The sequence below is a fragment of the Armigeres subalbatus genome, chromosome 2, assembly GCF_024139115.2.
Source record: "Armigeres subalbatus isolate Guangzhou_Male chromosome 2, GZ_Asu_2, whole genome shotgun sequence".
Classification (NCBI taxonomy): domain Eukaryota; kingdom Metazoa; phylum Arthropoda; class Insecta; order Diptera; family Culicidae; genus Armigeres; species Armigeres subalbatus.
The window spans coordinates 278,877,774-279,021,952 of NC_085140.1; the positions used below are offsets into that span (position 1 = coordinate 278,877,774).

The window sequence follows — 144,179 nt, forward strand, 5'->3', positions numbered from 1 at the left end:
TTCCTAACCTAGCGAGAGCTCATTCGCTGACGTCTGCACCAATCAGAGCGTGGCAATGGAATGATGCAAGAATGATGCGGTACTCATATTTATAGGTTCTCGTGAATTCAATATTTTGCTTTGAAAACAGTTTTGGGCCTATTGAAACAAGTTTTCGGATATTATCAAGCATGAATATGAAAGGCATACTTGAAAGCTGTTGATTGAGTGGTTAACTGCAGAAAATTGTTCAACAGGGCAAAAGCTATTTACGCTTGAAATCTTTCAACACAGCGTAACGCGGTCGATTTAAAAAAAATTGAAATGACACCCGGTATAGTAAAGAGAGACGTAAGTCCTACGTCAAAACTGGTGACCCATAATTAAGCAATACCAGCGCCGGCCAATCCAAATAATCAATTAAGGAATGGGAGTGCTGGCGTGATACTCGCTTCGATGCAAGCCGATGAGTCATCTGGACTTCCACGAGAAATCACAGGGATGTGGGATATAAAAAATTAAGAAAATAAAAAATTAAGAACATTTCCATAAAAAAGTACAAAAGCAATAAAATTGATAAAATTTCCCATGAACGCTTTTAAAGAAGGGATAATCTATGAAAAAGTGCTCAGTTTTATTGCCTTTTAATTTTTCTTTATGGAAATTTTCATATTTTTTATTTCTCTTTTCGTGAAAAGTTTTTAACAACTGGTACTTAGACCACGTCCTTACAATCACGAAAGGAAGGGAAGTAATGTTAGCTCAACATCTATCCATACTACCTTCACAGATGTCTCGGAATGGAAAGTTTGTGTGAGTGGGTAAAATAAATAATAGGAAGCTCCTTTCGGCAATATGGAGCGTTTGCCAATAATAGTGTATGCTGGAAAAATATTAAAAAATATTCATTAATATACTTACGTACCGTCCAAAGTAGAACAAAGTAACTCGGATCTTTCAAATGTTTCGCGTCATATACAAAACACGTTCAATCGCACACTTATCCATTCGGAATTTGACCCAATGATGCACCGAAATTACTCTGGGACATGGACTGAACTGGACGACCAAATCAGAAAATAATCTTGTAGGGGAAGGAAGGACAATATGCCCTAGCTAAACATAGACTGCTTTTATGCCTTAGCTATAACGATTTCCATGGAACAGTTTAACAATATAGCTAGCTGATGCCATATAAAATGAGGCAGAACGCCTTTTAGCAAGCAGCTCTTAGGGAACAACGTACCACGCGTCGGCACATCAGCATTCTGGTATGGACAGTGCGTGGAGACGCGAGTACATTGTAGAATAGTTCCACTAGGGCGTTTTGCCTCGTAGAAATGTTAGATGTTTCATCAAAATGTGGAAAATTTCAGTTTTTCCTACATTCATATCAATTATTTTGACACTTTTTTCGCCTAATCTACATAATTTCACGTCTAGTTTCATAAAGGCTATCTCAAACATGGCAAATATAAGTGAATACACGAAAGTCGTTTTGCCCCGTTTTTGAGACCTCTTCCCCTATTCGCGTTGCTCATGTCTTACATTTGTAGTTTTCGAGCTCTAAAATTAACTCCGAAAATTATTTGGTAACAAAGAAGGAAGGAATTTGTCGCTTTAACGGCGTTGAAGTTATTTGTGTTTGCATCAGAGTTTGCAGAAATCCCTCTCAATAGATAACGAACAACGATAAAAGAGAGGCAAAAACCTCTTCGAATCTTAAAAAGCCATGAAAATAAAACAATTGCACTTGTATACAAGTTGGAAAAAAACTGATTCAGATAGGCGGCCCCACCGTGAGGGTTTGATAAAACGCGTTGTTCTCGTTCATTTCACGTTGGGGATCATATTTTTTTCGCACAGCTGTGTAAAACAAGTGTGTATGCATCATCAGAACTGGTGCCCCCGCAATTGAGGCTTATTAAAAGAAATTTATCATGGGTTGTAGCCCACCGAATCAGTTCATTATCGTAACAGCTACCGAAAAACGTCTCTCACGGTATGCTACCTATCGAGAGTGTATACAGACATGATAAGTGAGAGATTTTCTCATTCTCCTTTGGATTCAAACCCTGGTTTGCATGATTGCATGTTAATAGGAGTATAAATACTAAGATATTACGACTGCGATATCTGTATGTCTCCATGATTGTTTTTCAGCCAAAAATGAGTTCAGAGGAAATGGTAAGTAGAGACATTGAAAGATGTTACAGCATATAAGGGGTCTTTCATAAAACTTAAGGCTGCAGGGGGAGGGAGGGGGTCAGACCGAGCGTTACGATCCATTCAGAAAAAATAAAACTTTCATACAGACAGGGCTACGCGGGGGAAGGGTGGGGGTCCAAAATCTTTAAATTTTGCGTTACGTGAATTGTGAAAGAGCCCTTCGCATATCAGCATATGGAGACGCATGGTACAAATGCCCAAATGATTCATCTTGTGACCAGTTTTTTATGCAAATTTCATCACATCCCTTTAATTAAATAAATGTACACGTTTGCAAGCATTTGTATGACAACTTTTATTAAGGGAAATCTGAACCTAATTACCTGTTGCGATGTACTTGTTTCTGGTTAACATGTCGAATACTGCGATCAAGAGATCATGAGAATCATGATGTCAAACAGCAAGTTCCGGGGCGCTTTCTAATCGATTCTCACAATTCATTCGCAGTTGTCTTATCCACCTCACCTAGTTTCCTGAAGTTTGGTAGCCTATTTGTCTAGAGATGATCATTTTTTTTTGTAAGATTACTTGGTTTACAGATGCTGTCATACAGAATGTAGAAAATATCGATTCTACTTCAGTGTGAGTAAAATTTACAGATTCAGAAGTAAATTGAAATAAACCCAGCATACAAGGCCTAAGAGCCCTTGCATATTATATGCAGTTCAAATTAGTTTAATGCAGATGTTTTAGTTTTCTTTCTAATTGTTCTAAAGCTCAGATCGAGGGACTTGCATGTACCTGCTGGGTTGATTTCGGATTGATACCTGGGATGATTGACTTGGTAAGTCCAGTATAATATGCAAGGGTTCTAGGGACCTGTATGGACGGACATGCTGGGTTTATTCTTCTTCTTCTTCTTCTTCTTATTGGCATTACATCCCCTACTGGAAGATTGCCGCCTAGCAGCTTATTGTTCATAAAGTTGTTCTACAGTTGTTACCAGCGAGGATTCTAAGCCGAGTTACCATTTTTGCATTCATATATCATGAGGCTAACACGATACTTTTATGCCCAGGGAAGTGAATTTCCAGCCAGGAAATGTCTTACACCGGACCAGAAATCGAACCCAGTTACCTTCAGCATGGTCTTGCTTTGTAGCCGCGCATTTTACGGAATTGCTAAGGAAGGCCTGTTTAATACCGTTATATTTCTGGGTTTACAAAAAAACATCCCAAGAAACATAAACTACCAAACTACAGAAAACTGGATGAGGTGGATTAGTCAACCGCGAAACAATTGTAAGAATCGCTTAGAAGAGGCCCGGGAACTCGCTGTTTGAAAACATGATTCTCATGATTTCTTGATCGTAGTATTCGTCGTGTTAACCAGAAGCACGTACTACCCAACATGTAATTGAATTATTTTTTCCAGAAACTGCTTTTACACGATTCCGAGAAAAAAACAAAAAACTGTTTTTGAACAAATTGGTACCTTCTTAAATCTTCTTCTTTGAACAGTTCAAAAACTGTAAGCAATTCTTCATAATTGCTCTTCAAAGTGCTTGTACACATGTAGTCTCAAAAAAGCGGGAAAAAAAATTCATACACTACCAAACAATTTTTTTTCGATTTTTATTACAGTCTAGGATGTTTTCGGGTTGGAAATATTCTCGACCACCTGGGCATAGTGTATCCATTGTATTTGCCACACAAGAAACATACTCATGCAATGGCGGACATAGAAAAGCTTTTAATTAATACCTGAGTTAGTTAGTTTAGTTATGAATCCTGTACACCTCCGGTGGTGCAAAGGGCAGACTTGAAAGATCTCCATCCTGAGCGCTGCCCAGCTATCGCTTTAACCTGTTTCCAGGTTTGATTTCGGTCGACTTCTTTTATTTCTTTATTGAGGCTTCGCCGTCAAAAGCCTCTGGGTCTGCCTCTGCTGCGATGTTCCGCTGGGTTCCAGTCTAATGCTTGTTTACAGATTTCATTTCCGCCCCTACGTAGAGTGTGGCCGACCCAGCCCCATTTTCGATCCCGAATTCCTGTTACTATCGGCCTCTGGTGACAACGACGATGAAGCTCGTTGTTTGAGATCCAGTTGTGAGGCCACCATGCCAAGATTATATACCGCAGGCATCTGTTGATGAACACCTGCAGCCGTTGAGTGTTCTCCACTGATACACACCATGTTTCGCTAGCGTATAACAGCACAGATTTCACGTTAGAGTTGAAAATTCGTATTTTGGTGCATTCACTTATCTGCCTGTTTTTCCAGATATTTCTTAAACTCGCAAAGGCCCTTGCTTTCTTGATTCGTGCGCCTATGTCGATCTTGGTACAGCCGTCTGACGCAATTTGGCTACCAAGATATTGGAAGCTTTCAACATTCTCCACTGGTTGCCCGGCTACTGTGAAACTGAAAGGAGTCACCGTGTTTACATCCAACGATTTGGTTTTGCCGACGTTGATGACTAAACCTGCCGATGAGGAGCGCTCGGCAAGGTCGTAGAGCTTACTCTGCATAGCAGAGCGCCGTTGCGCGAGGAGTACAACGTCATCAGCCAATTCGAAGTCGTTTAGGTGCTCCATGGTTATAGGCTGCCATAACAGCGAGTGGTTTGGTTCACGGTTAATCGCATCTACCAGAATCTCGTCGATTACGATGAGGAACAGTAACGGTGATAGAATACATCCTTGCCTCACACCAGCTACGACCCGGATAGGGTCGGACAAGACCCCATGTGCAGCACGCTACACAAGAAGGCCTCGTACTGTGCCTCGATGAGGCCGATGATTTTCTCAGGAACCCCCTTGCGTCTCAGGGCGCCCTACATATTCTCGTGATTGAGACGGTCAAAAGCTTTTTCGTAGTCAATGAATACCAAGTAAAGGAACTCTTGGAATTCGTTGACCTGCTCCAGAATGATATGGAGCGTGACAATATGGTCCACACAGGATCTTCCGGCACGGGATCCTGCCTGCTGCCGCCGGAGAGTCGCATCGATATTCTCCTGAATCCGAGCTAGGATAATTTTGCATAGAGCTTTGAGAACGGTACACAACAACATAATGCCTCGTCAGATATCGCATACAGTCAGGTCACCCTTTTTGGGCACCTTCACTAAGATACCTTGCATCCAGTCGTCCGGGAAAGTTGCGGTGTCCCAGATATTATGAAATAAACGATGCAGTATGCGATGCGATCGACCCCTGGGGCTTTATTCGATTTCATGCTTTGGATGGCTGTTTGAATATCTAGCAGTGATGGAGCTTCGGTATTGACGCGTGTTATACGTCGGATCCTAGGCAGATCATGCCGAGGTGGTGATGGCCTGGCTGGCACTTGAAGAAGTTGTTCGAAATGCTCGAACCATCGTTTCAGCTGGTCAGTTGGGTCGGTCAATAAGTGATCATTCGCGTCTTTCACAGGCATCGTTGCATTCATCTTCGCCCCGCTTAAGCGTCGTGAGATATCGTAGAGGAGGCGAATGTCCCCGGTTGCGGCGGCTCTCTCTCCTTCGTCGGCCAGAGAGTCTGCCCATGCTCGCTTGTCATGTCGACATGAGCGTTTTACTTCCTTCTCAAGAGTCGCGTATCGTTGACGGGCTAAGATTGTGGCTCCTCTGCTCCTCTCCTCGATCGTTCTATCGCGGCTTTGGCTTCTCCTCGCTCCTCTATCTTCCTCCATGTCTCATCGGTGATCCATTGTTTTCTCTGGGTGCGCAGTTCGCCCAGATTGTTCTCGCTGGTGGCGATGAAGGCATTCTTGATGGCGGTCCATTGGTCTTCCACGCTGCCACCTTCCGGAATATCTGCAGCACGCGTCTCCAGTTCTTCAACGAAGGACCTTTTCACCGTGGCATCTTTCAGTCAGCGTGTGTTGAGTCGTCGTCCAACTCTTTCCTCCTGCCGACGAATCCGCGTAATGTGCTTGCGTATTTCGCCGATGAGGAGGTGACGATCATACGCAATATTGGTACTACGTTTATTCCGTACATCAAGAAGGCTCCGTTTCCATTTTTGGCAGATGCAGATGTGGTCAATTTAATTTTCTGTAAAGCCGTCACGGGAGACCCACGTAACCGATCCCCCGATCACCATGTCGTTATTTCCACAAAATTCTGCGAACAGCTCTCCGTTTCGCTCATTTCTCCGAGACCATGGCGTCCCATAATGCGCTCATGGTTCGAATTGTCAGATCCGATCTTCGCATTCAAGTCGCCCAAACAGATCTTGATATCACCCTTCGGAATTCTATCGACGACGGCATTGAGTTCGCTGCAGAAGTTTTCTTTGTCTTGCAGATCGGCAGCATCGGTTGGCGCATAACATTGGATTCAAGGATGTTTTCGATCATTTAGTAATCTGCGTTCGATCATTTAGTAGTTTGTCAATAACTCATTCCAGAGGATAAATTTCAAAATGTGTTGTATGGAGGACTTTTAGTGCGAAGGTTTTTCTACAACTCTCCTTAACTGGTCGATGTTCGAATTCCACTGCTAACGGTGCTAGTTGCTATACTTATACTAAATGATAACAAAATATGCAATCACTTAGTCTAAGTTACTGCAACTAGCGCTATAGCTCCGTTATTAGTGAAATTCAAACAACTAACTGTTAGGCAAAGTTGTGGATAAGCCTTTGCACTAGGAGTCCATCATACAACACATTTTAAAATGTAGCCTCTGGAAGGAGTTATTGAAAAACTACTAAATGATCGAAGGCAGATTACTAAATGATCGATAACATCCTTGATTGGATTATAATAAGGTTTCGGACCCGTGTTCTAAATCTGGCAACGATTATCCTTTAACTTATAGGTTCCCACTTCATAAGCGCAAAGTGTGCCTGAGCGCTTAGTAGGAAGCCAACTCCGCGATGCCGGGGAGCGTGTTCACCTCGTAAACCAGAGTATAGCAGAACTTGTCCCGATGGCGTTCTGTGTTCTACAAAGTTTGGCCAACGGACTTCACTCAGTCCCAGGATCTCAAGCTTCATGCGACGTGCCTCATTGGCAAGTTGTGCCAATTTACCCTGCTGGGATAGGGTTAAAACGTTCCATATTCCTATTCGTGTCCGTTGTTTCGCGCTAAGAGTCGTAAAATCATTCCGTATTCTTTCATTATCGGATTCTCGAACAAATTGATGTTTCGGGAACAGTAGGATATTGGCCCAAGGTATAGCTTCCGGGGAATAGCATTTCATACTCAGCCGCTGGATGCCAGAACAGACGCTGTTGGAGCCGCACCTCCTTGGTGAACAGACGCTCGACCAGTCGGGTCAAATTTGATTAAAGTCTCACCCAACACCAGGACTAGGGTAGGCTAGTGCGCTTTGAGCGGCACACGGTCGCTTTGATAGGGCCTGCTTGGGAACACATGCAGCTTTTTATATAAGTTCAACAGAGCCCACTGTCGAACCCCACCACATCCTAGGCAGACCTCACAGGACGCACCCTCTCAATCTAGCTGATGTCAGAAGGACAACAGTGCCCAGGCCACACTACCAGCTAAGTACGCAACCCTTAGCTGGCGGTCAATTGTCAGACCCGTGGAAGCGTGAGTATTGGAACTTGTGAGGACCAGAGCTATGTTAGGCGCTCCTTCCCGGATGTCAACTCACCATTTCGTAGCCCTATTCTATAATACCTGAGGAAATCCTTAAAAAGTTATAATAATTGAAAAGCAGGCAAAGTCCCAGTTGGAATGTAGAGCCATAGAAGAAGAAGATGGAATTTGCATTTCCTCTGGGAGTGGAGGATTGTTTTCGTCTAAAAAACAATAATGCAGAAATGCAGATATCGTAATAATTTAGGTTATCGTAATATCTTAGTATTCATACTACTACTAGACGAACCTCCCAGTCAACACAAAATCGTATATCATACAACTTAAAATGATAAAGTGGAGGCGATATATGTACATATTGCATGGGGAAGTACCTATATGGCCTCCACTTTAGCATCTTATGTGACATCTTATACGATATTGTGTTGACTGGGCTGCCCGATCTTGCTTGAGTTGTTTGTTTATCGACCTGTCAATAGTTTAGTTGAATGCAGTGTCGCATTCTAGATCGATTGGTCGGCTTGATGAGCTTCACCAAAAACATTCTATTATTTCAAGCTCTGATTTGAACACCGACAGTAGATGCGGTTGTAAACAAGTGCAGTCCCGGTAGTGTCACATGAAAAGGCCTATTGTCTGGGTGCTGCGCTTGATCAAGTGAAGGCTGTGCGAGATTGTACCAGTTGGTTATCAAATTCTAATCCAACCACATTACTGGGGTCGTGGGTTCAAATCCCACCGAAGAGCGTGGTTACCCTCCAATAATTTTTTCGTACTAAATTGTGCAATTGCACAAATCGAGTTTTCAGACATAGTAAAAATGAATTTTTTAGCTCTTTAAGCGAAGATACATTAATTACGTAACTCAAAAAATGGCCATTTTCAACACCCACCAACCCCCCTGTGTCACATTTTTTGTATGAAGCGTTCGAAAAACTTTTATGGGTTGTCACACTTAAGGCAATTGCATTACATAATTTATGGATGTTTATTTATCATCAGACTAAAGCCGGAGTGGCCTGTGCTGCACATAAAAGACTTCTCCATTCAGCTCGGTTCATGGCTGCACTTCGCCAACCACGCAGTCTGCGGAGGGTCCGCAAGTCGTCCTCCACCTGATCGATCCACCTTGCCCGCTGTGCACCTCGTCTTCTTGTTTCCGTCGGATCGTTGTCGAGGACTATTTTAACAGGATTACATTCTGGCTACGTGCCCGACCCACCGCAGTCTTTCGACTTTCGCGGTGTGAACGATGGATGGTTCTCCCAACAGCTGATGCAACTCATGGTTCATTCGCCTCCTCCACTCCACCATAGATGGTACGCAGCACTTTCCATTCGAAAACTCCCAGTGCGCGTTGGTCCTCCACGAGCATCGTCCAGGTCTCGTGTCCGTAGAGAACTACCGGTCTTATAAGCGTTTTGTAGATAGTCAGTTTGGTACGGCGGCGAACTCTATTCGATCGGAGCGTCTTGCGGAGTCCAAAGTACGTACGATTTCCAGCCACTATGCGTCTCCGAATTTCTCTGCTGGTATCGTTATCGGCGGTCACCAGTGAGCCCAAGTACACGAATTCTTCAACCACCTCGATTTCGTCACCACCGATAGAAACTCGTGGTGGGTGGCTCACATTGACCTCTCTTGAGCCTCTTCCTATCATGTACTTCGTCTTCGACGTGTTGATGACTAGTCCAATCCGTTTAGCTTCGCTTTTCAGTCTGATGTAGGCTTCCTCCATCCTCTCAAAGTTACGTGCCATGATATCAATGTCGTCGGAGAAACCAAATAACTGGACAGACTTCGTGAAAATCGTACCACTCGTGTCAATCCCTGCCCTTCGTATTACACCCTCCAAAGCGATGTTGAATAGCAGACACGAAAGACCATCACCTTGCCGTAACCCTCTACGGGTTTCGAAGGGACTCGAGAATGCCCCTGAAACTCGAACTACGCACATCACCCGATCCATCGTCGCCTTGATCAACCGTATCAGTTTATCCGGAAATCCGTTTTCGTTCATTAGCTGCCATAGCTGGTCCCGATCGATTGTATCATATGCGGCTTTGAAGTCGATAAATAGATGTGTGGGCACGTTGTATTCGCGGCATTTCTGCAATACCTGACGTATGGCGAACACCTGGTCTGTGGTAGAGCGTTCACCCATAAATCCCGCCTGGTACTGCCCCACGAACTAATTTATGGATGTTTGTCCCTTCGAATTTTTTCAAAAGTAAAACAGAGGTGTATATGCAAATGAAAGTAAAAATATCATAATTAGCTGGGACACCTTCTACCAGGGCCGGATTTGAAGGGGGGCCGTGGCCCCGGGACTCCACAAATCTTATGTACCAAAACCAAGCTTTTTTGTACATTTTGGGGCCTCCACAAACTGTCGGCCCCGAGGTCCCCTTCCGGCTAAATCCGGCCCTGCCTACTATGGTAGTATTCAATGAACATACCTTAGCATCATGTACTAGCAGTAGTTTAAGAAACATCACGTTTTTTTGTTGACCATTATATACCATTGTATTCAAGGAGTTCGCTTGATTGCAACAACACCACAGGAAATGATAATTACCCACTGGATAGGTGCACGCTATGACATAATGACATTAACTCAAGTTATTGGTGGCGATGCATGTGTATCTTTTCATCGGGCCAAGTAACTGATACCGGAACTGCATTAATCGACAATAATAATGCCTTATACAGTCATGCTCATTCCCTATTACTGAAACTGTTAATCCTTAACATAGCACGATCCATATCGGTAAAATATGGCTATCCTGTGGCGAATTTGCATTTGAATAGCCATTATATTATTTGCAACATGACTATTGGAAGGTTAAACAATCAAGGATGACTTCGATCATTTCATGATTTGGGTTCGATAGTTCAGTAGTTTGTCAATAACTCATTCCAGAGTCTAAATTTCAAAATGTGCTGTATGGTGGACTTATTTCGTCATGTGTTTTCATACATCTCTGAATTGTTGTTTTAAACTTCAGTAGTTACAAAGTTATTGCGCTAGTTGCAGTAACTTAAGCAAAGTGATTAAAATTTTATTATCACTAGCTTTTAAATTATGTACCCAGCTTTGCTCGGGATTGAAATGTAAATTATACAAATTAAATGTCTAATTACAGCACCAAACGCACATAGGCAGATTGATTGACAAAAGGATATATTGATACTAGTTTCAACAGTTTGATTGGTTTCTCAATAGGGCGTATTTGTGTCCTATTTGATGTTACGGCCGAATGCCGTTTGGCTTAATACTACAATAGGTTGAATATAGGTTCCCTCTTCATTCGCCTTTCCTTTCTTCTCTATTTCTTTCTTCTATACCCTTCTAATTTCTTTTTTATTCTTTCTTCTCCCATATTCATTCTTCTTCTATGCTTTTTCCTTCTTTCCTCTAACTTATATCTTTCTCCTTCATTGTTCTTGTTCTCCTTCCTTTCTTCCTCTTTCCTTTTTTCTTCCTTTTTTGTTCTGTCACTTCCTTCTTCCATTCTCTTCCTTATTCCCTTATTCCTTTTTCTTTGTTTCTACCCTTTACATTTTCCTCATTTTCTTCTTTCATCTTCCTTCAGCATTCAGCCTTCTCTATTGCTTCAAGTTGCTCCATGTGATCACTTGAATTAAACTTTTCGTCTCCCGAAGCTAAGTTTTAACGAAATGTTCATTTTGTAATAGAACACCTCACACCATCCCTGCCTTTTTTTTCCTAATGATTCTCCCACCCTTAGTATAATCGTGTACTCAAGATAAAGAATATGTGCACCAAATTTGGTTGAAATCAATTCAGGGGGTTCAGAAGTTACACTGAATTTTTCATTTTCTAAACAATTCTCTCTGCACACTATCCCTTTTTCCAAAATTGCCTACCGATATAATGATCTTCTCATAGTGAATATGGGTACAAAAATTGGTTGAAATCGATACTGGGGGTTAAAAATACTGAATATGTACTGAAATACTGAAAATTCCAAACAATAACCCTCCCCACTCTTACTCCTTTTATCCCCTTAGGATAGAGACTATGTGTACATACTAAATTTGGTTGGAAGCGGTCAACTGGCTCAGAAGTAGTCAGCAAACATACATACATACATCCAAACGCCGATTTTAGAAAGCAATATGACGATTTTGAGTTAGTACTAAAATTTGGGTTGTGGTTAATAATAAAAAGCAAACCTACATGCTTTGCCTTCTTAAATGCTTTAAATAATTCCAATACATACGGCCAATCATGTTTGCATTGACATTGACTCCGCCCCCAGGAAATTAGACGCTATGTTTGATCGTGTGTAGAGTCGTTTGACAAACCGAGTTGATCAATATGGTTCGTCAAACAACTCTACACACGGCCAAATGCTGCACCAACGTGTTTTTCCTGGGAGTCCTTAATGAACATTCTTGATCGTGTGTATGATCAGATACAATAAAATTGGAGATGGTCCGAGACCCGTGCGGGGCATCAGGGACTATGTTCAAGGGCTTAAAGCATCGGAAGCCCCGATTTGAAAAACCTAAAGGACAGACTGAGTAGCTCCCATGCTCCCTCCTTTCAAGAGGCTCGCAAGCCTTCTTTCAAGAGGCAAGAGACTCGGAAGCCTCCCCATTTAAGAAGCTCGGAAACCTCCTTTCAAGAGGCTCGGAAGCCTCCTTTCAAAAAGCTCCTTTCCAGAGGCTCGGAAGCCTCCTTTCAAGAGGCTCGAAAACCACCTTTCAAGAGACTCGGAAGCCTCCTTTCTGTAGCATTCGACCATTTGGACAGACCCCTCCGTTATTGAGTACATGAGGTAAACTCAAAATCATGTTTATGAGTGTCCCGGGTTGGATATAAAAGGGAGATGAATAAACCAGCTATCGGATGTTTATATCTGATAACTTATTGAAATCTTATTGAGCGTCTGTTCTCCATGTCAGGATCGGCTCACAACAGCGTCTGTTCTCCATGTTAGGGGCGGCTGATCATCGTCCGAGTGCCAGCGAGGGACTCTAAGTGAAACTGTGCACCATGGTCCACCGGAAATAAGGAGGAATGGTCCTCCGGAAATTTAGGGGGTTTGGTGTCAGGCCCTGCAAGCCAGCCTTTAAAAAATCATAAGCAACGAACAATCAACAAGAGAGTACGGACCGGAACCATCGGCGAAGACCACTGCGACGAAAAGGGACTAGCGATTGGAAACTCGGTTCGTGGAACTGCAAATCTCTCAACTTCATCGGGAGCACACGCATACTCGCCGATGTGCTCAAGGACCGTGGATTCGGCATCGTAGCGCTGCAGGAGGTTTGTTGGAAGGGATCAATGGTGCGAACGTTTAGAGGTAATCATACCATCTACCAGAGCTGCGGCAGCACACACGAGCTGGGAACAGCTTTCATAGTGATGGGCGATATGCAAAGGCGCGTGATCGGGTGGTGGCCGATCAACGAGAGAATGTGCAGGTTGAGGATCAAAGGCCGGTTCTTCAACTTCAGCATAATCAACGTCCATAGCCCACACTCCGGAAGCACTGATGATGATAAGGACGCATTCTACGCGCAGCTGGAACGTGAGTACGACAGCTGCCCAAGCCACGACGTCAAAATCATCATAGGAGATTTGAACGCTCAGGTTGGCCAAGAGGAGGAGTTTAGACCGACTATTGGAAAGTTCAGCGCTCACCGGCTGACGAACGAAAACGGCCTACGACTAATTGATTTCGCCGCCTCCAAGAATATGGCCATTCGCAGCACCTACTTCCAACACAGCCTCCCGTATCGGTACACCTGGAGATCGCCACTGCAGACAGAATCACAAATCGACCACGTTCTGATTGATGGACGGCACTTCTCCGACATTATCGACGTCAGGACATATCGTGGCGCTAACATCGACTCTGACCACTATCTGGTGATGGTTAAACTGCGCCCAAAACTATCCGTCATCAACAATGTTCGGTACCGACGACCGCCGCGGTACGACCTAGAGCGACTGAAGCAACCTGATGTCGCCACTGCATACGCGCAGCATCTCGAGGCAGCGTTGCCGGAAGAGGGTGAGCTCGATGGGGCCCCTCTTGAGGACTGCTGGAATACAGTCAAAGCAGCCATTAACGACGCAGCGGAGAACAACGTCGGGTATATGGGTCGAAGTCGACGGAACGATTGGTTCGACGAAGAGTGCAGACAGATTCTGGAGGAGAAGGACGCAGCGCGGGCGGTCGCGCTGCAGCAAGGTACCCGGCAGAACGTGGAACGTTATAGACGGAAGCGGAGACAGCAGACCCGCCTTTTTCAGGAGAAGAAACGCCGCCTGGAAGAAGCGGAGTGCGAGGAGATGGAACAGCTGTGCCGTTCTCAAGATACACGCAAGTTCTATCAAAAGCTCAACGCATCCCGCAAAGGCGCAATGGCGCTGAGAGTACAGGCAATGAAAGTCAAGGCAGCGGAGGAGATGACTACGTCAGTTCAGCGGACGATGGAAGCCAACCAGCCCCCACCTTGAGGGAAGTTAAGGATGCCATTCAACAGCTAAAGACCAATAAAGCAGCTGGTAAGGATGGTATCGGAGCTGAGCTCATCAAGATGGGCCCGGAAAAGCTGGCCACTTGCCTGCACAAACTGATAGTCAGAATCTGGGAAAACGAACAGCTACCGGAGGAGTGGAAGGAAGGGGTTATATGCCCCATCTACAAGAAAGGCGACAAACTGGAGTGTGAGAACTTTCGAGCGATCACCATCCTTAATGCCGCCTACAAAGTGATATCCCAGATCATCTTCCGTCGTCTGTCACCATTAGTGAACGAGTTCGTGGGAAGTTATCAAGCCGGCTTCGTTGACGGCCGCTCGACAACGGACCAGATCTTTACTGTACGGCAAATCCTTCAAAAATGCCGTGAATACCAGGTCCCAACGCACCATCTGTTCGTTGATTTCAAGGCGGCATACGACAGTATAGACCGCGTAGAGCTATGGAAAATTATGGACGAGAACAGCTTCCTTGGAAAGCTTACCAGACTGATCAAAGCAACGGTGGATGGTGTGCAAAACTGTGTGAAGATCTCGGGCGAACACTCCAGTTCGTTCGAATCGCGCCGGGGACTAAGACAAGGTGATGGACTTTCGTGCCTGTTGTTCAACATTGCGCTAGAAGGTGTCATGCGGAGAGCCGGGTGTAACAGCCGGGGAACGATTTTCAACAGATCCAGTCAATTTATTTGCTTCGCGGATGACATGGACATTGTCGGCCGAACATTTGCAAAGGTGGCAGAACTGTACACCCGCCTGAAACGTGAAGCAACAAAAGTTGGACTGGTGGTGAATGCGTCAAAGACAAAGTACATGCTTGTGGGTTGCTCCTAGGCGCGACAGGGTCCGCCTGGGAAGCAGTGTTACGATAGACGGGGATACCTTCGAGGTGGTCGAGGAATTCGTCTACCTCGGATCCTTGCTAACGGCTGACAACAACGTTAGTCGTGAAATACGAAGGCGCATCATCTGTGGAAGTCGGGCCTACTACGGGCTCCAGAAGAAACTGCGGTCGAAAAAGATTCGCCACCGCACCAAATGTGTCATGTACAAGACGTTAATAAGACCGGTAGTCCTCTACGGACATGAAACATGGACAATGCTCGAGGAGGACTTGCAAGCACTCGGAGTATTCGAGAGACGGGTGCTTAGGACCATCTTTGGCGGTGTACAAGAAGACGGTGTGTGGCGGCGAAGAATGAACCATGAGCTCGCCCAGCTCTACGGCGAACCCAGTATCCAGAAGGTAGCTAAAGCCGGAAGGGTACGATGGGCAGGGCATGTTGCAAGAATGCCGGACAGCAACCCTGCAAAGATGGTGTTCGCTTCCGATCCGGCAGGTACGAGACGACGTGGAGCGCAGCGAGCGAGATGGGCAGACCAGGTGCAGAACGACTTGGCGAGCGTGGGGCGTATTCGAGGATGGAGAGATGCGGCCTCGAACCGTGTATTGTGGCGTCAAATTGTTGATTCAGTGTTATCTGTATAGATGTAGACTAAATAAATGAATGAATGAATGAATATCTGATAACTAACAAGACAGGTGTTATCATTTCCTCTAAAAGAGAAGTTTCCAAGTTTTACAAGTGGCGACGAGGATAGAATAGATAGTGAAAAAGTGAAATTTGAAAGTGGAGATCTATCAATAGGTGTTGTTTGCAGTTTGCCGGTTTTTTGTGCTGTGCTTTTTCATTCCTTTGGCGCGCAATCGTAAACAACTGATCTTTGTAATTACGCTAATAGGCATTGTATCACCTGTTGTTAGATCTCATATTGTGTCATTTATTTCGGTGGGCAGTTTTTGTCAACACCGCGGAGTAGTTTTGTTTGCTTTGTTCGGCAGAGGTCAGGTGCAACTGTTTACCGACCATTTTGGCCGCAACTACATTCAATTTGGAGTGCAGAAAGAAGGTTTTGGAGCTGTTCGAGGAGATTGCTGGTGAATTTGAAAGGCTGTTGTTGGTTGCTGTTGTTTGTTGCTGTGGATGATCGGTTTTGCAGATGGTTCTTATCCGATAGTGAGCTGGGTGAATTCTGTTTCGTGCCGGGTTTTTGGTTGATCAACAGTACAACCGTCAAGGTAGGAGGTACGTTGTTTTTCTTTTTTCTTCCTTACATTGTATTTAGTTATTTGCATTGCCTTTGTTAGAATTTGTCATTTTTTTTTCGGTTAAATTTTAATCAGCCGAGCTAGATATGCCGCTAATAGGATCCATCGAAGCTTACATTCCTGGTTCTACTAGTTTCGCCCAATATGTAGAACAAATCGAATGGATTTTCAAGATTAATAAAATTGCACCTGAAGAAAAGCTAGCCTTTTTCCTTGGATTATGCGGGCGAGAAACGTTTAGTGAGCTAAAGCTTTTGCATCCCGGTGTTGATCTAGCAACGTTAACATACGAGGCCATAATTGATTCCCTGAAGCGTCGTTTCGATAAGGCTGAAACCGATATGTTTCAGCGATACAAATTTTATAATATGGTACAAGGTGAGTCAGAAACCGCTGAGGATTTTATACTAAAGGTCAAACTGCAGGCAGAAAGTTGCGGTTTTGATGCATTTAAAGAAACAGCAATCAGAGATAAATTGGTAATGGGAGTATTAGATAAACAAATTCAGCAAAGATTAATTGAGGAGGAAGATTTGACGTTGACTAAGGTGGAGAAACTTATAGTAAACCGTGAATCTGCAGGAGTGCGAACTCGAATGATGAACGGAAACAATTTGACTATAGTAGCCAAAGTAGAGGACAGTAATAGGAGAGTCTATAGTTCATCCAGGTCAAGAAGCAAAGAAAGGAGGAACAATTTCAAGAGAAACTATAGTAGTAGCCCTACTAGAAGTCGTAGTAGATCCTCGCCAACTCCTAGAAAATCATATTATTGCAATTTTTGTAATAAAAAAGGACACATTAAGAAGTACTGCTACGAGTTAAAGAATAAGAAGAAGAGGATGCACGTCAAATTCGTTGAAGCTTCTCCATCGCAGATCGATAATAGGTCTGATTACTTTAAACGGCTAAGAGAAAATCCTAAGGAAAGCGAATCAGAATCCAAAGAAAACTGTTTGAAGATTGCATCAGTAAAGCGTATAAATGAGCCATGTTTCGTGGAGCCCATCGTAGAACAGTTTAAATTGAAGATGGAGGTTGATTGTGGCTCGGCAGTCAGCGTTATCGATGAGCGGGATTTTCATGATTTCTTCCATTATTTACCATTAGCACAATACAGCAACAGGCTGGTAGTAGTAGATGGAGCAAATCTCGAAGTCTTAGGATGCGTGCGAGTTACAGCTGAGGTGAACGGAATCCGTGGACAACATTTGGAGCTGGTTATCCTGAAAAACAACAAGCGTTCGCGTAGAATTGTCCCACTTTTTGGCCGGAAATGGTTGGATTTATTTTTCCCACAATGGCGTGAGCCTTTCTCTAGCGGTAGAGTGAACCATATTTCTGAAAATAGGATCGGCAGTACAGTGGAGGACATAAAGCATCTCCCTTGGTGGCCGTCTTTTATCGGCACACCGGCAACAGATTCGTTTGGTGGAAAAGCCCCATCGGAAAACTACAACAGTTTTGTTTGATCGCAATGCACCAGTCCGTCCAACCAGCACAGCTACCGCTCGACAAGCAGAATCTGACGAAGAAGACTTTTACGGTTTTGCATCGGAATCGCAAATTTTCCATGCGCCCGTTTCGATGTCGATTCCGACAACAACAACGTCAAGTCATGCAGCTCCAACTTCGTCATCAACATCGAGAAAACGAAGCAGTTCTGAAAAAGAAATTTGGAAATCGAAGCGAGTCAAAATATCGAATAAGCGAAATGATTATTATTATTATTAAGAAACAAATAGTATTAAGCCATTGTGAATTATAAAAACTTAAAGGGGGAAGAACTGTAGCATTCGACCATTTGGACAGACCCCTCCGTTATTGAGTACATGAGGTAAACTCAAAATCATGTTTATGAGTGTCCCGGGTTGGATATAAAAGGGAGATGAATAAACCAGCTATCGGATGTTTATATCTGATAACTAACAAGACAGGTGTTATCATTTCCTCTAAAAGAGAAGTTTCCAAGTTTTACACTTTCAAGAGGCAAGAGACTCGGAAGCCTTCTTTCAAGAGGCTCGGAAGCCTCCTTTCAAGAGGCTCGGAAGCCTCCTTTCAAGATTCTCGGAAGCCTCCTTTCAAGGCTTAGAAGGCTTGGAAGTCTCTTTTCAAGAGGCTCGGAAGCCTCCTTTCAAGAGGCTTGGAAGCTTCCTTTCAAGAGGCTCGGAAGCCTCCTTTCAAGAGGCTCGGAAGCCTCCTTTCAAGAGGCTCGGAAGCCTCCTTTCAAGAGGCTCGGAAGCCTCCTTTCAAGAGGCTCGGAAGCCTCCTTTCAAGAGGCTCGGAAGCCTCCTTTCAAGAGGCCCGGAAGCCTCCTTTCAAGAGGCCCGGAAGCCTCCTTTCAAGAGGCCCGGAAGCCTCCTTTCAAGAGGCTCGGAAGCCTCCTTTCAAGAGGCTCGGAAGCCTCCTTTCAAGAGGCTCGGAAGCCTCCTTCAAGAGGCTCGGAAGCCTCCTTCAAGAGGCTCGGAAGCCTCCTTCAAGAGGCTCGGAAGCCTCCTTCAAGAGGCTCGGAAGCCTCCTTTCAAGAGGCTCAACAGTCTCCTTTCAAGAGGCCTGGAAGTCTCCTTTCAAGAGGCTGGAAGCCTCCTTGCAAAAGGCTCGGAGGCCTCCTCTCAAGAGGCTCGAAGCCTCCTTTCAAGAGGCTCGGAAGCCTCCTTTCAAGAGGCTCGGAAGCCTCCTTTCAAGAGGCTCGGAAGCCTATTTTCAAGAGGCTCGGAAGCCTCCTTTCAAGAGGCTCGGAAGCCTCCATTCAAGAGGCTCGGAAGCCTCCTTTCAAGAGGCTCGGAAGCCTCCTTTTAAGAGGCTTGGAAGCCTCCTTTCAAGAGGCTCGGAAGCATCCTTTCAAGAGGTTCGGAAGCCTCATTTCAAGAGGCTCAAAAGCCTCCTTTCAAGAGGCTCGGAAGCATCCTTTCAAAGGGTTCGGAAGCCTCCTTTCAAGGCTTAGAAGGCTTGGAAGTCTCTTTTCAAGAGGATTGGAAGCCTCCTTTCCAGAGGCTCGGAGCCTCCTTTTTTTAATTCTTTATTAAGGTGTTTTTTAATTCTAGATTAAGTTCAACACCGAAAAGGAAAGGAGCTTGAGGAGCCAAGGGTTCCGCCACGATGCCTATTTGTGTCTGATGAAAAGAGGGAAGGGTGGGCCGGATGGGCACCCCTTGCATGCCAACTTAGGGCTCGCCCGTTGATTTACTTATTACGGTCGCAATTTGGTTTCCTAATAAAGTTCCGTAGGCCTGAAATTTTGGTGCACTGTTCTCGGTGTTTGATGAAGGATGAGGGCTATGTTCAAGGTATGTCTATCTTTAGTTCATATTTTTCAGCCTTTTCTACCTTAACGGATCCTATCGAATCATTCAGTCCTTTCATAGAAAGGTTTGAATGCCAAGTGCTTGGGTAAATGGCAATTTGAGAGCCCGAACTTTTCGGAGAAGCCATCTTGCTGATGAAAAGGTGGAGAAGATATCGAAGACATGGCAGAAGGTCGTGTAAAAGAAGGGCTGAAAAAAGAAGGGGAAGGCTGAAGCACCCTAATCTGAACAGTGTGTGGTTCACTTAGGGAGTGGGACTTAAATCTGTTGACTGTTCCCGAAAGAAGGTGTTCGGGGGTCCTATATTTGATGATAAAGCCCGGCATCCTTCAAGAAGCAGAAGAAAGCTGCCGTTCTAGCTTCATCTTCGCCAAGAGCTTCTCTGATGCTGCCTGGGATCCCATAAAGTTCCCTAGGGAATTCATATTTGGGGCATCTACAAATGAAATGGTCCACACTGTTTCTGACTGTCCAAGGGCTTGACGACCCCTCCCCAGCTGTGTGCGAGTCAGGGAGAACTGCCTAGGGCGTGGTGGGATTTAGCAGTGGGCTCTGCTAAAATCCCTCCCAAAAAACCACAAGTGCCGTAATCAGACTCTATCAAAGCGACTGTGTGCCGCTTCAAAAGCACAAGCCCAGGGAGTGCCAATTGGCATGGGGAGTGTCCCTACTCCGGTAGGGTAGCGCGTGAGCTGCTTCGGCAGGGAGTGAGTGATCTGGTTGTGCTGAGGCAGGAGTGTCATAGCGCGTCACCGCTATTGTCACCTCGAAGCGCAGCAGAAGTCTGAGTATGGGCTGCACATGCTAAGGTAAGAGTGTCGTAGCGTAGTATCGTTGATTGGTCCCTACATACCGCTATCGACACCTCGAAGCATGGTAGTGGAGTGTTAGAGTGAGTTGGGGAGTGTCCCTACTTCGGTAGGGTAGCGCGTGAGCTGCTTCGGCAGGGAGTGAGTGATCTGGTTGTGCTGAGGCAGGAGTGTCATAGCGCGTCGCCGCTATTGTCACCTCGAAGCGCAGCAGAAGTCTGAGTATGGACTGCACATGCCGAGGTAGGAGTCGAGGTACCCATCGACACCTCGAGGCATTGCAGTGGAGTGTTAGAGTGAGCACCCGAAAAAGGGTCACATGGAGTGAATGGTCTTTGGAGAAGCTGCTTCGGCGGCAGGGTAGCAGTGGGTTGTACCCACACACCTACAGTTGTGCACATGTGGTGCATGGGGAGTGTCCCTGCTTTGGCAGGGTAGCGTGTGGTCTGCTTCGGCAGTGGTGTGATTGATCTGCTCGTGCTGAGGCAGGAGTGTCGTAGCGTAATATCTGTAGGCCCAGGCAGTTACCGCTATCGACACCTCGAAGCGCAGCAGAAGTCTGAGTATGGACTGCACATGCTGAGGTAGGAGTCGAGGTACCTTCTCGACACCTCGAGGCATGGCAGTGGAGTGTTAGAGTGAGCACCTGAAAAGGGTCACATGGAGCGAATGGTCTTTGGAGAAGCTGCTTCGGCGGCAGGGTAGCAGTGGGTTGTACCCACACACCTACAGTTGTGCACATGTGGTGCATGGGGAGTGTCCCTGCTTCGGCAGGGTAGCGTGTGGTCTGCTTCGGCAGTGGTGTGATTGATCTGCTCGTGCTGAGGCAGGAGTGTCGTAGCGTAATATCTGTAGGCCCAGGCAGTTACCGCTATCGACACCTCGAAGCGCAGCAGAAGTCTGAGTATGGACTGCACATGCTGAGGTAGGAGTCGAGGTACCTTCTCGACACCTCGAGGCATGGCAGTGGAGTGTTAGAGTGAGCACCCGAAAAAGGGTCACATGGAGCGAATGGTCTTTGGAGAAGCTGCTTCGGCGGCAGGGTAGCAGTGGGTTGTACCCACACACCTACAGTTGTGCACATGTGGTGCATGGGGAGTGTCCCTGCTTCGGCAGGGTAGCGTGTGGTCTGCTTCGGCAGTGGTGTGATTGATCTGCTCGTGCTGAGGCAGGAGTGTCGTAGCGTAATATCTGTAGGCCCAGGCAGTTACCGCTATTGACACCTCGAGGCATGGCAGCGGAGCGCCCGGGAGAGCATCCAAGTAAGACTCAAATGGAGTGAATGGTGTGCGAGCACCCAAGTCAGTCTCGCGTGGGACGAGTGCCTGTGTGAGCGATAATGAGCGAGTACGCTTAGTACTGCCATCCCCCCAGAAGTAGTACTGCGAGGTAGTTCCTGGGGGAAACGATGGTGGAGCCCAAGGGAGTTTAGTCGGTATTACCGGTATGGTCGAGTCCGACACTCCAGTACACTTCCGTGTGGTAGTTTGGCAACTACAATGCACGTGTACTGGGTTAGTGTGTAAATGCATTCTCCCTTGTAAAAAAAAAACAAAAAACAAAACACTGTTTCTGACTCAACACAGGTCACATTTAGGTCGGAAAGGGCCTCCACCAAAGATGTGGGAGACCCTTGAATGTTCGGTCCGTAACCTCGACACGATCTCCTGCTCTTTCTGTGAAGTCAGTTCCCTCCATGGGCCAGTAGAGCCATTAATCTTCCTCAAGGATAGCATGTGGTTGCTACTCCAAATCCGTGCTCAGTCCTGGCTGACGACACTTTTTGTCCACTATTTAACGTCGGCCAGCGGGTGTAGGAAAGACCTTCGTGCCCAACGCTTGCTAGGGCATCGGCTTCTACGTTGCCTCTGATGCCACAATGGCCGGGGATCCAGGCGAAACTGGTGTCTGGTGCCATACCTGCAAGGATTCCTTGGATCCACGGGTGCTTTGGTGTGTGACTTTGAAGGGCAGCCATAAGGAGTCCGTAAGGATCGCAATTGATTTTTTTGCTGGAAGGGTGGCAGCGACGAATATGGCTACAGCTTCGGCGGAAAATACGCTGCATTGAGGCGGTAGGCTCTCGGACCTGGCTAAATTGGTACCGGAAACACCGAAACCTACCCCTCTGCTAGACACGGAGCCATCGGTGTACCGTACGGTATGGTTCCGAAAACGAGTGGCCACGAGCTCGATGACCGACCTTCTTAGCTCCTCCGAGTTGTCACCACTTCGTAAGCGCGCAGCGATGGCGTTTTCGAATTTTACGGGAGGCATCGACCAGCTCCTTGCTCCGTACCACCCGCGCCACTGGGGGAAGTCAGCTTCGTCGAGGAGAGGGATCCCGTACTCTCCTGATGTCACTGCAGCATAGGAAGCTGCCTTGCAGCAGATGGCCTTGAGGACTCTGCCGGAAAGGGAAGATTCCGGCTTCGACACAAGCTGCTTCCGCTGGCGTGGAAGGAAGGAGACCGGAAGCCAGTCGGACGTAGCTGTTGAATAGTGGGGAAATCAAGCTGATGAGGTCCCTTCGTGCAAAAACGGTCAGCTCTAAACCACACAGGCGACTATCAATGGTTGCTTGGTCTATACTTAGCCTGGTGTGCCGATTGTTGGTACGGTGTTTAGCGGCCAGGGTTTTCATCAGGCTTGCAGGCCACCTTTACCGCCCTGAAGTGTGGTAGGAAGGTAAGCCGCCGGTCGATATCAACGCCAAGTACGCGAACGATTTTCCGGTTGGGTATGGGGTCGTGGCCAAGCTTTATGGGCGGGCCTCCAACTTGATGGCGGCCATGCCAAACGGCCTTACCCGCATTCATCGTAAAGCCAATGAAGGTGGCCCAACGGTGGATTGCGTTGACCGCCGCCTGTACTTTAATTCTAGTTCGCCGGGGAGTTCCACCTACTACCACCAGGAGAATGTCGTCAGCGTAGGCGAAGAGGTGGTCGTTGGCCGGAAGTATGCCGAAGACCCCGTTCATTGCGATCAGGAAAAGGGTGCCCGCAAGAACCGACCCTTGGGGGACTCCAGTTTCCTCGGCATACTCTCCGGATGCAGAGCCGCCAATGAGGACCGTGAAGGTCCTACCGGTCAAGAAGTTTTTGATAAAGGCAAGCATGTTGCCGGTGATGCCCCATTCTTGTAATTTGTTGAGGACCAGGGCTGTCCAGGTCCTGCTGAAGGCTTTGGCAATGTCCAGCGAAACATGCTTGCCTTCATTATACGCGCTCTGCAGCACACTGCCCAGGTTGGAAAAGTATGTGCTGCTGCCATACCCTGGGCGAAAGGCTCATCCGGCCCGGAAGAGTTCCCATTGTACTTGGAGAGTGCATGGGCCAACTCACCTGCTGAAGAAGATAGGTTCAACAGGCAGTTGGGGGGGGGGGGGTCCACGGGAATAAAGGTGGCGCTGAGAGTCAAATTTCGAGTGGCAATGGTGCTTCGGAAGTCTGCCGGGTACTGGGCTGTGGCTACCAGGGAGGCGAAGTATTCACCGAGGGTGTTGGCAACCTGTACGGGTTCAGAGATCGTTTGGTTGCCTTGGTCGAGGTGGATAGGCGTCGCCCTCGACTTACCACGTATAGCATTTACCCGTCTCCACAGTGGTTGATGCTGTCGACAAAGTCTTCCCACTGCTTTGATTTCGCCTCCCTGATAATGATCTTGCACTGTCGATGCTCGGAAGCCTCCTTTCAAGAGAAAAGAGACTCGGAAGCCTCCTTTCAAGAAGCAAGAGACTCGGAAGCCTCCTTTCAAGAGGCAAGAGACTCGGAAGCCTCCTTTCAAGAGGCAAGAGACTCGGAAGCCTCCTTTCATGAGGCAAGAGACTCGGAATCCTCCTTTTAAGAAGCTCGGAAACCTCCTTTCAAGAGGCTCGAAGCCTCCTTTCAAGAAGCTCCTTTCCAGAGGCTCGGAAGCCTCCTTTCGAGAGGCTCGGAAGCCTCCTTTCGAGAGGCTCGGAAGCCTCCTTTCAAGAGGCTTGGAAGCCTCCTTTCAAGGCTTAGAAGGCTTTTAAATATCTTTTCAAGAAGCTATGATTTATGAGGCCTCCTTTCAAGAGGCTAGGAAGCCTCCTTTCAAGAGGCTAGGAAGCCTCCTTTTCAAGAGGTTCGGAAACCTCCTTTCAATAGGCTCGGAAGCCTCCTTTCAAGAGGCTCGGAAGCCTCCTTTCAAGAGGCTCGGAAGCCTCCTTTCAAGAGGCTCGGAAGCCTCCTTTCAAGAGGCTAGAAAGCCTCCTTTAAAGAGGCTCGGAAGCCTCCTTTCAAGAGGCTCGGAAGCCTCCTTTCAAGAGGTTCGGAAACCTCCTTTCAATAGGCTCGGAAGCCTCCTTTCAAGAGGCTCGGAAGCCTCCTTTCAAGAGGCTCGGAAGCCTCCTTTCAAGAGGCTCGGAAGCCTCCTTTCAAGAGGTTCGCAAGCCTCCTTTCAAGAGGTTCGTAAGCCTCCTTTCAAGAGGCTTGGAAGCCTTCTTTCAAGAGGCTCGGAAGTCTCTTTCCACGAGACTCGAAAATCCCCCTTTCATGTGGTTAGAAAAAACCTTCTTCAATGTTTTTTTAGGATTTTCTACGAATTCCATAGTTTCTCGAATTTACTGTCTGGAACTGTACTGCATAATACGAGACGTCTGGTCACTTTAGCATTGAGGATAGGCCAAATTTACGATCCTCAATCTTATGTTAATCATAAGAAATCTATAAAATAGAGCTTAGTGCACTTTTTTGAATTTCACTAATAATATACCGCAATTAGCAAAAATAAGTGTTGAACGGCAGAAAGGTTTTATAATGACGGTAGTGACGAATATAAGGCATTTGAAAAGTTCGGATAAAACAAGGAACAAATCAATTTGAGAAAGCATAAACGAAAGTAAGATTATTTATTTCTCTGCATAAGATACACCATCAAATGTTCTTTTATTATAGTGGGAACAAAATGAAAATAAAATGTTTTGCATGACTTCTGGATGATTTTGCTCTTGATGTAGGTATGGAATAGAAACTAGCATATTATCAACTGTGCTTCAACGTATTTTTACCCCACAGTTTCCACAACTAGGAAAGAGACCTATTTAGGCAGCACCCCTTATTCTCGTCTCCATATATGGTCGCGTGTTTCGATCAACTGGTTTATTTGTTTTCATCACTAAAAATCAATAGATAAGTACTAACAATGATGAAAATCAAGTAGTTCTGTTGGAATGCGGCTGAGTTAAATAATCGATGAAGACGGCAAAGGAGTCCTGTCCAAAAAGATATTCTTCCTAAAGGGCGTATTTCACGGGATTTCAAGGGACGAAATAGGATAACTTAATGTCGTTATTTATCATCCGTTAAAATATGTAAAATTGTAAGGTCGAAATCATCTTAAGCTTTGTTGTACTATTGCGTTCAAATAGACGGTATGATGTACATTATGATACTAACCAAACATATTCATAGGCTTATTCTACTCCTAGCAACTAGAGACGCCTTTTCTTCTGCTAGATGATCGTGTGAATCAAATAGAAGCCTATTCAGACGAGCTTTATCAAAAAATGTATCTTGAATCTTGATATGTAACATCATATACCCAGTTGTATGAACATAGACTTTATGTTACTTATATAATTTGTTATAGCTCGTAGTCTGAATAGCCTACTTATCAAAACTCTAGCTTCATCTGAAACGCTTTACTTTATTGCTCTTATTGTAGAATAAGCCTTAATAATATTGGTACCATATTTGATGGATTATTTCTGATTCAAAAGATGATCAAAGGTCTCAAGTCCATTTTGGTAAACAACATTTCTTCAGGCTATGCTCACTACCAACACCTAAGAGTGAGAAAAGGTCTTGAAGGCTCTTAGCCGTAAGTTGTATATTGAGACAGAGATTTTATTTGTAGCCAATAAAATATAACTTGAACTAAATAGTGTTTGCATTTCTTGCTAGCTCTGATTTCATACCGCCAAGGCAATGGAATCTAGTTTTGCAATTCTCATTTGATAAAAAGATGACTGTATAGATGTAATGCTGGTCTATTTTTGCTGCATCAGAAATATCAACCAACAATATTCAAAATCCTTCAGAACTTGATAAATGTTCACGTTAGCAGAGTGTTGCTTTACTCTGACGCTGGTAGATCAGGTCCGTCTTTTGCAACATTGCACCACTAATGCAAAACACAAGTAACACCGAAGGACTATTTTGTTTTGTGGTTTGATTGAAGATTTTTCCTCGCGATAAAACTGTTTGCTGCTTGCTCCTGCCCGCTTCTGTTGTTGATCTATCTTATAGAAAGCAACCACCGAATCCTACAGTATTCCTTGCCCTCCTTCCATCGACAGCCACTCTCGCCGTGATGGGAAATGAGGATGATTCGGGAACGGGGTTCCTTAGTTGTGTGTTAATCCGCGCGATTCTTTACTTCAATTGCTGGACGGGTGCTCATTTCCTTTTATAGCTGGAGTAGAAGGTTACAATCTGTTCGAATTTGACCGGGATCGCCTCGAGCATACCGATGTAGCTGAAGTTGTGCAGCTTCCGGTCATGCAGTGAGTCTCCCGACAGGTAGGTAATGATGTCCGCGGGCTCCTTGTCGGCATTGTTCGTAACGATGTGATTGCAGAACTGAACGATTTGATAGAATACAGTTGCCTCGCGATCTGCAAAGATTGAATTTTTCGTTATTAATAAACAAATAAATTACTTTTTAGAGATTAAAATACATGCCTAATTTTTTAGGAATCTTGAACAAGGGCATCGGTAGCATTTCGTAGTTCTTCTGGGAACGAAGGAATCGGTTCCCTTTGCTGAATTCGTATTCAAGCCATTTAATAGCGTTGCGTGCTCCGTCGCTGTGCTTTTTCAATTCATCCAGATCTGATAAAACTGTAAATAAATTTAGAAAACCATGTTTATGGGGTATTAAAACAAGATTAATGAATATCATGGTATAGTTTGGAGGTAAATACTAATGGCAACAACAGTGTCTGTTTTTTTTTTAGTTTCCTGACATTGTCAAAAAAAAACCATCATGGTCAGCATGCATGGTCTGTTTCTTTAGACATTCATCTTACGTCTGAGCTACGATTGACAATAGTGTAAGTTGCGTGTATTTGTTATGTACATACTTTTATTCCATTCTATTGATGATTTTGGATTAAGGAGTATTCTATGAAAGGTTATACGTTATACCTATAGCCCCCGGGGACTTTTTTTAACGGAACTGACGAATATTGAAAGTGGTACCGTTTGATGCAGTAAAGTTTCATTTGAAAACGATAGCGTGCTTCACCTCTGGCTCCGCCCGCTACAAAGCAAGACCATTCTGAAAGTGTCTGAGTTCGATTTCCGGTTCCGGTCTAAAGGCCTAAGAAATTTTCAGTTCCCCTGAGTCTATTTGCCCTGCCTCCCCTACTTAGCATTGTCGGTCGGGTAAAACCCAACTAATTCTTAAAAAATGAAATACCTAATATTATGCCGAAAGCAACGAGAGGGTTCCAGTTTACCCAGCATAGTTTATGAGCATTTATAAGCTATTCTTACCTGCCGTTGGAATCAATATGACAAACTTTTTCGTTTTGACCAGATTTTTAACAATCGACGTGTGTTCGGTCAAGCATTTTGAATCCAGCATCAAATACGGTGTCATTGTTATGTTCACTACTTTTTTGACCTGTAATGAGTGAAAATTGACAAGTTTTTGTATGGTTTTAGCTAATATCCCCAGTTGATCTACATACCTTAGACTCCAAAGTTTTCACCTCATTTCTCAGCCACAGTTGTCCCATCAACTCGTTAATATTTTTCTCCTGTTGTCCCTCATCTCCGGTGTTGTCGGAGTCCCGCTTGCTCTGTTGTCCATCTCTATTGTTGGTTTTGTTCTTCAAGTAACCTTTTTTGGTTATAATAGCGGGAACAACCTTTCCGCCATCCGCTTCTTGACTCGAGCGTTGTCCTTCCCTGCCTGAACCCGAACAGGTCGCTCGAATGCGCTGATTATTTTGTCGATTGCGATCTCGATTCCGACGTGGTTTCACCTCTCCGCGATCGTCATTGGTTCTACGTGAACGTGACTTTTCCTGTAGCTGCTGCTGTTGATCACGACGGCGGGTGCGGCGATTATTGTCCTTTCCAATGCGTTTGACCTGATCCTCCTTCTTGCGTTGCCGTTGTTTCTGTACTTTCTTACTTTTAAGGCTAAAATCACGCGATTTCGGACAGAAAGAGTACTCGAACTTCTTAGATTTACAGAGTGCGAAGCCGAAATCGACCATTTTCATGAGCCGCAAGAAGCTCATCTCTGAAAGACTAACGTTCAGACGATAGTTTGCTTCCCAGTCCAAGCTTTCCTGGTTGTCTTCGAACAGTGGGAAATGTTTCATGTGCATGTCTTCCTGAAGTGGTATGGTTCGACGAATTTCAAACAACGAACGGAAGTCATCGCGGATGTTGTCAATCGTGATCAATTGACGTGGGAAATAGTACCGATTAGAGAATATGTCGATATTAAAGTGATTCAGAAGCTTCATAATATTATGTATGAATTCCGGGTTTGATTGGTAGCATCCGATCAATATGTCAATGTTGGTATGTAACCAGTCGAACAGCAGCATTAACGAACGCATTGTGCGTTCTTGTTCTGCGAAGTTAATGATAATGTTCGGGTTCAGCTTGTGATAGCGTTTCTTGAACTTGAGCTGAACTTGTGGATCATCATTGTTGTCAGTTCCCAGATCAAAAATGTGTTCGTCTTCAGTTTCTTTCGGTGGAGCAGACTTGGCGGGTTCTTTCGGCTCAAGTTTGTCCTCGATATCGTCTTCCTCGTCAGAGAAATCATCGTAGGAATCAAAACTTGAAATAGAACTTGCGTCATCTTCGGATTCCGTGTCCAGTTGAAAATCGCTGTCATATTCCCCATCAGAAAGTTCCGAATCGGATTCATTAGACAATGCTTTACGCCGACGCCGGGCGTGTTTCTTCCTAGAAGTAACATGCTTTGAGCTCGTTTCACTCTTAACATCATGATCTTCGTTTTCTTTATTCGAATGTTCGTCACTTCCATTGCTTTCTTCCACGCCGGAAGAAGACTTTTGGTCTTTGACGAAAGCCTCCGCATTCTCCTTAGTGATTGATTGACGGGATTTGCGAACCTGTTCATCGTACTTTTGATACATCGCCGTGTAGAGCTCCCGGAACTTTTTGTCTTCGCGCACATTTTCAACCCTGAACTTCTCAACCGCCATTGTACAGTATTCCATGAGCTCGCAACACAATGCTACCATGAACGCATTCAGACTGTAAATTTTATCAGAACTATTGATCTGCGCCTTATACATGCAGAAGAACAAAATCGAAACGAGCTTGAAAATAAAATCATCCGTTATGAAATATTCGTCATCAGCCAGGCGACGTGCTCCCAGCACATTTTTGAAATCTATCAATACCGAATGGCACAAACTAGTGAAGTCGGTCACACTTTTATCATAGAAGAACACATCGACCACAAGCAAGAATTTAGCCACAAACTCGCGGATTGCATGGTCTTCTTCTGTGGAAGCGCCTTCTCCCGTACATTCTAGAAATCGAATATTTTTCTGAAAAATTCTGTTTACGTTTAGATCACTACAATCGAATGGTACTAGGCAGCACAATGAATACAAGTAGTGATACACCGAATCCAGGTTATAGTTCCTTCCGTTGAACAGCGTTCCTAGCTGATTCTGTGTAATTCCGATCTTCGTGTTCAACTTGAATGCTTCCCAGTAGTATTTGGCCGTTACATCCTTGATGTTCTCTTCCGTGGTGAGCCCCACAAGTCCAAATTCGCAGTAGTACCGATGCAGATCACCCAACGCAGTAAGCAAAGAATGAATAGACTCCAATGCAAACGACACTTCCTGTTTAGTGTAAATCACTTTTCTGTCCTCCTCGCTTCTCTCCTCGTCCAGCTTCAAGTTCTCATAACACCCCGATTCTTGCACCAAAAGGTCATCGTCATAGTTCTCCAGTAGTCCGTAGCTGACCAAGTGTTTCATATTGTCTAAATTGAAAATTTGCGCCAACCGCAGCACAATCACTTTCAGGTGATTAATTCCGTCCAGCAGCAATCTTTCGGCGCCTTGTTTCAGCCGTTGCTCCTGTTTCGCCATTTCTTCGGCATCAGCCGCATTATTATGCCACTGCTGCTGCAGCTGTTGATGATGTTTCTTGAAGATGGCAATCAAATCGTAATAGCCTTTTCGCCATAAGATTTCTCGTGCCTTCTTGCCCACCGTTTCGTAATCTTCGAACATCAATGAAACGCAACGGCCAACCAGCTGCCGGTGCCCTTCGAGAAATTCATTAGCCATAAGATCTGCAACGGTGAGGGTACTTTTACGCTCATCCTGTTGTTTGACCAGGGTGTACACGGACCTAAAAAGAGATAGGAATATCTCAATTAGTATTCGGCTGTAGGTCTTTTAGCCGAGAGTTGACCTAATGGTCGTTTGACATAATCTTAACAATATAAAACAAACTCTGATTGATTCACCTAGCGTAGCGGTAAAAGTCACTTTTACATTAGCAGCTACGTTAGTGTAAAAAAACTGGTAGGGGAGAGACGTTCAATATGCGCCCCTAAGCAAATCTTCGAATTTAACGATGATAATGGTCGAAATTATGTACTTCCAATGTGTTAACCACTAATTTAACTTACCATCTATGATACGGAATAAAAATTTGGACGAAAAACCAATTATATTCCGAAAAAACGATTTTATTTTGAAGCGCTGCATTTTCGTGCAATTTCAAACCATGCGGGTTGAAACGCGCCACCCCGAGGCTAAAACGCGCCAGCCTAAAAATGTAAACAAACAGCAGTGAACTGACAGAAGAATCAAGTATCGATTTATGAAAAGTCCTATTCCCGTTTCCACTGCAATGAAATGTAAATTAATTTTTTTTTACTAAATTTTCGTGTAACTAGTTGATGTGTGCATACAAGATATGTTTATCCTTTAATTTATTTGGTGGGCGCATGTGACCTTGTGCATTACGGAGCCAAATCAAGATTTTCTGTGCATGGTACATGTATCACACTTCCAAGAAGTGAGATCTTACAGTCTACATGAGTAATCAACGATCTAACGGACTGCTTCGAATGTGATATATGCCCTTTGTGATACGTGGAATAGAACGTGTTCACATCATAGGTTCTTGATAGTCCAAGAAATCTCTGGATTAAGGCTATAAAGTCTATAGAAGCAACAAAAAATCGATCGGACGGTTTTAAACATGGTACATGCCCTTTATGACACATAGAATAGAATGTGTACCCAGCATAGGTTCTTGATCATCCAAGAAATCCCTGGAATAGGCCTTTCGGTCTACAGGCGGAACCAAAGATTACTTGGATGCGAAGTGGTATTTCCTGTTGCCATGGGTTGTAGGTAGTCTGTTGATTAACCTTTGTATTGGAGGCCCCTTGTGTGACCCCTTCTTGGTATATGTTTGTATTCCAAGTAGTTCTTGATGTTGTCACTGAAGCCAGGTAGTCTACGACCACTATAGATTCAAGGCCTGGGGATCAACCTACATAATGGAGGCAGTTATTGAAAAATAAACAAGTTGTGTGACACCTCCATGGTATATGTTAGTATTCCAAGGAGCTCTTGTTGTTGTCGTGGGCTCCAGGTAGTCTACGAGCTCCATAGAGTCAAGGTATGTTGATCAACCTCCGTAATGGAGGCAGCTATTGGAGAATAAACAAGTTGTGTGACCCCTTCTAGGTATATGTTTGTATTCCAAGTAGTTCTTGTTGTTGTCATTAGTGCCAGGTAGTCTACGAACTCCATAGTTTCAAGATCCGTGGATCAACCTCCGTAATGGAGGCAGCTATTGGAAAATAAACAAGTTGTGTGACTCCTTGTTAGTATATGTTTGTATTCCGAGTTGTTGTCGTGTGCTCCAGGTAGTGTACGAACTCCATAGAGCCAAGGTTTGAAGATCAACCTCCGAAATGGAGGCAGCTATTGGAGAATAAACAAGTTGTGAGACCCCTTCTTGGTTTATAATTGTATTCCAAGTAGTTTTGTTGTTGTCTTGGGTTCTACGTAGTTTACGAACTCCATGGAGTCAAGACCTGTAGATCAACCTCCGTAATGGAGGCAGTTATTGGAGAATAAACAAATTGTGTGACCCCTTTTTGGTATATGTTTGTACTCCAACTAGTTTTTGTTGTTGTCATTGGTGCCAGGTAGTCTACGAACTCCATAGAGTCAAGCCCTGTGGATCAACCTCCGTAATGGAGGCAGTTATTGAAAAATAAACAAGTTGTGCGACACCTTATTGGTATATGTTTGTATTCCAAGTAGTTCTTTGTCGTGGGCTTCAGGTAGTCTACGAACTCCATAGAATCAAGGTCCATGGGTCAACCTCCGTAATGGAGGCAGCTATTGAAGAATAAACAAGTTGTGTAACCCCTTCTTGGTAAATGTTAGTATTCCAAGTAGTTCTTGTTGTTGTCGTGGGCTCCAGGTAGTCTTTAAACTCCATAGAGTCAAGGTCTGTGGATCACCTTCCGAAACGGAGGCAGTTATTGAACAAGTTATTGAACAAGTCGGAAGATCTCTGGTTACGCGTGTAGATCTTAAAGTCTATTCCAGAGTTTTTTGGGAGACTATGAACCTATGCAATGGACGTATTCTGTTATATGTGCCACAAAGGGGTTGTACCACTTTTAAAACAAGCCGAAAGAGCTCTGGTTACGCGTGTAGATCTTAAGACGTATTCCAGAGTATTCTTGGACCACTATGAACCTATGCAATGGACGCATTCCATTCTATGTACCACAAAGTGGTTGTACCACTTTTGAAACAAGTCGAAAGATCTCTGGTTACGCGTGTAGATCTCAAGGCCTATTCCAAAGTTTTCTTGGGTGACTATGAACCTATGCAATGGACGCATTCTATTCTATGTGCCACAAAGGGGTTGTACCAATTTTGAAACAAGTCGAAAGAGCTCTGGTTACGCGTGTAGATCTTAGGGTCTATTCCAGAGTTTTCTTGGATCACCGTGAACCTATGAAATGGACGCATTCATTCTATGTACCACAAAGGAGTTGTACCACTTTTGAAACAAGCCGAAAGTGCTCTGGTTACGCGTGTAGATCTTAAGGCCAATTCAGGGTTTTCTCGGATGACCATGAACCTATGCAATGGACGCATTCTATTATTTGTACCACAAAGGGGTTGTACCAATTTTGAAACAAGTCAAAAGGTCTCTGGTTACGCGTGTAGATCTTAAGGTGTATTCCAATTTTTTTGGATGACTATGAACCTATGCAATGGACGCATTCCATTCTATGTGCCACAAAGGGGTTGTACCAATTTTGAAACAAGCCGAAAGAGCTCTGGTTACGCGTGTAGATCTTAGGGTCTATTCCAGAGTTATCCTGGATCAACGTGAACCTATGCAATGGACGCAATCTATTATTTGTACCACAAAGGGGTTGTACCACTTTTAAAACAAGTCGAAAAGTCTCTGGTTACGCATGTAGATCTTAAGGCGTATTCCAGAGTTTTCTTGAATCACCGTGAACCTATGCAATGGACGCATTCTATTCTATGTGCCACAAAAGGGTTGTACCACTTTTGAAACAAGCTGAAAGATCTCTGGTTACGCATTCAGATCGTAAGGCCTATTCCGGAGTTTTATTGGATGACTATGAACCTATGCAATGGACGCATTCCATTCTATGTACCACAAAGGGGTTGTACCAACTTTGAAACAAGCCGAAAGAGCTCTGGTTACGCGTGTAGATCTTAGGGTCTATTCCAGAGTTTTCCTGGATCACCGTGAACCTATGCAATGGACGCATTCTATTCTATGTGCCACAAAAGGGTTGTACCACTTTTGAAACAAGCCGAAAGAGCTCTGGTTATGCGTGTAGATCTTAAGGCCTATTCCAGGGTTTTCTTGGATGACCATGAACCTATGCAATGGACGCATTCTATTCTATGTGCCACAAAGGGGTTGTACCACTTTTAAAACAAGTCGAAAAGTCTCTGGTTACGCATGTAGATCTTAAGGCGTATTCCAGAGTTTTCTTGAATCACCGTGAACCTATGCAATGGACGCATTCTATTCTATGTGCCACAAAAGGGTTGTACCACTTTTGAAACAAGCTGAAAGATCTCTGGTTACGCATTCAGATCGTAAGGCCTATTCCGGAGTTTTATTGGATGACTATGAACCTATGCAATGAACGCATTCCATTCTATGTACCACAAAGGGGTTGTACCAATTTTGAAGCAAGCCGAAAGAGCTCTGGTTACGCGTGTAGATCTTAGGGTCTATTCCAGAGTTTTCCTGGATCACCGTGAACCTATGCAATGGACGCATTCATTCTATGTACCACAAAGGAGTTGTACCACTTTTGAAACAAGCCGAAAGAGCTCTGGTTATGCGTGTAGATCTTAAGGCCTATTCCAGGGTTTTCTTGGATGACCATGAACCTATGCAATGGACGCATTCTATTCTATGTACCACAAAGGGGTTGTACCACTTTTGCTACAAGTCGAAAGGTCTCTGGTTACGCGTGTAGATCTTAAGGCATATTCCAGAGTTTTCTTAGATCACCGTGAACCTATGCAATGGACGCATTCTATCCTATGGACCACAAAGGGGTTGTACCACTTTTAGAACAAGCTGAAAGAGCTTTGGTTACGCATGTAGATCTTAAGGCGTATTCCATAGTTTTCTTGGATCACCGTGAACCTATGCAACGGACGCATTCTATTATATGTATCACAAAGGAGTTGTACCATTTTTGAAACAAGCCGAAAGAGATCTGGTTACGCGTGTAGCTCTTAAGGCCTATTCCAGGATTTTCTTGGATGACCATGAACCTATGCAATGGACGCATTCCATTCTATGTACCACAAAGGGGTTGTACCACTTTTAAAACAAGACGAAAGATCTCTGGTTACGCGTGTAGATCTTAAGGCCTTTTCCAGAGTTTTCTTGGATCACCGTGAACCTATGCAATGGACGCATTCTATTCTATGTACCACAAAGGGGTTGTACCACTTTTTAAACAAGCCGAAAGAGCTCTGGTTACGCGTGTATATCTTAAGGCCTTTTCCAGAGTTTTCTTGGATGACCATGAACATATGCAATGGTTGCATTCTATCCAATGTATCACAAAACAAAGGTCCAAGCTCCAGGAGGTTCTCGAAAAACTTTAAAGCCTTGAAAATGCTAATGAACGTCTTACTGTGCGTCATCAAGGATCTTTACCACTTATGACTTCTTGATTTCTTGGCGTACCAAGAACATCTTAAGGCGTCAGCCCTCAAACAATGGGACGACCATGATAATGAAAACAATTTGGACGATCCTAATACTGAAATAGGTAAAAGACACATCTTAAGACTAAAAGTGTGTTAAATATCAAACTTTGCTTACCTTAATGATTGCAAACTTTTTTTACGCACCAAATTCCAAATAGCGCTCCCTCCTTTTACGCTCAACATCACAGAAAACGCTCCCTCTTTTTACGCTCTAAATTCGAAATAACGCTCCCTTTTTTTACGCTCTGATTCAATTTACGCTCCCCCGTTTTGGGCGCAAAAAGAGGTTTTGCAGTACTAGATTTAAAATAGTCCGATAAATCTTAAAGTGACGGGTGTAGATCTTAAGGCCCAACTCCAGGGGTTTCTTGAATGACCCAAAATCTATTACGATGGCTCATTCTATTCTAACCATCCAAAAGGACATGTACCACATTTGAAACAGTCCGATTGATCTTTAGTTACGCTTGTAGATCTGAGGACCTAACTCCATGGATTTCTTGGATGACCGAAAACCTCTGCCGTTGACTTAGAATATTCTACATCTACACATCCAAAAGGATTTATTGGATGCCCAAAAATCTATGCTGAAAAAAACTCGCATCTATTCTTGCTTTTTTTCTCTATTCTACAATTTCACTCCTTGTACCTTGCACCTCTCACGTCTCGTTTCTCACTTCTCACATCCCATTTATCAATTGTCATATTCATCTTCATGCTTTTTTGCTCATTTCTCACACAAAGTATCTCGCTTACTACTTCTCCCCTTCTACTACTTGCTTCTCGTTTTTCACTGATCACATCTTATTTCGCACTTTTTACTGCTTGCCTTTCGCTTCTCACTTCTCAATTCTCATTATTTTTTCTTGCTCACCCACCTCACTCCTCAGTTCTCATATCCCAAATCCAGCTTACAATTCACGATTGATTATAAAACTGTTTAGGGCTTTTTAGTCGAATTCTGAATTCCTACTTCTCACTTATTGTTTCTCACTTCTCATCACTCATAACTTCTCACTCATCACTTTTCACTTTTATTTTATCACTTTTCAATTTTTACTTTTTTACTTTTTAATTGATAATATTTTAAAAATAAATTATTATCGGGACACGCCCTTCTCAAACTATGACATCCATAGTCAAGCACATTAGATGGGCGCGTTTTATCCAGCATGCAGAGTTTTTAACAAAATGTGTGTTTTTCTATGAAAAATGTAGTAAAGTTAACTTTTTAGTAACTTGGCACAATCTTTACTAATTTGTTTTTCCATACATGTGCAAAGATTATTGAAAAAATGTTTTTATCCAGTGGAAAATCCTTAAGGGAACGGAAGCTTAAATTTTATCAAAAGCGGAAAAAAACAAATTTATTTTAAAAATTTTAATATAAATGTTTTGATTATTATTTTAATTTGTTGATCTAAAAACATGTTTAGGCACCAGCTGTTATTGGTTTTGTAACTTAATTTAGCCTATTAACCCAGAAAATGCAATGGCTCGTATTAGCTGACTGGCGCATTTTAAACCTAGTTCCCCTATAATCAATAAAGACATTATCGCTTTTTCTATAAGGAAAAGTGGTGCAAGGTGGCCACGCTAAGTGGTAACCCTTGTAAAATAGTGAAAATCCTCCGAATTCTTCTGATTTATTCATGAAACACCTTCATGATTACCTGTCTTCGACACAAGTATCAATAAACATTGATTAATGACGTTTCAGTATCTTATAAACTGGTTTAAAAAAAGTGTTTTTATGATGCCTATATTTACCATATAGGGCGATAGGTATAGGTAAAGAAAAACCGTATAAGTTATGGCAAAAACTTTTTCGAAAATATGGATATACTTCATTATGCCACCTAATAAGCATAACAAAAAGCTAATAACATTCATAGATTAATGAAAAGTATTAGTATGTGCCTAATGCAATTTATAAGTTTTTGCCTTTGTCGTACAACAAAGTTGTACCGAAAGGCTATAATTTCACTCCGAAAACGAAATTTTTATAGAAGCCTCGGAGATCCAAAGTGATCCAAAGCTTGACGAGCTGAGCAAATGTCTGTCTGTCCGTGTGTATGTGAAGCTACGAAAAACATTAGACAACGATTTTCTCGCAACAAGTTCCATTCGACAAAGCCTTGTTGATCACTATTGAATTTTATAACGATCGACCGTTGCGTTTGAAAGTTATGAAAAAAATGGTACATTTAACCATATTAGCACAATGTTGGTGTCTTGGCTAAATGTGAGAAAGGCAATATCACTACTCGGTGGATTAAGTTGGGTTTTTCTTATACATATCATTAAGCGCCTGCTTTGGCAAAAAAGTATTAGAAATCTTAATAATTAACAACATTTTTTTTCTCGTGTAGGTAAGGCTTCCAAAACCTTGGGCTTTTTCTTTCGGATGGCTAAAGAATTTACTGTCTGAAGTCTCTATATTGCTCACTGGTGCGGTCGATTTAGGGGCAGCAGGGACTATGTCCAAGGGCTTGACGATCCCTCCCCAGGCCATCTGCGAGTTGTGGCGCCTGCCTAGGATGTGGTGGGGTTTGACAGTGGACCCTGTTAAACCTCTATAAAAAGCTGCATGTATCCGCAAGTAGGCTCCGCCAAAGCGACCGTGTGCCGCTCAAAGCGCACAAGCCCAAGTCCTGGTGTTAGGTGGGACGCTAAACAGCCCTGACACGACGGCCCTCCGACGCGACAGAAGGTTTGCGCAGGCTCAATAAGCCGCCTTTGAAAACAACTATTACGAACGACATAGAAGATAATACGACTCGATACAATCGGCAACGACCTAGGCGACGAATAAAGCATCACGATTGGAAGCTTGGAACATGGAACTGCAAGTCGCTAGGCTTCGCAGGTTGCGACAGGATAATCTACGATGAATTACATCCCCGCAACTTCGATGTCGTAGCGCTGCAGGAAATCTGCTGGACAGGACAGAAAGTGTGGAAAAGCGGGCATCGAGCGGCTACCTTCTACTGAAGCTGTGGCACCACCAACGAGCTGGGAACCGGCTTCATAGTGCTGGGAAAGATGCGCCAACGAGTGATTGGGTGGCAGCCAATCAACGCAAGGATGTGCAAGCTGAGGATAAAAGGCCGTTTCTTCAACTATAGCATCATCAACGTGCACTGCCCACACAAAGGGAGATCCGACGACGAGAAAGAAGCGTTCTATGCGCAGCTGGAGCAGACATACGATGGATGCCCACTGCGGGACGTCAAAATCGTCATCGGTGACATGAACGCTCAGGTAGGAAGGGAGGAAATGTACAGACCGGTCATCGGACCGGATAGTCTGCATACCGTATCGAACGACAACGGACAACGATGAATAAACTTTGCAGCCTCCCGCGGAATGGTAGTCCGAAGCACCTTCTTCCCCAGTAAGAATATCCACAAGGCCACATGGAAATCACCTAATCAAGTAACGGAAAACCAAATCGACCACGTTCTAATCGACGGTAAATTCTTCTCCGACATCACGAACGTACGCACTTACCGCAGTGCGAATATTGAATCCGACCACTACCTCGTCGCAGTATGTCTGTGATCAACACGCGTCGGAGTCGTCCGCCGCGGCTTAACATTGGGCGGTTACAAGACTACGCGCAGCAGCTGGAAGTGGCACTCCCAACGGAAGAGCAGCTAGGCGCAGCATCTCTTGAAGATGGCTGGAGAGATATTCGATCCGCCATTGGAAGCACCGCAACCGCTGCACTAGGCACGGTGGCTCCGGATGAGAGAAATGACTGGTATGACGGCGAATGTGAGCAGTTAGTTGAGGAGAAGAATGCAGCATGGGCGAGATTGCTGCAACAGCGCACGAGGGCGAACGAGGCACGATACAAACGGGCGCGGAACAGACAAAACTCGATTTTCCGGAGGAAAAAGCGCCAGCAGGAAGATCGAGACCGTGAAGAGACGGAGGAACTGTACCGCGGTAATAACGCACGAAAGTTCTATGAGAAGTTGAACCGTTCACGTAAGGGCCACGTGCCGCAGGCCGATATGTATAAGGACATAAACGGGAACCTTCTTACGAACGAGCGTGAGGTGATTCAAAGGTGGCGGCAGCACTACGAAGAGCACCTGAATGGCGATATAGCAGACAACGGTGGCGGTATGGTAATGAACCTAGGAACTTCCGGCTCCGAATCTCCAGGAAATCCAGGAGGAGATCGGCCGGCTGAAAAACAACAAAGCCCCTGGAGTTGACCAACTACCAGGAGAGCTGTTTAAACACGGTGGTGAAGCACTGGCTAGAGCGCTGCACTGGGTGATTACCAAGGTTTGGGAGGATGAAGTTCTGCCGCAGGAGTGGATGGAAGGTGTCGTGTGTCCCATCTACAAAAAGGGCGATAAGCTGGAATGTAGCAACTACCGCGCAATCACATTGCTGAACGCCGCCTACAAGATACTCTCCCAAATTTTATGCCGCCGACTAACACCAATTGCAAGAGAGTTCGTGGGACAGTACCAGGCGGGATTTATGGGTGAACGCTCTACCAAAGACCAGGTGTTCGCCATACGTCAGGTATTGCAGAAATGCCGCGAATACAACGTGCCCACACATCATCTATTTATCGACTTCAAAGCCGCATATGATACAATCGATCGGGACCAGCTATGGCAGCTAATGCACGAAAACGGATTTCCGGATAAACTGATACGGTTGATCAAGGCGACGATGGATCGGGTGATGTGCGTAGTTCGGGTTTCAGGGGCATTCTCGAGTCCCTTCGAAACGCGTAGAGGGTTACGGCAAGGTGATGGTCTTCCGTGTCTGCTATTCAACATCGCTTTGGAGGGAGTAATACGAAGGGCAGGGATTGACACGAGTGGTACGATTTTCACGAAGTCCGTCCAGTTATTTGGTTTCGCCGACGACATTGATATCATGGCACATAACTTTGAGAGGATGGAGGAAGCCTACATCAGACTGAAAAGCGAAGCTAAACGGATTGGACTAGTCATCAACACGTCGAAGACGAAGTACATGATAGGAAGAGGCTCAAGAGAGGTCAATGTGAGCCACCCACCACGAGTTTCTATCGGTGGTGACGAAATCGAGGTGGTTGAAGAATTCGTGTACTTGGGCTCACTGGTGACCGCCGATAACGATACCAGCAGAGAAATTCGGATACGCATAGTGGCTGGAAATCGTACGTATTTTGGACTCCGCAAGACGCTCCGTTCGAATAGAGTTCGCCGCCGTACCAAACTGACTATCTACAAAACGCTTATAAGACCGGTAGTTCTCTACGGACACGAGACCTGGACGATGCTCGTGGAGGACCAACGCGCACTGGGAGTTTTATAAAGGAAAGTGTTGCGTACCATCTATGGTGGGGTGCAGATGGCGGACGGTACGTGGAGGAGGCGAATGAACCACGAATTGCATCAGCTGTTGGGAGAACCATCCATCGTTCACACCGCGAAAATCGGAAGACTGCGGTGGGCCGGGCACGTAGCCAGAATGTCGGACAGTAATCCGGTGAAAATGGTTCTCGACAACGATCCGACGGGAACAAGAAGGCGAGGTGCACAGCGGGCAAGGTGGATCGATCAGGTGGAGGACGACTTGCGGACCCTCCGCAGACTGCGTGGTTGGCGAAGTGCAGCCATGGACCGAGCTGAATGGAGAAGTCTTTTATGTGCAGCACAGGCCACTCCGGCCTTAGTCTGATGATAAATAAATAAATGGTACGGTCGATACAGGAGTATTGCTCCGCCATTTGGAATCCCAATTATACGAATGGTGCAGAACAAATTGAGTCCGTGCAACGATGCTTCCTACGATTTGCACTGCGTAGACTACCGTGGAGAGATCCATTACGCCTGCCAAGTTATGAAAGCCGCTATTGGCTTATCGATCTGGAGCCGCTTAGAGAACGCCGTAACACTGCTCGGGCTGCGCCCGTTGCAGACGTTTTGCAAGGCCGAATAGGTTGTAGCGACATTTTGGAACAGATTAATATTAATGTTTTAAGAATGCCATTTGCGTCGGACTGAGTACAGTATGAACGGTAGTTTTGAAGGATTACTGCGTATAATCAACAGGGTTTCTACAATCTTCGACTTCAACCTGCCTTGTCAGACGCTGCGTCGAAGATTCAAAGAATTTTTCTCATCGCAATAGATAGCTGTTTTAGTTTTGACGTAGGACTTACGTCTCTCTTCACTATACCGGGTGTCATTTCAATATTTCTAAATCGACCGCGTTACGCTGTGTTGAAAGATTTTGAATGATAATAGCGTTTGTCCCAGTGAACGGATCTCTTCGGAAAACCCCTTAATCGACAGATCTCAAGTATGCCTTTCATATTCATACTTGATATGACCCGAAAAACTTGTTTCAATAGGCCTAAAACTGTTTTCGAAGCAAAACATTGACTGCACTGAAACCTATAAATATGAGTGCCGCTTGTTCCTCGCGTCATTTGTTCGCTTGATTCTGATGGGTGCAGATGCTAGCGGATAAGCTGCAACTGCGCACCAAAATAAGCCATAAAAGAGGGTGACGCAATTCTTCCTTCTCATTCTGTTCAGAACTTCCAACGGGATATTATCATCATCAACGATGAACAAAACCGGGGTGCTACCCAGCACCATGAATCAGTTTTTTGACGAACATCAAGTGGAACACAGCAGCAGAAGAAGCAGCCCAGCCTAGACCACACACCGCAACAGTGCCGAGCAGAGCCCCGCAGCAGAAACGAGCCGAGACCAGCCGGCCTCAGTATTGAGCCGAGACCGGCCGGCATCAGTGTTGAGCAGAGAAAGGTGAAGAGAGAAAAAGAGAAAAAGTTACAGCGTTCTAGAATGGTTTCCTGCCATAGTGCTGTCCAATGAGCAGCTTGAAGTAGCTCGAAGTTGTTCCCGTCCTGCTCGTTCTTTTTTGTCAACAAATGGGCATGGGCAGGACAGGAAAAAACTTCAAGCTACTTCAAGCTCTCATTGGACAGCACTAATAACTCTCTTGGCCCTGATAAGGGCCGGAAATTAACTCTTTCAGAGGAAACTTGTTGACCAAGGGACAACAAGTTTCCTCTGAAAGAGTTAATTTCCGGCCCTTATCAGGGCCAAGAGAGTTATTAGTGCTGTCCAATGGGAGCTTGAAGTAGCTTGAAGTTTTTTCCTGTCCTGCCCATGCCCATTTGTTGACAAAAAAGAACGAGCAGGACGGGAACAACTTCGAGCTACTTCAAGCTGCTCATTGGACAGCACTATTTATAATTTTCGCAATTGGTTGGCATTCATCACTGGTTCGTCGGTCGCTGCATTAAGGCAGTTTGCATCCCGCTGGTTCCATTGGGGAACCAGCACACGTCGCACACCCCAGAGCACCCAGTTTCAGTTTCACAGTCCACTGCAACATGACGCAACAGATGGAGATAGAAAATGTATGCCATCAAAGCAAACGGTTCTTCTGAGAGCCACTGATACTTACTAAAGAGTTTAATATTAAAGCTTTCAATACCTTCCGCTGTAAAAATAGTACTTTTGTGCCAAATTCAATCTTCTAGAGATAAAATGTTATACGCAAGTAGCAGATTTTCAAGATTTTCGCGGCCAATTAACAATATACCAAAACGGAATGCTATGAATCGATTTTTTATGTATTGGATTTATTTGAATTTTGGATTTATTTGACATTTGATAAAAATTATGTAGAAAAATGACTCTTTGATACTTTCTAAAAGACATTCCAGTTCGAGACAGCAACACGTACGGACGTGTTTTTTGCTCGCGCATTTTTTCGAAGTGTTTTTTCTCGTTCTTTCGCTGTTTACGTTTTCGCCTGTCGCGTTGGCGTTATTTTCTCCCGGACCCGTCATGGGAGACTTGGTGGCCGATTCGGTCGCTGGAAAAGTGCCTAAGCGCACTGCTCTTGGAGGCGCGGGTAACCCCTCCAAGCAGCTTTTGCAGAGCAACGTGTTTTCGCCGTTGCCGCTTGATGACGCCGGCAATCCGCCGAAAAAGAGGAAGAAGCAGCAATCGCAGCTGCCGCAGGTGCAACCGGAGCGGAAGGAGAAGTGCCCGCCCGTGTTTGTGAAGGGCGATCCGCCGGATTTACGCCCAAAAATTCGCCAGCTGATCGCTAAGGGGCTGAAATGTACTTTTCGGCTCTGCAGCGAGGGCGTGAAAGTGATGCCGGCCAACAGGGACCATCATCAATCCGTCGTGGAGTTCCTCGAGGTCCACAAGTATGAGTACTACACTCATGACCACCCCGGCACGAAGCCGCTCAAGGCTTTGCTGCGAGGACTTCACGACATGAAGGAGGAAGAGCTCCAAGCAGAGCTTGAAAGTTGCGGACTGAAGCCAGTAGCCGTCCACAAGATCGCTCGTCACGACAAGGCGAGGAAATATCGCGACCAGCTTTACCTGATCCATCTGGAGCACGGCTCCACTACCTGGAAGGACCTGAAGCTGGTTGGCGTTATAAATTACACCGTCGTTGACTGGGAGCGGTATCGGCCAGTGCACCGCGATGTCACGCAATGCACCAACTGCTTCAATTTCGGGCACGGCACCAGGAACTGCCGCATGAAGCCGCGCTGCAACAAGTGTGGCGAACCCCATCCGACGGACGAGAGCGACAAAATGAGGTGGCCGATCCCAAGTGCGCCAACTGTGGCGACAAACATCGGGCCACCACAAAGGGCTGCCCAAAGCGAGCCGAGTTCCTGGAAATCCGGAAGAAGGCTTCCACCAGGACCATTCCGAAGAAGAACCGTGTTCCTGTAATCAACGAGGTGAACTTTCCAGCTATCCCGGCTCCCCGTCGTGTGATTCCAATACTCCCACCGCTACAGCCGCACAAGCGACTGGCAGCGGCAGCTGCATCGGTCCAAGCTCCAGCATCGTCGGCACCATCCACCAGCGAATGGCCCCCGCTTCCTCCTCCTGGGTTCCGTCGGCAGTCGGAGAACGAAGCCGTCCCACCGGAAGAATCTGCCCGCTGTACACTCCGGAGCAACTGATGCCGATCTTCGCGCAGCTCGCCACTCGACTGCGCGGCTGCAAAACCCGATTCGACCAGGTCTTCACACTTGGCATGTTCATCATTGAAAATGGCTGCTAGGGTGGGCCTGGTCAACTGGAACGCTTGCTCGCTAAAGAGCAAAACAATCGAGCTGAAGGATTTCCTTGAGGAGAAGGAAATAGACGTGGCGTTCACCACCGAAACGCACCTAAAACCGGAGGTGAACATCAACATCCCGGACTTCCGCATCGTGCGACTCGACCGGCCGACCAGGGGAGGTGGTGTGGCCATCGCTCTTCGCTACAACATCAACTGTCGTCTGCTTCCAAGCTTCCAGCTCAGTGTCATCGAGGCCATCGGTGTCGAAATCACCACTTCGGTGGGCACAATCGCGCTCATCGCGGCGTACTGTCCAACGCAAGCCAAAGCCGGCGATGGATCATCGGCTGCCCTTCGGAGAGACATCGTCAAGCTGACGCGGAGGCAAGGCCAGTATATCATTGCCGGCGACTTGAATGCCAAACATCAAGCCTGGGGCAACAGTCGCGGCAATCGAAACGGCACCATCTGGAGCAACGACATGGAGGAAGGCCACTACACGATCCTGAGCCCGGATTCCCCACTCGGCTGGAGTCGGTCCGGTGCCCACGCAACGCTCGACCTCTACGTAACAAACCTGAGTGACCACGTCTCGCAGCCGGTTGTATACCAGGAGCTCAGTTCGGATCACTATCCGGTGGTGGCGGAACTGGGCTCCTCGGTCAATCGGCACCAGCAGTTACGGCGGAACTACCACCGAGTGAACTGGCAGCGGTTCCAGCAGTGCGTCGATAACACCGTCGACTACGAGGTGCGTCCGGAGACGCCGGAAAGTATCGACCGCCAGCTGTGCGCTATCGAGGAGGCGATCACGGCGGCCCGAGAGCAACACGTACCGACGGCTCGGCAGGTAAGCAACTCCTTAAACATCGATACACTCACCAAAGATTTGATTCGATTGCGGAATGTCACTCGCAGGCAGTTTCAGCGTACTGGACTGCCTGAGCTTAAGGCACGCTGCAATCGAATCACAAAATTATCAAGGCCAGAATGGTGGACCTCAAAAATAATGACTTCTCGAATAAGATCCGCACTCTCCCAGACTATGCTAAGCCGTTCTGGAAAATGACCAAAATTCTAAAATCCAAGCCTCGGCCCATTCCACCTTTGATCCCACTAGACAATAATGGCTCTAAGGATCGCTTGATAACTCCTGCAGAGAAGGTCGCTGAAATAGGTCGTCACTTCGTCAGCTCACACAATCTTGGGCAGAACATCGTCAGTCCACACGAAGCAGCCGTCAACGAGCATGCTAACAACATCCATTTGATTCCCAACGACTTCTCGGAGGAGTTGGAGATCTCAACTGACGAATTGACGGCCTATAACAAATCATCGAAGAACAAGAAGGCCCCAGGCTTCGACAGCATCCTGAATCTCGAGCTCAAACACATGAGTGCTCCGTTCTTTGAGCACCTCTCGCTGATCTTTAATCAGTGTCTCCGGCTTAGCTACTTCCCATCGTCCTGGAAGTCAGCGAAAGTCATCCCCATCCGGAAGCCTGGGAAGGATCCTTCCTCCCCCAAAAGTTATCGACCCATCAGCCTTCTCTCAGGGTTATCCAAGCTATTCGAAAAAGCTATTCATCATCGGTTACTGGAGTCTGCCGAAAATCTCAACATCTTGCTCGAGGAACAGTTTGGTTTCCGACGCGGTCGGTCAACTGTACACCAACTGACCCGAGTTACCAACGTCCTCAGACGGAACAAGTTTGTCTCGAAAACATCCGCCATGGCCTTACTCGATGTCGAGAAGGCATTTGACAATGTATGGCATGATGGCCTGGTGTACAAACTACAACGCTACAATCTTCCCAGCTACCTGGTGAAAATCATCAACAATTACCTGTCGGCAAGGACATTCCGGGTCTCAATCAGCGGAGCGAGTTCCATTGCGCACAACATCGTCGCAGGCGTTCCCCAGGGCAGTATCCTCGGCCCCTGCTTTTCAATCTGTTCACCTCCGACATGCCAGAACCTCCAGAAGGCGGCATTCTGTCTCTGTTCGCAGATGACACATCCATCGTCTACAACGGTAGAGTGATCAGAGCGCTAGTGGCAAAACTCCAACGAGGCCTGGATGCCCTGACAGAGTACCTCACCAGCTGGAAGATCTGTATCAACGCGGCGAAGACCCAGGTCATCATTTTCCCCACTCCAAATCCCTAAGCTTGTTCCGCCTGGGGACTGTAAACTCATCCTCAATGGCACGACTGTGGAATGGGTCAATGAGGCCGGCTACCTTGGCTTGACCCTCGACAGCAAGCTTATTTTCAGGCAACAGGTTGACAAAACGGTGACAAAGTGTAACGTCTTGTTGAAACTACTGTACCCTTTGATCAACCGCCGGTCGTCATTGTCCCTGAAAATAAGCTTGCTGTCTACAAGCAAATCATCCTCCTGTGATCGAATATGGCAAGCCGGTCTGGGAGAGCTCCGCTAAAACCCACCACCTCAAACTTCAACGGGTCCAAAACAAATTCCTGAGGATGATCCTCAACACCCCCCCCAGGACAAGAACATCCGAGGTCCACCGTCTGGCCGGAATAAAAACCTTACATGAACGCTTTGGTGAGTGTAAAGAAAAGTTTAGGGTCCGTTGCTTGCACTCGGACCAAGAAGCGCTTAGGGCGCTAGTTCCAATCTAGGTTATCAAATTTTTATTGTAAATATTAGTGTACATAGTAGTTAGGTTATCAAATTTTAAAAAACACACTAGCGCCTCCTGAAGGCCGTCATGATACATTATATTTTAAAAATAAAGTAGAAACATAAAAATAATAATAATAATAATAATAATTAAAATTGAAGTTGGAGGGCCAAGCCGGCCGATCACTGTACATGTCAAAAATAATTGTAAAACAAAAAAATGTGTAAATAAAGAAGAATTTTACTACTACTACTACTACTTTCTAAAAGATTGCTGGAACATTTTTGATTATTATTGTTCGACGTAGTTTTCAGTGTTGGTTGAAGAATAGATGGTGCTACAAATGGTAAATTACGCTGACAGACAGTCTGTAATTCACAACATTTTCGTTTGGTCGGTCTAGGTGAAGGAGGAGCCAACAAGCGGTTTACAATGGTCTTATTCATCAAAGGGGTGGAGCTTCGGCTAGAGATGTTCTGATATAATGACAAAATAATGGCTCATGCGAGTTCAGTTCCGGCTTAAATTTCATCTTGACCAGCCGGCAGTGAACCAACATCCAACGACAGGGAGAATAATGGTGTCATCTCTAGAAGTCAAAGAATTATCTTTTTTCATATTTTCATCAATGACAAAAATATTAACATTAAATAAAAAATCGATTGATAGCTTCCTGTTTTGAGATATTTTTTTCTAAATTGGTCACGAAAATGGTAATAATAATGATATCGCCGTTTTCTTCTTCCAATATGTGAGAGATTTGGGCATATTTTTATAAAAATAGCCCTAAAAATATCTCTATGAAATTGATTCCTGAAATTTATATATTGAGTGTAAGTTGTACGTGAACAATTTGGGAAAATGTTCTCGAACTAGAGAGCTATCATGGGCATTTGGTCATGTTGGTTTCATTATTTACATAACTAAACAGCTAATGTATTTTGCGCTACTTCTAAAAGATTGGTAGAAAGTTGTTGATTATTGATCGGAGGTGAACTAGCCTTGGGCTAAAAACCTCTTTAATAAAGATTATAATAATAATTGTTGATTATTCTTGTTCTAAGTGATTTACGATATCGGTCGATAAAAAGGTAGTGCCAAAGAACGGCATACAACGCTAACAATACCAAAAAGGCGGAGTTTGAAACTCAAAACATTGATTACATGGGACAAATTATTTCCTCTTGATTGGTCAATGTAAAGGAGAAGCCAACAAGGTGTTTATAACGGTATTATCCATCGAAAAGGCGGAGCTTCGGCTCCGGCTTCTGAGTTCCTATGCTATGCTGAAGAAATCATGACAAAATATTTTCATTTCGAATCATTTCGAAATGTCTTGTCACTTGAGGAAACGATGGTCCCAATCTTGTAAAGAAAATCTCCGACGGCAAAATTACCAATCCAAACGAGACTTGCATGGTCTCTGCTGCTCTCGACGACACAAGATGATCGCTACCGACACTGCCGCTGCGATTGATGTTCGTCCGCTCAATCGATTTACAATTGATTTACAATGGTATAGATGAATCCAAGAAAAGAAATAAGAACTAGACAACCGACGCTGTTAACTTTGACAGATCCTACAGCACAGCATAGGATAATTTGAACTTCTGAAGTACATATTTGAAGGTTAATTTTGACGTAGGACTTATGTCTTTCTTTACTATACCGGGTGTCATTTCAATATTTTGGCATCGAGAGCGTCACGCTGGAATAGAAGATTTTGAAGGTGAATAGCGTCCATCTGACTGAACAGATTTATACAACAAACCCCTTAATCAAAAGATTATAAGTACACGTTTCATATTCATCATTGATTAGACACGAAGAGCTCGTTTCAATAGGCCTAAAACTGTTTTCAATGCAAAGTATCCATTACCGCGTTCTGATTGGTGCAGACACCAGCGAATGAGCTGCCGCTGGGTCTGCTGAGAAGGCATAAAATAGCGCAAAACGATTTTTTTTTCTTTCATTCTAACCGGGACAAGCAAAGCCACAGCAGCATCGATTCGACAGCACTCGCAACTTTTCGCAAAACAGCATCTGATTTTCGGCCCGGCAGCGCCGAGGCCACCATCTTCTTCTTCTTCTTCTTCTTCTTCTTATTGGCATTACATCCCCACACTGGGACAGAGCCGCCTCGCAGCTTAGTTAAGCACTTCCACAGTTATTAACTGCGAGGTTTCTAAGCCAGGTTACCATTTTTGCATTCGTATATCATGAGGCTAACACGATTATACTTTTATGCCCAAGGAAGTCGAGACAATTTCCAATCCGAAAATTGCCTAGACCGGCACCGGGAATCGAACCCAGCCACCCTCAGCATGGTCTTGCTTTGTAGCCGCGCGTCTTACCGCACGGCTAAGGAGAACTGTGACATATAATGAAATAAATCACCAAAAATTCCACTATTATATGAAAAATCGATTGAGAGCTTTTCTTTTTGAGATATTTTTTCCTTTATTGCTCATGAAAATTGTTATAATAATGTTTGGGCTGTTATCGCCGATTTTTTATACAAATTAGATGACGTGAGAGATTTGGATATATTATACATCTTCAAAGGCATGGTCAAGTCAAGTCCTACGTCCACTTCGCGGTTATGTCACAGACATTACCCACTTTTCGTTTTTGTGTCCATTTTTTAAATTTTCTGGCTATATATATATGCTTATATTTTTTTACAATCATTAGGACATAAGTAGTATGTTGATGTAGATCTTAAATAGTTAAGTTTTTAAGGAAATAAATAAGTTTACTTGGAGCCAAGTTCAGAAATCGAAAATATGTCGCAATGAGGGTCCAACATATGTAGGGGCCCAAATCGAGTTGGTTAGCCTTACACTCTAGTATAGCATAGCATAGAGCCCTTGCACAAATCGTAGATGGAGTTGCAGAGAAAAACATGTCCACTTCATTGAAGATTTTGCCACAATCTTTAATCAAGTGAACCCGATTTTCTCCACACACCTGGTCACGCCCTTACAAGTGTTTTCGACGACGATCGGCTTATGCCTGGATCGTAAGCGGAATTGTGGAATATCAAGAATTCCGGGTCATTTTCTTGGAGAATTTCAGTCATGTGCATTCCGTATCGGAGGTTAATGACACAATGAAGAAAACAACATTCAGCGCGGCAAAGACTTCGATCATGGGACACATATGAGGGAGGCAGGAAATTGCCGATCTGCCAATATTGCGGTGCTGCATCCAGCGATGAGGATTGTGCAGCTGAATTGAAACAGTGAAATGTAGTCGGCTACTCCGATTCCAGTCAACAAACCATAGACAATAACCAAAGGCGCAACAAAATCCCCGAAAGCTGATGTTCGTTGTTTCAACTGTTCTGGCGTAGGACATTTTTCAGTTGCTTATGCAGAACCAAAACAAAAAATCGGATCTTGTTTCCGGTGCGGTTCCAACCAAAATAAGCTTAAGGAATGTCCAAAATCAATTCCCACTTGTCAACAGATCGCATGGTTGGACGATTTCGTCGTGGGTCCGTCGGTGAACAACGACAGCTGTGGTTCAAGTGGCGGAATGATTCCGGAGGTTAATGAGGTAAGTGTCACATTCGTCACAGATTCGAAAGTGCAACTAAGACGTTGATATCTATTTTGACTAACAGACCCGACGAACTTCGTTTCGCCTAAAATTGATTCATTCTCGGATAAGTTATCGCGTTACGCAGAAAATTCTGTATCATTTGTATGGGAGCCCTCATTTCGAACCACCACAGAAACATATCTTCCCTTCCAAAACCTCCACGTGCCAGATTTGGTTCCATTTGATTGATTAATTATGAAGAAATTAGTGTTTTATTTGTATGGGGACCCCCTTTTCAAAGCGAGGAGGGGTCTCGAGCCATCTTAAGAACCTTCCCCGGCCCCAAGAACCTCTGCATACAATTTTTTACGCCGATCGGTTCAGTAGTTTCCGAGTCTATAAGGTTCAGACAGACAGAAATTCATTTTTATGTATATAGAAGAAGATTTACTTAATGGAATAGTGTGGGTTCAAATCCCACCGGCAGCCTATTTTTTTTCGTAATCTATTTTTAATTTACTTAATGGAATAGTGTGGGTTCAAATCCCACCGACAGCCTAATTTATTTTTCGTAATATCTCATAAAATCACCTTAAAATGCAAACTTAACTATTTATATCAAAATTAAACATCCTTTACAAAAAAAAAAGTAAAAATCTGACTTCCCTCACAAGTCATCAATCAAGAAAAAGAGAAACGATGATACCCTTCAGTATCACACACCGTAGTTGGTCAGACGCACGGTGGCAAGCGAGCCTCTATTGTCGATGCAGAAGCAAACCCGCCTCAATACGACAAATAGAAACACATGAAGCACATGCATGTTTGTAATTTAAACGCAACCGACTGTTGTTCAATTCTGATACAAACAGTTGAGTAGAGAGAAAGGGTGTGAAATGTTGCCAAAGCAGATTGGATGGATACGGGGAATTGACTGATATCCCATCGTTCTTAGCTGGTACTTAATGGAGCAGTGTCAGCCGGCAGCCGAATCTTTTTTTGCAATATCTCATAAAAACATCTTAACTATGTGTATCAAAATTAAACATCTCTTCAAAAAAAAAAAGTAAAAATCTAACTTCCCTCACAAGTCATCAATCAAGAGTACGATTAATCTCATAAGGATATCGGTTGTTCCAAGTCAATGTATTCTTACAGAGAAAAAAACTTTCCGGTTATAAAGGAATTAGAGGTTTTCCTTTGTTCACGTACGGTATAATTCCTGCCAACGTAACGTTTCGCAACCGAACAAAAACTCTAAAAACTTATGCAATACCAGATCATATCATTTGCCATCCCTTGTAAAGCTAAGTACAAAAAAGTGTGTCTCACTTTTTTTTACACACACATACATAAATACAAACATACATACAGACATCACATCAATTCGTCGAGCTGAGTCGATTGATATATAAGACTATGGGTCCCCGAGCCTTCTATCAAAAGTTCGGTTTTGGAGTGATCATATAGCCTTTATTTATACTTAGTATACGCGAAAGGCAAAAAAAAACAATACGGAATTTTGAAACGTAAAGTTCGAAGTCTAGAGCCACACCTCCTTTGAACAGCGAAATCATAATTGTTTATGTTTGCAATGTATATCTTATCAGTACGAAAGCAACGAATGCACGTTTCAAACCAATGACATAGGTTTTTGCTTACGTTTTTTAGCGGATGACGATGACCAATATGTGTATCATATCATCGTTACAGTGCAAAGAATACAGCCTAGGCAACTGCACGTAGGCATTCATCCGTAGTAATTTTGGAAACTTAAAAATATCGTGAACAGGGTATGCCTACCCATGACTTTGTTTTTTCTTCCTAATCACGCGCGATGACGACAAAATTAGCGGCAACATTTGTCACTTATCATCATTATCAATGGATTAATTCTTGTTCACACTGCTTTGAAAGTTGTCTCAGAATATTAATACGTATGTTGACAAACTCAGGGGAAGCAAAATCATTCAGCCGAGCAGGGATGCCCATCATTGGAAATCCCATACTTTACCATTGACGTAACTAATCTTAATTTTCCTCCATAAAAATATAAACGTCCCATAGATAGGAAATGAAGCAAATATGCATGGTCGGTTTTAGGGGGGGCCGGGGAGTGCTTCGCCCGCTTATTGATACTCGAAAGGTCAAAACGCTTTATAAAATCACACCATCTTGATAATTCAATATGGTTGACAAAAAAATCATTTAAAATGTAGTGGAATATGAACAGTGAAACAGATGCTATAATGGATAACCATATAGGGGAACTGTTCCGTTTTCCATCTCACTGAACATATATTGATCTCATCGCAAATCAAAGAAATACAGCACAAATCTCGTCGCTTCTTGGTTATTTATGTAAGCTGTTTTCCATTTAATGAACTAAACGCTGCACAAGCATATAAAAGCAATACTCAAGTGCTTTCAACTGAAATTAGTATGTTATTTGTTACTTATATATTTACGTCGGGGGGCAGCAGGGACTATATCCAAGGGCTTAACGATCCCTCCCCAGGCCATCTGCGAGTTGTGGCGCGCCTGCATAGGATGTGGTGGGGTTTGACAGTGGGCCCTGTTAAACCTCTATAAAAAGCTGCTTATTGATGAACTTTATTTTTAATTTAAAAATCACTTTCATAAAGATTTAAAAAAAAATCTATAAAAAGCTGCATGTATCCGCAGTAGGCTCCGCCAAAGCGACCGTGTGCCGCTCAAAGCGCACAAGCCCAAGTCCTGGTGTTAGGTGGGACGCTAAGCAGCCCTGACACGACAGCCCTCCGACGAGACAGAAGGTTTGCGCAGGCCCAATAAGCCGCCTGTAAAACCAAAAATTACGAACAATATATAAGAGATAATGCGACTCGATATAATCGTCAAAGACCTAGGCGACAAATACAGGATCACGATTGGAAGCTTGGAACATGGAACTGCAAGTCGCTAGGTTTCGCAGGTTGCGACAGGATGATCTACAATGAATTACATCCCCGCAACTTCTACGTCGTGGCGCTGCAGGAGATTTGCTGGACAGGACAGAAAGTGTGGAAAAGCGGGCATCGAGCGATTACCTTCTACCAAAGCTGTGGCACCACCAACCAGCTGGGAACCTGCTTCATAGTGCTGGGTAAGATGCGCCATCGTGTGATTGCCAATCAACGCAAGGATATGCAAGCTGAGGATAAAAGGCCGTTTCTTCAATCATCAACGTGCACTGCCCACACGAAGGGAGACCCGACGACGAGAAAGAAGCGTTCTACGCACAGCTGGAGCAGACATACGATCGATGCCCACTGCGGGACGTCAAAATCGTCATCGGTGACATGAACGCACAGGTAGGAAGAGAGGAAATGTATAGACCGGTCATCGGACCGGATAGTCTGCACACCGTATCGAATGACAACGGCCAACGATGCATAAACTTCGCAGCCTCCCGCGGAGGCCTAACCAAGAAACGGAAAACCAAATCGACCACGTTCTAATCGACGGTAAATTCTTCTCCGACATCACGAACGTCCGCACTTACCGCAGTGCGAATATTGAATCCGCCCACTACCTCGTTGCAGTATGCCTGCGCTCTACCACGGACCAGGTGTTCGCCATTCGCCAAGTACTGCAGAAGTGCCGCGAATACAACGTGCCCACACATCATCTATTCATCGACTTCAAAACCGCATATGATACAATCGATCGGGATCAGCTATGGCAGCTAATGCACGAACACGCATTTGCGGATAAACTGACATGGTTGATCAAAGCGACGATGGATCGGGTGATGTGCGTAGTTCGAGTTTCAGGGGCATTCTCGAGTCCCTTCGAAACCCGCAGAGGGTTACGGCAAGGTGATGGTCTTTCGTGTCTGCTATTCAACATTGCTTTGGAAGGGGTAATACGAAGAGCAGGGATTAACACGAGTGGTACAATTTTCAACAAGTCCGTCCAGCTATTTGGCTTCGCCGGCGACATAGATATTATGGCACGCAACTTTGAGAAGATGGAGGAAGCCATCATCAGACTGAAGAGGGAAGCCAAGCGGATCGGACTAGTCATCAACACGTCGAAGACGAAGTACGCGATAGGAAGAGGTTCAAGAGAAGACAATGTGAGCCACCCACCGCGAGTTTGCATCGGTGGTGACGAAATCGAGATGGTAGAAGAATTTGTGTACTTGGGCTCACTGGTGACTGCCGAAAATGATACCAGCAGAGAAATTCGGAGACGCATAGTGGCTGGAAATCGTACGTACTTTGGAAACAGTGTTGCATATTCTATAATTGGATGACGAAACGTCCATTTTGAATTTTCTCAGTATAAAAGCCCATTTCTAGTCCTAACGATTGTTAGAACATGAGAAATATATGGGATTGAACCCAAGACCTCCTGCGTATAAGGCAGAAGTGGTAGCCATATGACCACCAAGCTCATTAGTTGAAGTCGTAAAGAACATGTTGCAGATTTTCTCGTTCTCAGCAGTGCTCGCAATCATCATTATCTTTCAATTTCCATAAGGCATGTTTTTTTTTTGTAAGAGTGTGTTCACTTCTTATTTGGTTCAGGACTTTCAGCTGGGTCGGATTTAATGACATTTCTTTGGACCACATTTTCTTGTATGGGTATTGCACAACCGGGTAGTGCCATATACCGTGACCTGCCCTAATTCCGCGCATTGCATAATACCGTGGATTTTATCTAAATTAATAAATATAGAGGTGACTGTCTGTCATACTCATCACATTATTCGGCGAAATTAACAAATATATAGCAGGATGGAAGTGGGAATGTTGTCCAACCTAACTTACGAAGAGTAAATAATAGTAGTTGTTTTTTTTACTGATTGTAGTTTTAAGTTGAATCAAAGATAGTGCCTACAAAAGGTCAAAATGTTCAATATTTCCTTTGAAACAAAAATAATCTAAACATAGAGTTTCTTACCCCATTCCCGGCCTAACATGCATACGACTGCATTATTTCATTGATATTTATGACAGGAAGCAACTGTTCCTGAATTTTGTGGGCCGTGCAATACTGCAATGTGGTTCACTTCTGCTTAAAAAATAGCTATTCTTGCTAAACATTGTTTAAAAAAGCTTTAATTTGATTAAAATAACGAGGCGCTGCACTCATTTAAGTCATAACGATTGCATTTCCGGCACACTTCAAACCAGTTCCCGGCCTAAGCAAAATTTCACTCAATCTCTCAACATTTTACTCTCATTCTCTCTCGGAACGGTAGAAAATGCGACGTAAACAAAAATATGCACGTTCTACGACAACATGATGCCAGATGGTATTATTTATAATAATTTTTGTTTGGTTGAAAAGATTCATTCACTCGTCCAAATTTCTTTCAAACACCTAACCCTTTCTTATTATTTGGCATAGCTAAAATTAGTGGAAAACTAAAAAAAAGTTTTTGATTGAAAATCAATAGTTACTTGATTGTTTTCAATAGTTTCACTATTTTTACTCAAAATTGATTATATTTGAAGTCTAATAAAACCATAAAGTTGCGCCAAATACTGCTTTTTGTTGTTGAAATAATTCGATGAATGTTGGAAGGTGCAAAATTGGATGGAGCTCTACAGCTACCACGGGAAGGAAAGAATTAAAACTATATTTTTTTCACTTTTTAAAATCGAGAGAATTATAAATAACATGATAGCGTTAACGTATTAGACAGTTTTCCTATTGACAATGAAGGATGTTTTTCATATTTAAAAAGGCTCCTGGCCTTTTGACAGCACGGTGCGGGTAGAAGTTCTCAAGCCAAGGTGAATTTTTGTTCGGTTGGAGCGGTTGGAGAGTACAATTCTAAATGTATTCTAATCAGGGTTGGCAGAAATCGCTCTCAATAGATAACAAACAACGATAAAAGAGAGGCAAAAACTATTCCGAATCATAACAAGCCATGATAACAAATTTATCAAACTTGTATACAAGTACAAAAAAACAAAATCGGATAGGCAGCTCCCACAGAAAAATGGTGATTCTCGCTTTGTTTTCGCTCATTTCGTGTTGGTTTCTAATCTGCACAGCTGTGTAGAACAAGTTGAAATGCATCAGGGTCTGTTCAAATATTACGTAACGCAATAGGGGGTGGGGGGTTGTATAATTTTTGTTACGATTTGTTACGCGTAACAAATTAATTGCATAGCGAAAAAAATAAAAATGTTAAAAAATGTTTATTTTCTTTAAAATAGCATAAAATATCCAATGCATAATAATTTATTGTAACGTGTTTTAAATCCTACCAAAAATCTGTTTTTATCCAAAAAAAATATTTGTTACGCGTTACGCTAAGGGGTGGGGTATGTAGTTCTGAAAATTGTTACAGATTGTTACGACGGGGTGGGGGGCAAGGATGTTAACGATCATTCAGTAATTTGCGTTCGATCATTTAGTGGTTTGTCAATAACACATTCCAGAAGCTGAATTTCAAAATATTTTGTATGGTGGATCTCTAGTGCGAAGGTTTTTCTACAACTCTGCCTAATGGTTCGTTGTTTGAATTCCACTAGTAACTGAGTTATAGTTTTAGTTTCAGTAACTTAGACTAAATGATAACAAAATTCCAATATTTTAGTTTGAGTTACTGCAACTAGCGCTCTAACTCCGTTAATAGTTGAATTCTAATAACGGACCATTAGGCAAAGTTATAGAAAAACCTTCGCACTAGAAGTCCACCATACAACCTATTTTGAAATTCAGTCTCTGTAATGTGTTATTGACAAACTACTAAATGATCGAACGCAAATTACTGGATGATCGTTAACATCCTTGGTGGGGGGTTCTCAAAAACAACGTTTTTCGCGTTACGTAATATTTGAACAGACCCTCATCAGAGCCAGTACTTCCCGCATTTGGAGCTTTCTAAAAGAAATTTATCATGGGGTATAGCCTACCGAATCAGTTCTCTATCATGACAGCTTGCGAAAAAAAAGTCTCTCGCGGTATGCTACATATCGTATATGTATACAGAGATGATAAGTGAGAGACTTGTTCATTCTCTTCAGGATTAAATCCCTGATTCTAATATGTTTATATAAGTTCTGGTGAAACGAACAAATAGGCAGGATTGAAGAGCGTTCAAAATTATTGTGTGGTGATTAATAGCTTCAGGCAAAAATTGTATCGCTAACTATGACAGTTTTCAGGTTGGTGTTTATATGATGATACCGTTTTATAAAAGTGGAAAGACTCACTCCGGCTCAGTGGTGTTGCAAGGAAGAGCAAATATTCGGAATCCACATTTTTATTTCCCATAATTGGATCAATTAGGAGTGAAATAAATTATTGAAAAATATTGAGTATTGTGCGAAATAAATGAGAGACTTTTTTTTTAAATTATCAATCATAAACATACGGCTTTCAAACAGTATAAATCCTTAGTTTTCAGTTTTCTGTGAAGTGAGCCGAGAATCGGGTCCATAGGCCCAAGTAGTGATTTACCCTATGAATCAATTAATTTTTATAAGATAAAGGGCCAATAGGCCAAACACTTTATATGTATATTGTTGTAGAATACAAAGAAATTTAAGTAAGTAATTAAAGCAGAGGGGCATCATACGCATATTTGTCCCATGTTTGCTGGGATTCCCTATATACATGGGACAGTTATGTGTATAACGGCAGTATATGAGTTAAGTGATTCTGCTCCTTATGAACATACCGTCGTGCATGGGTTCTTTTGACTCCGGGGGCACTACTTTGGATTTTTGATTTTATAAAAATTAAACGAAACGACCCGGTCTCCAGTAGTCTTCCGAGCAAAGGCGTAGGATTGCCAATCCGGAGATGGTAAGTTTGACTCTCGGTCCGATCTAGGAAGTTTTCGGGAGAGAAACATTCTATACTCCCTGGGCATAGTGTATCCATTGTACTTGCCACACAAGGTACATACTCATGCAATGGCGGGCATACAAAAGCTTAAAAACTTAATAATTATGAAAATGCTAATAGAATACTAAGTTGAAAAGCAGGTCAACTTCCAGTTGGAGTGTGGAGACATTAAAGAAGAGAAGAAACGAAAAAAAAAACAGATTAATCCACCTAGCCGCGATGATGCTTTTCCGTGCTTTATAGAATGTTTTGAAAAAATGTCAATATAGGTAAAAAAAAACATTTTAGGGGAATAGATCGGATGTTTTCTATCATTTTGCATGGTTTTGCATTAATACGCATTGTCACCATTCTCGAAAATCGATTGTTTTCGTTCGGCAAAACATCGAGTTAGGTGGACTGTATAACTTCTTCTGAGACTTCTGAGCACGGTTCTTGGCGGGCGGACAACTCGGGAATGTAGCGGTCAGAATAAATAGAAATCGCGGTCCGGAGACGAGCCAGCCTCGGGCTGAAAGTCTCCCTAATAAAGAACCAAAAAAAATAGAAATCGCGGTCGAAATTGCATTTAATAAATTAAGGCCGATACAAATATTTGAAATCTATTTTGTCTCCCCCCCCCCTCGGATTTTTTTGCCAAAAATTAATATTTTGAGGGGGCAACCACACAAAATTCGGATAATTTTAAGGATTTTCAAAACATTTAACAAATCCGAGGAGTTTTTTGATTTTTTTCATTTTAATATTTATTTTTTATTATCCCTTCCCCCCCCCTTGACCTTTCGGAGACCAGTAGGACAGAAAGTAAATTAAATATTTATAACGGCCTAATTTAATCTCAGCAATTTGGAAAAAAAAACACTAAACTTGGGGCGCATTGCGATGTTGCTTCGTCGGTAGTCGGGCTGAGAATGATGCATAAAATGGAGGCAAACACGATTCAAATTTGTCTTCTTTCGTTGCGTGCGCTTTTGCGCCGTTTTGAAATTTCCTCTTTCGTCCTTCTCACTTCCTGTTGAAACACATATCTTGCGTAACATTTGAAAAGGGCCTACTGCCAAAACGTGAACATTGAGAAAATGCCGTTCGAAAAAAAATGCATCACAATGTCTATTCCTATTTCCCAGGTTTATGATATTTTAAGCAGCAAAAACACCCAAAAGCACATAATCAACACTATAAATACTAGAATAAGAGATCGGCGAAGACGCCATCTTGTTTCCAATCGAATCGTCAAAAGCAGTTCCATTTCGACTTATTTCTTTTTGCATCCATAAGAAGCAAGCAAAAAGTTCAAGTGCTGCCAGTATCATTGTCACGATTTCATGCATTTTCAGACGTTGCCAATTCGACAGTTTTTCACTCCGCCGGTTTCTGGTTATAGGGTTGCTAATCAACACTTTCTATCCATCCAAAACCTCATGCATCGAAAACATGCAAAAATGTGTCAAAATCATTAAAATAAAATTTTAAGTCTATTTTCATTTTTTCTTGGAATAGGTCTTCTTGTTAAGTCATTCTGCATTTGCTTGTTTATGGCATTTAACGGGATAAGGCTTTTCGGGAGGAGAAATTTTATCTCACGGAGGTCGGGCCGATGACGGTTCGGAAAAAAATCCCGTTATCGACCCGAAGTTGGAGAAGGCTTATCCCAGACAGAAAAAAAACGAGTGGCTTGAGCGTTTTTTAGGGTGGATCTACAAATATTTTGAAAACAACACGTTATAGGCCCAATCGAGTGGCTTGAGCGTTTTTTAGGGTGGATCTACAAATATTTTGAAAACAACACGTTATAGGCCCAATCGAAAATAGTTATTCTTTTTCTAATAAATTTAATCGAATATGCGAAATATATTTATACGATTGGTAGTTATTAGGGGATGCTATATCGAAGGGTATTAAAATTGATTTTGTTTACTTTTTATTTGTAGGCCCTTATCAATTGTTAAGCGAGATATACATTACGTTTGCGTTGGCTGACTCAACTGTGGCATACAAGGTAAAGTAATTCCGTACTGAATAGATTGGATGAGAAAAAAACCAATGATTTGCAATAATTTCGAAATGCAATGTCCGATTCTCCGTATTCTCCATTGTATGCAACTTGTTGCGAGTAAATCGGGTAATGCTAAGTTCTAAAAAGTGTGTCTACAAAACTTTTTTTTTTTTTTTTTTTTTTCGAGAGTTGACCAGTTGTAGTCTTAATAGACTGGTATCTCGACTGGGCTCTCCATGTGATACACAATACTAGCAGACGACTCAAGCTATGTTGCTCACTAGGTCACTGCGGCCTGGGTTTGTATTGTGATCATACCGATACATTATTCTTTCTATCTACAGTCTGTCAATTATAAACCGAACAAATAATGGAAGCTCAACATGTACATAGATGTTTTCTGAATAAGTAGTTAACATGTAAATTTAATTATTAGTTACTTGGAGCCGACATTCAATACCTAATAGTAGTCTATGTTGACAACGGGTGGTACTGTTGCCATTTCCAAGTAACAATTTCGAATAAAGATGTAATGATATCATTCTGGTAGGGTAGTTTCAAAATAGATTAATTTAAGTACTATTGTAATAAATGGACACATTGAAGAGCTTCCCTTATTTTAACACGGTTGAGTATCGGATGTTTGTCAATACGTCGTCGAGTTAATTGTATCCTATCAGTCACAGTAATGTCATATGTTAAAGTTTCAGTAGTCTAATAGTGATCATTATACAAAATTTCTGTCCAGTTGTTCCGTAATTGCTTTTTTTGGTCAAGTTCTATTCCCTTTTCTAATATTCAAACCTTTATTATTTATTAAAATAATGAGGTCTAAAATTCAGTTATTCAGATTCAGGGTATACAATATTCAATATAATAGTGGATGAACGCATCATATGGTCTATCCTCATTTCCGTAAGTGGTCAAGTTATTAGTCTTATATCAATAATATTGGTACTAGTTATTCTCTATCTTGTGAGTGCAATGGTCTCAATTAACTATTCTAAACAGAACTCTGTCTCTTGTCTTTCTGTCCACCGATGGTCATGTATTTATTTTCGTTTTTTATTATTTATTTGATATCCTTAAATTTCATTCATTTATTTTACTATTTATTTTATTATAAGGTAAAGGTCAGCGAATTTGTCTTAATACGAGAAACACTAAGTCATGTCCCCTATATATCCGCTAATTTTTCTAACTAACCTAATAGAAGAAAGAGAGAAACAGTTTTTTTTTTTTTTTTTTTGCGTTGATCCATGCAGCTAGAGAGACTAAAATAAAAAGATTATCAAGAAGATATAATAGATACATTCACTATCTCCAATGCCAAATTAGTAAATATACAAATTCTACTTTTCACTACTAAAATTCTGCTTCAGCTATTTATACGGGTACAAAATGAATTATTGTTAGCTACTACTACAAGTATAAATAGATGTATGCTATTTGGATAAGCGTTTGTTTCAGGGTCTTGTTAGTATTAGAGTTATGTTAGTTAGACCCCTACTGAGCCCTGCCGGCACCTCCAAATTTACCAATAGGCAGTTGTTGTTAGATCGTGCGACACTAACCATTAGTTAACTTGGAGGCATGGTACCTCAAGTGTTTGGTATAACTGTTGACCTTATTTAAGTAAGATGTGATAAAAGTTTCTCTACGGAGCTTATTTTCAAACCATTACTATTAAAATAACGATATTCTTGTGAAGGAGATATAAAAAATGGAAAAATATCTTAATTTTTTAATTTAGTGTTGAACTTAACCTTTGTTTGAAAAAAGCACTCTATTAAACAACAAAAATAAAAATAAGATAAAAATCTTTTTAAGACACTTGAAATATCAACGTCAAGCCCCTTATCCATGGACAGGGAAAAAGTGTGTCTACAAAACTTGTACACATACACACACATACAGACATCACCTCGGTTCGTCGAACTGAGTCGATCGGTTGATCGGTATATAACACTATGGCTCTCCGGGCCTTTTATCAAAAGTTGTATTTTAGAGTAATCCTATAGCCTTTCGGTACAACTTTGTTGTACGAGAAAGGCAAAAATACCAAATTTGAAACAGAAAGTTGCCATCCAACTATCAACAAGACACCGGAATGGTGATAATGGCAAATTTGATAGTTTGAATGTCCAAAGTAGCCAACGATTTGTCAAAACAAGCCCGCGCGACAGCACTCAGTCGGAGGGATTGCATCGTCTATTGACCATCCATCTATCGCGAGCAGCGGATCTTCGGATTTGCAACAAACCGTGATTTCCCATGGAGTCTATAGCAGTGTTGAAAAATATCATTGGCATCCATTTCCCTTAATTAATTTCAGAAGCGCGATATCAAATTATGAAGTGTAACGAACCTATAGCGCTATATCGTCTAACAGGATCATTGCTGTTAATATGAACTCCAAGACGAATACACAACAGCTCAAAGTTGTTCCCATCCTGCTCGTTGTTTTTTGACATCAAATAAACATGAGAGGGATGGGAATAACTTCGAGCTGCTCTATGGATAGCATTATAGTAATCAATTTCCACTCAACGTCAACGCAGCTCTAAATTTCAGTCCGCAAAGAAGCAACAGGACAAATTTAATGTTCTGCATGGCACCACATGGCAGACTATGCCACCTTTACGTGGATCAGTTCAGTTCATCCTTTGGGGCGAAACCATTCCTAACTTGAACTAAATAGTTATTTCTATTGCCCTACCGTATTTTGTAATTTGTTCATTTTATTGGACACGAAAACCTGTTAGTGTTACGCTTTGTATCAGGTCAACCTTATTTGAGATGATTTATTAAACTACCCTATTCTGAATACAAGCTTTATGACTATGTCAAGAGGTATCTGGATGTCAAAGTTTGCACATCCGATTTTCATTTAATTTATCAAGAATAAAGCACGTAATATGCACAGGCTGTTAGCAACGCAACACAACACAAAGTTTCCACTTTACAAAAAATGATGTGCTTCTGACTGTGTCACTGTGTTGTTACTAAACGCGTTCGATGACGTCAGTAATTAGCTACATCATAAACTACACACAAGTATGAACAACATTGATCACTTTTCAATATTCGTCATTAAATGACGACAATATTGTTAAAAAAAATACGACCTTGAAACTGATTTACGCCTACCACCTAGCCACAAATAAATGTAAAAATTACTATCCAAAGCAAAACTATCTTATACGTAATAGAAACTAACTCGCCACTAACAAAAACAGTTACTCACCTGAACAGCTGCTTCACGTCGTTACTAGAATATTCCATGATCGTTACTTGAGGTCTGTCGACCAACTTATAAAGCCATGTAATCTAAACCTATCCCCTTCAAACACTAGACATCCAACAAATCAGCAAAATAAATCAACGAGAATAAAAGGTTTTCGTCCCAATGACGCCTTGTATTCGTTCTCCGCTCTTCAGTAAATGGTTGCCTTTTCACGAATGCCACAAATTATTTTCGATGTCTGACGCAACTCTGGCATAGTTTCCCTTTTTCTCGGACTACCACAAGCAGGATCCTTAGCCTTTATTGTGCAATCTGGCCGTGTTTACGCGTAATCCCGTCAGGACGTATTGGCCTTGCTCGTTGTCTCCGTGGTGAAATAGAATTGCTCAAGCAGGTCTGTCTTCTGTCCTTCGCCAAAGATCAGCAGCAGCACATTTTTTTCCATCTTCAGAGCATTTTCGGCGTAAATCTTCATCACAAATGGGATTCGACAGGAAGGACAGCTGCTTTCGGCGTTATTTTACGGCAGGAATGTATTCCTAGGCGTCCAACGCTAGGAATTTCACAATATTGGATTTTTCGACACTTCTATAAGTATATTTGGGCGGTTTTCCTGCAGTCACCAGTCGAAATTTTCCACACAACAAGCTCCCAAAGTACAAAACACTTCCGCACGTAATGTTGAAACATCAGCTCAGCACTGACTGAAAAATGAAGACAGAATTTAACTTTTTTTTCAGTTGGCTGCCATGCACTAGGGGTGTAACGGAAAATGAATAAGTTCCACATTTTTCAGGGTACAGTGAAAAGATATTATTTACTGCTCATAAAAAAATTACTCTTCCACTCATTTTTGGTCGCAACGAAAAATACGCGCCAGATAGTCGCCTAAGGAAAACATACCTCCAGAAAAAAAGCTATGTACTTTTAAAATTTGGTCACCATTCCGTCGGTGAATGCTTGGATAGCACATGCTATTTGTACTGCGGAGAATTTTTCACATCTATGAGAGCCTTGGAAAATGATCACGAAAGTTGTCATTGTTGTCAGGCGACAATCTTTATCTTGTAACTAAAATATCTTTTGTACAGTGACATGTGGGGGCATTTAGCACTTGGTTCAGCCGAGGGTTCAGCGCTGGGTGGTGCGAATAGAATCGATTTGGATGTCAAACTGAAGCCAAAATGTATTGTGCCGGAGCAAAACATTGAAGATTGTGGTTATGTTTGTTTTAGATCTTATGTTGAGAAGTATTGTTATTTATTGGAGAAAAAATAAAAATAAACTTATAGTGAGTTTTGTATTTTTTGTAACAAATATTTTCAGTGGAAAATTAGTAGTAATGCAACTAAAAAGCACTCGTTACGAAATTTCACGAGATTCAGCAGCTGATTGGAGCAGGAATGTATGTAAACCATCGCAAAGTCATGTACACCCAAAAAAATCTGCACGTTGTTTCCACCTGAAAAAGTACGTATATTTTTTCCACCTGAAATTCACGTAACTATTATCTGATTTTTTGATAGAATTTTCATTCTACGTGAAAATCAGGTAAGTTCTACTTAAGTTTTGAATAGAATTCACCGGACACGTAAGTTTCACCTGAATTTTCTGAAGCATTTGGAGTTACGTGTGCACGTAAAATGTACCTGAAAATTCAGGTGGAAACTAGAAATACTACAATAAGAGATCGGCGAAGACGCCATCTTGTTTCCAATCGAACCGTCAAAAGCGGTTCCAATTCGACTTGTTTACATTTTGCATCCATAAGAAGCAAGCAAAAAGTTCAAGTGCTGCCAGACTTATTTTCACGATTTCATGCATTTTCATACGTTGCCATTTCGACAGTTTTTCACTCCGCCGGTCTCTGGTTATAGGGTTGCTAGTGGAAACAACGTTTAGATTATTTGGAGTGTAGAGTCTCGCGCATTTGTGCGCCCTCATGCAGCTGCAGCATGGAAAGAGAAACTCAAAGAGTGGGAAATGTTTGACAGCCAAGTAACTGCAAAATAATTTTGCCTATGGGAGCGATCAAAATATCCCCCCACTCGCTAGAGAACTGAAAAGCGGCTCTATCCGCAGTACCAAGGTCCAGAGGGGAGACAACGGATTTGTTTTTCATATGTAGTTGGGCAAGTATGACAGTACCTTCTTATTTGGCGCATAAATTTATATTTCAATGTCAAAATGCTTCTATACTACCATGAATTGTCGTGGTATTTGTGAAAATTTTCATTGTTTACCGTTTTTACAATAAAGAGTGGCGTTGAAAGCACATATTAAATTAAAGATTGCAAAGAACAAAAATACACCAAATCCGTTAAAATGTAGTGTTTTCACTTTATTCTTTACGCGAAATATGTTGATAAATAATTATGTTGGTAGAAGAAACTGTGCTGAGCAATGTCGTTTCTGTTCGCATGACTAATATCTAGGTTACTTTGACCTGGCAGCCAAAGTACCGGCACTACAAGTGTCAAACCGTTGTTGTTGATGGAATTAAACATGCTCTATACAACACGATGCATAAATTATGGCCAATTGTTGAAGCATAATTTGGCAAAATAATTTAAATGACTACAGCGCGACTATTGTTCTATAGTACTTATGCTTCTACTGTTAGTGCCGTCGGCATTCGCTTGATTGGAGGCAACAAATATTTGACAGCTTGACACCCGCCTAACTTGGTCTGACCACCTCCCCGCCCCTTTTGCGTTACGTGATTTGTGTACGGACCTGTGTGGCAACTGTGGAAAAACTTTTACCACCCCTGTGAGTTGTGTCACGCACAATTTTTTTTTCTCACAACACAAACAAAAACAAATTCATACTGTAATGGCTGCTTAGGCTTCCAGGTCCGATTTTTATAATTTGCAGTGAAACTTGCGTACATATTTGTGGTACAGAGTATAAAAATATATTTCCAAGCAGCACACCACCGAGATGACTTCCGCGTTATATTTGGAGCATTACTTGGATGGTGAGTACCTAAATCAAATATGTAATACGGAAGTGATTCTAACAAACTTTCTAGGGTTAGAGCATCTGCCAAACGAGCTGAAACGAAATTTCACGCTTATGCGAGATTTGGACTCCCGAGCTCAGGTGCTGATGAAATCGATCGATGAAAAAGCAAATGAATTCATGAAGCAGTTGGTCAACTCTAAGGAGAACTTTCCCGACGATGTGAAGAAGGAGAAATTGCGGGCAATTCAGGAGCTCTTCAACAAGGCCAAGGAGTTCGGAGACGACAAGGTGCAGCTCGCCATTCAGACGTACGAGTTGGTGGACAAGCACATTCGGCGGTTGGATTCGGACTTGGCTCGCTTCGAGGGCGAAATCCAGGATAAGACGCTGAACGCTCGTGAGAAATCCGAGGAAACGGTCACGAAAAAGGGCGGTCGCAAAAAGGTGAAGGATGCGAAGAGTTCCGCCAAGAAGAAGCGGGCCCATTCCTCGGAGGACGAGGGTCGTGCCGCAGGCGTCAGTGGTGCCGGTGCTAGTGGCAATGCCGCTGGAAATACGAGCGCAAACGGTAAAGGCAAAAACACCAAGAAGCAGAAGGTAAATCAAGAAGAGAAGGGACGCAAAGGTAATAAGGTAGGATCATCGTTTCATCTCTCATTTTGTATACAATATCTTTATTTTAAAATCTTATCTCGTACTTTATTTATAACGAAAGGAGTTCTAATGATTCGTAAAAGTGCATCTTACTTCTAAATTGCCAAATTTGCATTTCTAGTCACCACTGCTTTTCAAATAATGAAAATCTACGTTTGTGCATCCAAAAACTTCCTTTGCACAACATTAGAACTCTTATTTTTTCCAATTGTTTAATGCAGTAGATGTTTGGATATGTTTTTGATATTTTTATGGCAAGGAGACTTAGTGTATTTAGCTTTTTATTTTATTTTTAAAGCGTCCGGCATATTTTGGCATATCCAAAAATATTATTTTTCAAAACTTCCGGTAATTGCTGGAGAACTCTGTTACATTGTCAGAAAATGCATGTAAATAGTCGACGGATTCAATAAATATTAATCCACCAAGACATGGTTTAGAATCGTCAATTTGAGTTTTGTGAGTATTAGCGAGCTAACATCATCTTCACTCATACTTCATTGTTTAAGCTTTTCACCATGAGTGCCATAGCCATCAAAATTGTATTAAATTTAGTTGCTAACATCATTGCATGACTGTGTTATTGTATTTTGAGCCTTTCCTAATTGTTCGCCTTTCTATTGATTTATACCGATCAGCAGAAAAACGCAGAACTGGATGACAGCGCCCAGGATGGTGGGCACGGAACTCCTCATCCTAGCGATGTCCTTGATATGCCAGTCGATCCGAACGAGCCCACATATTGCTTGTGCCACCAGGTATCCTACGGTGAAATGATTGGTTGCGATAATCCAGATGTACGTATCAGACCTTCCTTGTGTCAGAGGCATGGATTTAGAATTTATTTTCAATTTTGCAGTGTCCCATTGAGTGGTTCCATTTTGCTTGCGTCGGGCTTACCACCAAGCCGAAAGGTAAGTGGTTTTGTCCCAAGTGCTCACAGGATCGGAAGAAGAAATAGATGGTACCCAGAGAGCTACCGTGAACGAACGAAGCGAAGCAACTGCTTCGTGGAGATGTTTGTAATGTCGAACACTGTGCGTGAATTGCTAGAGACGAAAGTTTGTCGATGAGATATCTACATATTTGGATGTGATTGATCGTTTTGGATATGAATGTACGAGAATAAAATAGTATTATTGATATATTTGAATCTTGATAAATTTTCAATCGACTACATTCTAACATCTAAGCTTTATTTAGAGAAATATCCTTTTCATTGTATCATATAATAGATTGAGCATATTTATCGTTATTTTGTGAAAAGCTGAATAAATAAAAATATTCGTGTTGCTGTTAGACACTAGTGGAACTATCCTAAGATATAGAGCACACCACCATCATGAATGATCCGGTGGCTTAAATTGACACTTCTTTGCGTGGGTTCTCATGTTGCTTGATTGTGTGAACGTTTGACCACAATTCGGATGCGGGCATTTGTACGGCTTATAGCCAGTGTGGTAGTTGAGATGCGTCTTCAAGTGATGCTTTTTGGTAAAAGCCTTCGGACAAATTGGGCACGCAAAGGGTTTGATGCCAGAGTGCAACCGGTGATGCAGGGTCATATTGCTTCGGTCGGCAAAACTTTTCCCGCACACAGAACACTAAAAGAATGAAGATGTGATTAATCGTTCAACTTAAATAGAAAGAAAGAACATTTTACCTGATAGGGTTTTTCACCAGAGTGCGTTCGCAAATGCTGTTTCAAGAGCATTTTTCTAGAGAATCGCTTTCCACATTCGTTGCATTTGTGCGGTTTCACACCTAAATATGACAAATAGTTACTTCTAGTCAAATTCTATAGTAGGTATATAACATGCCCTTACCCGTATGAATCCGAACGTGCATGTTGAAGGCAACTCGCTGATTGAACGATTTCGGGCAATGTGGGCAGGCATATTCCTTCTTGTTGCGATGGATCTTCAGATGACTGCTAAGGTAGCCTTTGTCGTTGAATACCTTTCCGCACTCAGGGCATTTGGCTGCAAATTCCTTGGTCCCGCGATGCACGGAGACGTGATATTTATAGTTTCGCAACTGGGAGAATCCTTTACCACATTCTTCGCACTCAAAGCGAGGTGACTTATGCGTTTTTTCATGGGTCTGTAAACGAGGAAATAAATACATAAATGATTCATAATGGGAAAACTAATTGCAAGAAAATCTACTAAACGGTTTTCAAAATGTTCCAAATTTGAATGTTTTTCATTGTGCAATAATTTTGAAAGTTCAAAAGGTGAATATGATAATCTTCTCCATAATCCTTCATTTGCGAGTTTAACTTGCTTGGGACGAAAGGCGGAATTTTGAAAACAATACTTTCTCAAACAAAAAATATTTAAAACGTGGAAAATTGAGTGTGTAGTGATCTTTAAATTAAAACAGATTAAAACTAACCTCAGCACTGTAGGGGAGGATGGGGCACCCCTAATTTTACCGCTATTGTGCCTTTTTTTCTTTAAACCACCCCGCACACTGTTAAACTATAGTCCAACAAAAGACTTGATACTGAAAAAATATTATAAAAATGAAATGATTGTGAAATACAGATGAATTAGCAAAAGTTTGTGAAAACTTGGATTTTCTTATACCAAAGAAATCAGCAGTAGAAAATAAAGTTTTTAAAAACATAAACAATTATATGGAAATGCTAATAAGGGCAGTAGGGGCAATATGAGCCACCCTCATTTCGAGCTTATTGACAAGTTTTATCATGTCAAAGCTATATGATCTTTAAGAGAATGCTCCACGTATGCTTCTACGTGAAAACCTCCCAGGAATTTCTTGGGTGAATTCTTCCAATGGATTTCTCTTTCCGGATGTGCGCCACTCTGCCATTCATCAGAACACCTCGTACCTTCTAGACAATTACAGCTCTGCCACGCTCTCGCAAATAAGGCCGATGACATAGTGACGCGTGTGCGTGCGCGAACGCGTCCAAGACAAAAGGAATCCTCTTGCTGATATTCTATTCTGATTTATTAATTTTTTTTTGGCAAGTAACATAAAATACAGTCACCACATTTTTTTCCTGACATTTCAAGGAAAATTTTCATATAAAAACAATTTTCATATGATGAAAGTAGCAGAAGTTATACTAAAAATACTGTTGACACCGAACATATATTTCATTGTTTGATAGCGAATTCTTGTGTAACTGCATATCTCATACGAGTTTATTTAAAAAAAAAACAGTAACCCTGCACCACTTGTTACCATAGAAACATAATTTAACGCTGGACAGGTCAAGGAATTATACTTCAATTGTGTTCATAATCATTTTCTGGAAGGAGGAGACTATGACACAATTTAGACAAAAACCCTCCTTCAGCGCTACATTAGCTGGTGGGATTGGTCTACCAAATCTTCGGCCCTGTAGCAAAAAAAAAACATCCAGACAAATCTGAAGTCTGGACATCAGAGGTCAACGCAGCTCATCACGCTCAACTTGGTTTCACTGGGCATTACTTCCGTTGTCGAAGTCTTTTAGTTAAACGGGGTGTTTTGAAAGGAAAATAATGCAACATTGTAATATATTGGAGAGTCTACCACAGGTAGTTGATTGCTGTTTTAGTATAACATTGTTGGACTTCTATTCATACGGCGTTCGAGCTTTTTGTTACAGTTGGATAGCAGCCGGGCTACCAATCACCGAAAAATTTCTTATTTTGAAATTCCATGTTCTTGAATAGAGCGCATCACAGAGAGGCCTTACAAAGTATACGGAGCAAACAACGGAAGCTATCCACAGAAATTTCTATACTATCTACCAAAACAACAAAATGCCAGATAACCACGAACAGTATGCAAGTAAACTGTTATCCACGGTGGGAGCATATAACAGTGGTCACATAATGCAGGCGTCCATTGAGGTTCAATCAAGTTGGAAATACAGGACAAACATAAATACTACTTTGAACTAGTTCGTAGTTTTAATTTTTTGTTGATTTGAAATGTTAAAGAGTGATATTATGTTCTTAAATTTAATAATACTTCTTCTTATTGGCATTACATCAACCACTCTGACATATGCCGCCTCGGAGCTTAGTGTTCATTTAGCACTTCCATAGTTATTAACTGCGAAATTTCTAGTCCAAGCTACCATTTTCGCATTCGTACATCATGAGGCTACGATGATACTTTATGCTCAGGGAAGGTGAGAATATTTCCTAGACAAGGCCGGGAATCGAACCCAGCCACTTTTAGCATGGTCTTGCAGTGTAGCAGTGCATCTCACCGCAGGGCTAAGGAAGGCTACAGATCTATTCATAATATACCGTAAGAACATTTAAGACTTGCAGTAATTTTAATACAACTTCTACTATTTTCATCATATGAAAAAAGTTTTTATATGAAAATGTTGCTTTAAGCATCAGGAAAAAAAGGTAGTGGTTGGATTTTATACAACTTGCTGCAAAAAAAAATTACAAAATCGGAAAAGTTTTTAGGTTAAAATATTACCTTAAATAGTAAAAGTCAAAATTTCACCGATGAAATATTTTAATCGATGCTGATCGTTAAACTAGAGGTCAAAAACTATGATCTAACGGCTTAACATCCGAGGTGCATTCACTTTGCATAATAGTTGCCTTTAAACATAGCGTGTGTGGCTATTCGATACGCATCACAAAATGAGCGGAAATCATTTTGTTGAATGCAGGTTAGGTTATTTGAGGAATACATGTTGGTTCGCTACCGATATTTGACTTGAGTAAAGAAGTCTTCGAGGTCATTGAATGTCTCATAAGACCAGTTGCATTCTAGTAAAAATTCTGCTGAGGCCATTTAAAACATTTCAACAGCTACTACACATGATGGTATAATTGCAAATATACATTACCAGGTGACAGATGGTGTTATGTTGTTGCGTATTTATAACAATGTGGTTCAGCATAAACATTAGTTATATCTGCTGTTCAATATAGTAAATTTTCTATGTTCCTTCCACACACACGAGGTGGAGAACAGCCTTGAATAAATTTAAAGTAAATAACTAGAGTTTAGTATGAAGACATAATTAAAGCTCTTTTATTGTTTTGAACTGAAGAATGAGTCAGTGGTACAAAAAAGCCTATTAAATAATTCATGCATTTTTTATCCGAATTTTATATCGATGAGATGCGTAGCTGGTGAGAATGGGTGATTTGTCCATACTAGGAAATTAATTATACTTTAAATGTTGTGGCGCCATCCTTTTCGAACAGCACCACTTCTTTAGTACAGGCTCCCTGAAGACAAATTGGAAGAAGCACTCCGCGCCCTATTTCGAAATCTAAAACTTCCGTTTGGTGCCAACATATCGAAAACCTATTGGAATATGTCTTTGCTATCACGTTGAAATCTTGGGTAATGTTTTACCCCAATTCATAATTTCTTCAATGCATTAGAATAATTAAATTCCTAGTTTGCCGCTGTGAGCACGCTCAAAGTGTGTGATTCATTAAATTACGTTCAATTTGTCATGCTATGAGTAATCTATGGTAAACTACGACGGGCAGCGATATCATTTGAACCTCGCCCCATACCTCTCGTACCTAGGTTAGGTAGGTATATTATTCGCCATCCGCATCGCTTGCTGTCCGTTGCAATGTTTGCCAGCGCACCGCGATGATTCAAATTTTCTATCATCATCACCACTCATCGCCAATCATCATCGCATCCGATCGCAAATCTCCAAAATCTGCTGGAGATGAATCGAGGCCGATGCAAAAGCAGTACAAACAGTACAACACTTTTGCACACACCGGAGTCACTCACCACATGGTGATGAATCAATCCCGAAGCTAATGCAGTACGAATAAATACGAAACATATTCGTACAGGATTCACTCGTCAGCTTTGGGGAGATATATTTTGTGCGGTTCATTCGGGATGCATCGCTTATCGTTCTTTTCCGATTCCGTTCGCAAAATATAAGTGAATGCGAGATACTTGATGCGATTTCCAGTAACCCTGGACCTCCTCCGCTGCATTCTTCTATGACTTCAGAAAAGCTGATCATCGCAGTATTTCAAATCTCATATCTAGTTTAGACTGGGGTAATATTCTGGACAATGACGACGTCGACCGAGCAGCTGAAACGTTCTCCCATGTACTGTCATATATCGTTGACAGACATGTTCCCAAAATAGTGAAGCATAACCCCACGCACCGTGGCAAACAAGTGGTCTGCGACGACTGAAGTCGTATAAAAGAGCAGCGTTAAGGAAGTTCTCAAAGTACCGTACATTGTCACTGAAACGGCACTATGCACAAATCAATCACGAATACAAACGGACTGCCAAAAGTTGCTTCTCGCAGTATCAGCGTGGACTGCAAAGGAAGCTGAAAACACATCCTAAAAAGTTCTGGAAGTACGTAAAAGAGCAACGTAATGAATCTGGCCTTCCTTCGCGAATGACGCTTAACGGAATTTTGGCGTCTAATTCTCAGGACATCAGTAGACTGTTTGCAGAAAAATTCGCCAGTGTTTTCAGCAATGAAAGATTATCAGAAGACCAAATACGAAATGCTATGAGCTCCGTTCCTATCTCCGGCCAAGTTATGAGCATGGTTGATATCAATGTTGAAATAGTTCGCGAAGCTGCATTGAAACTAGGGTGGTCGGTCGATTTTTAACAAATACCGGTATTTGGTATTAGGTGGAGTCAATACCGGTAATACCGGTAGAATACCGGTTTTTGTGAAAATTTCAGGTATTTAAAGAAAAACTTGATTTGGACTACATTTGTTGACAAACTTCAAATGTTGTTGAGCTTGACAAAGCGAAACTTAAGTGGACATAACATACTGAGCGACTCATCTCCCAATCCGCATTGGATTTTGTTGGCAATGTTGCCAACTACTGAAAATGCCTTCTCTGGTTAAACCAAAGTTGGACGAATGGTTCCAAGACCGTCGAAAATCAGTGTCAAGTACTTGCCCTTAATCCCTTCAGATTCATAGTAGGAGAATTCCTTACGGATTGCATAAAAGGAACCTGGCGTTAACGTATTTGCCACCAACAACGCAAGTGTTTTGCTCTGGTACAGTCTCTTCAGTTGTTTAACCGATAAACCTGGAAAATTATCCATAGAGGCATCTTCTTAGTACCGATCATCAGGTATGGTCGTTGTCTCAGTTTCAACTATCGCATCAGAAATGATTAGACGCTACAAGATCCCGGCCGCTTACTTCATCAAAGATGCTCTGGATGTCTTGAAGAAAATGCCAAAATCGTTTCTGATCAATTGCTTCACGGCAGAATTTTTCAAAAAGCAAAAAGATCGGCGTATTCTGATCGGCTCTCTTGGATTTATTCCTTCAAAGCATAGAATAAATGGCGGAAATGTCTTTGGTTCAATTTGATAATTGTCTGCAAGTCTGAAAGTCTCGTAAACAAAGAGATAAAAAAAATGTTCCAACATAAATTGGTGCGCCATATAGAGTGCAGAACTCACAGCAGATTAGTTTCACAGCAGCTTAAACAGGTTAGAGGGCTTGAATTATTTCACCAACCGCCAAACATTTAGCACTGAAGTTGAATTTGGATTAAAGCTACAACTCATAGATCCGTTTGAGCATAGATAACATGCTATTTCAGCGTGCCTTGGAATCAGTACTAATTTAAATTCTCTTCCGAATTCAGAACGAACATATTTTTGCAATAAATTGTTTTTCACAGATGATAAAAGAAGTACTACGGCCGTACCTTATTCACAATTTCATATATTGCGGGAAAACGACGATGTCAACAATGTTCATTGAGAAAAAAGTCATTCGCAGTTTGGCAGATTTCTAAGAGAATGAAGCAACACGTATGAATAATGACGATAATGATCGAATTTTGGTGCAGCGTGAACGTCTTCAATGATGCTTACTTGGGCAAAGTTACTCATGCACGCATTTAATTGCTGTATTTTTTGCACGATGCTTTACTGCTTGTAACCGAATATTTGTCACATCTATGCTGGATTGGTGGACAGTGGACAGATATGCAATCACATAAAGTTTAGCTGGTATATTAAGGTGAAAACTATTCGAGATTTATTATACAGACAGCAAAATTTGAAATACCGAAAATACCGGTATTTTCCGTCTCTAATACCGGTATTTTCGGTACCCAAAATTGGCCGGTAATACCGGTATTACCGGTTTCGGTACTACCGGTTAGACCACCCTAATTGAAACTGAAAGCATCCTACACTGCCGCTAACCGCAAGTCGAGCACATCTGTATATGGAGCCTAGACTGGCCCAGATTAGTATGGGGAGAAAACATGTTGTAGAATTCACGGGCACCCCAGAATTGTGTCTTTGGGTGAGAAAATCAATCTCCCAGAATTTCAGCTCAATCGCTTGTTGCATAAGCTGCCACATTTGATGCGAAGTTTGTCTGGGGATTTCAGCAAAAATCTATGGGAAAATACTCCTCCGTCACTCATTCAATCTGGAAATTGGTTCGAATTGCTCTATTGACCTCAGAATTGCAAAAACGGCAGTAGGTATGCTACAGAACAATTTCACAGAACATTGCATGATGATTAAATGAATTATTAGGAGCTGATTTGTGTATTTTTGGATTTTTGATCGAATCGCATCAGCCGAAACCTATATAAAAATTCATTTAATCATCATACAATGTTCTGTGAAATTGTTCTGTAGCATACCAACTGCCGTTTTTGCAATTCTGAGGTCAATCGAGCAATCAGAACCAATTTCCAGATCGAATGAGTGACGGAGGTGTATTTTCCTATACATTTTGGCTGAAATCCCCATACAAACTTCAAATCAAATGCGCCAGCTTATGCAACAAGCGATTGAGCTGAAATTTTCAGAGATTGATTTTCTCACCCAAAGACACAATCCTGGGGGTGCCCGTGCAATTCGATAACTTTTTGTTTCCTGGGCCAGTCTATAGGAGCCCCATATACAGATGTGCTCGACTTGCGGTTAGCGGCAGTACAACCCCGGACCAGATGGAATTCCTTCCGTATTTCTGAAAACGCACATCGATGGCATTATTACTCCGTTAGTCCATGTTTTCCAACTTTCGATTACGTCAGGAAGTTTTCCGTCTTGTTGGAAGATAGCGCACATGTTCCCTGTTCATAAGAAAGGTAACAGACGGGACGTTGCAAATTACCGTGATATCACCTCATTGTCTGCTGTTGCCAAATTGTTCGAGCTAGTCATCATGGAACCTCTACTCGCCCATTGTAAATCATACATTAGTGACGACCAACATGGATTTATGCCCGGACGTTCCACTGCTACAAATCTTTTGTGCCTTACCTCCTACATCAATAGCAGCATGGTGGATCGCAGTCAAACGGACGTTATCTATACCGACCTAACAGCAGCCTTTGACAAATTGAATCACCGCATAGCTATTGCTAAACTGGATCGCCTCGGAATCAATGGTTCTCTCTTGCGATGGTTCCAGTCATATTTAACCGGTCGCAGCCTTACCGTGGTTATTGGAGATCATCAGTCAAACCATTTTGCCGCTACCTCAGGCATTCCTCAGGGTAGTCACCTGGGACCACTGATATTTCTGATCTATTTCAACGACGCCATTCTAACAATCAAAGGACCACGGCTCTGCTATGCAGACGACCTCAAACTGTATCTCCGAATTCCATTGAAGACTGTCACTCTCTCCAACGCCAACTGGATGCCTTTGCAAGTTGGTGCGTGCTTAACCGAATGGATGTTAACCCATCTAAATGTTCGGTAATCTCGGAAAAGGGAAACAATAATTCACAAGTATATCTTGTATGACACAGAACTTGAACTAGTCAATCAAGTTAAGGATCTGGGAGTTATTAGTTACCTAGTTACCTTTAAGCAGCATGTTTCCTACGTTGTCAGCAAAGCATCAAAGGTTTTAGGTTTCATCTTCAGGATTGCCAAAGAATTCACGGACATTTATTATCTAAAGTCGTTGTACTGTTGCCTGAAGAGCCCCGCACATAGCATACGTTTGCGTTGCGTTTGACAGCTTTCCCATGGGAAATGTGTCAAACGCAACGCAAACGTATCCTATGTGCGGGGCTCTTGACTCGTTCCGTGCTGGAGTACTGCTCGGTCGTCTGGTCTCCACACTATAATAATGGCGCCGAAAGAATTGAATCCGTCCAGCGTCGTTTTCTGAAATTCGCATTGCGCAGATTACCGTGGCAAAACCCCTTCCGTCTTCCAAGCTATGAAAGCCGTTGCCGTTTGATTGATCTGGAACTCCTTTCCGTCCGCCGAAGCACAACGAGGGCATTACTGATAGCAGATCTACTACAAGGACGACTTGACTGCCCTTCTCTTCTGGAACAAATTAACTACCACGTGCCACCCCGATCCCTTAGGAATAGTTCGATGTTCAGGGCTCCTATGCATCGAACGAACTACGGTATGTTCGGTGCTATCGGCGGTCTTCAAAGACTATTCAACAGAGTTGCATCTCTTTTTGATTTTAACTTGTCCCGTCAACTAATTCGCGAAAGGTTCAGTTCTTTTTTTAGGAATAGTTGATAATGATACTTGACCATATAATGTAATTTCGCATTTTGTAATTAATTATAAGTAAGCATCATTGGGGCCAATACAGCCTGTTGATGTATCATATAAACAAACAAACAAATAAACAAACCGTATTAAAATACAATTAAAACATAAAAACACAACCGTCTAAGACGAGTTTAGTACTTTACATTTAATTCTTCTACGTTTTGTTATCTTTGCTGCAGATACGCATTTCGACCTCAACTGTGAGGCCGTCTTCAGTGTCTCGTACTTGACTTGGCGAGTCATGGCACACTGCTCACCGATTGACACGCTGATGGTAACTTCCTCAAACCCCACATTCCCCTTCTTCTCTCACAAAAAAAGCAAAAAAAATCCTCTCGCATAGGGCGCAGTGTTTTTTTTGAGGTTTTTTCGCGCTTTTGTTACGCGTTACGCATAGGGGTAGGGCGTAGGGGTAGTTTTGAATATTGGGGTAGGGGGCTCTTAAAAACAACGTTTTTCGCGTTACATAATATTTGAACAGTGTATGTACGACGATGAATTTGACTAGAGAACGTTCAATGTGTTATGTGTGTTTGTCTGTGGTTTAAATGTTAATCTAAGTTGGTACCTCGTGTTATGATATTGATCTCTCAAGACTCAGACCGCATTGTGCTATTGTACTGTGCGGTTGATTTTTCTCTTCGCGGAAGGAAGTTTTGAATACTACCCGAAACTATTTCAATATCAACAGTGCTTTTCAGCGCCTTTTATACACATTGATCCCGTTACGATCTTTGCTTGGACCCGTGCCTTCGTTTTACGTTGGACCCGTTTCGGAAGTAAAATTCCGCAAACGGGTCCAACGTTCTGGAAAAACCTCTTAGAAGGTCACGTCTTCACGCTCAGCAATGAGTATTAACAAAAACAAGAGGAATCTCTGAATTTTCCGCTTCCTTCAAAGAAACAAGGTTTCAAGACCGTCCGTTTAAATGTTAATCTAAGTTGGTACCTAGTGTTATGATATTGATCTCTCAAGACACATTACAGATGACAGCAATAAACTAAATATCTTATTCTGCCCAATTAATCAGTATAGTAACTCCACCAAGTTAACCTTCAATATGTCGATGTTAAACTTCCGAACAATCGCCTAGAAAATTACACTCTAAAAAATCATCACGTCATATTCACGTGAAAAATCACGTAACTGATCTGTCTTGAACAAACGACGATTGTTACGTGACGTTAGTAATGCTCACCTGAAATTCACGTAACTTTTACTAAAAATCTTGGTGAATATGACTGTATATCCACGTAAACAATTTAAGTGAGATTGTGTTAATAGTGTGATTGCAGCACCGGCATTGTAAACAAGAATGAATGATACATAACCTAAACATAATGAGGCTTCGCGGGCGGAGGTAAGTAATATTTCAGGTGCATCTAGGCGGATATTTTCCGTGCCTGCATTTCTCCTCTTTGGAAAAAAAAGCAATGGAGGTTGGATAAAATTTATTAGATTCGTTGAAAAATTATGTGAAAGAGAAGGCTACAGCTACAGTTTTCTGGTCGCGTTAGTATAGGTTCCACTACTTTTGGTTAATTAACAGCGGTAATATTAGCAATTTTTGAGCAAGCAGCTGGTTTCAAATTCTCGGCGATTCTCATTGCGATAACTCCAAAGCGCAATGACAAAATGACGGCATGCCCTGTATCAATGCATCAACAACGCGAAAAAGATTCTCTTTTATGGGCAGTCCTTGTCCATTTTTTCATTCATTCCAAAATCACTTTATTACAATACATTTCAAAACATGTAGTGGTTGCCTGCTGTCATGTAGCTTTCACTAAAAGTTCACGTAACCAGTACGTACAAATCACGTCAGGTTCACCTGATCAAACACGTAACTACTTTCAAACTTTACGTCATTACTACTGGAAGATCCAGTTAGAGTCACCGGATAAATCACGTAACTCAAGGAAACTAAATTTTGTTCAGGTTACTTGTCATTCAGGTCACTCTTACGTGAAAAGTCGGGTGGATGAGAATCACATTTGTTTTCAGGTAAATATGACGTGAAGATTTTTCAGAGTGTATATTCATTTAAAAACCCAAATTAATCCACCTAGCTGTGATGGAGCCTTTCTCGTGTGTTATGAAAATAGTATTTTGACCATAACTCCTTATCCCATAGTCCGATCCGCCCAATTTTCAATAGGAAACAATAGGACAGGATTCTGCGTCGAATGCTTGTTGCGAGCAAATCGGTTAAGGATAAGTACCTTAAAAATTAGTGAGATTTATTTGTCCACAGAGTCGATCGGTATATAACACTATGGGTCTCCGGGCCTCCTATAAAAAGTTCATTTTTGGAGCGAACATATAGCCTTTACGTATACTTGAAAGGAAACCTTTGGTGACGTCCGTACGTCTATATTGGCTAGCTCGTATCAATATAATAACTCAGGGTCGGCCACCGACCTCGGGAAGACTGTTAAAGCCATCAATTACCTATTTCATCTATAGCTACTAAGAACAAGGCCACATCCACCGATTCTTTCTCTATGACATGCTAATTTGAGAAGAGAGAGATTTTACTTAACATAAGAGATTTTTATTCGAGTTTTTGTAGGGGAAATGTGTTTCGTTGCAGCGCTGATGACGGTGGGGCCCTTCGGGAGATGATGGAGAGAAGTGACAGGGACGTATCTTGACTTACATGCGTTGGTGGGATGTTAACAGAGATGCGCGCAGCTGGGAGATGGATTCTGGGTCGAGGGATCCTCGCACAGTGGATTCGTTGAATCAGGTACACGAAAATAGGATTCGGACCTGCACGATAGGTCTGGCTTCGACCAAAAGAGCCGCGTGGTGAATACTTCACGATGTAGGATTAGATGTGGTAGTTCGGCTCGATTGCGAATAGCCAGGTCGTAGTAATCGGCTGCTTTGCAATCCGAAATATACACGGCGTCTCGGGAAACCATTTGGTCTTGGCCATCGACGCGACGTTCTAACACGTTTTTTCTGCCACTTCTACACTTCTTTCTGACATGCGACTAGATGTTGCTTCTTTCGTGGACAAGAACATACTCCCCTAAGCAAGCGTCACTATCACCAATCCCCAACAGCTTCAACTCCTCTTCATCTCCTTCCTTCTCTATTGCTTCTCCATCCTTCTCTCTCCCGGATCCAGTGGTGCGGTTGATCCAAATTATCCCCTTTGGTAACACATTTATTCATATTCCCATTTCGGTAGCTCAGTACAAACGGTGTTTCAATTACAGAGTCTTTTTTCGGAAAATTTAAATCTACTCACAGAATTATACTTTTTACTAATTCATTACTAAAATGTATTTTATATGACAGTAAAGGCTCGATGGATGCTTATTGTTCCGATATTTAGAAATACGGTAACATACTTTGTATACGAGAAAGGCAAAAAGATAGAGATATCATACCTTAATTTTAGACTTATCTTCTTCTTCTATATACATAAAAATGAATTTCTGTCTGTCTGAACCTTATAGACTCGGAAACTACTGAACCGATCGGCGTGAAAATTTGTATGCAGCGGTTTTTGGGGCCGGGGAAGGTTCCTAAGATGGAGACCCGCTTTGGAAAGAGGGGCTCCCATACAAATGAAACACCAATTTCTTCATAACTCGAGAAATAATCAAGCAAATGGAACCAAATCTGGCATGTGGAGGTTTTGGAAGGAAATACATGTTTCTGTTGTGGTTCGAAACTCCTCCCTTTCTGTAAAGGGGGGCTCCCATACAAATGAAACAAATTTCTGCATAACTCGAGTACTGATTAGAGAATAAATCAATTTTAGGCGAAACGAAGTTCGTCGTGTCTGCTAGTGTTAAATATTACAATTAGCCACAACTCCAAACTAATAGCTTTGTGAAAACTGGCAACATTATTTTTGCTGGTGATTTGCTGGTGCTGGGAATTTGGTTTCATCAGTACCCGCTAAGCTGCGGTGGACGACGGAGGTCCTTCGTAGCTTAGTAGGGAAAGCACCTGTCATGCGAACTGGGGTCGTGGGATCAAACCCCACCGAAGGGGCGGTTACCCTCCAATACCTTTTCCGAACTAAATCTATCACATGTTGTACATATGCATAATCAAGTTTCAGACATAGTAATTAATTTCCACCCGGCATATAGGCAATTAACTTTGAATGTACTGATTATTTTTTTTATCTTCGTGAATTTCGAATATCTGAGCCAAGGGGCGATTCCGCTACGACTACTATCCCAACTAACATTTAATGTCAATGTAAATGTTATTTCAACTCGTCTATACGGCTTCAAGCTGAATACGTGTGCTATACATATGACCAAGAACTTCTATTCAATGCTTTTAACAGCAAATCTGGCGAATCTATTCAGCTGTTTTTGACGTGCCTGCACAACTACTTTACAGCATGTTACAAAATTTTTTCTCAATCTTTACTAAACCATTTAGTAATATAATTCGCTTCCATGGCGCTTATTCAGATTTTTTGAATCTGTTAAATAAGTTTTATACAGCCACTGAATTCAATTTGATTAAATATTATTTGAGAGGAGAGCAAATTTCGGAGTTTATTTAATGTTTTTTTTTAATGAAAACTCAAATATCAATTTTGTTGCTACCTAGATTCGAACTCTTGATCTCCTGATTCAATGGCCGCTACTCTGTCATCACCGTCACTTTGACATATGTAAATAACAAAGAAAATTATGGATGTGTTTCTTCGCATACCCTATAGGTTATTTTGCTAACGCTATTTTCGAATTCATGCTGTATAAACGTTAGAAAGAGGCCTACATGCTGCTTTTAGCACATAAGCTTCAAAATTATGCTTTCAGCATTATTTCAACCATTATACAAACAAACATCGGCACGGCAAATGCTGGGTAAAGCGTACCATTGGTACGGAAGGAATAAAATAGACCTCATCTCGCGGTCCTTAGCCTCTTACCCAGCAACTCCTATCCCTACCTCCCCGCGGTGCTGGCCGGGATACGAGCAACCTTAGGGAAGATCGGGTAACCAACCCCGGTGGGAACTATGGTCGTATGCTGACAGGGAAGGAGGGGTTTGCTCCTCTCCGGAGGTGCAAATCTTATTGAGCGTCTGTTCTCCATGTCAGGATCGGCTCACAACAGCGTCTGTTCTCCATGTTAGGGGCGGCTGATCATCGTCCGAGTGCCAGCGAGGGACTCTAAGTGAAACTGTGCACCATGGTCCACCGGAAATAAGGCGGAATGGTCCTCCGGAAATTTAGTGGGTTGGTGTCAGGCCCTGCAAGCCAGCTTTTAAAAACCATACGGAACGAATAATCAACAAGAGAGTAGGGACCGGAACCATCTGCGAAGACCACTGCGACAAAAAGGGACTAGCGATTGGAAACTCGGTTCGTGGAACTGCAAATCTCTCAACTTCATCGGGAGCACACGCATACTCGCCGATGTGCTCAAGGACTGTGGATTCGGCATCGTAGCGCTGCAGGAGGTTTGTTGGAAGGGATCAATGGTGCGAACGTTTAGAGGTAATCATACCATCTACCAGAGCTGCGGCAGCACACACGAGCTGGGAACAGCTTTCATAGTGATGGGCGACATGCAAAGGCGCGTGATCGGGTGGTGGCCGATCAACGAGAGAATGTGCAGGTTGAGGATCAAAGGCCGGTTCTTCAACTTCAGCATAATCAACGTCCATAGCCCACACTCCGGAAGCACTGATGATGATAAGGACGCATTCTACGCGCAGCTGGAACGTGAGTACGACAGCTGCCCAAGCCACGACGTCAAAATCATCATAGGAGATCAGGCTGGCCAAGAGCAGGAGTTTAGACCGACTATTGGAAAGTTCAGCGCTCACCAGCTGACGAACGAAAACGGCCTACGACTAATTGATTTCGCCGCCTCCAAGAATATGGCCATTCGCAGCACCTACTTCCAACACAGCCTCCCGTATCGGTACACCTGGAGATCGCCACTGCAGACAGAATCACAAATCGACCACGTTCTGATTGATGGACGGCACTTCTCCGACATTATCGACGTCAGGACATATCGTGGCGCTAACATCGACTCTGACCACTATCTGGTGATGGTTAAACTGCGCCCAAAACTATCCGTCATCAACAATGTTCGGTACCGACGACCGCCGCGGTACGACCTAGAGCGACTGAAGCAACCTGATGTCGCCACTGCATACGCGCAGCATCTCGAGGCAGCGTTGCCGGAAGAGGGTGAGCTCGATGGGGCCCCTCTTGAGGACTGCTGGAATACAGTCAAAGCAGCCATTAACGACGCAGCGGAGAACAACGTCGGGTATATGGGTCGAAGTCGACGGAACGATTGGTTCGACGAAGAGTGCAGACAGATTCTGGAGGAGAAGGACGCAGCGCGGGCGGTCGCGCTGCAGCAAGGTACCCGGCAGAACGTGGAACGTTATAGACGGAAGCGGAGACAGCAGACCCGCCTTTTTCAGGAGAAGAAACGCCGCCTGGAAGAAGCGGAGCGCGAGGAGATGGAACAGCTGTGCCGTTCTCAAGATACACGCAAGTTCTATCAGAAGCTCAACGCATCCCGCAAAGGCTTCGTGCCGCGAGCCGAAATGTGCCGGGATAAGGATGGGAGCATCTTGACGGACGAACGTGTGGTGATCGAAAGGTGGAAGCAGCACTACGAGGAACATCTGAATGGCGCTGAGAGTACAGGCAATGAAAGTCAAGGCAGCGGAGGAGATGACTACGTCAGTTCAGCGGACGACGGAAGCCAACCAGCCCCCACCTTGAGGGAAGTTAAGGATGCCATTCAACAACTAAAGACCAATAAAGCAGCTGGTAAGGATGGTATCGGAGCTGAGCTCATCAAGATGGGCCCGGAAAGGCTGGCCACTTGCCTGCACAAACTGATAGTCAGAATCTGGGAAAACGAACAGCTACCGGAGGAGTGGAAGGAAGGGGTTATATGCCCCATCTACAAGAAAGGCGACAAACTGGAGTGTGAGAACTTTCGAGCGATCACCATCCTTAATGCCGCCTACAAAGTGATATCCCAGATCATCTTCCGTCGTCTGTCACCATTAGTGAACGAGTTCGTGGGAAGTTATCAAGCCGGCTTCGTTGACGGCCGCTCGACAACGGACCAGATCTTTACTGTACGGCAAATCCTTCAAAAATGCCGTGAATACCAGGTCCCAACGCACCATCTGTTCGTTGATTTCAAGGCGGCATACGACAGTATAGACCGCGTAGAGCTATGGAAAATTATGGACGAGAACAGCTTCCCTGGAAAGCTTACCAGACTGATCAAAGCAACGGTGGATGGTGTGCAAAACTGTGTGAAGATCTCGGGCGAACACTCCAGTTTGTTCGAATCGCGCCGGGGATTAAGACAAGGTGATGGACTTTCGGGCCTGTTGTTCAATATTGCGCTAGAAGGTGTCATGCGGAGAGCCGGGTGTAACAGCCGGGGAACGATTTTCAACAGATCCAGTCAATTTATTTGCTTCGCGGATGACATGGACATTGTCGGCCGAACATTTGCAAAGGTGGCAGAACTGTACACCCGCCTGAAACGTGAAGCAACAAAAGTTGGACTGGTGGTGAATGCGTCAAAGATAAAGTACATGCTTGTGGGTGGAACCGAGCGCGACAGGGTCCGCCTGGGAAGCAGTGTTACGATAGACGGGGATACCTTCGAGGTGGTCGAGGAATTCGTCTACCTCGGATCCTTGCTAACGGCTGACAACAACGTTAGTCGTGAAATACGAAGGCGCATCATCTGTGGAAGTCGGGCCTACTACGGGCTCCAGAAGAAACTACCAAATGTGTCATGTACAAGACGTTAATAAGACCGATAGTCCTCTACGGACATGAAACATGGACAATGCTCGAGGAGGACTTGCAAGCACTCGGAGTATTCGAGAGACGGGTGCTTAGGACCATCTTTGGCGGTGTACAAGAAGACGGTGTGTGGCGGCGAAGAATGAACCATGAGCTCGCCCAGCTCTACGGCGAACCCAGTATCCAGAAGGTAGCTAAAGCCGGAAGGGTACGATGGGCAGGGCATGTTGCAAGAATGCCGGACAGCAACCCTGCAAAGATGGTGTTCGCTTCCGATCCGGCAGGTACGAGACGACGTGGAGCGCAGCGAGCGAGATGGGCAGACCAGGTGCAGAACGACTTGGCGAGCGTGGGGCGTATTCGAGGATGGAGAGATGCGGCCTCGAACCGTGTATTGTGGCGTCAAATTGTTGATTCAGTGTTATCTGTATAGATGTAGACTAAATAAATGAAATGAAACAAACATCCATCAGCATGTTCTGTTGGCTCCATCATCAATCGCTGAAATTGTTTTTAGGCAACATTTTCTCGATCTGTATAGATGCTACTCTGGTGCTAATCGTTTAACAGTAGCCGTCAACAGAAATATCGCTTCTACATGGCTTGTTTACTTACACTATCTGCTAGCATTAATGACAGCGCTTTGTCAGTTGCTATAAGAGCAGGTGAATACCTTTGTAGCTGAATTACAGAAATCAATAGCTCATACCCAGCTCGGGCAACAAAAATCAAATGTAAACATTGCGGTTGTGACGTTCAATACTGATAAGCTATTAAAAGAAGCCGTATAAGGTTTACTTAAACGTTGTGTAATCTTCAAAGATACAGAAGTTGCCTAAAAGCTTCGTTGGTTCATTTATATCGCCATTACGCTATATTGTTAGTGCTATAACAACAGCGAAAACGTTTTCATTGTGAATGCTACTCACCGTAATATGGGAAGTTGCTAACAAGCAACACAATTGGATACATGAGCTCTTAACCGATAAGCTGGATTGCTAATTCAGACAGAGCTGTTTTATGACTATATGAAAGCTGCATAAACGATAAAAGATTAAATATATTCGACACAAACTGACTAGCTGATAGATATTTGGGTAATAGTTGAGTTGAAGTTCAAGGGATTATTTGCGGAGGCTTTTCTTTTATTCAGCATTGGCTGCTTTTATTCAAATATTATACAGCCAATGGCTAGAAGTTGAAGCTTTTAGCACCAAAATTGTTAGTTGGGATGTCAGTGAATGCCAAAATAAACTTCATGATAATCTATTTCGCCTTCTAAATAACTTTGTGGCATATGATAGTTTTCCATATCTCTCAGATTTCGTATAAGAATAAGCTTAACTTGTGGGTTATGTACACTATCAATTGTATAAATTTTGCACGAAAATTTATTTTAACCAAAATCTATGCCTCCAGGACTCACCCTGGGATTTTCTAGATCGTCAACCCTTTTTCGGCAGTCTTCCAGACGCGCTTTATAAATTTCCAAACCACAACCAATTTCCAGCGGTCTTTCAGACGCGCTTTGTGATTTTCCAAACCAAAATCCATTTTCCAGTGGTCATTTAGCTGCGCTTTGTGATTTTCCAAAACACACCCAACAAACATTGGAACCTGAAGAAGAGCTTGTTTCGTGACAAATAAGCTTCTTCAGCTAAAAAACTAGCTTGTTCAGCTTAAATTGTTTTTTGGGACAATCCACTTGCCAGCGGTTTTCCTGACGCGATTTATGATTTTCGAAACCACAATCCATTTTCCAGCGGTCGTCCCGACGCGCTTTGTGATTTTCTAAACCACAATCTACTTCCAGATGCGCTTTGTGATTTTCCAAACCAGAATCCATTTTCCAGCGGTCTTTTAAATGCGCTTTGTAATTTTCCAAACCACAATCCACTTTCCAGCGGTCTTCTAGATGCGATTTGTGATTTTCCAAACTACAATCTATTTTCCAGCGGTCTTCCTGACGCGATTTGTGATTTTCGAAACCACAATCCATTTTCCAGTGGTTTTCCAGACGCGCTTTGTTATTTTCAACAATCCATTTTCCAGCAGTCGTCCCGACGCGTTTTGTGATTTTCCAAACTACAATCCATTTTCCAGCGGTCTTCCTGACGCGATTTGTGATTTTCGAAACCACAATCCATTTTCCAGTGGTCTTCCAGACCACTGACGTCCCACTGACGTCCCGACGGGCTTTGTGATTTTCAAAATCACAATCCATTTCCAGCGATCTTCCAGACGCGCTTTTTGAATTTCCAGCCACAATCCATTTTCCAGCCTCAATCAAGAAATAAAAGAAGTCAACCGAAATCTAACCTGGCACCAGGTTAAAGCGATAGCTGGACAACGCTAAGGATGAAGATCTTTCAAGTCGGCCCTTTGTACCACCGGAGGTGTACAGGATCCATAAGTAAGTAAATCCATTTTCCAGCGGTCGTCCCGACGCGCTTAGTGATCTTCCAAACCACAATCCATTTTTCAGCGGTCTTCTAGACGCGCTTTGTTGCAATATACAACCCATCTTGCTTGTGATTCCTTTCAAACCAATAAATGAAGTATTTTTCGCAACCACTTGAATTTAACTTACCTTTTGAAATCATAGTCAGGATCCAAAAAACAATCTGGCAGGATCGCCAAAATGTGTGACCCCAAATGGCCGGCGCCGGAACGAAATGCGATGACACGCCACGGGAATCTGATAAGAAGAGGCAGAGTCATGGCTTGCTGCTCACCTGCTTACTGCTTAACACGCTGAGGTGGTAAAATATCATCACACGCTGATGGTAACTTCCTCAAACCTCACCGTGCCCCCCCCCCTCGACCCCGTTTTCTCCTTAATTTTTTCGGAAAATCCCTCGGATTCTAGCGGAAAATTCTCTCCACAATTGCGCTGGAAATTAAATAATGAATCCATAAAAAACTTCCGGATTTGAAATCCAGCACGTATATAGTTTTTTTAATAACTTAAATCTCAGTTAAAGTATAATTGGAACATTCTCACCAAATAAATCCATTATTGTGTAATGCCTATAGATAGTAAAATCTATAGATGAGCGAAAGCATGGCTGAGTCGATTTTTTTGCCCGTGCACACGCGCATATGACGTCACAGCCCTTAACGTTTCCATTGAAATCGTGACGTCATGCTCGTTTGGAGACACGTTTGACAGTTCGTTTGGAGACACAGGATTTATCTTCGCTCATCTATATATTCCACTATCTATAGTAATGCCGGGCCTTTCTCGGACCGGCTTTTAGAGGAGCGCGGCCTTGGTTAATGTGAGTGAAACACACCGCATTTACTAACACATTTTTTTCACGAAATTATAAAATACATCAAATTCACCACACTTTTCCTGCTCCTTCAAAGCTACCTAATTTTGAATCTAAATAGCCTCACCTTATACTGTAGCTGTTCCTGTCCAAATCCACAAAGCAGCTTAAAATATTCGTTGAAATACCGCACATTGCTCGAAAATTTTTCTGATACGTCAATAACACTGTTATTAATGACAAATACAAATTGTTACTTATAATATTATAACCGCACTGATTTATGTAATTGGAATTCGTCAACTGGACTGACACAGAAGCTTCAATAGGTGATATCTTTTAACACATGGCGATATATGGATCTTCTGAACAACCGAAAAATATTTTTTTTTCACCGTCCGAATGCACACGCGGAATCAACAAAACGAGCAAATTTTTAAAGCTGCTATTCTTGGGCACGGACTACTTAGTTTTAGATATTCTCTACAAACTCATTCGGAGGTTCCTCCAAGAATTCCCCCAGGATTTCCTTTGGAAGATCCCCCCGGAATTCTTCCACTCACTTTGTGGGGGCACTACTGGTGTTATCTCCACGTCCCATTCGCTACCCCGTATACTCGGGGTCAACTCCACTGCACCAGTTCAACAATAGATAATACCCTGAAAGTAGGCAATAATTAATATATTATAAGATCACTGAACTGTTAACATTAAAATAATTCGTGTCCAGCCAGTGTCCAGAAGAGAAATCTTTGCGTTTTGGTGCAATGGATATTACATATAGGTAAGCAAGTCTGGAAAGTTTTTTTTTTAAATTTTTGGTGTAAATATCACAAATTTGGAAAAACGAATGAAAATCAAAAAACTTTGCTTTTCTTCGCGATGGAGAAAAGGTTCTCGGACGCGCGGACGGTTTGAAGAACAATATGAAGCATGGCTTAACGTTGAATTAACGTTTTCTGATCAAATCACGAGTTCTAAAGAAGCGAAAATTAAAAGCATTAGCCCAAAGCTGCTGAAAAACGCCGTTACCGGGTTCAGGCTCAGAGTTATACAGTTTGCTTGAGTTTGAGCTTGATTGACTGCTCGTAGTTGCTACTCCATTATGACCAGATCAGCTGTTCTTGCACAGGGAACCAACAAATGTTTGCTTGGGACTAGCACACATCTTCAATGTACAAGTACTGGTGATCTCATTTGTTAGGTCATACTGGCGCCTGCCCTCCTTAGCCGTGTGGTAAGACGCACGGCTACAAAGCAAGACCATGCTGAGGGTGGCTGGGTTCGATTCCCGGTGCCGGTCTAGGCAATTTTCGGATTGGAAATTGTCTCGACTTCCCTGGGCATAAAAGTATCATCGTGCTAGCCTCATGATATACGAATGCAAAAATGGTAATTTATCTTAGAAACCTCGCTGTTAATAACTGTGCTCAATGAACACTAAGCTGCGAGGCGGCTCTGTCCCAGTGTGGGGATGTAATGCCAATAAGAAGAAGAAGAAGACTGGCGCCTGCCACGTCAGAATGCAAGTCAATGTAGGGAAGGGGGAGGAAATGATGATGCAATCACTCGCCCACTGAAAGCCGAATATACCTCTGCACTTGCCACGAGTTCATGCGGAATTTGTTGGAATTTCTGGGTTAGGTTGGAGAGGCAGAGGTCCGTCTTGGTTAACGAGCTGCCAATGTGATAGATAGGAGAAGGTAACTGATGGAATTTCTAATTGGATGTAGGAAACGAGCTCTATAGTTCATTTCCTATTCTAGCAGATTACTGTTAGAATACTCAAGTTGAAAGTATAGGAATAGTAATGGAAACGGTATGGAAGTCGATTTCCAGTTCTAGCGATTGCTAGAACATGAGAAATAAAGAGAAAGATACAAAGTAGAAGAATGGAACGGACCTGGGATTAAACCCACGACCTCCTGCGTATGAGGCAGAAGCAGTAACTATATGACTACCAAGCCCGATTGGGTTCAGGCTCAGAGTTATACAACCGAAAAACTGGGATTCGCTGCCATGGTACGGGAAGCAGGGGGCCATCGAGTGGCTGGAAAGGACACTTAAAGTATCACCCTAAAAAAACCTGAATCAAATCTGGCAGATACTTTGCGTCTGGAGTAGCAGCTAAGCTGATAACTGAAAAATAACTTTTTTGCCTTTCTCGTACAACTAAGTTGTACCGAAAGGCTATCATTTCACTCCGAAAACGAACTTTTTATAGAAGCCTCTGAGACCCATAGTATTATATACCAATCGACTCAGCTCGACGAGCTGAGCACATGTCTGTCTGTCCGTGTGTGTGTGTGTGTATGTGTGTGTGTATGTGTGTGCACAAAAGCTATGAAAAACATTAGACAACTTTTCGTATAGTAATCCTTAACCGATTTTCTCGCAACAAGTTTCATTCGACAGGGGACAAAGCCTTGTTGATCACTATTGAATTTTATAACGATTGGTCATTGCGTTTCAAAGTTATGAAGAAAATGGTACATTGGACCATATAAACCCCATATAAGGTTGGTGTCTTAACTAAATCCGAGAAAGGCACCACCAACGCTAGGTGGATTAATCTAGGTTTTTTTTATAGATAGTGGAATACTATTCTACTACCTATACTTTTTTTTATGCCTCAACAATTTCAGTAAGTCGCAGTATACGGATGTACGAATGACAAGGATGTTGATTTGTATCCATCATATAACGCTATCGTTGATGCCAAAAAACTTTGCTACTATGATGGTATGTAACTAATATATTATAAATTAATTATTCAACAAATAATTTAATAATTAATTTACAACAGTTATTTCCATAAAACCGTCTCAGGCAAGCGTAGGGCTCTAAGAGCTAATAGACCACAATGTCAAGCGTATAATTGAATTCATGAAGTATGACACGACGAGGAGATGACTTTGATTTGCAAATGGGGTTGTGATGGGAGTTAAAACCCTATTAGGTAATGGAATATGTCTCTTATTTTATTTTTCATCACAAGTACAATTTTTTAATTTTTGCCATTTTCCGATCCTCGATTCGTTGAGATTCATTTTTCAATGCATTATTTGTATTACCACAATTTGACAGATACCAAACTCTGAGGAAACTGGTCTTATGTGCATCATGAGATATTCTTTAAAAATTCCGATATACTAAAAGTGTTGATTTTCATAACTTTATGTTATGGAATGTCTTTCATAAGGCGATTTTATGAAATATTTTGAGTATATTAAAAAACAAATTTATCAACCAGTAGTGATGATGCCTTTCTTGATTCTATTTGTTGACTTCGAGGTAGTGTAGTAAATACATCCATAGTTAATTGCCTACTTTTTGGCGAAAAAAAGCTCTGAAGCGTTCTACCCACCCTCCACGCTGCTTTACTCAATTATGAGAATTAGGCTTGCTGACATTTAAATTATCTTTCTCTTGCACGCGTATAGAAGGGATAGGATTTGTTTTTATTGGGAAACGTTTTGGAAGCGTTTCCCGATGAAAACAAATTCTATCCTCCCATGCGCTTGAAAGAGAAATATGATTAATCGTCAGCAAGTTCTATACAGTGAACGCTCGATAATTATTTTGTTTTAGATGGCTGGGGGTTCGATAATTGGGGCGAAATTCAATTAAAAATCGTCGAAGCCGCGTTAACGCTTTGTTACCATGTTTGGCGGGATCGATATTGTTGGCGCGTACAATTTTTCTTTGTTCAATTCAAAAATAAAAAAAAACAATTATGCTACGTTTAGACAAGGCAAGTGAATTCAGCAAGTTGCTTGAATCGAACGCGAACTGAACGTGTAAACACCTTAATACAATTCACTTGAACGAAAAGAAAGTTGAACATGTTCAACGTTTGGCAAGTCAATTGAATTCAAATGACTTGTTCAATTCACTTGCCCTGGCAAAACGTATAATGTAACAGAAACACAAGATTCTGAAAAAGGTATAGAGAATTTGCTGAAAACAATTTCCTGATACGTATGTATCTTGACTAAAAGCCTCTGAAATTGTTTGAACGTGAAAAAACGTCATGCCACATGATATGTATAAAAGAGATAACATGCATCTGGTAAAGCATTACGCTTGTTAGAACACCCCAATTAGGGCCGATGCCCACGTAGCGTTTTTTCAACGCTGCGTGCCCACGGCGTTAAAAGGACGCATGTGTGCATCGGGAAAAAGCGGTAACGCTGCGTCGCCGCACCGATGCACACCTGCGTTTTTTCAACGCCACGTGCACGCAACGTTGAAAAAACGCTGCGTGGACATCGGCCCTTAGGACCGATGTCAACATAGCGGTTTTTTACGCTGCGTGCACGCCGCGTTCACGCAAGGTATCCAAGCATCAGTGGTGCACACGTTTACGTGTGCATTACTCCATTTGATGCTGAGTACCTTGCGTGAACGCGGCATGCACGCAGCGTAAAAACTGCTACGTGGACATCGGCCCTAATGATGGGTACCTTGCGTGTACGCGGCGTGCACGAAGCTTGAAAAAAAACGACAATTCGCTAGTTGAGGTGAAGTCGTACCCTAATAAGTGAACGATCATTGTAATGCAGCGATTCTCAACCTGGGGTACATGCAGGGCCGGATTTAGCCGGAAGGGGGCCCCGGGGCCGACGGTATGTGGGGGCCCCAAAATGTACATAAAAGGTTGGTTTTGGTACATAAGATTTGTGGGGGCCGGGGCCACGGCCCCCCCGGCCCCCCCATAAATCCGGCCCTGGGTACATGTACCCCTGGGGGTACCTTCGCTGACCCTAAGGGGTACCTCGGACAAAAATGCGTAATGGCGGACGTATTACAATTCCAATCAAAACACATTGATAAAGTTTTGATAATTGTGTATTTTCTATTTCAAAAATTTATATTGTACATATAATATGCAATGCGGTCAATAAATCCTAATTGAATCCTGACTTCCACAACCAGCACAATGTATGAAGGGCTGCGGAACAAAAGATCAAACGAACAAAACATCGAATGAACAAAATGATTTTTTATTGCACTAAAGCTCGGTTGCTTCGTTTCAAGAAGCAGCTCGAAGGCCTCCTTTCAAGAGGCTCGAAAACTTCCTTTCAAGTAGTTAGGTTGCCTCCTTTCAAGAGGCTCGGAAGCCTCCTTTCTAGAGGCTCGGAAGCCTCCTTTCAAGAGGCTCGGAAGCCTTCTTTCAAGAGGCTCGGAAGCCTCCTTTCTTTCAAGAGGCTCGGAAGCCTCCTTTCTTTCAAGAGGCTCGGAAGCCTCCTTTCTTTCAAGAGGCTCGGAAGCCTCCTTTCTTTCAAGAGGCTCGGAAGCCTCCTTTCTTTCAAGAGGCTCGGAAGCCTCCTTTCTTTCAAGAGGCTCGGAAGCCTCCTTTCTTTCAAGAGGCTCGGAAGCCTCCTTTCTTTCAAGAGGCTCGGAAGCCTCCTTTCTTTCAAGAGGCTCGGAAGCCTCCTATCTTTCAAGAGGCTCGGAAGCCTCCTTTCTTTCAAGAGGCTCGGAAGCCTCCTTTCTTTTAAGAGGCTCGGAAGCCTCCTTTCTTTCAAGAGGCTCGGAAGCCTCCTTTCTTTCAAGAAGCTCGGAAACCTCCTTTCTTTCAAGAGGCTCGGAAGCCTCCTTTCTTTCAAGAGGCTCGGAAGCCTCCTTTCTTTCAAGAGGCTCGGAAGCCTCCTTTCTTTCAAGAGGCTCGGAAGCCTCCTTTCTTTCAAGAGGCTCGGAAGCCTCCTTTCTTTCAAGAGGCTCGGAAGCCTCCTTTCTTTCAAGAGGCTTGGAAGCATACTATCAAGAGGCTCAGAAGCGTCCTTTCAAGATGCAACGGAAGCTTCCTTTTAAGTGGCTCGAAAACTACCTTCAAGAGGCTCGGAAACCTCTAATGAAGAGGCGCGGAAGCCTTCTTTAAAGGCGTTCAAAAGCTGAAAGGAGCTTCCTTTCAAAGGGCTCGGAATTATGTTTCCAAGAGGATTGGAAGCCTACTTTCGAGAGGGGGTACCTCAATTAATGCAAAAGTTCGAAGGGGTACCTCTCAAGAAAAAGGTTGAGAACCGCTGTTGTAATGGATTGCGCCATGGCAAAATTTTTCTTCATAACTTTTGAACGCAATGACCGAGCGTGATTATATTCAATGGTGATCAACTAGGGTTTGTCCCCCGTCGAATGTAACTTGTTGCGAGAAAATCGGTTAAGAATTATTATATGAAAAAGTTGCTAATGTTTTTCGGTTTTCATGTACACACACACACACACATACACACGGACAGACAGACATTTGTTCAGCTCGACGAGCTGAGTCGATTGGTATATAACATCATGGGTCTCCGAGACTTCTATTAAAAGTTCGATTTTGGAGTGAAATGATAGCCTTTCGGTACAACTTTGTTGTACGAGAAAGGCAAAAAAGTAGTATGATGGTTGTACACTTTTATTTATGCGGTAGAGGCCGTAGAGGTTTTGCAAAAATTCTTACGAATCCACAAGTTTATTTCATTATGTGAATCTTCTAAAAAGCTTGTAGGTTATGTGTGTAAGCAGTTTACGTTTTGGAGTAAAAATTATAGTGATGGCGTCTATCCCTTACAATCGGTACACAGAAAAAAAAAATCCGTGGTCAAATCTACTATTTTGAAGACTACGCTCTGTTTTTTAAAATTTCATTAAATTTTACCATGGAGAGAAAACTATCACTGTTTCAGTTCATGACAACAATCCGCATGGGCCACAGTTGATTTTTAATGCGCGCATGGTAAATCAAACCGATTTGTTATTTGCTGGCTGAAAATTGTCAGTGCATATGCTTAAAATACCCCTTCAATAATTAGTTTCGACTGCAATATTTTTGTGCGTGTATGCCGCAAAAAACCGGGTTATATACCGCACCTACCTACTATCAGCACTTCAATAAGATATTAATATTAGGTGAAAAAATCATGTGAAATACGAAAACCAAGATATTGCAAGGGATTAGGGATCAAAAAATTCAGACGTCCTAGGATATTTGCTCCAAAATTAATGATATTTGCACAAGGAACGATTTTAACTTAATCTCTGCCGTTTTTTTATTGTTATCATGCGCGCTCACTACTGAAAGCATCACGAAAGTGAGAAATAGATCAATTTCCTTTACAGTCTTTCGTTTTCGATTGTTATTAATATGGGTATATGTTATGAAATAAAAGAGCAGATACACTACAAATGAACTCAAGAATGGAAGAACATTGCTTGGAAGAAAATCAGCCTATCTCAGAATGCTAGACAAGTTAAAAAAGGTCGTGGATATAGAAAAATGCATTTGTGCATTTTTTTACGATTTGAGGGGGTTAAACGCAAAGGGGTGTAAGTGACAAAAACTTGGTTTTGAGAAAAATGAGTGCAAAGTTTTTCAATATTTTCTCGTTCCATACAAATTGTATGAAAGCTCAAAAATTTACTAATTTTCTATGAATTTGTACATTTATTATAAACATCGTACGAACTATCAGCATATTGGCGCAAAGCTCTACCAACCAAAGTATAACCAAAGCATCGTTTCCTGTAGTTAACCTTCTGTCTGTGCTCAAAAAAACTTACGTTGTCTGTGCTCTGGGGTCAAATTGACCCCAAATTGAAATTGCTATAACTTTTTGAATGTTTGGCCAATTTTGGATTTTTGGGGCAGTTTCGAAAGATAATTTAATCATCTTTCAGGTCGTTACCAAAGATTGACTATTGGTGGGCGGGTACATCGCGGGGAGGGGTTTTAGTGAACAAGAGTACAAAAACAGTGATTTTTCATGATTATTTTACTTATATCCGAAAATCCTACCCATTTTGAACTGCACCTTTTTTTTAAAAAGGCTATGCAGGAAGGCATGTGCTTTGGCATGAGGCGTTGATAAGTTTAGAACTCGGCCGCCAGGTGGTGGTATATTTGAATTCATTATTTTAGACTACTCAAGATATTCCGATATATAGAATTCTCCTCAGTGTAAATATAAAAAAATCTTCTATTCTATGGCACAAATTTAAAAAAGGGAAGAAGTGCTCATTATATTGAGCACCGCTTTGTAGTGCTAGACATCCTGAACAATGTTGCCGAATACAACTTGGGTGTAGGTATGAGGGAGCTCAAGCTAAAGCAATATTTTATATATGCAAGAATATTACAAGCACACTAGCGCCGCCTATTTGTAAATTTCCTTATTATTTATTCCGTCACATAACAGTCTCTTCCCACCAGACGAACTTTGTTACAGACGTCATCTTTACAAATTTCAAAATTGTGGGATAAGAATATTTACAATGAGGAAAATTCCATATATCGGAGTTACATGAGTAGTCTAAAATAATGAATTCAAATATACCGCCACCTAGCGACCAAGCGCTAAACTAATGAATGCCTCATGTCAAAGCACACGCCTTCCTGCATAACTTTTTTGAAAAGGTGTAGTTCAAAATGGGTAGGATTTTCAGATATAATAAAATAAGCATGAAAAATCACTGTTTTTGTACCCTTGTTCACTAAAACCCCTCCCCGCGATGTACCCGCCCACCTATAGTCAATATTTGGTAACGACCTGAAAGATGATTAAATTATCTTTCGAAACAGCCCCAAAAATCCAGAATTGGCCAAACATTAAAATAGTTATAGCAATTTCAATTTGGGGTCAATTTGACCCCAGAGCACAGACAACGTAAGTTTTGAAAAAAGGACACTGTAGCGCATATTTTCAAGATTTTTCAAGCGAATTTGTACCTAGGAGACACATCTCTGCGAGTTTTACCAAACTACCAAAAATTAGGATAATCGGTTGAAAACTAAAAAGATGGCAGGCACTCAAAGTGGCCTGGGGTCATATTGAATTGATTTTTTTTGTAATGTAAATAATTCAGTCCGATTATTTTTGGTTTTGCAAACGACCATGTAGCTGGATCCCTAAACTACCAAAAACAATAGTTAGAGTTTCAATTTAACGTTTTGTTTTCGATTTTACATTGCCTTAGACACCAAAACGATCGGACAAGCCGTTTTTAAGTTATATATTTTTGAAAGTGTTCAAGGCGTTTTTGCTTACGCTCTTGTTAAAACTTAAGCAAGAGTCAAAATGGCAAACCAATGATGCAGACTATATGTTTTGATCATGAAGAATGTATATGCAAAATTTCAGGGAAATCAAAAACACAAACATAAATCGACCTTTGATTTCACATAGAATTGCTCAGTTGTGTGTGTATGTGTCTGTACATGTGTACACATTTTTTAGTCACACTTTTTGGAACCTAGCATTGTCCGAATTGCTCGCAACAGGTTCCATTCGACGGCGAGTATGTACCATTGTTATGGCCAAAATACTATGTTTTATGCCCAAAACATTGTTTTTTGCCTTTCTCGTACAACTAAGTTGTACCGAAAGGCTATCATTTCACTCCAAATTCGAACTTTTGATAGAAGTCCCGGAGACCCATAGTGTTATATACCATTCGACTCAGCTCGATGAGCTGAACAAATGTCTGTCTGTCCGTGTGTGTGTGTGTGTGTGTGTGTGTGTGTGTGTGTGTGTGTGCACAAAATGCCATAAAAACATTAGCCAAATTTTCACATAGAAACTCTTAACCGATTTTCTTGCAACAAGCTGCATCCGACAGAGACTAAAACGCTGTTGATCACTATTGAATTTTATAATAATTGAAATTTGCGAAAAATACACTGCCAAAAATATATATATAAGATATATGTGTCGCCGTTATAGATTTTTGCAATAGCTCCACCCTAATATAATCGATATAGAACCACACATAAATTAAATAATTGCTAATTCGAGACCACACATAAAGTTTATTTGGATATATATATTTTATAAGTAGTTCGCGTGGAGAATGGTTATGTGTGCGCTGATATACATCATAAGTTAAATCTATGGATTTTTGCCAATAAATATGTGTGGATTTTTAATAGTGTAGATAATATTAAAATAGTGATGAGGCATAGTCACATAGAACAATAATGTGTTATGAAAAATGCCTTGCATCTATGAATATTTTTAAAGTTTATCCGTGGCTTGCTCCCAGTGGTGCGAAATCTCAATCTCAGTGACTGAGATTTGTAGGATATTGATACCATTTCCTCTTCACACTCACTTCCTAGCAGTGAAAACTGAAAATGATTAGCAGCATCAATCAAAGATAAAGTAAACAAAAGACCTCTTTTCTTATTGCACACGCAGCCCGCACTGACAGTCTATTCAGTTCACTCGCTGATGTGTGAATGCGACGGCCCTATATAAATGCATGGGTGAATACTATCACTTGAAAGACAGTGACAGGAAATTCGTGCCGACTGATCATCAGCTTCAGCCCGCTGTTGGCAAACCGAGTTTGCTACGCTACTCCTGCTTTGTCGTTCTGACTGAAAGGCACCGTCATAGGCAAAGAGGAGCAAAGAAAAATACAAAACAAAAGAATCACACTCAGTAGGCATTGTTGATAAATTGCACCACTGCTTGCTCCCATTAAGAGTTTCATCGTACTATAAAGATGCTCGTGTTGCACGCATTTGGGCGTATTTTCAGGCGTCAAAATTCGAACATAGGAAATTCGAGAAACTTTTGGCAGCGCCATCTGTCGTCTACTAGTGTAAATTTTATATCATAACATTAGACGGTGTAACTGTTTTGCCTTTCTTGTACATCATCGAGGTGTAGACGTAAAGGCTACATTTATTACCTTTTTGCGCGAGAAAGGCGCCATCACCGCTAGGTGGATTAATCTGGGTTTTTTTTATAATAAGCAGCTTTGACCAAAGACATCGTGCACGCTTGACTCTATAAGTAACGACAAATTTTGACCTATTGAGGCAGTCAAAAGTATTGAATATGACAATTTTCTTTGGCCTTTTCACTAGAAGATCGCCTTTCGATAAGTCCAGACTCTCCTTATACAGTTAAGTGGTTTTATTCCACAAGTTGTTGCAGTGAATGGAATAGTTTTAACATTATTAAACATCGAGGGCTCGCACCGCAGTAACAAGTGAAACTCAATCGGGAAAGGACAACGATTTAAGCCAATGTCTGTCGCTGTGGCTAGTCCATCATATTTATCGTGGTTAAGTTGGCCGTAACAAAACTAGGCCTAAAATTATGTAGGTTAGGGGGAAAAGTGTCATACAGTCCTGTTTATGAAGAAACGTGGTTTTCCGCATATGGCTGAAAGTATAACAATTTGGCGAAGCAGGACGCCTAACCAGCACGCGCCTTCACTTCCAGACCAGAATGCTGATTAGGCGACGCTTGGCGCGTTGTTCCCTAAGAGCTGCTGCAACTTAAAAGGCGTTTTACTTTCATGAGTTTTCTGGCAACAAAACATCACCCCTTTTTTATTTTTATTTTTTCAGTTTGGTTGAGATTTTCTACAATTGTAAGATGGCATCATCTAGCTTTGTATTTAGGCTGTTGCATGAGGTAAAATTATCCATGAAAATCGTTACAACTAAGAGATTAATGCAGTGCAGTATTTGCTTAGCTAACGAATATTGTCCCTTTCCCATTTGCATGTCAATGTGCCCAAAAAAAAATAATCAGGCTTAACCCTCTACAACACAAATTTTTGTTTCCGCAATAAGTCAGCATTGGATAGGAATTTTCAAACTCTAAATATGTTGAAAAATCAAGAAGGATTAATAGGATAAAAAATTTGAAAAATAAAATTCTAAAAAATCAAAGTTTGAAATTGCTAAAATCGCGAATTAAAAATTTTCAATACCCGAATCGTGTTTAAGGTTCAAATGTTATACATCAAATCGACTTCTTTTTCTTGCTGTTTGCTTTTTTTTTGCGGAGAGCCTACTCATTCGCTCAGATCTGATTTTGTACAAAGTACACAAACATTTCAAAAGGTATCAAACTCTATATATTTCCACAAAATATGAACGTCCTTTTCAATACCAGTACAGCGCACAGATTATAGTGATACGCATAAACAACCTCAAACATGCATCTGAGATTGATTTGTTGTGCATCTTTCTCCTAATTACACAATTTCCTACATGCATTTTACATGAATGTAAAATTATGATGCAACCTATACTACCTTCTCAAATGTTCGTCCAGATTCAATGGATTGTTTACATGACCATATGATCGGTCTTCTCTCTGTGTACATGAAAAGTGATGCCGTTTTAGCATTACATTACATTATCAACACTTGAATTATGAATAAATAAATAACCTGCGTTGCTTATGAATGCTTGCGCTTTTACAGTTTTAGCCCACATCTAATATTTAGTGTCAATATACAGCATGAAAAGCATCATTTTCATAGATTATTGCTTGATGTTTACGTACATATTCGAGAAAACAAGCATAACATATAGAACAAATCAACACGCAACACTGAGCGATGATTTTCGAGTATCTGCAAAGTATAAGAGAGCGTGAGAGTAAATCGACGGTTTTCCCTCCTGAAAAAATATTTTTCCAACTTTGCAATATTTTCTTCAAAAGGCAGTTTTTTCAAATAATATTACGAAATTCATCCAAATGAAGCATCCCACGGATGTAATGAAGTCACCACTATGTGTTGATGTAGTTTTAAAACAAGAGTGCTTCCCCGATTCAGCTGGGGAATGCATTTTCTCCTCAGTGGGCGGATTTTTTCCTGGGGGTGGTACAAGCACGTGGCTGTTTTCTTGTCAATGACTGGATTACGGTAATTTGGGACTTAAATCGATTTATGACAGCAAAATAGTGATTTTGAGTGGGTTGTTAAGGGTTAACTTGTCTGATATCTTAATACTAAGGACACACCTGTGGTACTTGTACCATGGTACAAGAGGACAAGAAAATTATTCCAAGACTATCTTTGATAAAGACAATAATCAGTACGGTACTCATTTCAAGATTCTTGTACCATGGTACTTATACCACCAGTGTGTCATTAGTATAAGACGGCCTAATGTTTTTAATTGCAATGTTCTTCCATGCCTGCTTTTCCTTCGAAGGGTATCAGCTCTTATAATTCATAATATGTACCCATATCAATTACAATCGAAAATAAAAGTTTCGAGCGCAAATTGATTTGTTTCTTATTATTGTGATGTTCGAAACAGTAAGAAAGCATGAAAACAATAAATAATGACAGATTAATTCGAAATCGTTCCTTGTGCAAATGTCATGTTATTGATGCAAAACTATATCAAAACTGCTAAAAATACAAATCACCTCATATCTCAACCAAACAACAACGGACATTTTAATTTCCCATATACGATCCTAATGATCAGTGTTTTCCTGAACTCAGTGCAAAAAAATCTGCTCTTTGATTTTACTCTATCTAATTTTATAGTCTTAACTAAGTAAGTGCAACTAATAGAGGGATATTTGAATTTTCTAAATGTCAAACTATTGAAAAAAATGCACACCAGAGCTACAGGAGCGCGCACTGAAAATACACTGGAGTGTTAGACTGCGCACTCTCTTACCCCGTACACAAACTTACCCCGCTTTACTCTATACAATAGAGCGAATAAAGTGATCTTCATATTACAAACCCCATTCGTTTTTGAAAACATTCAGTTTTGGCAAAATAAAAAAAATAGTTGAACTTTTTTTTCAATTTTGTGCAAATGCTTATGTACTGAAATCCATTTTTTACTCGGTAAAAGGCAATCCCGTTAAAACACGTAAATCTCTAAATTTATGTTGGAAACGCATAAATCACAAAACCCGCGTAAAAAATCCTAGTACCTAATCCAAAATTAAGGTTAAAACTTCTCAGTGAAGAAATGTGGAGCATCATTGATAATCCAAAACCATTTGATTTTGGCAGCATAAAAATTTCAAACGTGTTGCTAAAATCGAATGGAGTTTGAAGTGCATTTTTTTCTTTTTTGTATAATTTTTCTAATGCACGAGGCATCAACTCCCCTAGGTGGATTATTCAGTGATATTTCGTATGAACTTTATTCTCTTTCGGCTCAATCAAAGTTAATTGCCTATATTCCGGGGATTAAACCACCCGACTTGGACATTAATTTACAATGTTCTGAAAACTCATATGTGATTAGAGTGGGGCGTCATAATCATTTTTTCAAATCAATGGTTTTTCGAAGCCATTCTGGGTCCTGAACAACTGTGCAAAATTTGGGACCGATTGGTTGCTTCCTCGCTTTCCGCATCGCGTTTGAAGTTTGTATGGAAATTAGTATGGGAGAACGTATATTTTTACATTTCTACTACTAGAGGTTTCAGTTCATCGTAAACCAAGTGGCACATTGCGTTAAAGTATAACCCAAAGGATGCCGAAAAACTTTGCTGAAGAAGGCATGTTGCTGGAACGTCCACGAAAAAAGTTATAACGCTTCGAAGATTGAGTGTTCAAACCATATGCAGAAAATCGTTTATTCTGCCAGCACTGCCGAACTACGTAGACCAATAATTGAACTGAGTGTTATTTAAAAATAATTGATCTTATAGGGCTTTAGAGCTAATGTGAGCTATCCGGAATCATTTCACAAAGAAAAAAATCCGACAAGAAGGAAGATGGGTTTTGCCTTTCGATATCTATAGGTCGTCCGGTAGTGCTGGCAGAAACATTGATTTCTTGCATATGGTTTGAACAATCAATTTTCTAAACGTAATAACATTTTTTGTAGACCTTCCAGCTACGTACTTCCTTCGGCAAAACCTTTCGGCATCTTCCAGACTATATGCTAACGTATTTAGTCACGTGATTTAAGATAAAATGAAGCTGCTAATAGCAACAATGTAAAAAAGTACGTTTTCCCATACTAATCTCCATGTAAATTTGAAACGCGATGCGGCATGCGAGGTCGCATCCAATCGAGCCCATATTTTGCACAATTGATTGGGGTCCCAAAACGATTCAGAAAAACCTTGATATCACTTGATCGGACGAAGTTTGCGTTTTTCCATACAACTGCGCCCCACTCTAATGAATATGTACATTATGTGGAAGATCTTGATTTGAAAAATGTATTGGAGGTAACCACTTTCCCTTCGATGGGACTCGAACTGAGGTTCGTGGGTTCGAGTCCCATCGAAGGGAAAGTGGTTACCTCCAATACATTTTTCAAATCAAAATCTTCCACATAATGTACATGTTCACATATGAGTTTTCAGAACATTGTAAATTTATTCTCTTTGATGTTAAACGCTTTGCACCGTCTTCTTACAATAAATTAAGTTTGGAATTCGAGTATACATTCACTTTGCAAGTTTGCTAATAAATTTCACCTACCATCAGCGTTTCCTGATTCCCAAATATCTTATCACAGATTTGACACTGGAACGAGTATTCCGAAAACCCGAGCGGGAAAGGGCCGACGGGCGACGTTTGCCGCGGCACTAGTCCGTAGCCGAGCATGTCGGCGCTATCCATTCCAAAGAAAGGATGCATATCAGTACCGAGGTGATCGCTGGAGCCGACATTGCTGCTCGTATTACTCGTTGCACTAAAAATACTATTTTGGTTTTCATCACTTTTCTCGATTTGGTACAAGTTGCTAAGAACCGCCGGAACTGTGACACTGGGCGGTTGTGCATGCTGCCGATGATGATGATGATGATGTTGGGTCGCCATCGATGCTGCTGCAGCATAAGCATTGAAAAACCCAACCGGATAGGGATAATTGATAGATAATCTGTTTCGTTCAATTACACTGCTATTAGCATACGCGCTTAGCATCACTTTTCTCTCGACTTCCGTTTTTATCAGCGGTATCAAAGGGCTAGTGGTGGAAGGCGTAATAGACGCCACCCTGGATGCTGCCGTTACCACTGTTGTCGTTGCGTTGGACTCGATGACCGTCGCTGGTTTCGCGCCGGCAATGATCTTTGGGTCAAACATTAACGGTCCCCGGGAGCACCAGGGATTGGCTAGAACACGATTCAGGGGACGTTGATTAGATGATTGAGACGACGATGATGACGAGGCTGGTGATGGTGATAACACCATGGATGGAGTTTTGAGGTCATCCTGTTCATATTTGATGCAGGTCTTTACTGTTAGATCCACTTTTTGTTCTAATTCAATTGTCCTAGAAGTTGCAGTGGTATTATTTCGCAACAAGATGTTCTCGATGCTAAAGTTGGTGTGTTTTTTGGGAAGAAAGTTCAAATCACTCATTTTGCTATCACTAAATCCCATAGTACACACGACCGTCCGATCACTTTATGTTGCTCCAAATCGATCACTCCAACATGCACGCGTAAGTTCAATCAGAAGCACCCGAAAAAATCACACCGTCACGGTAGCCGTTGGATTGCGCGCGCTTGGGCAACCATTAACGTGTGTTTACTTAGATAAACTGCTTGATTACGATTGAGTCAACCATCTGAGAAGTCTCTGAGCCGTTGACGAGATCACGACACTCTCCGGACTTAATTGTCACGACAGATATCTCTCGCGAGGATGCTGCGGATCGCGGCACGTCGCGACGTGGTGTTGATGCGAGATGAGTGACAGATACAAAAAGATTAACTCTGAATAATTTGTATCTTAGTTTACCTCACACATGCTTCTTCAGCCGAAGACGGTTGCTGGATGCTGCTTCTGAAGTTTTCTTGTCTTTTTCTCGCTTCATGGTCGTTATTCTCCTTCCTGTGTTATTAATACCGATGGTAGGAATAGTGGGCCGAATGCGTTGGCCTTGATGACACACTTAAAATTTTGGTTTTCTGATAAGGATTGATATTTTTTTCTTATGTAGTACCATTATAAAAAAGTTTACAATAACTCATGTAAAACCATGTAATTTTTTATATCGATCCTTTCCGAACATAATGCGACCCGTATTCTTTTCTCCATTAGGGTGACCTATCCCGAAAAAGAATGGTCAGATTTATTAATGTTTTTGAAAATTAAATTTTATCAAATATTTTTGTCGATTTTCAATCTACTTATGGTAATGAAAAAAGCTGAAGAGTGCCACTTTTAGGAAAAATACGGAAACTCATGATCTTTTAGATTTTTGCCTTTCTTTGTTTAACAAAGTAATACTCAGCTCTTAAGAATAAATGTCTGTCTGTCCGTGTGTTTGTGTGTGTTTGCGAATGTGTGTGTGTTTGTGCACACGAAAACCGCAAAACATTAGATAACTTCACATATAGTAATTCTCAATCGATTTTCTTCTAAAAAGTTGCATTCGATGCGGGACATACTCTAGTTGATCACTGTTGAAAATAATCATGATTTAATATTGAATTGACTGATTTTTTGGGATGTCGAGTCAAATACGACATACAAGCTTATTCTCGAACCTATTAAAATTGAAAAAAATGAGCATTTGGAGCAGCATTGCACAGAATTTTAGCAAGAAAAACTGACTTAACTATCGCATGCAATTTGAAACGATAAGCAATAAACAAATAATGGCATATTACTTAAGACACCTAGTAGACCTGCGGAGATTATTTCTTGAATACCAATAAGTTCATGGCATACGAATGGATCTAGACTGTATGCCCACAAGGCTTTCAACAGTTGTTTGTAGAAATTCAAAAATGTTTTCAGAGTGGTTACAACTACGGAGACTTTCATGGCGACTTTTAAGCTTGGTGAGTGTTATTTTCTCTCCTTAGCTTAAAACTAAAATTCAATATTCTGTATGTAAATACATTGAGCTTCCAAATACAATTCACCTTGAAAGGAAAATGGGCATTTAACTTTGATTCACGTTTAAAATACATTGTCATTTTCATTCCTAGCATTAATCACAATTTTGGGAAAATATCCTTCAAGTGTTTTAAAACTTTATTTTGACATCTTCTAATTCATTCATCTAATGTTTGTTATTTTCATTGATTGAATCAAAAACTAGATGGCAATATTCCAAGTTGGAAAGCAATAAAACACAAATGTATATATTAGAGATGGGCGTTCAGATCCGGAACCGTTCAAATGATCCGGATCTTCAATGTGAGTGAATGATTCGTAGATCACTTTTTAAAAGACTCGGTTCACCAAATCAGTAAAATTCGTGAGCATTTAAAGAGGAATGACAAATTGAAAAAAAAATTGTAAGTACTTTTTGCATGTTATATATGATTGTTAGCGAGAAAGGGAGGAAATATTGTATGATTGTGTCAAAAGAGTGAGCCTGAATGACAGCCGCTACGCCATTTTGCGCTTTCCTCATGTTTAGTTCAAAAGATCCGATTCGGTTCAAAGATCCGGATCATTAAAGTGAATGACCCAGATCTGGTTCGTTCAGCTAAGTGATCCGTTTTGCCCATCTCTAGTATATATACAACCGTACGTTTCATTTGCGGAAGGATCTCTGTTATAATATTTTCATCAGCGATAACAAGAAAAAACTCTTCGGAAATTAATGTCTAGCTTTGTTAATTGTTTCCTCAAAATATACAAAAAGGAGGACATTTCAGGGCAAAAGGAGGACATCCGATTTTTATCGAAAAAGGAGGACATGTCCTCCTTTAGGATACCATATGGTCACCCTGCATACATTGCAGAATTTGTCAACACAATAATTAATTATTAATTGCATATTATTCGGCAACTCGGCCGTACGAAAACCATTTTTTTGTTAAATATCTTGGCTGTGCATATGCATAGACATTGGGCAACCGATATCGAATCAAGTTATGTTTCAGAATCCCAGGCACCATCATTTTTGGCGTTCCCATTCAAGTTTTCTCAGTTTCTATTCTCTAGTCTATCTTATGTAATTGAAAAAAAACATTTATTACTATTTATGACAAAGCTTCAATTTTTAAAGGAGACTGCGTACTCTCTCTGAACCATACGTTGTTTATTTTTCTGAAACAGATAAGCCTTTATAAATTATAAATTTTTATGGACAGTTTTTCTTTTCAACTCTTACTGTGTTTGTGCATAAAAACGAATGCATCGGAGCCTTTATAAAGTTTTAACACCACAACGGTTTCTCATAAAAGAATCTGATGTAAATATTTAAAAAAAAACATTGCCACAGCATCTTTTCAAAACTTGTTGGATTTGATATTTTCCCAGTTGTAAATAACTATAATGGATACTTTTGGCTCGAAATTTCAGGAAAATCAAACATACAAATTTTAAGTTTTGGATATCAAAATTGTCATTCTTGTTGGAAGATGCAGCCATAGAAGCCTCATTCTCATGCAAACTTGCCTGCGATATTTATGATTTGCATCTTATTCCTGACCGTAACCTATAATGTTTTACTTTTCATTATTTTTTTTTTCTAATTCGTTCATTCTTTTTTCTGTACAGGTTGTTTACACAAAGTTTAAATTTTATATTTGAAATATATTAGGAGTATAACTCTGATTCTAGATGCAAAGCCAACCCGGAGCTATAATAATAATGGTTCTCGACAACGATCCGACGGGCACAAGAAGGCGAGGTGCGCAGCGGGCAAGGTGGATCGATCAGGTGGAAGATGACTTGCGGACCTTCCGTAGACTGCGTGGTTGGCGACGTGTAGCAATGGACCAAGCCGAATGGAGAAAACTCTTATATACCGCACAGGCCACTTCGGCCTTAGTCTGAATAAATAATAATAATAATAATAATAATAATAATTACTATTTCTAAAAGAAATAACTTTTGAATTTTCAAACGTTGAATTATTTCCATAATGAACTGGGAATTCTGCGCACTTTATGCGTCTAAACTGTATGGTAAACTTCGAAAGTAGAAAAAATTTCATTCAGGAAATTTCGTACAGTCGCTGATAAACATGAATTTTCATTTATTTGTAGCAAGCGTTATTCAAGACGGTCCATTTCACCCAAGAGTGACTTGATGTGAACGCATTTTGCTGAGCTGGATCTATTTGACTGCATCAGCGACAGTAGGAGCCATAATACTAATAGCTACCGGAAGCTCCGCAGCTGTGAACCCCACAAATACTTTTGCGGCTGCTGAATCTGCCACAATTGGAAATTGCAAATAAGATTCAATATAGCAGCAAAGGAGGACGAGAGCTGCAATGTTCCAGAAAATCATGCGGTCATTTATGGATATCACTGGTTCTTCCAAATTGAAGGTATGGACAGCTTGATGAAGAGCTTGGACGAACGTGGACGAACTTAATTAGTGAGCACGTTCCAGTACTTTTTCGTTATTTCTGTCATTGATTCATCGATTTGTAATTTAATAAAATCTAACACTAAATACGTACAGGGCATCGTTTATTGCTATTGCCGCGGATATTGTCTTCTTCTTCTTATTATTGGCATAACATCCCCACCCTGGGACAGAGCCGCCTCGTAGCTTAGTGTTCATTAAGCACTTCCACAGTTATTAACTGCGAGGTTTCTAAGCCATGTTATTATTTTTGCATTTGTATATCATGATGTTAACACGATGATACTTTTATGCCCAGGGAAATCGAAACAATTTCCAATCCGAAAATTGCCTAGACTGGCACCGGGAATCGAACCCAGCCACCCTCAGCATGGTCTTGCTTTGTAGCCGCGCGTCTGACCGCGGATATTGTGGGAATCCCAGATATCCGGTTCACGCTTTAGTAAGTAACGGTGGCTCTTCTCGACCTTCTACTCCCTGAGTAATTAGTACGAATAAGGGCGTCCTTGTGAAGTTTTGCTGTACCTGTTATATAACAGCAATTGCTAAGACGCGACGGAAACGACGCACTACTACAAACAATCTGCTGTGTGATACACAAAGTGATCACCACACCTTTCTTTTAGCATATTGGGGTTGTGCCACTCGTGTGCGTGTGTTGAATCATGCTCTGTTGATCATGTTTTGAAAAATCATGAAGTTTGATACATCACCAAGGGAACATCCATAAATTACGTTACGCTTAGAGGGGCAGGGGGACTGCCCGAAGTGTGACAATCCATACAAAAATTTTAGAGGCTTCATACAAAAAGTGTGACATTGGGGCCAGGGGAGTTTAAAATGGCAAATTTTTGCGTTACGTAATTAATGGATCTTCCCCAAGGGAATCAGGTCTTCGGAATGTCAAATCTATAAAAAGCTTCGAATTAAGCCCCATCGATCATATTTGTGATATCATGAAGTTCACATGAAAGTCACATGAAAAATTGATCACTACACGGAGCAGGGTTGCTGAAATACCGAGAAACGTAGCCTACGAAGGGCCTCGAAATATGCTCAATTAATCATGTTTTGTGAAATAATGAAGTTTGATACGTCACATAAAAAAGTGGCTACTTTCCTGAGGAAACCATTTTCCCAGAATACCACGGAACCTGACTAAACCGACCCAGCAACTTTGAAATAGGCTCTATTGAACATGACTCGTGATATCACAGCATAATATAAGTTTCAAGATGTTCAGCAAGGTCATTCGGTTTAAGAAAAACCTACCTCAGTCGACCCCGGGTTTATTCTCAAACCGGGTGGCCAATTCCAATTCTTTTTTCAGTGCCTTGTCTTGTTTTAGCGCATACACAGCCAGTATTGAAAAGGATCCTGAAAATGTCGGTTTTTTCCAAGCATTTTCTTGTAAGCATTAATATTTGCAGCATATCATAAATATGACACGGCGGCCCACCGTGCATGCTTGAATTGGGAGATAATTCATAACTCAACGGCAATTAGATGCATATCATAAATATGACACGATGGCCGTGTATGCTTGAATTGGGAGATAATTCATAACTCACCGGCAATTAGATTATTCAGTATTGAATAACATGATCAACGAATAGTTTTGGATTCGCGAAACCAACCGTTCCACATTCAGCCGTACCAACCGTTCCACATTCAGGGGGTATATGAGTTGGGAGTGACATTGCTAAGATCCTCCTTGCTGATCGTACTTCCCGGGATGAGACACAGCTATTTCTTCCATATGTCCTGACCATAATTCCAATTCCCTTTCCAGTGTGCCTGAAAAGTATCAAGGGAGGATGAAGGTTAAAAAGCGGCTTTTTCTCCAGGGGAATGCTTCTCGGAGTACCGCGGTACCTGACCAAAACCACTAATAAATCTCGAAAAAGGTTCTATTGAACATGTTTCCCGAGATCATGAAGCTTGACATGTCGCATGATTGGTTTCAGATTACTTTAAAAAGTGGCCACTTCTCATTGCCAGTGTTAAAACTCAAAATCTCAAAACTCACGAACGATTCAAATCAATTGTGAGTTGAAACGTATCCAACTCAGCACCAAAAAACTCATGGCTGAGTTGAATCATCCATTTGGATCATCGTAGAGTTTCTTTGGCTCACCTTCATCAATAACGTATGTAAACAATAAATTGCCTGCAATTAGGTATTTGATTTTAAACGCTTTTAAGAGCGAAATAATTTTTTGGCAAGTGAATGGAATGATGTGATTTGGCATGAAAAATTGAGGTGTGATACATTTCTTTAAATTCGTAAACGAGTTCGCTCGTGCGGGAGGGCTCAATGATTGAGATTTGTGATTGATTCCGGAATGCCACGGAACCTGCCCAAAACCTGCCCAGAAACCTTGAAACAAGCTTCATTGGACATTTCGTTTAATATCATGAAGTTTGACACGTCACAAGATGGTTTTCAGGTCACATAAAAAGTGGTCACATGCTCGGGGATTAGATCTGCCGGAATACCTACCACTGAACGGTTTTTTTTATGGAATATTAGACCGCTAATTGAGTTAACTCTAACAACAAGCAACACAGTTTTTTAATTTGTAGGATTTTTGTTTCGTTCGTCGCTTATCGTCGCATCGATGTCGTTCAGGCAATAATTGTGAAGCTTGCCCCGTGACGATAAAGGTACCCTACCTATATTCATTATTACTTTATTTTGTGGATTTCTAGCTCTCTGTTGATCATTGAGATGTAAATATTTAAGTCTTATTACATAGGGGAACGGTTCGCCACTTCATCTCATAGCTCCTATTTCCATCCCATCAAAAACAAAGCAATGGAAAGGAATTTGGTTTATTATTTTTGTGATTTTTTTCAGCAGTGAGCACGCATGTTGACAAAAAGAAGCGACGAATTTGGTGCCGTATTTCTTTGTTTAGCGATGAGATGGATATATGTACAGTGAGATGGAGATCGGAACAGTTCCCCTAGTATGATTTAAATTAATCACGATTTCAAACATATAATTCGATAGAAAATGATCTAATATAATCGGATCTATTGAATAAATGAAATCTAATTCTTTTGTGGATTGTGGATAGTATCTATGTGACATTCATTCTGTCCACTTTTTAGATTTGTTTCACACACTGTGTTGATAACAAAGTCGCGATATGAAAGCGCCAACGAGTGACCGCGGTTAGATCTTCTGTCGCGTGCGTTTTATGATGGGCCAGCCAGCGTCGTCGACCACCACGAAAACCCACCCGGCACAGGGATATAGGTACCTTATGATGTGCCAAAGAGACAATAATCATATGTGATGGGTGAGCTCTTCTGCTTTGATTGTTGGGCCTTCCTTCTTGCGAAGCGAAGGAGAAACAAGACCTACCGGCTGGGTGAGAGAACCAACACATGGTTCGATCGTTGAGAGGAGCTAACCTCGGTTGAGTGTTGTCAACCCGTCCAGCGCGCGATGACGAGATCAGTTCAGCGTTTATCTGCTCGAGCTGATGATGCTGCGTGTCCCCGAGTGCTGTTGTGATATATTTTACGTTTGATGATGATACGTGGGCTTTGATGGCTTGATTCCTTTGTCGAGCGGCTGACAATATCGCTGGGAACTATCGCGTCGGGGCGACAAGGAGGAAACGAAAGATCAAAAATATGTAACATCGCGGGCATCTCCATATCAACTAATCATTCGGACACTCCCAACAAACGGGGGGTGACCGACCACCACGGGAAGCGTTGTTGCTTTTGAGGTGTGATTTGGAATGGACCAAATTGATGTTTAATGACGTCTGTATCTAAATTACTCTAGGAGATCGGTTACCTTATTAGCGTTGGAATATATGGGCTGTTCGATGTTGTACATCTGAGGGGAAATATTTGGTCTGAAACTAAATTTCATGATTACCATTTTTTGTAAGTAGGGGCACGTCCTTTTTTGAAGGATTATAATAGATGTAAATAAAAAGGAATATTTACACACTACACATTTAAGTTTCTTTATTTATACTCGAATATGAACAGATGTATATACATAATTTAATAGGTTTTTTTTAAACATATTTTATTTGCTATTTATTTAATACATGCATTCATCTCTTAGACTAGGTTTTCCTGTTTTCTTAACACTATCATCCTTATTTGCTATGATACATTTTTAGTTATTTTTAATAAATTTCAATTGCCTCTGGCAATTAGGATATTTCCTCTGATTGAATTGAACCATGTAGGAATTACAATGGTACGACTTACTAAAGGTCTGAGTTATGCATAACGCGTCGGAATTTGGAACTTTTTTTGTGAGACAAAAAGGGCAAGAGGTGGAGCCTATTTGCAACAACTTGCGGCTAAAATAAAAATAAAATAACAAAAACCAACCGGGAATCGAACCATGGACCTCAATTGCGATTAGTAACCTTTTACTATAACATCACACCATCAATTCTATTTGGAGATTCTGCTACAACTGCACTACATAAACAACGAAGTCATTTGTAACTTCATTGTACCTGATTCGGAACAGGACTGTCCAAAAATAAACACTGCTCAGCTGAGCTCAAAGTGTTTTGCAACATATCAGAAACATAGTCGTAACAGCAATAAACCGAAGTATTATTAATTCTGTAATGCAATGTATTATCTGTTTTGTTTCGGATATGAAACACATTGAATTCCAAATCACGCAAGAAGTAATATGCGAGGTATATTGCAACGCCACTTAAACGAAAATGAAACATTGTGTGTTCTGCAACTAGAGAGTGACTTTAAGGCAAAACATACTTATGCATATAAACGATAAAGACGGATCCATAAAAAAATTGAAAAACAATCCGTAAATAACATCCTAATGTTCCATAAAACGCTACCATAAATCCATAAAATAGTCCATAATAAAGTCCATCCATAAAATTTTGATCAATAAAACTTTAATTTTGCGCATTTTTTATCGTGATAATGATCCATAATTTCAGTAATATGATCCATAATTTTAGTTATATGATCCATATTTCTGGCCATTCGATCCATAACTTTCAAATGATCCTTAGTTTTGGTGATATGATCGATAAATTTTGCCAAATGATCCATAGATTTTAAAAAAATGTGTGGATCAATTAATATAGTTTCATTGGCCTTCTTTCCAAGCATTATCAAAATTATGGATTATATAAACAAAATTATGGATCATATTACTGCAATTATGGATCATCATCAGGATAAAAATTGCGCAAATTTGAAGTTTTATTCTTTAAGGAATCTCCCGAACTATTTTATGGATTTATGGTAGCGTTTTATGGAACATTCAGATGTTATTTACGGATCGTTTTTCATTTTTTATGGATCGTTTTTGCACATTTAACTGCGCAAACTAAGGGCTGCCTGACTTTAATGTGACTCGATGTATTGCCAATGTCTTCAATGCATTTTATCAGGTACGAACAGCTATTATTTTTTTTCTTATGTCTTCTTATTTCTTTTTCTTATTGATACGAAAACAAAATCATCAATCATCGAAAACTCATATGTGAATATGCACGTTAGTGGAAGATATTGATTTGGAAAATGTATTGGAGGTAACCACTTTCCCTTCGATGGGACTCGACCCTACAGTACGCTAGACTGGTGATTTAACCACCTAAGCTACGAAGGACCTCCGTCGGCCTTCGCAACCTAGCGGCTACTGAACGAGCTCGAGATTCCCAAATTGGACGCATAGTCAAATCACTCGCAATCCATTTCTCAAGCCAACACTTCCACATGTGTATAGTACACGTTCACATTAGAGGAGCTCACTTCTCACTACTCATTCAGCCTATTGGCCATTCAAACTAATGACCTTTAAATATTACCGAATTCAGGTGTTTATGAGTAACAAATATCTCTGTACCACATGTGTGCTGCTCGGGGAAGCAGGCTAGAACTGAAGTAACATAAAATATCTTTCCAAATCTCCCCCAAAAAAGAGTCTCTCTTTGTTTACTTTCTCTCTTTTTCTCGGAACGTCCCAACTTTGGAAAAGTTTGGTAAGAAATTAATGTTTCTGCTAGAAGAAGTAAATATAAATTCATGGTTCGATCGAAATATTGAAGCAGGGAGCTTTAAGTTGGGCCTTAATAAAGATGACTAAAGATTTATAGCTAGTTTTAGAGATGTACTGAAAATGCTCCATGGGATAAAATTCAGTAAAAGCCAGCACCTAACAGAATATGAAAATCAAGTAAAGGGTCGAATGTAATATTCCCATTATGTTTTGAAGCTATAATAAAAAATTGATTTCGTTTTGGCCCTTTGGCTACATATAACATCCAGAGTGACCAGCGATCCGGGATAATCTGGAAAACCGGAAATTGAAAATAACCGGGAAAATATCGAGAAATATTTTTAATACACACCGGGAAAAGTTGAAAATTTGTATTGCCTCTTTGTAAAAAATAGTGCAGCAATCTCAAACATCATAAGAGAATTCGTAGACTCGTTCCATTGTATATAAACTCAAGCAAATTAAAACATACTTCATCTCAATCGATTCCTTTTGGGTTGTCCAATTTGTCCAAATCAGGCTTCGGAATTCTCACTCATATGAATAAAAACCCAGGATTGATCCAAACAGCGGAGTGCAATTTTTCCATATTCTCCTTTGAGCAAGTGTTCTCACACAATATTTTATCCGGATAGAAAGACGGGTGATAAACTCGCGAGTGCCGGCTTGCCGGATAATTTAATTTTGGGCCTCCAAATTCTCCACCTCGCCACTTCTCCAGATAAGTTTTAAAAGCATATTCACAAAAATGTAGGTCCGCGACGGGATTCGAACCCAAAACAATTTTAAAATGTGTAGAGCGCCCACTATAAGCCCGCCACTACACGAACCGATTGAAAGCAGATAGAAAAACTGCTGTCTTGAACCTACTACTTATCAAGGCGCACCGTCGTATGCAATCAGTTTGGAAAGCAAAGTAAGCAGCATTTGATTTTCGCGAAACATGGGAAGAGGGATAACAATTTTTCGCACCATCGCTTGTGCCGGAGTTTATCGCACTGTAATTTATCCGGATAAAATGGATGGTGGAGCGATCTGTTGTCGCGTGAGTGAGTGAGAAATCCGAACCCTGGTCCAAATAAATATATGTTATTCCTTCCTTTTCATTTTTGCCTTTCTCGTACAACAAAGTTGTACCAAAAGGCTATCATTTCACTCCAAAATAGAACTTTTTATAGAAGTTTTATAGAAGAGCTGAACAAATGTCTGTCTGTATGTGTGTATGTGTGTTTGTGCGTTTGTGTGTGTGTGTGCACACGAAAACCGAAAAACATTAGCTACTTTTTCATATAGCAATTCAAACCCTAGTTGATCACTACTGAATATAATCACGATCGGTCATTGCATTCAAAAGTTATGTAGAAAATGGTTTGCTGAACCATATGCGGTTGAGATTGGGATTGAATCGAGAAAGGCATCGTCACCGCTAGGTGGATGATTCTGGTTTTTTTTTTAAATAGCGCAACATTCATTAATTCATTACCAGACTAAGGCCGAAGTGGCCTGTGCAATACATAAAAGTCTTCTCCATTCAGCTCGGTCCATGGCTGCACTTCGCCAACCACGCAGTCTGCGGAGGGTCCGCAAATCGTCCTCCACCTGATCGATCCACCTTGCCCGCTGTGCACCCCGCCTTCTTGTTCCCGTCGGATCGTTGCCGAGAACCATTTTCACCGGATTACTGTCCGACATTCTGGCTACGTGCCCGGCCCAACGCAGTCTTCCGCATTTTCGCGGTATGAACGATGGATGGTTCTCCCAACAGCTGATGCAACTCGTGGTTCATTCGCCTCCTCCACGTACAGTCTGCCATCTGCACCCCACCATAGATGGTACGCAGCACTTTCCTTTCGAAAACTCCCAGTGCGCGTTGGTCCTCCACGAGCATCGTCCAGGTCTCGTGTCCGTAAAGAACTACTGGTCTAATAAGCGTTTTGTAGATAGTCAGTTTGGTACGGCGGCGAACTCTGTTCGATCGGAGCGTTTTTCGTCCAAAGTACGTATGATTTCCTGCCATGATGCGTCTCCGAATGTTGAAGAAAACACCTTCGTTTCCAACAATAATCTTGTTTTAGACGGTTTGGGCGTTCACCTCAATCTTTCTTAATTCTTAACTGATGATGGAAATTTGATTTTCAAATTTCACATTATAATAATAAATGACATCATATGAGGTTTAAAAGAAAAGACAGAATCACCGTCTTCGACCAGAGGTCGCACAGACTGAACACTTAACATTTAGCATTAGACAACGGACAAGGACATTTACACAACACCCAGTGGACCAGTGGAGAACTTTTCGCTTTACGAAAAGTTTTCTCCTTACCGGGGCGGGAATCGAACCCACACTCCACAGCACATGCGTTTAGACGATTGACGTCGCTAACCGCACGGCCACGAAGCCCACAAGGTAGGTTCAGTAAATAAGTTTTTTTTAAATGTCATCCGTATTTTTGCTTACGGACAAGTTATACTTTCGAACGTAGGCAAGAACATGGATGTTTGACTTAACATTGCTCATATGTTCTTAGAAAATTATGTTTAATATCAAATTGTCGAATGGTTTGAATAAATGCGATACAGAGGAGATGTTTAAAAATCGTACATGTGTTGTTACATAATGAACAAACGCTATTGCGCTTTTGCAGGATCTTGTTCACAATTCCTTAAAAATAAAAATTGAGAGATATGTTTCGGATTAAATCATGTTCAAAAGTCGTTCGTTGATGGACACAAAAAAATGAGTTTAACAATAAGCTTTGCGACGCAGCAAAGGTGAAATTATAAAAACGACAGTTGTGCGTTGCCTCTGTATTGAGTAGTGGCCCTTAAAAACGCGAAATTTTCAACCAATATAATTTGGTGAAACACATAATCTCAGAAGTCATGCATGATTCAAACCAAATTATATAGATTCGATCATTTTTTTGCATGATTTGTGTTATTCGTTGCACAATGCAGGGATTTTACGTTCTTCGCATAGAATATGTGATGATCCTAAATTTGTAAAAAAAAATGTAGATTGATTGATTTTAAAACCTTTTTTGTTGAAAAATGTTTGACAAATGAGTGAAATGATAAGATGTTGGATAAAAAAAACACAATTTCTTATTAATTAGACAGCAGAATCCACTCTTCTGCATTTCATTTTACAGTTGCAATTTAATTCTTTATGGGAAGGATGGGCAATATGCTCTAGCTAAGAAAAGACTGCTTTGATGTTTTAGCTACAACGATTTGCATGGGTATTTTTACCTCATGCAAGTGCAACAGTTAAACAGTTTTAGAAAATCTCAATCATATTGATAATATTCACATTTAAAAAAAGGTGGTGATATTTCGATGTCGGAAAACTCATGAGGCAAAACGCCTTTAAGCTGGCAGATTTTTGGGAACAACGCACCACGCGTCGGCTGATCAGCATTTTGGTATTGATAGTGCGTGGAGACGTAGAGTGCGTAGTACATTGTAGGTTATTCCTCCTAGGGCATTTTACCTCGCCGAAATATTGGGTCGTATGAATAAAAAGTAGTAAGTTCAACTTTACTACATTTTCAGTAGTAAACGTCACTTGTGGAACATGTTCGTATGAATAAAAGAGACTTTACTACACTACACATTTCGAACATACTTCAAACAACTGATTCGGTATGAATAAAACAAGAGTTTACTACTGATTTCTTGTAGTCTTCTCAAGACGTTGTTTCAAATGCAGATTATTCATCAGAATCGAATCGAAGCTTTGTTTTTGAAAATAGAAGTCCAATTTAGGGAAAAAAACAAAACAGACATGTCTTTTGTTGTAGTAAATGGTAGTAAACTGTAGTAAAGGCTAAGTTCGAATGTAGCATATGCCATAAGTTCGAAAATGTTTTTATTCATATCAAACATGTAGTTTTCTCTGTGGACTTTATTTTTGAGTAGATACTACAAGCGCTGAGTTTTGCTACTTTTTATTCATACGACCCATTGGGTCGTTTTGGGGCCTCTTCCCCTACATGATAATTCATTTCTATTTTTTGGTATTTATAAGTTCGTGGGCTTTTGTTTTTTTTTTCAAATTTATATTTTTTATTGTATCAAGAAATTTAAAAAAATCGGGAGAAAACCGGGAAAAAATCCGGGATCTGGAAATCAAATATCTACTGGCCACCCTGAACATCATTGCATTTCATAAGAAAACTCAAAGACTTCTTCTTCATGTTATCCATGTTATCAGGTTCGTCGTTTGTCTATGCGTCGATGTCGTTCAGGGAATATTGAAGCTCTTGCCCTGTACCAATGACAACTCTAAACGGGATAGTTTCAGGGATAGATAGTACAGGTCGGACTCGATTATCCGGATTATCGATTTTTTTCGAATATCGATAATCGAATCACTAGAAAAAAATCAAATCTGCAATTAAATGACGAAAAAATTATGTTTTATTGTATTTGCAGTGGTGTAGTCAGAAATTATTTTGGAAAAACCCTGATTAATCCAATTACAATTAATTGCATATTATTCGGCAACTCGGCCGTACGAAAACCATTTTTTTGTTAAATATCTTGGCTGTGCATATGCACAGCATATGTTTCGAAATGGACAAATTGATATGAAATTTGCGAAAAAGAATCCACGTGTCTTGGAGGGACTCGAACCCTCAACCTCCTACTCTCTAGATAGGCGTGATAACCCCTACACATGTTGTGTAGGGGTTATCACGCCTATCTAGAGAGTAGGAGGTTGAGGGTTCGAGTCCCTCCAAGACACGTGGATTCTTTTTCGCAAATTTCATATCAATTTGTCCATTTCGAAACATATGCTGTGCATATGCACAGCCAAGATATTTAACAAAAAAAAAACCTGATTAATCCGCCTAACGGTATCGGTAATTTTCTGGTATACAATGGAAAATAGTATTTTTGCCATAACTTTTGAATCTATAGTACGATCCAGCCAATTTTTAATATGAAATTATGAGACAGGATTCCCATTTGAATCGAACTTGATGGTTGAGAATAGGTGCCAAAAAAAATAACAAGACTATTTACGCACTTTTTGTACAAAAAATAGTATTTTGGTCATTATTTCTGAACCCAAAGTTTGTTCTAGTCAATTTTCAACAAAAAGCTATGAAACTTTTGAGTCAATTGTCCGATCTATCCATTTTTCAATAGGAAGCAATATAAAAGCTCCCCCAGACCTGAGTGATTTCATTACCTGTGACCAACCACTTTTGGGTTACAATTATATATTTGGTGGCAAGGCCAGTTAGTGGTTTAGCCGTGTTAAATTGTTATCTATGTTTTGTGCCGTCTTGAAAAATTAAATGTCTAAATGTGAAATAAATGTCTGTCTCCACTTCCGTAGTGTTTGAGTGATGTTTATTTTGCGTTTAGTGGTCTTCTGGTTGATGTCTTTATTGTATATAAATATTTTGTTTTCATTTGTGTTTACTCCGACCGTAGTTTACTAGATTTCTCGCTTGACTTTTCAAAAGGACCTAAGTAACATTTTTTCATGAATTAATTTGAATAGCGCAATCATTAGAACAGCATGAAAGCTTTCGATTGCGCTATTTAAATTAATTCATTAACAAATGTTACTTAGATCCTTTTGAAAAGTTAAGCGAGATTTATTCATTTATTTTTCCATTTATTTATTTATTTATTTATTTATTTATTTATTTATTTATTTATTTAATTAATTATTTGTCTAGATTTTTTAATTACATTCCATATTTATTTCATAGTTTATTTATTTATTTTTCAATTTACTCGGAAACAAGTGTTAGGGACTTTTCATTTGTAAGGCTAAGCATGCAGCCAGTTTTGTCGGAGTAAACGACTAGAGTAGAATAGGGCATCAACCATATTATTAAGTCTTCGTATGTCACGTGTCATCGTTCGTTGATCATCGTGCCGTCACATCATCGTCGTCCTCGTCATCCACCATCTTAAGAAAATATGCAAAGTCATGAGGAGAAGGATATAAAAAGGCTCAACTGACTAAGAAAGCTCTCTTGTATAATTATTCGCCCGGAGGAGTGACGGTAGTGTGTCCGCGGTATAGGACGTTACAAAACCTAACCGCAAAGTTCCGCGAAAGTTAGTGGTGTTAAAACGAAAAACTACCTAACTAAAACCTGTTTAAATCTAACAAACTAAAAGGACATTAAACAGTGTGAATAAAACCAAAACTAAAAATTACAAAACAAGTTAAAATCAAGACTACGGTCATGGTAGAAACTACCACGAATTCGCCAAGCGTTAGAATCGTGTCGCAATTTTTCGGTCAAGTCACGTGTGTTAGGGGGAACTTAATAGGATTTCCCGTTAAATGCAACCAGTCGCAAGCAAATTGGATAAGGATAAGTACCAATAGGGGCCCTCCTTAGCCGTGCGGTAAGTCGCGCGGCTACAAAGCAAGACCATGCTGAGGGTGGCTGGGTTCGATTCCCGGTGCCAGTCTAGGCAATTTTCGGATTGGAAATTGTCTCGACTTCCCTGGGCATAAAAGTATCATCGTGCTAGCCTCATGATATACGAATGCAAAAATGGTAACCTGGCTTAGAAATCTCGCAGTTAATAACTGTGGAAGTGCTTAATGAACACTAAGCTGCGAGGCGGCTCTGTCCCAGTGTGGGGATGTAATGCCAATAAGAAGAAGAAGAAGAAGAAGTGCCAAAAATGGGCCCCAATTCGCCGACCATAGATGATCGGTATATAATACTATGAAGCTCCGAGACATCTAAAATATGTTTGTTTTTGGAGAAAACAAATAGCCTTTCGGTATACTTTGTGTCCGAGGGAGACAAAAAGGGGTCTTTTGAATCAAATATTAGGCAATGATCCGCGCATCAAATAACCATTTACAGGTCCTTGCAATCTCTTCTTGGTAACGTGTTTCCGTTTGTTGCTGAAGATTTTCTCCTGGAAATTCGCGATTTTTGCGTTACGTAATTAATGGATTATTCCTTAAAGGGTGATATTCTGCAAGATAAATTCCTTTAGGATAACTCCAATTGAAAGGTCATTATTGGTGCTGATGGAGCATTTTGACTTGTTTTGCACATGATCTTCAATGGCAATTGTACTAGAACGAAGCGTTTTATCACAACGTCGGTGGGGGAAATATTTCTCTGCCCCTTTTCTCGCATTTGTATCAGGTGACGAGCAATTTGTTTTCATGTCTTGATATGATAAAGAAAAAGCCTTATGCTTTATGTCCATCGTCGTTAATTATAAATTGAGAGCGAATTCTGCAACCAATGTTATGCATCCAAACACATCGTTCTATGGTGGCAAGGCTTCCACGGAAATGTTTTTTTTTTCTTTCTTTATTAGGGAGACTTTTAGCCCGAGGCTGGCTCGTCTCCGACCACGGAAAAGTTCTTGAAGCGAGAAGTTTGTGGACATGTTCTGAAGAAAATAATTGATTCATCCAAATAAAATAAATATGTAGAACAACCCTATTTCAGTCCCTCCCATACAAGCTACGTTCATATTTCTTCATATAATCCTATTTTGTATGAATATAATAGTAATATAATCATTTGAATTCATGAAGTTGATATACAAGCCTATAGTCAAATTTCAGTATACAAAACGATCCCTTTTTCAACCCCCTCCCATAATCTAGATACGCCACATTGTTAAAATAATCATAGTGTATATTATCCTACTGAAAATAAAAATTTAGAATTAAAAAAAATTGAAGAAAAAATACTCCGTATAATCGAGTCTAAAATTCCGGATAATCGAACCCCGGATAATCGAATCCCCGCACCCAATCGGCGATTGTTAGATTTTCTAACAATTCTGTATAAGAATCTACCAAAACATGTATAAAAACTGGGCATATGCGAAATTGTTAGATTTTTATACAAAAAATGTAAGAAAAGCTTACAACATTGTTAGATTCTTATACAATATTTGTATAAGAATCTAGCAATTTCGCATATGCCTAATTCTTATCAGTGTTGGTAAAAACTCAAAATCTCAAAACTCATGGATGATTCAAATCAAGCGTGAGTTGAAACGCACCCAACTCAGTATCTAAAAACTCATGGATGAGTTGAATCATCCATTTGAATCATCGTAGGTTTTCTTTTGTTCTCCTTCGTTAAAAACAGTGAATTAATGTTTGTTGCATAAAATTATTTACACTCTTTTATGTATAAGCAATAAATTGCCCCCAAATTGATTTCAAATGTGTTTTTGAACCAAAATGATTTTTTGGCAAATGAGTGAAATGATGCGTTTTAGCATGAAAAACTCAAGCGTGATGCATTCCTTTGAAATCGCAGGCGATTTCGTTCGCACGGGAGCGCTCGTTGATTGAGATTTATGAGTGATTTTACCAACACTGATTCTTATACAGGTTTTGGTAGATTCTTATGCATAATTGTTGGAAAATCTAACAACCGCCGGTTGGGTGCGGGTAATCGAGTCTGACCTGTAGCAGTTGTTAAATCGGTTGCTATGGGCAAGGATGTTATCGATTACCTATTTAGTAATCTGTGTTCGATTATTTAGTAGTTTGTCAATAACTGTTTCCAGAGGCTTACTTTCATAATGTGTTGTATGGCGGACCTCTAGTGCGAAGATTTACACAACTCTGTCTAACAGGTTGATGTTCGAATTTCACTATTGAAGGAGTAAGACTCCAGTTGCACTAACTTAGACTAAATGATAACAAATTTTTAATCGTTTAGTATAAGTTACTGCTGCTAGCGTTATAGCTCCGTTATTAGTGAAATTCAAACAACAATGTGTTAAACAGAGTGCTAGATAAACCGTTAGAAGAAGTCCGTTAAACAACACATTTATTTTGAAAGTAAACCTCTGTAATGAGTTATTGACAAACTACTAAATGATCGAACGCAGATTACTAAATGATCGATAACACCATTGGCTATGGGTGTGTAAATTAATTGTTGTTTGCGAAGGTGCATATCTGACATTTTCGGCCAAAATGCACTTTTGTACATCCTGAATTCTCATTCAAAAATGCGTATGTACTCTGGCAAGAAAAACACGAAACAAAAATTTTCGTTAAGAAAGAACTACAAAATTAAATATGTCCAGTCCATGCACTTTGAAGAGCAATTGAATAATTTGTTTGAGAAAATGCATCTATCCATTTTACACAATTCCGAGAAAACAACAAAAAAACGGTTTTTGAACAAATTGGCACCGATTCTTTAGATTTATTCGATACATATCAATCAACAGTTTATGGACAAATTCAACATCCTAGAGCACTTCTAGTTCGAAAACTACAAGCAGTATTCCATAATTGAACCTTTTGTTTAAGAAACTGCATATGTAACATTTTTGGCCAAAATGAGATTTTCATATATTCTGAATCCTCGTCCAAAAATACGTATTCTGGCAAAAAACACGAACAAAAATTTTGTTCAGGAATGTATGATTTTTTTTTCGTTTGTTTGAGAAACTACATATGTCCACGCACTTTGAAGAGCAATTGTGTAGTACTGCTTACAGTTTTAACACTGGAAGTGCCCCAGGGTGTGGAGTTTTTGCCAAAAACTATTGATCTGTATCGAAGAAATCGAAAGAATCGGTGCCAATTTGTTCAAAAATAGTTTTTTTTTGTTGTTTTCTCGTGTTTCTGTTGAAATTGTGTAAAATGTATATATGCAGTTTCTCAAACAAATGATTCAATTGCTCTTTAAAGTGCGTGTACATATGTAGTTTCTCAAACAAACGAAAAGCCTGTACCGGATTTCTGTAAGCTAGACTATTATATCTAAGGAACTTCCAGAGGTAGAACTGACCGCAGCACACGCGATCAGCACGATGGCAGATCAACATAAGACGGAGGTGGTTATCGTCAATAACCGTCTGTTCAACATGCAGTAAAATAATTCATGTGGGGGAATTCGTGATCGCACCAAAGCGGGGTTTGAAGCGCCTTGGGTCGTTATGGACGACAAGCTGACCTTCGTTAGCCATGTCAACTAACTGACTGACTGTCGAAGCAATATGACTAGTGTCTAATTTTTGGGATTTTCCAACAGTGAAAAACATTTTTGCAAAATCGACAAATCGTGAAATTGGTAATCTAAATTTCAATCTGCTATGCTTTTTATTCATAAGTTGTTTATATTTAGTACTATCCTGAATATATCAAATATGATTTGGTCATAATTATGTAACAGTAATCAAATAAGATTTTTGATCCCGTCAAGATTGTAAAAATTGTCTTGGACAGCAAGGAAAATATATAACTGTCCTGATAATTATATTATTAATTTCAAACAATTATAATCAATCGTTTGCTATTCGAAACAGTAAACCCGAACGTATTGTGATGATAAACTAAGGTGGACGATTATCGTTCGAGTATTTAAAGACTAGTATACATAATTGCACATAAAACGTATTCAAGAAACATGTGACACTTTATTCAACCACACTTCCCCACTGACTAGTACTCAGTTGTATTCCACTTCGTCACGTACCAAACCACCAAAAGTCATATTTTAAAGGTCTAATAAATCATTATGCAAGAAATGCTAACGGAACTGGCTCTTTAGAATAAAGAACCCTTTGTTATACGAATTGAAATTGACACCTACCACAGAAATGCTACTGATGAGTTGGGAATTGCTTTCACTTTTATCAAATCTGTCAACGGTTTGTTTTTGGACAATTTGACTAAGCTTCTGCCACAGAAAAAGATCGAGAGGAGAGGTTTCCATTCAAGCCCGCGATCCAATCTTCATTTCCATATTTTATGCGGGTGGCAGCGTGACGAAACGGAACACACTAAAAAGCGTCAGCGCGGCCGTTCGTTACGCGACCGCGCACCAATGTAGGCAACCTCGGCGTACAATTATTATCATTGTTATCCATCCAAACGCGCCGGGTTGGGTCGCAAGCAATCGAAATCATTATTTAGAATTATGCAAATGTCACACGCGATGCCGGCGATCCTGGCACACTTAGTAGCACTACCATTCCGGTTGTATTCCAAGCCAATGGAATTCAATTTTTCGCCAACACCTTCCTACGATTTCGACAGTCAAAAATTTATTGAGCACATGCACCAAAATGAAACCGCATGACACATGTTTTCCCATAAAATAATCACTGTGGGTTGGATGTAGCGGCACCCATTTAGGAGTCAGCTGCAAAATAGAGGATGCTTAGCAACGAAAAACGTTTTACTGATTGCCAATATTCGCTTGAAAAGATCTTGTAAAAAACATCTCATATCACGTAGTCAACAATGTAAATCATTAAAATAAATTGCGATAAGAATAAAATATACAATCAACAAAATGACGATGTCGCAATTCTTTTAATTTTTCTCAAGATCGATGAATATCGCTTCATGTAAGTACGAATAAAATATGAATTCAGGCATATGGATAAATTCGTCAAACATTTCACAAACATCAATGTTTGGTTTCTGAAGTTATCACTATAGATACGATTATCCAATTTCTGCCCACTGTGCCATCGTGTTCTACGTTCGTCATCCATCCATTTTTTCGGATGCGCGAATTGGCATCCTCTCAATCTCCTTTCAGCTTTGATTTATCTTCCAACCACCAAAAATGGTGTTAGAAAATCATCGTCTCAATGGCAGCATCTCCATTGACGAGGGCCTGTTTCTATTAGATTATGCAAATACAGTGGTGGGTATCAGCTGAATGTGTGCAGGAATTTGTCATACGGCACCTTTATTTATTTCACGACTTGGTTCATAATGATCGTATTTTACGATGATGTTAATAATTTTTGAGCTTTTCTATGCCATTTCAATCAATTCACCCAAAACTTTTTTCGACGCTGAGTGTGATACAGAGCGGAACAAGACTGTCAACCACACACGTTTCGATGATCACGGGGCGGAACGATTTGTGCTGGACACCCAGTGGGTATCCCGGTGCGCGAATGCGACAGCAGCGCGTATTTCGGAACATTGGTTTCGATATCTCACAGCGGAACCGCCGGGATACCTGTACTGGCGTTCATATTATTTTCTATGCCGCACGGTAAACGACATATAATATTATTGAATTATAAATATGATACTACTGTCGCACAGCAGGATTTTACGACTCCTTTCTTATTGTTGATCAATGAAAATATGTTGATTTTATTGAGGAGGAGAGTCACTGCCACCATATGCTCTCAGCTTTTATACCAGCAGTGGGCACCATTTAAACGATTATCGCCATTATCTATTTGGGCGATCCGTTGTTGGTGGCATCAGTTTCGTCAAGCATTTGGATGGATATGTCACACAACGTACGGAGACTTTTGGGTAGGATTAAATACGGTTTCAAGCAATTTGCTTATAGCATTATGTCTTGGTATGTTTTTATTTTGAAATTGCTCAAACGTTAGAGCAACTTCATCAAAATATGGCGATGTTGAGGTATTCAATGTGAAAAAAATAACTAAAAATTTTAATGGATCGCAAGCTTACTCCATTCTATATATGGCTTGGTGTTCAAAATGTTTATTCAAATTGATCAAAGTTTGAGTGCTGTTGAAACTTATTGGAAGTTCAAATGTGGAAATGTATGGAGATCGTACTCAAATTCAAAAGTTGTGTGAAAATCGGTGGAAGATTATTATATAAAAAATTATCAAAAACACAGAAACACAAATACACAGACAGTTCAACAATAGAGCGATTTGCTCGTCCAAATCTATCTGATATTTTCAGGGTTCGTATCGCTCACTCAATCTCAGGAGCACAGGTTGCTCCCTCACGAAAATTTTCGGGGAGAAATCACTTTTCGGGAAAGAAAAACAGCCTGGAGAGTGATAACCATTTTTCGCTCACTTCGATTGCCGCCAAACGTTGGTTTGCTCTTTTTCTTTCTTATTCGAGTCTTTTCGTGGCATCTTCAATGCAAATGGTAGTAGCTTATGTAGAAAAAATAACTTAATGCTTTCATACATATAGCGTGGTGATGTGGCTAGAGTAAGTGCATCCCTACGGCTATTATTGTTTCTATTCTGGGTTCGAATCCCGGCGCGGCCATACAATTTTGTAATTGTTCTGCGATAATTCTCGCGAAAAGTGAGTGAGTGGGTAAAAGTGATGAAACGAAAAAGGATTTTCATCTAATAGGCAAAGTTTTCGTTTATCATCCAAGGCTAATTGTAGAGAAAGATTGATGGGTGAAAGATGATCCTCCACATAAACAACGAAAAAAGATACTCCCTTGGCCCGAGAAACGCTTGCTTTGGTCTCATTGAAACGAAAAGTTGAAACCCTGGATATTTTGAATGTCAGGGGGATTTTGTCGACCAAATTTTATGAAAATTGGCCACAATATTCTTTGATATGCAAAGAATGTTTAGGCCAAATTTGAGCATAGTCAGTCATAAAAAAACCCCTGCCAATAATAGAACAAAACCTGCCAAAGCCGTCATTCTCCCTGTATTGATTATAGCGCTTCCCCATTAAGCACTGCCTCGAGCATTGTCCATGTTTCATGTCCGTAGAGATCTACCGGTCTTATCAGTGTCTTGTGCATGATACATTTGGTGCGGTGGTGAATCTTTTTGACCGCAGTTTCTTCTGAAGCCCGTAGTAGGCCCGACTTCCACAGATGATGGGCCTTCGTATTTCACGACTAACATTATTATCAGTCGTTAGCAAGGATCCAAGGTAGACGAATTCCTCAACCACCTCGAAGATATCCCCGTCTATCGTAACACTACTTCCCAGGCGGGCCCTGTCGCGCTCGGTTCCGCCCACAAGCATGTACTTTGTCTTCGATGCATTCACCACCAGTCCAACTTTTGTTGCTTCACGTTTCAGGCGAGTGTACAATTCTGCCACCTTTGCAAATGTTCGGTCAACAATGTCCATGTCATCCGCGAAACAAATAAATTGATTGGAGCTGTTGCACCCGGCTCTCCGCATGACACCTTCTAGCGCAATGTTGAACAACAGGCACGAAAGTCCAGCACCTTGTCTTAGTCCCCGGCGCGATTTGAACGAACTGGAGTGTTCGCCCGGAATTTTCACACAGCTTTGCACACCATCCACCGTTGCTTTGATCAGTCTGGTAAGCTTCCCAGGAAAGCTCTTCTCGTCCATAATTTTCCATAGCTCTACGCGGTCTATACTGTCGTATGCCGCCTTGAAATCAATGGGGACCTGGTATTCACGGCATTTTTGAAGGATTTGCCGTACAGTAATGATCTGGTCCGTTGTCAACGAAGCCAGCTTGGTAACTTCCCACGAACTCATTCACTAATGGTGACGTCGGAAGATGATCTGGGATATCACTTTGTAGGCGGAATTAAGCTTGTCGCCTTTCTTGTAGATGGGGCATATAACCCCTTCCTTCCACTCCTCCGGTAGCTGTTCAGTTTCCCATATTCTGACTATCAGTTTGTGCAGGCAAGTGGCTATAGCTTTTCCAGGGCCCATCATGATGAACTCAGCTCCGATACCATCCTTACCAGCTGCTTTATTGGTCTTCAGCTGTTGGGTGGCATCCTTAACTTCCCTCAATGTGGGGGCTGGTTGGCTTCCATTGTCCGCTGAACTGACGTAGTCATCTGCCTTGACTTTCACTGGCTGTACTCTCAGCGCCATTCAAATGATAATCGTAGTGCTGCTTCCACCTTTCGATCCCCATACGTTCCTCAGTCAAAATGCTCCTATCCTTATCCCTGCACATTTCGGATCGCGGCACGAAGCCTTTGCATCCCGTTGAGCTTCTGATAGAACTTGCGTGTTTCTTGAAAACGGCACAGCTGTTCCACCTCCTCGCACTCCGCTTCTTCCAGGCGGTGTTTCTTCTCCTGATAAAGGCGGGTCTGCTGTCTCCGCTTCCGTCTATAGCGTTCCGCGTTCTGCCGGGTACCTTGGTTCAGCGCGACCGCCCGCGCTGCGTCCTACTCCTCCAGAATCTGTCTGCACTCTTCGTCGAACCAATCGTTCCGTCGATTTCGTCCCACCCCACATACCCGACGTTGTTCTCTGCTGCGTCGTTAATGGCTGCTTTGGCTGTATTCCAGCATAGTCCGGCCCAGCCAATTTTTAATATAAAATGATAAGACACAATTCCCATTCGAATGCAATCGATAGAATCCCGCCGTGATGGTTCGGTCACGTGTGTTTGGGGGAACCTTAATAGGATTTTCCATTGTGCAAAAAAAAAATGGATAAAATTTTGTGAACTCAAATACATAGACAGCCAATTTGTCGACCATGGACGATCGGTATATAATAATATGGACAAAAAGAGAAACGCCTATAGTCAAATTTCAATATATGTACAAAACAACCCCTTTTTCAACCCCCTCCCACAGCCTAGATACGTTCCATATTGTTAAAATAATCATATTGTATATTATATCATTAAAATTTAAAAAAATATATAAAAATCGAAGAAAAAAAATATTCCGGATAATCGAGTCTAAAATTCCGGATAATCTAACCCCGGATCATCGAGTCTCCGGATAATCGAGACTCAACAAAATCCGCATCATAATTAATTGTTCCAATAATTAGTAATCCAATTTAATTTATGTTGTAGTTTTCTGGAGCTAATCACAATCACGTTACTGTTGCTCTCTGCCCTCTGAGCAGTTTATAATCATTACCAGTTTCATTCATATCAGCTCAATTTTTTTTTTAACAACGGTAATGGAAATCTGCAACCAGACACCTGGGGAGGCGAACACAGGTAGTGTGGGGATGGGATCACCACTCCCGACCCACTAAAACCAAATTTTTCCTTTCCAGTCATTCCCCCGGCCCGCAGTTAAGCAATACTTCGGGGGATGACTATTGGGCATTACGCCCCCTCCATGACGTACACAAGTGCACGTATGCGCCTCAACTCTTCGACACTTCCCATGCAACACATTTGCACAAGACACACTGGCACCACATGTGCCCCTACACTCACCTGCCTATGCCGCTTGAATGACTTCAAGAGGACCAATAGGTACCCTGCAGGGGGTACCCCATGCCGCCATCTCACAACATAGACAGTCCTTACTCAGTACGGTGTTCACCCCGTCCTGCAACAGGGTGGCACCACTTGTCTACGGAGGCGACCCTAGGTTGGTGGCTTCCATGCCGCTCCTACCTCAGCTACGAGGCAGACCCTTTCATGTCTCCTATTTCGGAGGTGCCGCAGAAGCATCAACCCCCCGACACTCCTGCCAGTCATAACGAGACTTTCGTGTCCCCTATTTCTGAGGTGCCGCAGAGGTATCTGCCACCCGCACTCCTGCCAGAACTAGCGAGACTTCACTCAATCCGTCCCTGGCAGCCGGACCACACTACTGCCTAAGCAGCCACTCTGACCATACGTACCATGCGAGTCTGACTTGTGTGCTCGCTTATACATTCAGTCCCAATCGTTTGCACCACTTGTGCACCACTCTCTTTGACACTCAGTGGGGGTTGTAATACCCCCATCTCCCATTTTTATCCACTCTGTGCACCTCCTGTGCATCGCTTGGGCGTGGAACACCCGGCACGTCACGCGTGCCTAACACTCACCTACCCGGGCTTTGATACTGCCAATAGGTCACCGTCAGGTACTTTGCAGGCAGCACCCACCTATTGATATTTCGAAGCCCAGATAGTCCTGCAACGAGGAGGCATCACTTACCTTCCATGTCTCCAATTTCTGAGGTGCCGCAGAAGCATCAACCCCCGACACTCCTGCCAGTCGTAGCGAGACTTTCGTGTCCCCTACTTCTGAGGTGCCGCAGAGGTATCTGCCCCCCGACACTCCTGCCAGGCCTCACCAGACTTCAGTCATTCTAACACTACCGACCATGCGTACCATGCGAGTCTTACTTGTGTGCTCACCCATACACTCGGTCCCTCACTCTGTGGGGGTATTACGAGTAATACCCCAACTCCCATTCGCTTGCACCACTTGGGGGTGTGTGGGTACCACCCACTGCCACCCGCTTGCCGCCGAAGCAGCCCTCACTCTGTGGAACCTCCACAGGCTCCGTTAACGACCTGGCTAATTGTTTCACCCCCCAGGTCATTCATCCCTTCGGCACGGGTCGCCTGACACCTTGGGATTCGGGGTTAGGGGCTTGTATGCTTTAAGCGGCACACGGTCGCTTGCGGATATGTGGTTTTTGGGAGGGAATTAACAGAGCCCCCTGTTAACCCCACCACCTCCTAGGCAGAACCCCCTGACTCGCAGACAGCTGGGGAGGGGTCGTCAAGCCCTTGGACATAGTCCCTGCTGCCCCCAATATGCAATGAGCATGGTGTAACAAAATCGAACCACTCTGTTGCACAATTCGTTTGTATCTTGTGACAATATTCGTGCCGCCTGTGAATGTATCGCTAACTATTAGGATGGGAGTGCAAAATGAATATTGTAAATAGTCATACCACCCATTATGCCTATAGAAAAAAAATAAAACCACCGTTCACATGTGCCCGCTGCGATCTTCTACGATCTTCTACGCAAAACAACGAGACTTTTGTGACTTTATAACGAATTAAAATGCCAAACTTTTGCATCAGCAGCCATTAGTGTATTTTCTAAGCGTTTTAATTCATCATCTTACGATTGCACTAGAAAACGATTAATTCGCCAATGAAGATGTACACATGATTTTTTTGGGACTTGCTGCAATTTTACACGTCGTTGAATTTTCAAAACTATTTGCTGTGTATGATTGTTTCAATCTTTTCCTTACAGCTTCGATAATAATTTTAAATTTGAATTGAAATATTCGTCAATCAATGTAGTAGAAACCTTGTGTTTAGTCATTTTGCCCTACAAGTACTACATTCTCTTCTACCCATTTATTCCGGAATTGAGCATATGCCATACAAGAATTACATTATTACCGCACACTTATTACGTAAATGTTTATGGGGGTGAGATATGAACAAAAAATAATTTATATGGAAACAAGTTTACATGGTGGTCAGGATACATGAGTGAGAGTGAGCGACTCGAAAAAAAAAATCCTCTAGATAACTGAATATTTGAGATAATCGAGCCAGATTACTATTAATCTGTTTTTGATTATGAAACCTAAAAAAAATATTTCTAGAATGTTTTTGATCAAAATCTGGTATTATCAAGCCATACAGAATCTGGCTTGATGTATTTTGTTGTTTTCTTCAAACAAAAAAAAAACAGAATAATCCACCTAGCGGTGATGGTGCCTTTCTTGTGTATTATAAAATGAAACAAGAAAAGCCCAAAAGAGAAGTCAAAAGTGCACTTTAGGGAGATAGATTTAGTTATTTCCATCAATTTACATTCATTTGCGTTTATTTGAAAGCATTGCAGCAGTTTTTCGATTTGGAAAAAAAAATCCAATCCAAAATCCAAATCCAAAAAACATGTTTTTTAAATAACTCCTAAACACAATGGCCGATTGGGCTAATTTTCAATAGCGAAAAATTAGTCGTCGAATGCAAGTTGTTGCAAGCAAATCGGATAACGCTAAGTACAAAAAAGTGTGTCTCACATTTTTTTGTACACACACACACACATACAATTTAGGGTGGCTCAAAAAACACTTTTTCAAATGTTTTGATGAGCCTCCCTCTTATTCGACTCTATTTGATGCCCTGATGCTCTGGACAAAATTTCAGCCAAATCGGTCAACGTTTGGGCAGTGCTAAACTCGTTTTAAGTTTATATGAAAAAATGTATGCAGAAACATCCAAAACAGTGATTTGCAGTTGGACGGCACATCTTACGATACAGAAGTATGATACACATGCAGTTCTTGTAGAATTAAATACAGAATGTTATGCTGAAAACCGCGAGAAGATTAGAGTTTATTAGGCAAAGATATTAGCATTTTACTGGAGTGTTGTAGGGGTGAATTTATTTCTTTTCAAAGGTAAAAGAAACGAAATTCGCTCAAACCCTACTTCAGATAAAAGCTAAAAACTTAGCCGGGCAAACTCTAATCTTCTCGCGGTTTTCTGCATAACATTCTGTATTAAATTCTTTAAGATCTGAATGAGTATCATAACTTTTCATCGTTGTGCCGTCCAACTGCAATTCACTGTTTTTGGATGTTTCTGCATACATTTTTGCATATAAACTACCAACGAGTTTAGTCCCGCCCAAACGTTTACCGATTAGGCTGAAATTTTGTCAAGAGCATCAGGGCATCAAATAGAACCAAATAAAAGGGCGGCCAATCAAAAAAAATTAAAAAAGTTTTTCTCATACTAATTTGAGCCACCCACATACATACATACAACAATTGTGTTAACGGGTAGTATCCATTGGACTATTAACAGAAAAATTATCTACCTGCTTGTAAGTATGTTTAGCGCATACGTAACTTTGTCAGATTATGGTAGTTTAGTCGAAGGCTGTGATTCTGTCTTTTTAAAACATGTCTCATAAAATTGTTTAGGGCTCTTCTGAAAATGTAAATAAATACAGAGGCAAATCTGTCACAGGATTCATATAACTGCACTATATGTCGTTTTTATGTCACTGGTAGAACGTATATTTATTTAATGATTAACCGCTCAAATAGTAGCCACAAGGGGAATATGTAAGGGTCCAGCTTGATACAAAGAAGAGACACTTCAGTTGCCCCAATTTCAGCCCTACCGTATCACACCATCCGCATCCAACCTGATGATTTAATTACTCGACCAGATGATATCGATGAGCATCAAGCTTACCATCTTTGCCAATCCTCTCTGATGGGTGGTTGGCGTCTATAAAACTGTCTATGGTGACGATGTGACAAGTTACTCCTTTGCTTGTAAGTTATGTAAGGGGAAAAGGCTCCATAACGCAATTCGGAAGATAAATTATTTTTTCACCATATGTTAGACAGTCCCAGGACATATATTACTAAATGTTTAAAATAAACTATTATGCATGACTCCCCTATGCATAATCTTTTGGTAAGCTGCTATTTTAGGTGAAAACTGCAATATATCTGCACTTTTTGTAATTGCATTACCTTAAGGTGAAAACCATTGGAATCCACGTTATAATCTTCTTTATAGCCTATTTATAATATGATAATGAGTAACTTGATGCCAATTGATGTAATAAAGCTCATAATCTGAATAAGCTATTACGCTTTTAGAGGCACAAATTTCAATAAGCAAGATGCAGAAACTAGCCTGAGTTTTTGCACGTGTTTTGCGCACAGACATACACACACAGACATCTCTTCAATTCGTCGAACTGAGTTGATTGGTATATAACATTATGAGTCTCCGGGCCTTCTATAAAAAGTTTGTTTTTGGAGCGATCATATAGCCTTTACGTATACTTTGTATATACGAGAAAGGCAAAAACTTAATTTTCAGAAGGTATACGTCTCGAAAAATGATGTTTCGGAATCTTACCGATATCATTGAAAACAGCTAGAAAGTGTACATTTACAGGATCCTCGCTATTAACATAAGGCGGCCAATATTAATATTGCGCTGTTCAATCCAGAATGCGAGAAGTGAATGCATAGTGCGTTATTTCCGATGAAATTCCGGAAATAAAGTATTTTGAGTTTTCCAGCATATAAGGATATTCATATTTTTGAATTGTCAATCTTTCTGAGATGTATTATTTTATTTGGATAACATCAGAAATTGGTAGGGAGAGGTAAAACATATGACAATAGTTACAATTTGATGACTTTTGGTCAGCAGTGGCATATTGCCACCCATTCTCCTAATTACCTTCCCGCCAGCTGCTGTGCAAGTAATCCGCGTGGCGTTAATAGCACGTGATGATATAAATTATTGTAATTGATCCTACAGCAACTACCGATCGGAGAGCTTCATTCATGCTTTCCTTTATTGGATGAAGCTGGATGTGTTCCCTTGTTCGCGTGAATATATTCAAAACAGAGACTCCCATTGCTTCCATAATTTGCCGGACGGCGGCGGTAGATCGATTATCATCGACCTGAGCTGTTTACCGGTTTCCTTTAGAACAAGTTACCTTTTGATTTGAATAACTCTTGATAAGTACCTACTACGGCGTTTCATGAGGATGATGGATTGGGGCCGTTGTCAAGAAGCCCACAGCAAAGGAAATATGAAACTGATGACGGTACTTCATCATTGTGGCACCTATTTCTGATAAATTGATGATACAGAGATGCCTTATCGCGGTTCAGTGGGCAGCGATGCAGGAAAGTACTAATAGTCGATGACAGCTCAATTGGATTGGTTATGAGTTAATTAAATGAATTGTTAAAAAAAAAAAAAAATTACAAAAGTATTTGAACCGTTTGTTTGAGAAATTGCATATGTGACATTTTTTACCAAAATGGGATCTTTATAGGAGTGGACCCTTATAAAAGGGCCCTTCTTAGCCGTGCGGTAAGACGCGCGGCTACAAAGCAAGACCATGCTGAGGATGGCTGGGTTCGATTCCCGGTGCCGACTTCCCTGGGCATAAAAGTATCATCGTGTTAGCCTCATGATATACGAATGCAAAAATGATAACTTGGCTTAGAAACCTCCCGAAAAAATATTTCAAGCTCTTTTTTAAGCTCTTTTTTTAGTGGAATGTATTCAACAACAAATATATTCAAGTGGAATGTATTAGAAACCTCGCAGTTAATAACTGTGGAAGTGCAAAATGAACACTAAGCTGCGAGGCGGCTCTGTCCCAGCGTGGGGATGTAATGCCAATAAGAAGAAGATAAGGGCGCATACCGCACCATATCTTATGAGGCGGTGTGCGTCATTGCTGGAATGATGCCGATAGACATACTTCTGGAGGAAGATGTGGAGAGCTTCAACGACAGGGACTCGGTCCAAGTGCGACGTGTCGAAAGAGCAGCTTCGTTGCTCAAATGGCAAAGAGCATGGGACACTGCAGTCAAAGGTCGTTGGACCCACAGACTGATTTCGGAGGTATCGAATTGGATTAGTAGGAAGCATGGTCAGGTCAACTTCCACCTATCACAAGTGTTGTCTGAACATTGCTGCTTTAAAAAGTTCCTGCATAGATGCGGGTTCGCAGATTCTGCGGAGTGCCCGGAATGTGTAGGTGAGGTAGAATCGACAGAGCATGTGATGTTTACATGCCCGCGATTCGATGTTGAACGACATGCCATGCTGCTTATCAGCGGCATGGATACAACCCCGGACAACCTCGTTGAGAGGATGTGTCGGGAAGAGGTTATATGGAATGCGGTGAACACAGCGTCTCAACAGATTATGTCGAAACTACAGCGCTGGTGGCGTCTTGAACAAAACCAGCAGCTGCAGTAGGGACTACTATGATGCAGTGAACACCATGCTCACCCCAACAACAAAAACGTCGTGGGGGCTGCGGGGACCTCCGTATGTAGATATAGAGGTCATTGCGGTTCACGCGTGGCGTTTGTTGTCGGAGTGCTCGTCTCCTACGCGAGTTTATAATACAGACCGGTAGGTTACTAGCATATAGCTTGCAATCGACGGGTGGTGAGGTTATTACCCTTGAAGTCGATTTTGCGTTATAACGTCGAGTGCGTTAGCATAAGCGTGAGCGTTGTCAATAGTCCTCCCCTGATGTATTGCTTAATTGCGGGCCGGGGGATACAGACTGGCGAAAGGGTTTTGGTTTTAGTGGGTCAGGTGATCCCATCCCCACACTACCTGAGTTAACCTCCTCAGGTGTCTGTTTGCAGATTTCCGGTTACCCTTGCCCAAGAAAAAAAGGTGGCGCTGTGGTCATTCAATCTTATTAGTCTTATTCTTCAAACTTGTATAACTCTGGAGCTCGGACGAGTTTGGATGAGCTCTTGGCAGCAATAGAAGCGTGGAACAACTATCTTTCATTCTGTTCTGATTTCATAACTTGAATCTATTTTAATCACAACTAAAACTTTATTTTAAAAATTGAGAAAAAAATATTAGCGTGCCTGAACAAGTGTTTCAAATATGCTTAGAGTACAACTCAAATAAACTTTCATATTATTTTATAATATGATCTAACATACCTCAAACTTGAAGGTTCATGTTGGATAGGTCCATAAAATAGTAAATAACGCTGCAAAGAACTCATTTTATGAGCATATTTCAATGGAGAAAATTTTTTTTTTCCTAAACCAACAGACTTCCATTGACTATTATTTAATGTAGACATACTTGTTTCGCCGTGAAAAAGGCGTATGGTTATTCTACAACTTATACATGATGAAATGGAACTATGTTTGTTTGGGTTTATTCCTCTTCATATTTTTGGTTTATGGCCAGGTATTGACTATAATTAATCCTTAGTGCGACTGTAGGAAATATTTGGAAAGACACGCAGATATAGTCGACGCATCACATTCCGAATTTTCAATTCCATCTGTAATCTGTGCTGCTTTACGCGAATGGATCATGGTGTGTATCAGTAGAGAATACTTAGTAGAGGTTGCAGCTGTGGCCTTAACATTTGATCTCCAAAACCGACCTCCATCGTCAGTGCTACCAGAGGCAGATACACAGACTCATGGCGCCATAGTAAGTCGACTAAAATCATAATGGCTTTAAAACAAAATGTTTATAAAAAAAATTCAATGGAAAAATATGAAATTTCCTATAAAGAAATCAGGATAGAAGCAATAAGGCTGTTGTGAGAAACAAAACCGAGCACTGTCTTGAGAGCAAATTTATTACAGCTTCAAGCTAAAATACAAATTAATTCATTTAAGTATTTGAGGAGGGCAACTCTGTATGGTATTACTTACATTTAACAGTGCATAACTTAGTTTGAGCAATTAAACACTGAATTTTTATGCTGCTTAAGATATTTCTACGGTTGCTGAGATAGCTATGGAAACATAATTAGGCTCTAGCACTTTGTGGAATATCAATTGTAACCTACCAGATAATGCGAATAGTTTTCCCACTGCTGTGGTCTCTTTTGAGATTTTAACGGAAAACTTTGAATATTCCTAAATAATATACATGATTAACGGCTATGTTTTGTAATTTTTTATAGGAATTACTTACGATTTCAAGCATGAACTAACTAATTAATAGTAATCACAATATAGTGTGGTTTATCCTTATGTCAACAATCGATTTCATTTATAGCCTGTATAATATGAGTTCATGTACATGTATTGTACCTACTATAGTACTGATCAACACAGCATCAACGAGTATCAATATACTTCGGTGCAAGCGTGGCGCGCCGGGTTGCCGGTATGGCAGTCGTAGCAACATCCCCCTCCCCGTGAGGACCGGTAGGATCCTCCACTGCAAGGTCAGCTACATCGAGTACTGCTACTTTGGACACCGGCCTCCTGAATAGTCCCGAAGAGGTTTGTACTGATACCTGCCGAATCCGTCCGTCCCTGCCTGCGATTACATCCAGGATACGTCCACGTACCCAGCCATTTTTTTGACTCATCGATTACGATCACCAGATCTCCAGGCTGTACCGGCTTCGTTTCTTGCATCCACTTCACACGCCTTGTAAGCGTCGGCAAATACTCCAGTACCCAACGCCTCCAAAAGTGGTCAATGCGGCGTTGAATCAAGCTCCAGGATCCTCGAGCCAGTTTTACGCCATCTTCCAACTTCGCTGTAGGTTGTGTCACTCCAGTTGAACTGCCTAGGATGAAGTGGTTGGGCGTTAGCGCCTCTTGTTCTGCTGAATCCAGCGGTAAGTAAGTCAGTGGACGAGAGTTAACTACCGCTTCTGCCTCCACTATAAGGGTCTGTAATCCTTCATCGTCTAGCTTTTCGTTCTGAGGCATGGTAGTCATAGCATTCTTGATGGAGCGCACCATGCGTTCCCATGATCCTCCCATATGGGGAGCAGATGGCGGTATGAACAACCACTTCGTTGTCGTATTCGTGAAGGTCGTCGCTGCATTTAGCTCGATGTTCTCGATTTGGTCCCGTAACACGCGATCCGCTCCGGTAAAGTTCCGACCATTGTCGGAATATATTTCAACTGGCGCTCCTCGTCGGCAAACAAAACGGCGGATACATGCGATGCAGGATTTGGTCGAAAGGTCGAATGCTACTTCAACGTGTACAGCACGTATTGTTAAACACGTTATCAAACAAAACAATCTTTTTGCTGCGGCACGACCTACTTTCACTAAGATTGGCCCGAAATAGTCGATGCCAACATAGCTAAACGGGCGCACACCTGGTGACAGACGAGCGGCTGGAAGTGGACCCATCATTGGAACCACCGGACGAGCTTTGTACACTTTGCACCACTGACAGCGACCTGCCACACTTCGCGCCGTTGTTCGTAGTCTGGGAATGTGAAAACGTTGGCGCACTTCGTTGACTACAGTTTCATAATTTCCATGTAGCAATCTCCTATGGTAATCGTCGAGAAGCAGAAGGGAAACGTGATGCTTCCTCGGTAGTATTATAGGAAACTTAACGTCGACAGCCAATACTCTCGCCGCGGCAATGCGCCCGTCCACTCTTAGTACGCCTTTGTCATCCATTATTGGCGTTAGATTCCATAGTTGGCTTGTTTTCTCAAGTCCCAATTGTTTATCTCTCGGAAGCTTCTTATTCTTGGAAAGGACTATCACTTCGTCACCATAGGACTCCGCTTGAACCAGCTTCCAGATCATCACCTCTGCTGCTTGTAGTTCTTCAGTCTTCAGGTTCGAATTAGAGCAGTTTTCGGTTATTTCTTTGCGTCTTAATTTTGAGATGAATCGTATAACGTAGGCAGTTGTTCGCAAGAGTCGACCCCATTTGGAAAACCGTTCAAACTTTATAGGACTGCGCAGTGTTGATACATCTTGGTGCAGGAAACACGCTCGAAGCTCCTCATTCGTAGTATCGATGTTTTTCTGTTTAGGCCACATTATCTCGGACTGTCGTAAAAACGGTGGTCCATTAAACCAGCGGCCCGATAGTTTGGGGCATGATTCAACACTCCACTTCGTAGCATCGTCGGCGACGTTGAGTTTGCTCGGGACGTATCTCCATTCTTTGACGCTGGTCGCTGATAAGATCTCTCCCACGCGGCATGCTACAAATGGACGGTATCTCCGATGTTCCGACCGAATCCACGCCAACGTTACTTCAGAGTCAGACCAGTAGATGCAACGATTGATCTTGACGGTATGATTTTCACGCACGAATGCAAGAAGTCGAACTCCTAGAACTGCAGCCATCAACTCCAATCGAGGGATCGATACGTATTTCAACGGAGCAACTTTTGTTTTGGCCGATACCAAAGCGCATTCAGCTACCCCTTCTGATCCAATTACACGAAAGTATATCAATGCGGAATATGCTGCTTCGCTTGCATCCACAAAAACGTGGGCATCCAAAGTATCGTAGATATCGGCGCTCGCTTTATCGAAGTAGCACCGTGGAACTCGGACTTCGTTAACTAGTACCAGCAACTCAACCCACTTCGCCCATTTCTCGTAGATTTGGTCATCAATGCATTCATCCCACTTAATCGCACTCCTCCAGATGTCCTGCATCATTATCTTCCCATGAACGAGTACACCAGCCAGCAGGCCTAAAGGGTCGAAGAGGCTCATTATGCACTTTAATACTTGACGCTTCGTTGATCTTTCACCGGTGTTGATAAGCGTTGCGATTTCCTCTCGGAACGTCATAGAAAATTTCAAAACATCTTCTTCCGTATGCCATAGCATTCCCAAAACGCGTTCAGTATCAGTTTTCAAGGCGAGGTCCTTGACGCCTTGCTTTGGTGTTTCTCCTAGATACTCCAGGACGCCTTGTTGGTTCGAGGCCCAATTTCTCAATTCAAATCCGCCCTTTGAGTGGATCCACCTGACTTCGCCTGCTACCGCTTTCGCCTCGTCGATCGACTCAAAGCTATCCAGGTAGTCGTCAACATAGTGGCACTTACGAATCGCCTCCGATGCTCGTGGATACCGATCGGCGAATTCATCCGCATTGCGGTTTTTTACAAATTGAGCGGATGACGGGGAACTTGTGGCTCCAAAGGTGAGGACGTCCATAATGAAAACGGTGGGCTCATCTTTAGGATTATCACGGAAAAGAAAACTCTGTGCCGGACGATCTCGTTCTATAACTCTCGCTTGGTGAAACATCTCTCTGATGTCACCGCTCACCGCCACCGGATACTGTCGGAAGCGAAACTGCACGGAAGGAAGTGGAACAAGTAGGTCGGGCCCAGGTAAAAGAGCGGAGTTCAAACATACACCATCGACCTTTGCTGCTGCATCCCATATTAATCGAGTCTTTCCCGGCTTTTTTGGATTACAAACAGCACCTATTGGCAAATACCATATCCGTCTAGGATCAGCTTTCAACAGCTCGCTTTTGGTCGCTCGATGGGCATACCCTTTTTCCTGGTATTCGCTAATTTGACGGTGGATGTTTTCCTTAAGGAGCGGGTCTCGTGCCATTCGCCTCTCAAGACACTCTAAACGTCGAAGAGCCATGGGATAACTGTCGGGTAGTTCTACGAAGTCGGATCTCCACAGCAGACCAGTCTCGAAGCGATTGTCAATCCTACGCGTTGTTTCCTCCATTATTCGTCTAGCCCTCGCTTCTTCCCTAGACTCTAGTATTCCCTGGGATCCAGCTGGAAAGTCTTCGGCGTTAAAATAATCTTTCATCATATAATCCAGTCTCTCATCGGCTTCGCACTCGCACACATGGTAACTGAACTCATCTGCGTCCCTTGATTTGTCCAGGCTTCCGTAAACGCACCATCCTAAGCGAGTTTTCGCAGCTACAACGCCGCTATTTCCCTCCTTGATCTTCTGCGGAACAGCTAGTTGCAGATTTCGTAGGCCAACTAACAGCTTTGGTGTGACGTCCTCGTAACTTCGAACAGGCAGGCCCTTCAAATGATGATGATCTTCTTGCAGTTCGGCAAAGCGCAAGGTTTGAGACGGTAAATTCAGGCAGTCTACAGTGTGCACGTTCATGAGTTGAAACCGTTTATTCTTACCCATTTCGTAGACTTCCAGTGAAACGATCTGCGATTCATCCTCTGTCCTCGTCATATTAGCGGTCCATCGGAAGGATAGTGGTACTATCGGTCCTTCAACTACCAGTTCTCTAACCAGACTTTGTTCTATCAAAGAAGAACCTTCATCCAAGAAGGCGAACACAGTAACAGACTTGGACTTTCCGTGCAGTGTTACCGGAACGATTCGGAACAGAATTGATTGTCCGCAGTGGTGGTAAACGTGATTTTCAGTTGTCGAAACAAGCGGTTTAAGCGCTACTTCAGGCTTACCATGGAGTAATGGATGATGACGGAATTCGCAACCGTTGATTCCACATCGGCTCGAGACTCTGCAAGTACGGCGACCGTGGGGGTTGAGACAGCTGCGGCACACTTTCAACATTTGTATGTTTTTCCAACGATCGTCGACCGAGAGTTGCTGGAATTTCGTACAATTTTTCAAGCGGTGGCCAACTTTCCTACAGAACAGGCATGGCTTCTCATTTTCAAACCTCCCCTTTACTGGGTACGTCGTTTTATTCTCGGAGTGCGTGTGTACAAAGCTTTTATCTCTGTTGTGGGATTTCTCGCTTCTAGCGTGCTGGTTAGGGGTGTATATCACTACCTTGCTAACAGATTCTACCACCGTTCCCATGAAATCGCTGAAGGTACGCAAACTGGCTTCTGGCTGAAACATCAAATGTTGTGCCCATTGCAGCTTGACGTTTGCTGGTAGCTTTTCCACCACCTCTTGGAGAAGCGCCGGGTTCGACAGGTGTGCTTGTTGACCTGCCGCGATGAGATGTTGAGCCAGATTTCTAATCGAAATCCCAAAATCGATCAACGAATCCAACTTTTCAGGTTTAGGCGCCGG

At 41.7% G+C, this 144,179-nt stretch overlaps 4 protein-coding genes across 7 annotated transcripts in view; 1 reads left to right on the forward strand and 3 right to left on the reverse strand.

Annotated features, from left to right (window-relative positions):
* Window positions 1-25,312: 25,312 nt before the first annotated feature.
* LOC134212294 (nonsense-mediated mRNA decay factor SMG5) lies at window positions 25,313-64,872 on the reverse strand. The gene is made up of 5 exons (XM_062690007.1): window positions 64,160-64,872; window positions 28,191-30,864; window positions 27,994-28,123; window positions 27,178-27,336; window positions 25,313-27,110 (listed from the first exon to the last, which is right to left on the reverse strand). Exons 1-5 carry the CDS (start codon window positions 64,195-64,197, stop codon window positions 26,893-26,895), a joined length of 3,219 nt encoding a protein of 1,072 aa, XP_062545991.1. The 5' UTR covers window positions 64,198-64,872; the 3' UTR covers window positions 25,313-26,892.
* A 2,099-nt stretch (window positions 64,873-66,971) lies between these two features.
* LOC134212296 (inhibitor of growth protein 4) lies at window positions 66,972-68,959 on the forward strand. Of its 4 annotated transcripts, none has more exons than XM_062690011.1 (4): window positions 66,972-67,139; window positions 67,194-67,723; window positions 68,419-68,577; window positions 68,640-68,959. In XM_062690011.1, exons 1-4 carry the CDS (start codon window positions 67,103-67,105, stop codon window positions 68,739-68,741), a joined length of 828 nt encoding a protein of 275 aa, XP_062545995.1. In that variant the 5' UTR covers window positions 66,972-67,102; the 3' UTR covers window positions 68,742-68,959. The 4 variants fall into 4 exon arrangements, with proteins under 4 accessions (XP_062545995.1, XP_062545997.1, XP_062545993.1 ...); XM_062690013.1 differs by having other exon boundaries at window positions 68,422-68,577; XM_062690009.1 differs by having other exon boundaries at window positions 66,973-67,139; window positions 67,194-67,759.
* LOC134212295 (zinc finger protein 41-like) lies at window positions 68,912-105,741 on the reverse strand. The gene is made up of 4 exons (XM_062690008.1): window positions 104,600-105,741; window positions 69,607-69,883; window positions 69,444-69,544; window positions 68,912-69,384 (listed from the first exon to the last, which is right to left on the reverse strand). The coding sequence occupies exons 1-4, from the start codon at window positions 105,506-105,508 to the stop codon at window positions 69,121-69,123; spliced, it is 1,551 nt and encodes a 516-aa protein (XP_062545992.1). The 5' UTR covers window positions 105,509-105,741; the 3' UTR covers window positions 68,912-69,120.
* Window positions 105,742-139,625: 33,884 nt separating this feature from the next.
* LOC134209753 (uncharacterized) overlaps window positions 139,626-144,179 on the reverse strand; it is a 4,878-nt gene continuing 324 nt past the window's right edge. The window contains exon 1 of the mRNA XM_062685768.1: window positions 139,626-144,179. This exon is cut by the window's right edge and continues 324 nt beyond it. Within this exon, the coding sequence (XP_062541752.1) occupies window positions 139,626-144,179 (4,554 nt within the window).

Coding starts and splice junctions, on each gene's coding strand:
- LOC134212294 (XM_062690007.1), bottom strand. CDS start 64,197: ATGGAATATTCTAGTAACGACGTGAAGCAGCTGTTCAG. Junction 30,865..64,159: donor GACGTGAAGCAGCTGTTCAG/GTGAGTAACTGT, acceptor ATCTCTTTTTAG/GTCCGTGTACACCCTGGTCA. Junction 28,124..28,190: donor TGAAAACTTTGGAGTCTAAG/GTATGTAGATCA, acceptor CACTCATTACAG/GTCAAAAAAGTAGTGAACAT.
- LOC134212296 (XM_062690009.1), top strand. CDS start 67,103: ATGACTTCCGCGTTATATTTGGAGCATTACTTGGATG. Junction 67,140..67,193: donor TTTGGAGCATTACTTGGATG/GTGAGTACCTAA, acceptor CAAACTTTCTAG/GGTTAGAGCATCTGCCAAAC. Junction 67,760..68,418: donor AGGGACGCAAAGGTAATAAG/GTAGGATCATCG, acceptor TATACCGATCAG/CAGAAAAACGCAGAACTGGA.
- LOC134212295 (XM_062690008.1), bottom strand. CDS start 105,508: ATGGGATTTAGTGATAGCAAAATGAGTGATTTGAACTTTCTTCCCAAA. Junction 69,884..104,599: donor GGAATCAGGAAACGCTGATG/GTAGGTGAAATT, acceptor CCTCGTTTACAG/ACCCATGAAAAAACGCATAA. Junction 69,545..69,606: donor GCACGTTCGGATTCATACGG/GTAAGGGCATGT, acceptor TGTCATATTTAG/GTGTGAAACCGCACAAATGC.